General features: G+C 45.8%; 4 protein-coding genes across 39 annotated transcripts; 3 read left to right on the top strand and 1 right to left on the bottom strand.

Annotated features, from left to right (window-relative positions):
- Positions 1 to 1180: 1180 nt before the first annotated feature.
- BMP7 (bone morphogenetic protein 7) lies at positions 1181 to 42888 on the bottom strand. Its single transcript, XM_015881794.2, has 7 exons — positions 41913 to 42888; positions 19858 to 20050; positions 10275 to 10423; positions 7602 to 7799; positions 5893 to 5969; positions 5180 to 5290; positions 1181 to 3938 (listed from the first exon to the last, which is right to left on the bottom strand). The coding sequence occupies exons 1-7, from the start codon at positions 42430 to 42432 to the stop codon at positions 3789 to 3791; spliced, it is 1398 nt and encodes a 465-aa protein (XP_015737280.1). The 5' UTR covers positions 42433 to 42888; the 3' UTR covers positions 1181 to 3788.
- Positions 42889 to 71133, top strand: SPO11 (SPO11 initiator of meiotic double strand breaks). Of its 26 annotated transcripts, none has more exons than XM_085519794.1 (19): positions 42889 to 43539; positions 44513 to 44796; positions 57755 to 57876; positions 58682 to 59309; positions 61509 to 61946; positions 62954 to 63525; positions 64578 to 64710; positions 66325 to 66438; positions 66907 to 66995; positions 67120 to 67186; positions 67407 to 67515; positions 68101 to 68187; positions 68514 to 68550; positions 68771 to 68880; positions 69403 to 69502; positions 69662 to 69699; positions 70010 to 70086; positions 70305 to 70416; positions 70598 to 71133. In XM_085519794.1, the coding sequence occupies exons 7-19, from the start codon at positions 64622 to 64624 to the stop codon at positions 70715 to 70717; spliced, it is 1149 nt and encodes a 382-aa protein (XP_085375920.1). In that variant the 5' UTR covers positions 42889 to 43539; positions 44513 to 44796; positions 57755 to 57876; positions 58682 to 59309; positions 61509 to 61946; positions 62954 to 63525; positions 64578 to 64621; the 3' UTR covers positions 70718 to 71133. The 26 variants fall into 26 exon arrangements, with proteins under 26 accessions (XP_085375920.1, XP_085375919.1, XP_085375918.1 ...); XM_085519795.1 differs by having other exon boundaries at positions 43172 to 43539; positions 62954 to 63066; XM_032448547.2 differs by having other exon boundaries at positions 43172 to 43539; positions 62954 to 63871.
- Positions 71134 to 71338: 205 nt separating this feature from the next.
- On the top strand, positions 71339 to 82882 carry RAE1 (ribonucleic acid export 1). 11 transcript variants are annotated; one of them, XR_014935821.1, is made up of 16 exons: positions 71339 to 71640; positions 71787 to 71883; positions 72025 to 72129; positions 72742 to 72834; positions 73742 to 73828; positions 74044 to 74130; positions 74347 to 74418; positions 74928 to 75035; positions 75937 to 76043; positions 76125 to 76200; positions 76720 to 76914; positions 77449 to 77534; positions 78775 to 79202; positions 79635 to 79706; positions 80423 to 80502; positions 82641 to 82882. XR_014935821.1 is itself a non-coding variant. In XM_085519801.1 (13 exons), coding segments are annotated over exons 2-13 (1107 nt in total). In that variant the 5' UTR covers positions 71339 to 71406; positions 71787 to 71793; the 3' UTR covers positions 78092 to 78764. The 11 variants fall into 11 exon arrangements, 3 of the variants coding, with proteins under 3 accessions (XP_085375927.1, XP_015737287.1, XP_015737286.1); XR_014935822.1 differs by having other exon boundaries at positions 80347 to 80502; XR_014935823.1 differs by lacking the exon at positions 80423 to 80502 and having other exon boundaries at positions 71339 to 71406.
- Positions 82883 to 85230: 2348 nt separating this feature from the next.
- RBM38 (RNA binding motif protein 38) lies at positions 85231 to 97920 on the top strand. The gene is made up of 4 exons (XM_032448554.2): positions 85231 to 85578; positions 85959 to 86082; positions 86674 to 86728; positions 96398 to 97920. Exons 1-4 carry the CDS (start codon positions 85411 to 85413, stop codon positions 96696 to 96698), a joined length of 648 nt encoding a protein of 215 aa, XP_032304445.2. The 5' UTR covers positions 85231 to 85410; the 3' UTR covers positions 96699 to 97920.
- The last annotated feature ends 15082 nt before the right edge of the window (positions 97921 to 113002 follow it).

Raw genomic sequence — 113002 nt, 5'->3', positions numbered from 1 at the left:
ATGTATCCACATCAAGAGTTCTTCTTCCAAAACAGTAGATGAAGAGACAAAGCTACAGTAGCGCTGTGGACTGAGGGAGGCTGCAGTGAACTTGGGAATGGAGTTTTGGCTCTTGGTCTGGGGAAGCTGCTGTGAAGCCTATCCAGCAAATTGTGAGTGTTTGTGGCAGAGCTGGAAACCAAGTGGTATTTCGTGATATAAGGCTGGATGTGTTAAAGCCGGTGGTGAAGCTTCTGTTGGCTGCTATATAGTGAGGCTGGCGCTGTAAGGCGTGATGATGTCTTACTTCTTTCATCCCTTTGCTGGAACCACATCTGGCTTAAATGGATTTGTGTGTGGAGAATTTGGTCCATACTGAGAAATACTGGAAGATCCTCGTCATAAGACTAACCAAGACATACAAAGCCTGGGTAGACATCAGTTGGGTCTAGAAAGGTTTTTCCTTTCACACTTTGCTGGACTTTACATCAGAACATCATGCAGACTTACTTATGAGTGTATAATCACTTGTGAAAGGTGATAGTTGAGCTCCAGAAAGCTGATGATTTGAGCTTCTGGATCAGCAGATGCATTTGTGTGAACTGGCACAACTCTGCTCACAGTTTGGAGTAAACAAGAACCCAAAAATTGCTGTTATGCCCCGAAGTTATAAAGTTTAGTTAATACAGGAATTTAGACCATTATTTTTTTCAGCTGCCTCCATAGCAATGCAATGTGGTATCCACAGTAGGAAACCTCCTGCCAGCAGCATCTCCGAAATATGCTAAAACAATCTAAATTAGAAAATGTCAGCTTCTTGGCTGATGTTCCCTTGGAGTTTCTTTTTTCCTTCCTTGTGCCTCTATAATTTTATTGGGATGACTAAATCTCTGAACTATGTTAGCAGTAAACAGAACTAATTTACCCCCCACTTCTTTGAAACAGCTGCTGACAGCTGCACTATAATTCAATCATAGATCTTTGCAATGCGCTCTGCAAAACATATTCATTTTTTTGTTGCTGTTGTTCATATTCTTTCCTCTGTTGTGTTTGGACAGAAGGAGCTGCACCAAGCAGTGATGTGCTGGTTTTGCCAATTCACAGAGATTGAGCTATGTGGAAACAGATGCTCAAGGTGAAATATTGCCCGGCCTAAAAGGTTCTCTGAACACAGGGAGAAAAACCACACAGATACACGATGTTGTTGGGATATCTTTTGTAAAGTCGCAATGATTTATTTTACTAGTTTGTACAAAAGGCTTCTGACAACTGCTCTATGAGAAGAACCAGAAATGTGTATGCATTTTTTGCCAACTGTTAATAAATATCTTCTTAAATAAGGAAACAAATGTGCTTAGGAACTGAGAATCATTTTTCCTGGATGTGATTGAAAAGGAATTCAGAGATGGAAATAAATAATTCTTCTGCTTTGTGACAACTATTTACATAAAAATGTACAAACAGTGAAGCTGATGTTAAGCCTAGCAACAGAAATCCTATTATGTGGAAAAGAACAAACAAACAAACAACCCCCACATAATATTTAATATATGAATCCTATACAGCAAGATACTGCAGTCCAAGTTAAAAAAAAATGCAATACACCAATGCTGTGACCACCAGCACAGAAACAGTTGCAAGAAAAACTAATCCTTGTCTACTAAATAGTGGAAATTTAGGTCTGATTAGCTCATAACTTCTAGGTGTAGCACCTTACCTTTAGGAGGCTTGCAGAAACACTGGTGTACATACATATACAACGTCCAAAGATGTTTCTGACCTGTAGGATTTCAATACCTCCCTCTAAGAGATGCCCGAGGGCAGTTTTGACTTGACTGCTATAGACGGTCTTCTCTGCAGGCTCCAGGGAGACACGTTTGGCTTCAGTAGTTGTCGTGGCTGTGGGTGACACCTTGGCCAGTCTCTCCTTGCTGCAGGTTGGAGGTTCTCTGCAGCGTTGTGCTGTGGGTGGGCTGTTCCTGCACACATTTGAGTTGTCTGGTTTGGAAGTGGGGCGCATCTGGAGATCCAAAGCCTACCAATATCATGGGGAGACTTCCACGTTCCCATAAGCCTAATCCTGCTGCTGAGAGAACTGTTAGGAAAACACCAGTTGACTTAAATGTTATTAGACCATCAGAAACAAGTTGCCAATTTATTTCATAGAGTAATCTTTTTCTTCCTTTTCTTGTTTGTTTGCTTTTTAAATAAGCCATCTGGTCTGGATTTGGTCTGTGGCTAAAGGAAGAGGAGCAGTGTCTGATTTCCAAATTCTCGTGGTTGCATTCTGTTATCTTCTTTCTCTCCGTCCTCTAAGGATGAACCTGGGGCTGAGTTCCCCCTGCAGCTGTATCACATCCCCTCAGTGTGCTGAGAACCACGTCAAGGCACTTAATGATGTTCTGGACCCATCTATTAGAGGTCCAGACTTCAGAAGTTTGAGGATTTAGAGCTGCGTTTGCTGAGGACCTGGCGTTTATTTGGACAGAACCTTTTTCTCTCCAGTAAAATTCATGCCAGTCCTGCTTCTGTAGTTGTAATGTATGCCCAAGTTTTGAGTTAGCTTGTGATTGGTTTCTGCTATTCTGTATTGTTACCACAATGACTTCACAAGTTTAAATTGCATAAATGTGATGCTTGTGTAACCTGTGCTTTTAAAAGAAGGCAAAGGGGTGGTTTCTTGTTCCTGGTCCCAGCTTGTTGATGTGGCTCCTGAAAGTTGTTGTGGGGTTTTTTTGTTTGCATTTTGCTTGTTGTTGTTTTCAGAGATGAGACCAGTAGTAGAGCAGTGTCTTCTATTGTAATCACTGACCCTGGGATGTAAGGTCCCCTGCAATGTCCCTATAGCTGTGCTGGGGTGGTATTGGCAGTTTGTCTCTGCTCACAGCACCTTCTGACTTCACGTCTTTCAAAAGAGGAGTTTGTTCTGTCACTGAAGTCAATGGATGTTTTCCAAACAGGAGCAGGATCTTCAGCTGTCTTTCACAACTCTGTAGCTGATCGGGGTACCCCAGCTAAGCGTTAGGTTTAATCCCAAATTGTTTCTTAATGTTGTGCTGCTTTCCTGTTTCAAACTCATAGCACGTAAATTCTTTCTGGTTGCTACAGGAAGTTTCTTTTCTCTTGAGGAAAAAAAAGTATACCCCCAAAGTCTTGTTCTTTGGAGTTACTTCCTTCAGTTCTTTTACTTGCCCATTACAATGTTCTTTTCCTCAGTCTGGTTTGTCCTTTTGAACTCCATTCAATCCAGATATCACTTCTGCTCCTGCCATTTAAAACTGGAACTTGCATCCAATTAAAATTGCTCCTGCTTATGAAATAGTTGCAAACAGAGGGATGGAAGTAATAATTCTCTAACAAAATACCTGTTCACTCCAGGTATATTTTGTTCACTTACTTTATTGCAAACTGTGTTACAGGAACTACACATGTTCAATAGTCACAGCGCATTCTCGCTTTGGATAATTATTCATTTTTAATTCACAATCAACATTGGTGAATTTGCAGTCTTCTGAAAGACTCGTTTGCAGAAGTATGTGTTGTAGGAGCCAATTTTGCAGGCAGATTTGGTTTTAAATGGTTTCTCTGGCTTGTTTCAGTTTACAAGCTCATTGTCTGTAATAAACTAAAACAAAATGTGTTCAAATGCCACTTAGATCCAGAAACTGTTCCATTGTCTGAACTTTCAGAAGCCCAGTCTTAAAAACTGGGATTTTTGAGCCCATTGCTGCAGTGCTAACCTTTTCCCCTCCCCCACACATCCATACAAAACTCTCTCTTTATGAATAACCTTTCTCTTCCCTACAAATCTAATGACAGCCACATGCTCGTACCACCATATTCCTGTACTTTTTTAAGATAACGTTGGAGCTGTCATCAAAATAGAGCACTGAGATGGCATTGAGTTGGGTGGGAGCGCAGCAGGGTTTCGGCACAGTCTCTGGGTTTATAAAGTGAACCTGAGGAATTAAAGCAGAGGCATGTTAAGATTTCCATTTCCCTTCTCCTCCCTCATGTTTTCCTTTCCCAGGCAGCCCTCTCTCCCCCATAAGCACACACAGACATGTTTTGAACACCTGGCTTTGTGTACAAATGTCTCGAGATGTCCCCTTGCATGGATGGAGGCTGACGCACGCACCCAAGTCAGATCTAGTTGGAAATCTTTCAGTGAAGCAGGTTTTCATTAGAAGATTCCCATTTGTCAGAGCAGCCAGCGTTCTGCAGCAATGCACCAGTTCCAATAAACTCTGCAGGGTGTGAGTGTGAGGTTTTGGGAGCAGTCCCATGGGTGCTGTGTGGGGGGCCCTGTGCTGGCTGGCACCAAGGGCTGTGGGTCCCTGACTGCTGCTGCAGGGCCTCCAAGAGAGGGAGGAGAGTAAACAGTCCTTCAGGAGGAGAACATGCAAAGCTTCTTGTCTTGGATATGAGGATGCTTCTGGCTTCCCTAGTGCTTTTTGCGGTGCTGTTCTTAGATGTGCATAGGGCATAGGACATGAATGAAGAAGAGGAGTGAGCCTCCTTGTGCTCTACAGATGCTTGTGGGGGATGTGGCTGTGTCAGGAGGGTGTCCCCATGTTGGCTGGTGATGCCATGAGCTGGGCACCTGGGGCTGCCGTGTCCCCTGGCTACTTGAGCTGCTGTGGTATGTTGGCTTTGGTGAAACAGCTGGGGTCCCCAGCGGTCCCTCAAAGCACAAGCACTGTGCCGTGTGGATGTGTTGGCTCAGGACTCCCATCTGGACATCTTTGCACAATTGCATAAAATAAATACACCCACAGAGCAGCTGGGCTGTGTAATTTCGGGTTTTGCTGACCCCTTTCTCAGCCTGTCCCCAAATCTGCTCTTGGTGGCAGCACACAGTGCTGGGGTTTTTTTTTTTTCAAGAGATGCTGATAATGGGTCTCACATCCTGCTCTTTCCTCCCTATGCAGTGGGTCTATACAACCATTAAGATGTCTATCATAGGGCCCCTTTAAACTAGAGAGAGCATGTCAATGCTTGCAGCAAAGACGGGGTAATTCCTTGCCAACTATTAATTCAGGCCTCTTGGCTAGATATGTTTAGCCAGATGCTGCAGGCATCTCAATGAGCTAATGCAGACCTTCCTTCTCTTGTTAGGATAGAGATTTGGGGGGATATAAACTTATTTCTGAGCAGCACCCATTAGAAATAACTCTACTACAAGCTGTGTTGCACCTACCAGTGTCTGCACAATGGCATGATTTGTAGCGTTCATGTATGAATTCAGTGGGAAAGCACATTCTCCTTCACAGTAATACGCAGCGTAGCCCTCTGGAGCGATGATCCAGTCCTTGATTAAATGAAGACATTAGGTTGTGAAGAAAGACAGCAATATTGTGCAGTGAAATACAAAGTAGAATGGCACATAAATCTATCAGTTCCTATGTCTGCATACAATTACAGTAGCTCGCAAAGTAGAAAATCTGACATGCTGGCCCTTCTGTTGTCTTTTGCACCTCTAAAGCAGCTGTCCTTCCTACAGGAGCCTGTCCCACCTAGCAGACATGTCCATGGAGTCACTGAACCTAAGGGTTAGTTTTAATGTTCATTCAGCATTGTCCTCCCAGCTGCAAACCCATTGCAGAGAGAAATGAAAATACCCGAGCCAAGTCTGAAAGAACTGCTAGAGGATGTGCTCTCAGTGCTGCCAGAGGGAAATTCAGGGCCTTCAGCATCTCACAAGGACCTAAGCACGCTGAGTTTTGGCCAGTTGCACAACAAATATTTGGATATCTTAACTTTGCACTTTTTCAGCATACTAAATGCAGCATGTAGTTTTTCCCTCCAAGGATAAATAATAGTAATGATTTTTAAAAATCCATTTATTAGCTTGATCTCTGGAGCAGCCTGAAACACCATTTGCAGAGGCACCCGGTCACGTGCAGCCCTTACCTGCCACCCCAGGTCCCTGAAGCTGACGTAGAGCTCGTGCTTCTTGCAGGCTTGGCGCTGGTCGCTGCTGCTGTTCTCTGTATGGGAAAGGGGCTGTCAGGCTGAGCTCCCCAGCACCACACAACAGGGAGCAAGCAGCACTGCTGAGCTGTTGTGCTTGCTGATGCTTTTTTGTTGTTGTTTGGTTGTTTTTTTAAAACCATTTTCAGTCTCTTGTGCTGTAGCCATAAAATATAAACTGCACTTCTGGCCAAAGGTGGCTTGGGGAAATGCTTTTTTGTGCCTGAGTTTTCTCTGACCTCATGTTGGCACTAACCAGATCTCTTTGATTATTGCCTACTGTATGAGCATGGCTTGTGAAAGGACTGATAGGAGAAAAGCAACCTTTAACTATTTCCTATGCTCCAATCTGTCTGAGCAGGATAGCTGCACCTTCAGACATACAAAGTAGAGTTAGGACTTAAGTGAGATCTGTTCTTCTGTCCAGTGCAGCTTCAGTCAGAGTGCAGCTTTCTCAGAGTGGATGGTGTTGCTTTATGGTGAACCCAAAGAACAAAGATATTTTTTTTTACCAACTCTTGTTGTAAATGAAATCAACACAGGGGCCCCAGGCTGCAAGCACACACTGCTTTGCAGGGGCTTTTCTGACCCAGTCACAGAAGAAAGGAATTATTTTATCCATTATCTGTCCTTTAAAAAGCAACTGATGTATCAGTTAATAAAAATGCATGCTTAAACTGCAAAGCAACAATTGCCTGGGGAACTGCAAAACCCTGAGAAATGCAAGATATGGGAAAGCATTTTAAGAGACTGCAGGATTTGGGGTGTAAGGTACAGAAATACATACATGTGGGCAGCTTGGAGAAACCACACCTGTCTCCAGAGCTGCAGTAAAACATCATTAGTCCTTGGACAGGAATGACGTGATTAAAAGCTGGGAGCTGCAGCGTGACTGACAGGGAAGAGTTCTCCCAAAGCCTTGCCCCAAACAACCCCCAAGAAAAGCAAGTCATGTCTTGTGCCCGAGGTTGTCCTGCTCCTGCCATCTCTTGCACGCTCTTTGTCTGGTGATGTGCTCACAGAAATAGAGCTGGAATGCACTGCTGCCCTCAGCGGGGCTAGCCCTGCACTCTGGGTCCTGCTGGGAAGGTCACTGAGGGCCCGTTATGCTGAGGTATCTCATAATTAAACCACGTTTCTATTTTAAATGCCTGACAGTTTTCTTCCATATTAGGGAAGTGCAGCTCCCCCCAGAATAGCTGCAGCTGTCTGGAACAAAGAATGGGTTTTTCTCTTTGGGGATCATTAAGCTTTGGGTGGTGGCATTTAACATTGCAGCCTTATTTCAATTGAGGTCCTCTGAAATACATTATTGTAGCACCCACGTTACTTGTTTTAAAGTCTTAAATTTCAAAATACGGATTTACTTTGTGTGAGAGATCTTCTGCGTAGAAGGCTTTTCTGTTTAAAGTTGGGTTGGGACATCCCTCAGTTCTATACTGCTTCAAAGAAAAATAATGTGTGTTTGTTTGGTTGGTTTAGTTTGAATAAACCCCAATCCCAAGGGGTTTCAGGGGTTTCAGACCAGCAACTAAAAACTATCAGGAAACCAAAGAGATAACAACCAACACCGTATATGGCAGAAACAGTTTCCATGTAGTGCCAAGTCCAGCACAGCATTATCCCAGGCCCAGCAAAGCTCCCTGTACCTGCAATGTTTGACACCCGGAATGCTTCCTGGTTCTTTGGCGTTTTGGATCGATTCTGGCTCCTCTGCTTCCCTCCTGTGGAGCGGATGCTGCGGAGATGAACCTCAGTGGCTTTGAAGAAGGCGACCGTGAAGGGCTGCTTGTTTTGTGGGCCGTGCCTCCCGATGAGCCCTGCCAGCTTGGGGTTGATGCTTTGCCCTTAACAACAAGACAGCATTGAGCAGGATTGCGTTAACTTTCCATGTTCAGCAGACATTGTAAGTACAGCAGGAGGGAGGGATGCTGTCTGGTCCAGAAGGGTGATTCCTAGGTACATCCACATGCATCAGTCCACCAAGGGCCTGGACTTAATCAGCAAAGCTGCTTCTGAGAAGAGCAGCTTAGCACAGCTAACTTCATTTTATATCTGTGTGTAAAAGTTACATAAAATACTCCTACGTATAATTATTTTACCCTAAATCCGCTTAGCATTAACTTTTCCTACATTCTTTACAGGGGTTTCATTAAGTTCACCAACCTATAATTTGAAGTGATCCTATAAAAGGAACCATAAAACTCAGCCCATAGGAGCACTAAATGCCCACTGGAAGGTTATTAACTTAAAATAAAAATGCCTTGTATGAAATGCTGTCAGAGTTCCAGATATACTGCAGCTGAGAGAAACAAACAGTTGAGATGTTCAGAGATGTTTTGTTCACTGCTGTATCTCAGCACAGTGGTATCCAATAACCTTGGTTCAAAGCCATTTGTCACCATGAGTGCTTCCTTAATCCGCACTTTTAAAAGCTCATTAAGTGGTTTTGCTGTAGAATTAATTGTTTACCAAAAGAAATGCAAGGAGAGGTTTATGGGAGGTGAGGGCATGTAGGGTCCATGTGAACAATTTCCTGGGCAGGGCACCAGGACAGGTCAGGTTGAAATAGCAGCAAGTCATGTAATGAAGACTTCAGTGTGGACACACAACAGCTTCTTCACTGTCAGCCTAAGCTCCTATCTGCATTGATAGTTATTTGGCAGGATTGTAAAGAAATGAAAAGATCGGTTACTTAATTTCTGCAGTTTCATCTGGACAATACTCATTATGTCACTTTAAAACTTTTTTTAATGGAAGCTGTACTGGTTTCATGGTTGGAGATCTCTATGTTTAAGGATAGATACAAAGGAAAGGTCTTTCACTTAAAGCTCTGGGGGTTGCCCAAGCGTACAGCATTCAAGCAAAGCCCTGCTGTGCTTGCAGCAGATGATTTTCATATGAAATCCAGGTGTAAAAGCAGTTCTCTTGTCAGTGTGCAGTTGGTCTAAATCCAAAACAAAACTTGGGGAGCAAGGAAGGACATGTCCTTGCCATTCAAAATAGAAAGAAAAATTCACATGCATGGTGGAGAAATGTGAGAGCAGAGGTTTGCTGCCAGGGGACTCAGTTATAGACAGCAAGAGACAATCAGGCCCTGTATCTCTGTATTTACTTTCTGAATGCTGCAGTTGGCTTTCCTAACTACGGTGACAGGCTGATTAAAGTATTTTGTTAATCTATTTTGAGAAAGCAGCAACGTATTTTTTACATTATTTCAAACGTGTTTATAAACACAGCTGGACTTTTCAGGAGTGTAAAGAGAAACCAGATTCCTGATTTGCTTTGAGTGATGGAACAGATGGGAAGGCACAAATCATTGAAACAGAGAGTTTCTGGTTTTGAAGAATTGCTCTGATAAATTTGTCTTATGCTTTTAAGGGTCCACTTCTGACTGGTCCAGCTCAGCACATCCCATGGCTGTGCGTGTTGTTGCCTTTCCTTGTATGCGAGACCCCAGAAAGTCACAAGTGAAATCTGTAGCCTATAAGAAAACAGCTACCTGGGTTTCTCCTCAACAATGAAAAAGGGACTGACCTGCACTGTATAAGATCACCAAGCCAGGGCTGAGGAAAGCAGTGATAATGTGTTCTAAGCAGAACACCATGAGAGTGATACTATAGTATCTACAGAGTTTAGAGATACTAAGCATATCTCTAGCTATTGCTTTACTGTGGGCTCTAGGCTGGATCTGTATGGTTCTCCTCTGTGTGAACCTGAATTGAATGGATGTTATGCTTAGATAGCTGTTCTCAGATTGTTTATAAGAGCTTTCAGTTGGGTTTTGCTTAACCTCTCCTGTAGAGCAGCCAGTTTCAGATGGTCCCAGGTCCTGGGAACCCAAAGCATCCAGGGTACTCTGGCTTTCTTGCACAAGTCCTAGTGAGCATTAGGAATCTCAGCTTTAGAATAAGGCAGTATGGCTCTTTAGTTCAGACCTAGTTAGGAAAATCCCCAGCTTGATTCTAAACATCCTTTCTGAAGATATTTGAGAGCCAGCTTTTCCCATCCATTCTCAGTCATCACGACTGTACCTGGACTGGAGAAATGCAGAATTGGTTCTGCTGTGCTCTGTTACCAGCAGTGTACTCATAGCTGTGTGCACATCCCAAACATGTCAATACTGATGTGACTGCACACAGATTACTAATCTGCTAAAGCGTTTGAGTACATCCAAAACTCAAAATATGGCTATTTCACATCTTAAGCAAATACAGGAAAAATATTCTCATGAGATCTTGCTCAAAGGACAGAATACTGAATGCTTAAGGCTGCTCCTGGTTGGGACTGTGTACCCAAAACAGACAGAATGTGAAACTCACCATCTATGCTTTCCACAGATAGCTGCAGGCCAAGGTTGTGCTGTGGATTCACCACCCAGTGATTACTGGTGGCAGTGATGTCAAACACCAGCCACCCCTCTTCAGCAGCCCAGATCGTTCGGGAGTCGAGGAGGAACAAATCAGAATCCCTGAAACAAGAAGTGTAACTCCCAGTTAGTTGGACTTTCCTCTGGGACCTCTAAGGAGATTCACATACATGCTTTAGGCAACACGCTTGGTTGGCTTTCAGGAGCAGACAGGTTATGCTGGAGCTGGGCTGGCATGCTTTCCTCCTTAATCACCTTCATACAAAGTGCTTTTCTCCTCTTCAAAAAAGGGAGGATGGGTTGAAGCAGAGTTGAGGTGGTTTTGGGTTACTTTGCTGCTGCAGTTAACCTTAGAGCTGCTGATGCGACTTCAGAAAGGATGCTTGCCAGGCACAGATTTGCAAAATTATTGTTTGCATATGCAAACCTCGTAATTGGGCAGACAATGCAGCTCATTATCCTTTCCACACATCATTTCCTGACTTTTATGCATAATTGTAGCACTAGTGCAAGCCAGCTGGAACACTGTCGTGCATATATTAACATATGTAATGGTTTTTTAAACTTGTTCATCTGAGGTTACAGATAATTGATTGAGGCAATAACCCTCTGCACAAACACAGGTCTGCATTACATTGGGTGGCAATTTCCTTTCAATTTGTTCCTTAAAATTTTAAAAGACCGATGCTGGATTATTCTGGTTGAAGAACAGAAACCAGACCAGGAACAGGGAGGATTTCATGCATTTAAGAGGGGTGGGATCGTTCTGGATTTACAAAACATTTCCTGGCAAATTTCTGTAAAATGAAAATTTGAGGAAAAAAACGGGTTGTGCAAAGGAAAGAATCTTATCAGAAGCTAAGAAGGAGGTAAAGCTTGTTGAAAATGGTAACAGAGTTGGATGGCGATGAGGTTCCTTTTCACAAAAGACTTTACAAGAAGAAACAGGGTGGAGATGCCTGGACAAGTCCTGCAAGGCTGCAGTGCATTAAGGTGATAACTTGTTTCAGCATAATTACATCTTTTTGAATGAAAATACATCTTTGGAAAGCCCTTCACTCATGTCCTCAGAGCTAGAATAAGGCCTTACTAATTTTGTCACTGTTGATTTGTCAGTGCAAATGCAAATTTATTTAACTTCATTTTCTCACTGGCTCTTGTTTGCACAGAATATTAAGTGATCAAAAGTGAGTCAGAGAAGAGCTGTCAGCATGGAGGCTTTTGCCTTTCAGATTTTAGCAATTATTTTCCCTGGGAGATATAGAGAAATTAGAAGCTTTTGTCCCATGCAGCTGACTCAAAACAAAACCGGAGTTTTATTGCACTGTTCTTACTACCTACTTCTCCTCTCAACCTTTGTGGGTGAGGGTGTGTGAGGGATGATGGCTTTGCTCTGTGAGCTCATAGATGTCACCACCTCTGGCTCTGGGCTGGCCCTCATGGAACTAAACTTCAGAAATGAGTTCCACAGAGCACGTGAGCACGGCACCGAGCACGTGTAAAAGGAGGATTGTGTTGTTTCCTCACCAGTGCATGACACTGTTAGTCTCTGCGTACAGCACAGCTGCATGTGTTGTTTCTGCATGTGTTGGATGTGACAGACTGGGGACTGCAGTGGCTTTCTGGGTCAGCTCAGTGGAGAACAAAGAGGCAGGTCTGATCCTTGCAGGAGATGTTCTTGTGGGTGTGGGATGGAGGCAATGACTGCAATGCCTGCCTTTGCCCAGCACTTCTATGCCGTGCTTCCTTTTCAACAAACTTTTGGTTTGTGGAAGAAGACCTACGTGAGAATTGAACTTTCTGTTTCCGTGCCAGGACACAGGGGATCCTACACAGAGTGCTTCAGCAGATGTTTGTGCAGCCAGGGCTTAGGAAGGAGCTGCGGTGCAGGCGATGGAGAGGATCAGCCCAGGTGCAAGATTTGCTCTCTGGAGCTGTCAGCTCTGCTGGGCACACTCAGGACAGCCAAAAGCAGACATCACAGATACCCCCCTCCCTCTGTGCCTGTGGTAGTTGCTGGGATGCACGATGCTTGAGCTCAGACCTGGGGGGCGTGCAGATTTCCCAGGGTTCCATCTCCACCCTGAAGCAATGGCTGTGTTCCCACAGTGCATGACACAGCCGTACGGACACCTCCCGCCCTTCCCTGTTTACAACACGCTGAGCAGAACGCATCCCAAAGGAGCTGGAGATGAGGGAGTAGTACGGATTGGGCCATTCCGATGGCTGAGTCCAAGTTTCCAGAAGTGAAGGGCTTTTATATTCACATACTGCATCATTTAAGCATGGCCCCTGACTGGAACTCATGATTCACACAAGGGTTAGTTAATAGGGACTTGGCTTGCTTGGTTTTTCTCCCTTGTGGTTTGCAGGTTGAAGACAATAGTAATAATGATGTATATACATTTTACTTTTTTTTAAGTCCTGCTCAACTGCAGTGTTACTACTCAGAAAAAAAACAGCCTTTAAACCTCCCATGCTGACATGATGCAATCAGGGTAACCAGACAACATGAGGCATCAAGTACCAGGGTGAGTCAGGCTGGGAAATTGTATAATGCATTTGTTTTCCTGTAGTTACAGCAATGTGCAAACAATAGGCCTGTAGGGGAAGCCCAAAGTGAGAGAGATCAAAGGGACCCACTAAGGAGAAATGTCCTTCCCACGCACACTTGGAACATTTGGACCCAAACAGTCCTTGTGTCAGATGCTCTCTGGAGAAGTTCAAGCACCCTTAGATTTGCACTCTCAACTCTGGCCCACCAGCAGCAGCCAGGACTGGGATGCCAAAGCTGCCTGGCCTTGCAAGCAGAGCATCTAACACTCCTCAGGTTGTGGCACCTGAGGAACCAATGAAAAGACCTCCTGTTCTGCTCAGAAGAACAACTTCCCTTTCAGTGAGATGCCCTGCTCCCTAAAGACTTATGGCAAAACAGCAATCCCTTTGGACATCACTGTTGGGTAACAGTGTGCAGCACAGCAAAGAAATGTTATTCTACTCAGTCTTAAAATTTGTTCTGAGGGCTCCTGATTAATGAGTTGTTGTACAAGTTAGTGTTAGTTAAGTCTAATGTGACTGGTTGTGGTGTTCAATTTGAGATAAAGATCTAAATGCAAAGGGAAAAGATTTCCAGGGCACATCATACCCACTGGTACCTGACCTAGCAACTGTGTGCAGACTTAGAGCAGGATCAATAATGGCTTTACAACAGGGAGGCACTTTGGCTCCTCGTTCCTCTGTTCAGTCCCTTAATCTGAGACACTCAGAGCATGTGGGAAACTTCACCGAGCCTTCTATCAGGCCAAAAGATACAAAAAGGAACATGATCCTCATTTTACAGAAAATTAAGCTGGGACATGGAAATGTTAATGTCGAGATTAGAGTTACATAAATGATGAAGTCTGGATCCAGACCACAAGTATGTTTTGTTGAGACCACATCAAAATGGCTCAGCCTTCAAAGTGCTTACATCAGTGGGAGTGTCAAAGCTACTAGAGATGATAAAACTCGGGGCTTTCAGCTTAGTCAGGCCAAACAGTATCAGGCTGTCGATGCAGCCAGGGCTGAGGACAGGAGGTTGGCACTTGTCTGCTGATTGCTTCAGTAGTTCTGGTGCTGGACACCAGAAAGGAGACACACCTCCCACTAGAAAGCACAACCCAAAGTTTATCCGCAGGTCATATAATTGCTGTGTGGTCTCCAAAACGTCCTTTGCTAACTTGGTGTTTCTGGACTGAAGGCTGAATAACAAGTATTGCAAAGTGAGGCAGCCAGGGGAGGATGCGCCTGAGACTGTGTCTGGAAAGCAGCTGGAGTTATGGATGTGGAAGGGCTGGAGCTGCTACAGGGCTGTATGAGAAGGAGTGAGGTCTGGCAGCATGAGTGGGATAAGGAAGGGATAGGAGGAAGTGCAGTTCATAGCAGTAGAGGTAGATAAAACAAAGAAAAGGCAAGTAAAAGCACCCTGAAAGGGAAGAGCCAGAGAGTAGCTGTGTGGCAACCCCACTAATTCGCAGATAAGAGAAGGAATTAACAACTGTCTTCGCCTTTTGCTGGGGTACGTTGTCAGACTATCAGATACATGTTAGTTTGTAGCCATAAATTGTATAAGTGTATCCCCAGATCAAAAGTGTGGCATACCACTGACCTCAAGACCTGGTGGGATGGGGCATGAGGAAGAACAGAGTCTAATGGGAGAGACTCCACAAAATTAGGCAGTTCTACAATAGCAAGAGAGAACAGCAGATCGAACTCTGCAATTATTGTTTATCATGTGATAAGGTCTATATTGCTTTTCTTCTGTTTTCTCCACTTACCTTCCCTATGCTCTTTTTCCAGCTCTGCTGGTTGACACTAAGAAGCTGATATTATAACCTTAGAGAAGCTCTTTAGGTCACTGGCATGTTGCAAGCTGGCAAATTAGCTGAAAGGGAGCCCAGAGGCAAAGCTGGCATGGGAGCTGTGGGCAATTCATGTCCAGGTTTGAGCAGTGGAGGCAGGAGAAGGCAAAAAGGGCATCCGAGGAAGGGGAGAGGAGGTCTGGGGTTGTAAGACGTTTGTTTGGATTTAAAATCTGCAGTATCCAGATTCCAGTTTGCTTGGTGTCATTGCTTAAAGTTGGCTGCAGCTGTCCAAAGACAAGCTTAGGAAAATATTTTTCAGACTTTCCTACTCTGAGAGGGCCCCAGGATCTCGCTGGGCCTCTCCCTGGCACATGACAACACAAACCCGGTGCAGCCCTCCTCCCACACTGCCCCAGCATCCCCAGCTCTGCCTTCCCTCACGTTCCCTCCTGGTAAAAGCCCTCTCATGATCCCAGAGGACCAGCTGCCAGTGCAGCAGCCTGTGGCTTCCCCAGGTGAAGGCATGGCCCCAGCAGGGAGCACAGAGTGCTGGAGGTGGTTTCTGAGGGCTGTGATGCTGGTAAGACAGGTCTGTGTACATGTTATTGAATCTTGGGAGAAATAAAATTCATTTAAGCATTTCAACAGATTCTCAGCTCTGTCTCACATGTCCCCACTGCTGTTTTCCCTTTTCTGTATAGTGTTTGAGAAGGAGATCTGGGTTTCAAACACTGATTAGAAGTGGCAGTGGGAGAGTTTGGTATGGAGCCTTTATGAATCCCCTTGTACAAACAGTGCTGAGAGAAATGAGGTTACGTACGTATCTCAGACACTCCATATACAGATGTTTCTGCTCAGTATTGAATTGCTGTTCATTAGTGCATCACTTAGCTGAGGAAGAGCCCACTGGAGAGTGCAGAATGCCTCCTGCAGCTACCTCAAGTGCCTGTGAAGAGCTCAGTGAGTTCAGGACTTGTCAGGGGTTTTTGCAGGCTGCAGTGGCTTTTAGGAATGGTCTCAAGAGACAATTAAGTGCAGCTCTATCCTAGGAGATCTACAGGGTTTCCGTGCTGGAGTTCCCTTGCTGCTGTGCCCAAAAGCATTACAGGATGAGGACTGTTACTGACCTATGTGCAGACATCACACACACAAAAAGATCAGAACTGCTGTCAGTACCTTTCTAGATGTTGTCAGAGCACCTGCAGGTGTTGTTCTGGTGCTGGGACACTATGTTAGACTCTATCTTTCTTCACTGCACAATTCCAATGAACAGTTATACTGGTATTTTACAAAGCTCCAAAAAGGCCTCTCCTGTTGCATAGGCCTAAGCCCATTTTAGTTACTAAAATTACATGTTTCAACCCACAACGTGGGAACAGATCCCCATGAACGAGGAAAGGGCTCTGGAGAGGGGCTCAGGTTTGATCTAGGTGCAGAAGTGGCTTAGTTTGAAATACAAGCTAAAGTATTTCAGCTGCAAGTCAAACCTGGGAATTCATGGTGCAAGATCTTATTTTTCTGTAGGGCTGGTAACATGAGCATCCAAATCGTTCACTGCCTTTGAAGCCTGTGAAATCCACAATGGCCACAAAGCGAACATGTAGCAACTACATTACGACTGCTAAAGGCTGGTCAAGTACCTGGCTTTATTCTTTCCAGTAACAAAACTCCCATCCACTTCAAAGGGGTTGGGATTTACCCCACAGTGCAAGTGCTGGGTTCACTGAAATTGAAGATGAAAGAGGGATAAGGTATGTCAGCTTTGGAAGGTGCAGACAGATGAGCAAGTTTGAGCTCTTGATGTTGATGGGAGCTTCCTGGTGCTTTTAGTTCCCACTAGCAAGGTTGGTGACCCCAAGCAGGACTCCATGTCCCGCTGCTCATCACCTTCCTCAGCCCAGACGCTGCCTTTACGAAACTCTTTCCCAAGCTTTTGGGTGAGTGAACCACGGAGACCAAACAGAAGTGGAACATGAGTCACTGGACTTTAAGTGGTGCACACAAAAGCTTTGGGACGTGTTATTTTAGTCAAAATATCGACTGTTTTTGAAGTGTTTATTTGGAACATTCTGTTCACAAATGTACTTGTTTGCTTACAGTGAGTAACTGTTGCTTAGTGCCTAAAGAATGCTGTACCTGCTTTATTGTACAGGAGATGTTGCTAGTTTGAAAGGTTTGCCTTGCAATGAATTCACAAATTTGGAAGGAACAGAAAGATTTGATCATTTAGTCTGGTTGCCTATAAGCACCTGTGTTTATAGCTTCGGTCTGACAGAGATCATTTATCTTAGTCAAAGTCCTGAGGGACATGCAGCCTGCTACAGAGGGTGGAGCAGTGCTCCATGGAGTGAGGCACAGACCTGCCCACCACTGAGCAAGACAGGCAAGAGCTTCCATCCTGTGTGCAAGTGTCAGTATCAGTGAGGGAGAGAATTTCAGAAACAGTCTGTTGTGGGTGCAGCCATCTATCTGTAAAGACCTAGACCTGTATCTTCACCCATGGTAAACTGCAGACAGAGTCGTTGCTGGTTAGATACCTGCCAACCTGTCTGAACTCGTAAAGTAAGTAATTAATTGTTGAGTTGCTAGTACTTATGGTTTATTTGAACTGAGGGCACATCAGCACACCCTCAAAACTGGAAGCTTTCTGACGTTTAACTGAAATCCAAGCCTTCCACACGTCCAGTGGTCTCTTCATCCTCAAATAAAAGATCCCCAGTCAGCCACAAGTTTGTCTTTCCAGCTGAATGCAGTACTCCTTTGGGCCCTAGAAGCTGCCCCAACCTCTGCTGGGTGCTGTAGAGGGAGCAACAAATGCTGCATCAGGGTACTTGAATGCAGAGCACTCTGTGGAATAGCACAGGCTTGGAGAAATTCAAGGTTTTCAGACCTTGAAAGGCAATTCAAGTAATCTGCTGGGAGATGCCGCTGCCATTTTTTCACCCTAAGAGCACAGGGAGAGGGAAAACGGTTGTTTTGTTGGCCAATATACCTGCCATGCTGTAGGGAAAGGAATCAACAAAGCAAATTGCGAGGGAAGACTTTCTTGCCTGGGGGCGGGGGGAAGAGTTTGGCTTTGTTTTGTTCCTGTTGCTAACAACGTCGGATGGGGCTGACTTTCCAGCCTGCTAAGGATGAGACAAACAGCCAAAAAAGCATCAAAGCGAATGGGTGTTTTTTGATCAACACTGGAGAGAGTTTGTTTTCTTTCTCCACTTGCCCAATGACACACTCACTTGGATGACTGATCTGTGACAGGGCTGGTTGGAAAATGTCAGTGGAAAAATGCAGAAAAAGAGCAAATATTTTTACAAATGCTAGTGACAATATTTTTACCTTTGGTCAATCCAAACCAACAGGAGTATTTTTTCAGCACAAACTGTTCAAAATTCAACATTGTCTGTGCCAAAATGTATGTGGAGGGTGAATATGCATGAACACTCGTTAAAAGAGATGTTCCTGTGGTGAATATGATGCAGTAAAATTGCATCTAATCTTGTAGCTGGAACAGCTGTATAATTAGCAAGATTCCTCACCTCTTCCACCCAGTGGTTCGTGTAGATGCCTGCCCTTTGCAAGCATTTTTTCCTTTAGGAATAAGAACTTGTGGAGGAGGCAGCTCACAGAAACGCTGCTCCAAGCAGTTGTATCCACACAGCCATCCCTAAAAGGGACATCACAGACCTCTCTGTGGATATTTTTAATGAACCTGTGGATGTATCATCTTAAAATTAAGATGACACTCAGTTCTGTCAGTAAATTCCCTGCTAAGCACCTCACTAACCAGGATATGATGGAGAACTTCCCTGGCATCATCTTGATGAGGAAGGACATTGACTCCAATATTTTGGCATTCCCTCCAGACCTGGCACACTGAGCATCTGCCAGCGCATTTCCTTCTGCTCTTCCCAAGAGCAAGATGTTCTCCCCACAAACTTTTACATTCATAACCTACCAAAGAAATACAGCAAAAGGAGGTTCCTGACTCCACTGGGGCCAAAGATGGAATGAATGTAATTGTGAGTAGTGAGAGGAATCCAAGAGGTCCTATGCAGTTCATGGCATGTTGCCGTCTCCTTTTAGAAACCCTAGTTAAAATGTTCAGGTTATCATTTTTTGATAAAAATAGATTAATTCTATCACAGTCCTCCAAACACTGTAAGCGTCATTAGAAATGTTGAAGAGCCAAGAGTTTGACCCATGCACCAGTGTTTAAACACTTTCACAACAAAGCCTGTTGAATGTCTCACCATTTAAAAATGTTGATAAGGTCTCCTGTTGTATTTTAATGGATCAAAAATGCAAAACTACTTTTTTTTTTTTTTTTTTTTTTTTTCATTTTTATTATCTCTTATAAAACTCTGAAACCAGAATCCTGATTGCACTATTGTTTCTTAAACATTTTGGACTTTCCCCTTCTTAAATCCCTTGTGTTTCTCTCTTCGTAAACCTAAATTAGGGCTGTAGTGTTATTACCTCATATTTAGTGGTCCTAAAGAATAACTTGTGACTGGCATGTGACTATGAATGCTTTTCGTGTAAATAAATGCAATCTCATTTTTGGTAGGCTGTGTATTTAGAAGAAATAAGTGCCAGTGAAAATAAGTGTTTTTGATAAATGGTTTGAGATCGCTGATTAATTGGAACTAAAAACAGATGAGAAAATTAAACATATGTTCTTATTCAAGTTCCCTGGAGGACTTGTCAGGGAGCTTGGCATACATTAATAGTTGCTTGGAATGGATTTAATAGCTCACCTTGTAGTTTTGCACACACAGAACAATCAGTCAATATAAAGAGCATGGTGTCATCTGTCTTGGTTAATTAGGGATCTCAAACGCCTCTGGTGATAAAGGTTAGCAATTAAGCTACAATTAGAAAGGAGGCATTCAGATGTGGTTTTACCACTTCGAGATCCATAAGCAGCAAGAGGAATAGGGCAGGTCTTCCAGAAAGCTTGGAATACTTTGCACCCATGGTCTCCTCCTGCCCCAGGGCACCTTCACCCTGTGCCCTTGGGGCTGAGTACACAGCAGCAACATGCTGACCTTAGCACTGAGATTTCACCATACAGCCCTTGTGCCTAAACCCCTTTTGCTGATGACACCAATTTATCTAACAGAATTGGCTGTAACCCTTAGAAGGAACCTCCTGGGCTTGTGCTTTATCAGGATTTCCCTGTGGTTCACTCACCTTCCTGGGTGCTCCTGGAGGACCTGGTAGACACTAATCTGGAATGTTTCATTATCGAAGCGTTCGCGGATGTAATCCTTGTATATCCTGAACTCGGCAGCCGTCACTGCTTCCCCCTCTGGGATTCTGGAGAGATCAAACCTGAACTCTCGGTAGTGGCAGCGCTGATGGTGAAACTCTCTGTCATGCTCCACTGAAACAGAAAAACAGCCCATTAGCCACCTGCTTTGTTCCCTTTCCCCTCACCATCAAACACGCTTGTGAGTTGCCACAACAGAAAAGGGCAAGAATATCAGATTGCAGCATCTCATGCTGTCCTTTGGTTTGTTAAAGCACGTAGGAAATATAAGACTTTATCTAGGCTACTGTAAGTATCAGGATGTTTGATGGAGAGTCTTTGAAACAGTTTTACAACTGCCTGGTACAGGTGACTGTTGTGTTTTAATGATTTTGGCAGCCCTGTGCTTAACAAGTGACTCTGGACATTTGCCACTGATAACAACCAAGCTGTTGTGGGAAGAGGCGGAAGGCACAGATGGGGCTTTCTGAGCGGGCTGGTCCTCAGCCTGGCTGCCTCCTGAGGAAAACATACACATACACCCACGTACACGAGTGTGCAGATTCCAGTCTGTGAGCCTTTTCATGCCGGTGACCCACATTTGGTGCCAGCTGAATTCATTATAGACACTCAGTGCCACTCCAAGGGATGAAGGTTTCATTTTAAGGCTCCTGAGCGACAGATTGACCCTCCGCCGTGATGGGGCCATGCCACTGCTTGTGGCTGTTGGGGCAGAGGGTCAGTGGTGGGGAAACAGAATTCCAGGGCTGTCCCCCAGCAAGGGGAGGAGAGGTGTCAGTGCCCATCCAAACACATAAAGTGCAGCATCATTCGTCAGACAAACTCCAAATTAAATAGACAAGTCAGACAAAGGGGAATGGGGAAACAGAGGTATGAGGGGACGGATGGACTCGCTAGAGGTCACGCCATGCATCGTTCTAAGAGCTGAGGCTTGAACCAGGGACTTCCCATGTGTCCTGGTCCTGTTGTCTGTCCACTTGACCTCCCTGCAGCTCGACTGCACAATTCAAGTAGTTCGCTCTGAGATTTTCTTGGCAAAGAATGCGTGTCTTTCTACAGGCCTGATTCTCTTCTGGCAGCAGTAAATCCATTGTGTAAATCCACTGACTTAAATGGAATTACTCCTGAAAAAGAGGAGTTTCAGCCTGCGTCTGGAAATTGCTATTTAAATGTACAGCGCTGTGTGGTACAGATATATATGAGTACAGAAGTGCAGGCGAGGGCCCCCCCAGCAGTGGGGACAGCTTGGGGGGCCCACGGGACTTGAGCAGGATCAGCACTGCTCTGCTGGCCGACACACAGCAGTTGGCCGCGGGCGCTTCCTCCTCTTGCACATCATCGCTGCGAGGAGTCCAGGGCTCGTCGTTTGCCACTGTATGATTACTGCTCAGGGAAATACTTCAGTGCTCTTGCTAATAGCTGGAATTCATCTTAGAGGAGTGTTTTAGGTATGAAACCCCTAAACTTTCCAAGACAGAGGCGATTAAGTTCAGCAGAAGGTTTTATAGTTTGGGCAGCCTTTGCTTGCAATGAATGAATGAACAAAGTTATTGTTTTGCCTACAGCTCTAACATGTAGTGCAGCCTCAGGAAGATCACTTGCTTTCTCATACCCTGAAGGGTGAGTACTGTGAATAGTCACCGGCATTTGTAAAACACTTGGCAGGCTAAAACTGCCCTGTAAGCGCAAGCAACGCTATTAAATATGCCTCAGTCCTTTTCCTCCTAAATATTTGCAGCAGAAAAAGATACGAGTATGATTTCAGTCTCAGAGGAATTTGTTTGCACCTAAACTACAGAGGAGTAGAAAAATATTTTAATATGGAGTATCTCTTCTAACCACAACTATAGAAGAATGACTATAATGTTGTGTGTTATTAATTACATTATGGATAACATCACCAGCAGGGTGGATTACAGGCAGGTCAAACTGTAGCGTGTATAGCAAGATTTGCTTCCAAAGACATGGGAAGGCTGAATATTAAGTGTACGTGTGTGATGGCAAACACAACAGGCAGCACTAATCTTTAGCTACGCATCACAGTCTGACAACAGATGCATAAAGATAGACCTTCTTTGGGTGCTGCTGGAGTTCACAGTGATTCCCACTGCACAGCCCTAGAAAAAAATGTGTCATGGTAGCATGAGAAATTAATGGCCAGGGTCATAAAATAAAAAGCCCCAAAGTTTGAACTTTCCCATGCTTTGCAGATGTTTGGTTATAGGGTTTTGGGCTGAGCCATCTTTAGTGTTAAAGCAAACATTCCTGTGGCCATAGTCATTAAGATCATGAAAATATGTGGATATGTAACTGAAGAAAGAATCCCAAGAAACCCTTCAACTCAGTGTTTATTGTTTTTCCTCTTTTTCTCTGCACTCCGGACCTATCTGCTGACCCAGAAGTAACAAATCCTTTCAGAACTAATTTATGAGAAACACTGACCCTGAATCAACATCTGTTAGATGACTGCAGTAAATCTTATTACATAATTAAACAGCAAAATCTATGTTAAAATAATGTTAAGGGTCTGACTTGAACTCATAAAAGCAAGACTCTTCATTACGAGGACTGAAATCCTATCCTTAATTCATTCTGTTGTGCTTTGGTATTTGTGAACATGTGGTACAGTATATATGATGGTGCACTTTTTGTAGTCCCCAGTAATACCTTAAGCACCACAGCATGAGGTAACTGGGGAGTGCTTAAGAGTTTCCTGGGTTTGATGGGTGTCAGTCAGACCTTTGACAACTCTGCAGCCACTTAATTACCTGAGGAGTCTGAATAGGGTTGAGGGGCATTTATAGAGGGGAATGGTATTTCAAAAGTGAAACAATCGAGGGAATTGCTACGTCTCTTTAAATATGGCTGTAGTTTCTCTGTCAGGTCTATAAAACCTGTGATCCTTACTGACATAACCTACTGTAATGAGAAACTTTTGGTCATTCCTGATGGAGTTCATGTTGGTCAGCCGTTATGTGTTAACTGTTCCTTTAGAAGTCATCGCACAATGTGATTGCTTGCTGGTTATAGTTAATGGCCTTTCTGCCCAAAGAACTTGAACTCATGTTTGTCCCAGGCTATTACTAATCACTACCACCCAAAGGCTTTTGGTGAATGGTTTTAGCCCAGTTCCTGATTTCAAACATTGGAAACTCCAGCTCAGAAACTGCCACAACTCAAATGCCTTGGCAGGGCAGCTGCCTGGGGAGGAAGCCAAGGCTCTGGATGTGCAGTCAAAGATCATAAAATATGAAAAGGAAGAACAGCCTTGAAAAATAACTCTGCTGTGGAACAGTGTGCCTTAGCTGTGGGAAAACAGTGGATCTCATCCCCTAATGTTATAATCCAAAGTGAGTCATATTTGATGCACATCTAAATGCTACCTCTCCTCACTTCTGGAAGTGGGTTCCTATTCTGGAGGCACAACCACTATGGGCAAATTTATGACCTAATTTAATACAAAGCTCAAAATCAGCCAGTGCAAAACACCTCTTGGGTCAAGAGTGGCATGGCGAGTGTGGCAGTTAATTGTAGCTACAGTTGATGGGGATCATTGTGCACTCCCTTTGACACAGTTCTTTGGAAAAGGCCAAGATGTTGGAGCTTGAGAGCTGTGGTGTGGAGAAAGATGACAAATTTGTGAGAAAATAAGACACCAAAACGTGTAAGGACAATTAAGGTGATGTGAACAGAATAAGCACATACCTGAGGTTACTGGTTATCGGTACATCTGCCACACCTCTCTTGCAAGTATGCGAGTAAGCTCAACATCTCTGAAAGTCTGGCCTTGACTATCTGTCCACGATCTGAGTGCTGTGCAGATTGCAGCCATCTACTGATACAGACAGGGCTCTGATGTCTTGTTAGTCTTTTGTTTCTCCTAACCAACTCTGCTCTGGCATTGTAGTGATGCAAGAGGAGGCAGGGTGGCATAGTTGTGCAACAGTGAGGATGTTTAAAACATGATGGATACATGTTCTCAGGTGTAATGTAGCCAAGTATCAGATAAAAAAATACTGAGAAGATGAAGATAAAATTGCACTTGTTTTGACATGTATTTTCTTCAGTGCAAAACCTAAAACGTTAAGGTATGGAGATGAAAAATTGTAATGGTTGACATCTAGAACTTGTGGTAATACAGTCAAAAAAGCTACGTGAAAGAGTAATGTTGGACAGAAAATGTTGTGATCCTGATGTAACACCCTAGGGTACCCAAACTTCTAAAGGAAACGATACATCAGCAGAGAGCTGGGCAACTTGAGCTCATCCCACATTTGGTCATTTTCACTGCAAAGTATGTTAAGACTGGAAATGGCAGCTCCAGCTTTCTCAGCTTCTTTGTGAATCACTGCTGCTAAGGGAAAAGCTGATTCGAGCTCATTTTGTAAACACCGACTGGAGCACTGGTTTTGTAACCAGCAACAGAAATGGATTGGCTGAGACAGGTTGTGATAGCTGTTATTTCTGTCCACACATACCACAGACATGGTAAAAGCACAGTGGAACAATGTCAGTTATTAACTCTGCCTATCAAGTAAAGAACCAGTGGATGATGGCAGTAATTTTTCAGGGATTACTGTATTAAAAATAATTGTTACAGAAGAGTTATAAGAACTAATCCAGCTCCATAGGGGAGTCAGTAGAAATATTTTCACCAGTTTCCGTGAGTTTCACAATAGGCCTTACTTAATGAAATTGGGTTTTTTTACATCCTCGTTTTCTGAAGGTGTAAAAAACACCTCATTGTCATAAGTGAAGTAAACACCAGACAAATAGATTTTGTTCTCAGGCTGCCAAACTGTGAAAGCTTTGGTAACTGTATGACTCCTTCCCCCAGCACATATGGAGGATGTCCTTGGAATACATTTGGAATATCTAAAGAAGTAAAAATGTAATATTTCCCGTTAACACTTTCTTCTGAAAATGTGTGAATTTTTTTTACAAGGCACTTCAAGAATAGTCATCTCCTTTATTGTAGTGATCACAGGAGCTGGGATGCTACTTGTTTCTAATTTACAATGGGGAAAAAAAAAAAAAAAAGCACCAAAAGGAATGTGCAGTAGGGTGTCTGTAACTTCTTTACTCCCCAAAAAGGCCAGAAGGGATTTGTAAAGGACTTTAATCTCAAATAGATTAAAGGTCCTGAATTCCTGAGACTGAAAGATAAGTCAGAGGAAAATAGATTCCATGAGACAACACCCCCTCGCCTCAGCCTCAGCCACGCGGGAGAGCCATCTGCCCTCGCCTGGGAAACCTGCTGCAGATCTGGATGCCAAAACCAATCTGCCACACTTCAGCAGCAAGGTCTAACAGGTTTTCAGAGTGTCCCTGTGGCTGCCCAGCCCCGGGGACTGCTGGAGTTGTGGAGGTGAGCTCAGCGGACAGGAAAGTCTTTAACTCCTTCTCCTCTGACAGCTGCAGAGCTGCAGAAAGCCAGCGCTTCCCTCGAGGTGACCACAGCTGGCCGGCTTGTGCTGCGGGCTGAGGGTTTTAGCCTTGGTGTTTTCACAGAAGAGCAAATCATGCTTTGATTTACTGTGCAAAATGCTATTTGAATTTCCCTAGAAAAAATCCCTCCGTAACTTCAGAGGTTGTAACCCAAACCTTGAGAAACAGCCTTGCATCACCTGTGCAGAGGTTCCTAGAAACCAGCTGCCCTGGGGACCCACAAACGTCCACAGCCACAGATAGCAAAAGCCCACGCTTCCCTCTCGTTGTGTTTGATGACAAGAGCTACAGGGGCAGTCAAGTGAATTTCTAATGGCAAGAATTTGGGAATGTGACATTCTGTGATTGGTTTTCCTTTGCCTCATTCTCTCGGTTAAAAGATTTGCTTATTAACATTAGACAGCTAATGTAGTAATTAAAGAAATACCTGAAGAAGAAGCAGCTGAAGAATATCAACTGTGAGTCCTATAGACTGAATGGACCAAATATCCTGGGTTGCACATAACTGATGGCACTGTTATTTTTAAGAGTGGTAAAAAGTTTTGGAGGGTTTTTATACACTGGTCAGCTGCAGCATCCAACTTATCAAAGAGCTACTGTGGGTTTCTGGAGAAATGAAAGGGAAAATAATTGTACCCTTGATTATGTCTGTGAGATACACTTACTGTATAGTAAGCTCACATTTATGCTCATGGACTCACAGTGCTCAGGGGTCTGGGCTGCAAAGCCCTGTCCTGACAGCCTCATCTCCACCTGCTTTGTGCCAGAGCAATGCTCACAAAGGGAACCATTTTGATAACTCACACCCCTGTACCCATTTTACACCTGGGTGAAGGAAGTTGAAGGCGATAATCTGTCGTACAGTAACTTCAGTGTGCGGCAGAGCAAAGTCCTGTCCCATCCACTGGTGTCAATCAGAGCTAATGCATTAATTTCAAGTGAGATGAAAACCAGGCTCCATAAATCCTGATCCCCAGCCCCAGAGGTTAGGAACAGGGGGATTCTAAATTCTTTCGGGCTCATGGCTGCAGAGCAATCCGGGGTCAGCATTTTTGCTCTGAGAGTGAGGGAAAAAGCCCTCTGGAGTTAATATTCTTCCTTTTACCATCACTTCATTTTTCCAGCTTTCAGCATGAAGGTGGTGTTGCCAGCAAGACCACCTAGCCACAAACCCAGCAGGGAGCTTCCAAAATTCTTCTGAACACTGACTCCTTGTTATAAATTCAGAAGTGGTAATAGCAGCAGTGCATATCACATCTGTGCCAGGCTTTGGGCCTGGGAAGCAGCACTCCCTACTGCTGAACACAACTTGGAAAGATCCTTTCAGTCCACACATGTATCAGCATTAGCCATTTCTTTGTCAACAAATCCCTTAATACGTACCCTTTCTATCATGTACAGATGTCCAAAAAATAATGGAATACTGTACTACAAGATTAAACACTTTAATGGCAGCATATGTGTTGCATGACTCTGAACAATGGTATCATTGTGCGTGTACAAACAGCGGGTTGAGGGAAGATGGGTTTAATTATCTCCGAAGCAGCAGCAAGTTCTTCCTGACTCAGTTGAACTTCAGCAAGGGCTGCTCAGAGCAGAGATGAGTATTTCTCTAAGAGTAAGCCTGGGCTCTTTCAGATGCTCTGATGGTAGGTTTAGCATCATACCTGCTTGGCGAGGCTTGGGAGACTGATGCCAAGCTGCTGGCTTCCCAGGAGCCCTGGGATAAGAGGATGCTGCTGCTGCTGCATTGCCCAGGAGGCTTTTCACTTAAGATTCCCTAGGACAGTAGATGGCAAAAGGGAAAGACAACAACTGGGAGGGAATGGACTGCGAAGCATGTGTGTCACTTCTGCATCTGGAGATGCTCCACTGCTGGGATTTTGGTATAGGCACTTTAAGGCAGTGCTTGATGGTTAAGCTATTTCTGCTTAAAGAGCATCCATGAGATATATGGGCATGTTATGCACAGGTAATTCATTTTCTTTTTTGATCATAGCCTGATCAGAACCCATTTATGCTGTGGTTTCTCTGCTGAAATCACAGCCAGACTAGATGAAAAGTACTGTGAAAAATTTACACAGGGGACTGCACTGTGAACACAAAACTCTCCTAATAGTAAACAGACCGACTGTGGTGCGAATCCTGATGCTGAGTTTGCTCTGTCTGTGTGTGTATCTGGGGAAAGCAAAGTAAAATAAGCAGGGAAGCATAAGAGGGACGTTTCTTCAGAATACCTTATTCAGAGCCTTAGCAGACAAAACACAGTAGAACAGTGCTGCTATCAGTCAGCAGCTGCTGTACAGAAGTTCTAGAGGACTGCGGGTGTGTAGGGAACAGAGAAAAGGGATGATGCAAAGATGGGGGGAAAGGAATTAAATTGTTCCCGTAGACAGACCCCTCCTTCCTTCACCTTCCAGGAATCTCAAACCTCCTTGTTTCATTCCACTCTTTGCTGGGAAAGGGGATGCAGGTCAGTGCTGCACCAGAGCTTTGCATCCAGCAATAAGCCCTTTCCCAGCACCTTGGGAATGGCATTTTTCCAGGGAGGCAAGCTGGGAACTGCAGTGATGCTGCAAAACCTGGCTCCTTCCATGCACTCCCAGCTGCCCAGCATTGTGGCTGTCTCAAAACATCCCAAATTCTCACAGTTACTGGGAGCGTGGTTAACCAAGGCTGGTATTTAACTGTGCCAGCCTGCCCCACCAACAGCCCAGGCCTGCTGTCTCTGTGGGACAGCAAGGGACAGCAGCTCTGATCTGGGAGCTCCTGCAGCTCCCTGCAAGGATCATGTACTGCCCAGAGTGAGCAGCTGCCAGGTTTGCTGCCTACCAAACACAGTCTTACTCCTGTTTTGTCCTTGTCTGCACCATAATGTGTAGCATGGAGCCATGCAACCTAATAGTAGAGACATACTACTGTCAAATGCATCTCTGAAGTCCTGAGACCTCTGAAAGCAGTGTGGGAGGAATACAGAGATGCAGGAATACATTTTTCTTTTCCCTCTTTCAGCATAATGACCACTAATGCTACACTTCTTTCTTTGTCTTTGTAATTCGGGTGATGGTAAGATTGCTTTCATGTGCTGTGAAATCAGTGCAATGTATCTGGCAAGGCCAGCCTCACCAGGAAGCCACACCAGCATTAGGTGTGAACTGCAAGTCACACATCTCACCGGTGCATCAGAAGGTCAAGGAGATAGGGATGTCCTGGGGACAAGGGGGGGAAGCACAGACCTGGGGAAGGCTGAGGTAGCAGTTATAGCATGGGCAAAGGCAGCACTGCTCTAGAGAAGGGAGCAGGGTGATGGGGGTGGGGGGGCTGCAGAGCACAAACAGGGAGAAGTTAGTGACAGTACAGTTCGTTGAGAAAAATAATAATCCCCCTGTCCAGCCAGCAGACAAATGGGGCTCAAGGTGTTTCCTGTAATCTGGAGGCCTCTCAAAAATCACTGATGCAAAAACCAGCAGTTGGCTCTGTCTGTTTGTACGCAGCATTGAGCAAATGGAAACAAATCCCCCAGGCCAAAGAGGGAGAGAAGTGGCTGAGCAGATCTGTTCAGAAATCGTGGGCACTCAGCCAGGGGAGATAAGAGGCAGCGTGAGAGAGACTGCCACTGCCAGGGTACCGAAAATGGGATGTTTGGGTTGAAATGCAAATTTGGAAACAAAAAGGTAATTCTTGAAGGATTCCAGCTGTGAAGCTGTTTTTCAGCTTGGACCAAATTTCATCTTAGGTGGGAAGGTAGAAAGTTTCCCTGCAACATTTCAAGCCAGCTTTAAGGTAGCGTCAGGTTAGGGTTAGATTTGCCTGGCCATGTTGTGAGCCGCCCCACTCTTCTTGTAGTTTCTGCCCCTGCCTTCATCCAAGGGAAGGATTGAGCCCCTTTGCAGGAAGCTGGGAGTCTGCAGCACAGGCACCTCGATCTGCAAGCAGGCATGTGTTAGGAGATGCAAAGAAAGAAAAAGGGATATAACAAGTCTTTGATGCTGTGATTTGGTCTTGTAGAGATGCAACAGCATCAAGTTATGCTCTTGCATTCCAGTAACAACACTTGAGCAAACTAACAAGGTTTCAAATGTATTTGATAAATTAGATACTATTCATCATAAGCAGCTTGAGTCAGTAATCTTGGGAAGGTCAGAGCCCAGGCATCTCAGATGTGTTTATACAAAGCAGGCAGCAATGGCAGAACGTGCTGCTGATACCCACTGTGTGCCAGGACAGACTCCTCTGCCTTCACACCCAGAGGATGTTGCCTACTAACTTAGTTTCAAGTTTTGCTCAAATTTTGCTTCCAAGGCACAAAGAACTTTATAAAAACTTCACTCACGTGCAAGTGCTTTTCCTGCCTCCATGCTGCTAATTATCTTTCCACTCACCTTCTGTTCTTTATTACTACTGGGGTATTATTGTATAACATAAAGTTCCTTAATACAGCAAAAGATTCAACAACATTTGCAAAACTGATACAGAAAGAAGGTCTGGATTCTAGACTGGTACAGCTGGTTTAAGGTATTTTAGAAGTAAATGAAATCAAATGAGAATTTATAATCCTTCCTGAGGTCTGGATTCCATCAGACTAAACTCATTAGGCATTAAGGTGCAGGTGCAGCTAAATAAAGGATTGTTCTGCTTTCCTTAATACCGTAGATTCACATCTTGAGTTCAAAATAAAAGTCTTTTGAAAGCACATGTATATATAGTGCATCTACTGGCAACACTTGAAAGAAAAAGTTCAGTTGATGGAATCTTCAAATGCCTCGTTTTTGTCAAAGGAATGTGCCCAATTCTGCACTGGCTGTGATAAGGGAGAAGTGACTGCAAATTGGCCCCTCAGTGCTTATTCATTTCATTTGCATTAGGCTTCCTTTCATCTACTGAGCAACCACCCAAATAAATAACATAGATCTAATTCATCCTTCTTTAGTAACGTAATGCCAAAACAACAGCAGCATCCCCCCAAATATTCCAAAGTTTAGGTCTCCACCTGCACATACTCCTGGGGAGGAAGGCAGTGGGAATGGAGCCTTTCTTGTGGTTCCCTCTGATAAAGGGAAATAATCCAAGAACCAGTTTTCCATGTTTAAAACATACGACTTGCTGGATTTCTTAGCTTAAATCCCAGATTCTGGCTTTGTTGAGAAAGTAGTTTGTGAGATATTACAAAATAACCAGCAGATATCAGACACTCAGCTGTCAGATAAGAATCTCAGCTTTCCGTTGTAATCAGCAAAATTCTGACTGGGAATGTATACAATCCCTGCCGTGCCATAAGCCCGCAATAGGCCGGACCTTCTGAGCTTGCCTATGCAATCACAAACATCTGTACATTTCTCGGCCAGGAGAGTGCAGGGAGATGGAGCTGCTGCCTGTGCAGGGGCAACAACTACTGAGGGGGGAGTTCTGTGAGCCCCAGTGGGGAAAGCCCTGCAGCAACACAGCTCTTCCCTCACATCCATACTGTTACATCCATTGCACATTTTTCAGGTGCTTTGTGTTTATATGGATGGTCCAGGGATATTAATACAGCTTAGTAAGCCAGGATTATTGGATAGAAGTACATATTCTGGAGATGTGGGAGGAAACACTTTGGAAAATAATGACAGGAAAGATACTCCAGAATGCCCTGCCTTGTGGAAGTGGGGCTTTGTGATCCACTGCACATTTTCCTTTGAGATCATCATGTTTCCTGTGTGCTGTCGAGTTATCTTGGGGCAGGTGGGGCACTGCAGCACTTGCTTTTGAAACACAGGCAGTGGGGACAGGGACATTGCCCAGCACAGCACTGATCCTGCCCTGCCATTGCTCTGCATGGCTTTGCCTGTGATGGGGCTCACAGTTCCGCATATGAACTTTCTGCTTTCTAGGGAGGTTTGCATTGCAGCACATTTCATTCTTATTCAGATGACTGTTTATTCTTTTGCTAATTTAATGTAAGGCTCCAAGAATCATGAATGTTAAAGATCAGTGAGTTGATTAGTTGATTGCATTCCTACATAGTTCTGCTGGTAGATGTAAAATGTTGGTGTCCTCAAGTGATGGCAAGTTCCAACTATTATTTCAGAAATGTCCTCAGAAGACATATATATATAGAGAGAGAGACATGTACAGAGTGCGTGCGTGTGTGTGCATGTGTCCCCTTTACACTTCAGATGTTGGTGGCCAATGCTGCAGGCATAAACTCATCGAAGAGATTTATTTTCAGTTTAATTCCCACCCACCATCTGTATTATACAAGAGCAATGTCTGCACAAGATAACAGCACTGGTGCCATCAGCAGCACCTCGCCCTGCATGCCGCACAGCAGCTCCCATATCATAGTGCTGGATTCCTGACACTGAGCCTCTCTGTAGGGCTGGGCCACCCAGCTCCTGAGTCAGCCCCTAACAACAGCATTTTCTGTTTGTTTTCCGTTGGCTTTCTTTCCTTCTTTCTTTCTTTCTTGTCTTCAAAAGCAATTTTGCAATTGCAGTTCTGGGGTAAAAGATCAGCTGTCGTAATACACACTCATGTCTTCACATCGCTTTGGTATGAATGGAGGGAGCACAGTTCACGGCCTGTGTGTACCATTATTAAAAATAGCACTGAGATGAGATTATGGCATTTATGAGTGTCTCCCAAGAAGCAGCAACACAGCTCATCTGCTCCAGCTCAGCCTCCAACCTACCAGCCGCCGTCTTCTTTCTGGACTGCCAACATGGGAAGGAGCTTTCTGAATATTAGACACGCTGGTTTAATTGCTTCCCCCACTGTAATATTCTCAGTGAAACAGCTTTCATCTTACAGTTGTGGACTAATGAGCAGAATGACAGCTGCTGTTTTCTAAAGAAACGTTCGGGGTTTGCTTCAGCACGTTTCTGCATTCCCTCAGGTACTTCTGTATTCCCTGCGTTAGGTTTTAATGCAGCGTAACGGTCTGAGATTTCTGGGGATATGGAGTTCTGATATTCTTGTAATTTAATTGCAACACTGAGCATTGCTTGGGTCAAAGCAGTGTTCACACCAATGAGAGAAGCTTTACACCACGTGTCTGATTCACTTCTTTTCACCTGTCTCAAAGACAAACGATTCGTCACAGAGTGCTGAAGTATCTTCATCTTCTGACTTGGGCCAACCTTTAAAGACTTTTGGTTACCAAAAGCTCCTTTCTGAGTCGAAGAGCAGGAGCTGGGCTGAGGTATTTTGTTTCTTTAGCCCTTCTCTTCTGCAGTTTCTTACAAGTATATTTGTGTAATTAGGGGGCCTGGTAGTAATGCTGTTAAAATACAAGTGGGCACATTTATTGTTTCCTCCAAAAGGAAACAACCAATCTCCAGCAGTTCTGCTTTTCCCCTGTCTCAGCTGAACATTTACTGCTTTATGTAGCTAGCAGATTGTGAGGCTGAAGTTACTTCCTTTTTCTTTTTTTTCCCTCTATTTCTTTTTGTTAAACAACAACAAAAAAAGCTCTCTTTTCTCTTCACCATCACTGGATTTTTTCAGGATCTGGTCAGAATGGGGAACTTAAACTCAGCATGATGTTTATAGTGCCACACAAGCTTCAGCAGGAATGATGTGCAGCACTCTTTATTAACATCTAAAAAGTCCCAGTGGGATTATAATTACTGCACAGTAATGAACAAATAAAAATAGCCAGATTAAAATGTTCCGAATATTTTGGGGGAAAGAAGCAATGAGTTTTAACCCTAACAGCCAGGGGAGGAGCAGACTGCCAGCACTAAGTGTGCTGGTAGGGGAGGTACTGGTAGGGATTGCTAGGCACTGAGCGCTCATCATTCATGGTATTGAAGGTACTGGGCTGGTGTAAGGATTCAGAACATCTTACTTATAGCCATTCTTTTGCCTTCCATTTGCATGATAAACCTGGACTGGTTTTCCTTTGGGGTGCTGAAGGACGCATTGCAGTCCATGGCCATTTCAGGTACATAAGCAGGAAGGCACTACCAGCCCTGCTCCCAGCCCTTCTCGGTCAGACTTGTCTCTCCATCTGAATTATGACTCCCAACTCCTGATGCTGTATTATTTTATGAGCATTTTTAGTAGCTCTCCCAGCGTTCTCTCAGTCTTTTTTTCAAAAGTTTTACTGCCACTCTACTGTGGAGAGAACAATTGGTAAAAAGGGAGGATGGAAGCGGCTGCGCCGGTGCCAACCAAGCGAGGTGGCCGAGGCAGCTTTGGCCCAGCAGCTGTAATAGAGTCAAAGCTCGAGGTGATTTACAGCCCCCAAACCTGGGTGAAGGCACAGTGCCAGCCCCCCACAGCCTCAGCTGCACTGAGGTCACCACTCAGCAGCCCCGTGCCAGCAGCAGAGGACCAGCACTGCGGGTGCAGGTGGGATGGAAGCAGCAGCACTGAGAGGCTGCAGCCCGGCAGAGGGAACTTCTTGCTCACTGGAAAATGGATTGGGCAGAGCAGGCAAAACTCTAAAACATGGTGCTCTGTGAGATTGTCAGCCTGAGCAACACGGTGTTATTCCCTCACATAAACAGCCTCACAGGGCACGTGCTTGTTCTAATTATTATTTAGGAGGAAGCAGTGCCCTCTCTCCCCCCTCTCCTCTCCTCTCCTCTTTTTTTTTTTTTTCCTTTTCTCTTTTTAAAAGGAAGGTTGCTTTTAAGAGCTTGCCACGAAGATCTAAGTTAAAGGATTTTCTCTACTACAAAGCCCGCATAGTTTCCCAGGCCAGGTGGGCCTGATAGTACTGACTGCATGCTGAAAAACCTCATCCCCACCCTTCAGGCACTTTAATTGTAAGCCTTTCCAGATACACTGGATAAACACTGTCAAAATGAGCCTGAAAGGGCTGCTGTTGTTGTTTTAGCCCTTAAATAATTATGAGTTTGTCTGTCTAATTACAGCGTAATCTTCTTTAAGCTTCGACTATTTGCAGTGTCTTTTAAACGAGGCAGAATCAGAAACAGTCCCGTTTGGCACATTTACACTGCTTGAAGAAAAAGCAGCATTTTTAACTTCTGTAAAAGTTAATTCAACGTGCCCAGAGAAGAGCCGTGCTTGGAAGCGATGGCAGTGAGATAAAGAAGGGGAAGAATAGCAGGCGACCTCCGAGACGCAGCAGAAACTTAATACTCCACGGATACAATTTTTCAGACAGTTTAGAAATAGTTGAAGGTAATTTACGGGAAGGTTTGAGTGACAAAGCGCATTACTTGAAGTGCCTTTCCTTCACTGGGCACTTTCTAAATTCTTTCTCTTTCATTTCTTTACTCTCTGGAGACTTTTAAATCCAGTGAACCAAAACAACACTTTGTTTGTTGGTACAGCGCGGTGCTGGCACAGATGGCAGACACTGCACCTGTTCCAATAAAATGGGGAACTGAGAGATAAACCGTAGCACTCATTAACAGGGATCCGCTGAAACGTGAACAGTCTGTATTTTGAATCTCTTCCAGGAGTAAAAGGAGAAACACGTAAACAGACCTTGCTTTCGTCATCGTCAGCTTAAAATTAATTTCTTTAAATGGAACTTCACGTTTGTTTCATGTACAAAGTGCCAATGAAACGATGGTGATGCTTGAATGTCCTGAAGAGAGCGGATGATTTTCTTTGGCTACACCTCTTCTTTTAAGCAAAAACTATCTGTGGCAGTTTTAATCAGTGGATCCTCCTCTACTGCTAAAAAGGCAGCTTTTTTCTTTCTGTGTTTTTTCATGCTGAGCAAGAGCACAGTCCTACTACTGAGTCCGTAATGATGGAATAACAACATAAACAAAAGCCCCTCTGCTCATCTGTTAGTCACTAATATGGGGAGGGGGGGGGGACAAAGACCCGTCTGCAGTCTGCAACAAAACTCACTGCTAAATTGTTTCTTGTCCTGGCATGGGGAAAATGCTATGTAATATCTGATGGACTGTTAAAAAAAGCTGCAATGGGAAGAAGTATGAAGTAATAGCTAGGGGAAGGATAAATGACTTCACACATTCGCCTCCACCATCAGTGTTTGTGCAGTTGTTCAGCATCCCATATATCTCTCTTTCTCTCACACGTACATAGAAGAATTAAATGCAAAATGTCATGAAAATTGCTAAGTATCATTTAGTGCTGGCAGCCCCACGCTGTAAAGCCATTTATATAAAGCTGTGGTTGGCAGCTCGCACTCTTGCATGGGAACAAATTAACATTGGCATTCCAAACACAGGAAAGTAAGGAAATTAGAAACACAGTTTATATTTGGCCAGTGCTTTGAAATACTGTACCATGCTACTGATGTCAATTAATGAGAAGCAGAATTTTGCGGAGAGGGTCTGGTTTTGAAACACATTAACACACGTTAAACATGTTTGCACAGGAACTGGATTGGAAGCATCTCGGTTCCAAAACAATAAAGCAATTACACTAAAACTCATAGTCTCAAAGTTGCCATTAATTCAATCCACTCAGTCTGGATCACTAAAGGATTTTCACCGACTTCATCATGAAGTCGACACAAACGTGCAGCGCTGCAGTTGGAATTGGTTCTTGTTGCTACCTGCGCCTTCCTCTTAGCAAAAGTGTTTACCAACCAAATCTTAAGCCCTTCTGGTTTTACACAAACGCCAAAAAAGACCTGGATGGCAGCTTATCTCCTGGCACAACTCCACTGCCTTCAATGGAATTCCTCCAGCACGGAATTCAGCCCCGCAGTCTTTACAAGGCACTGTTTATTTGTACTGCGATTCAGATATTTTGATACCAGGAATCTTTCATCGCTGAAGTTTCTCCATGTGAAATATGTCTTACATTAAGAAATATCGGTTTCACATTTTTGTCAAACATTATTTGTTCAGATCTGTTTGTTGCAATGGATGGGAATTCAGCTGTAGTTCAACAACACAGATTCAGCTAATAATGATAAGCACCGACTAATAGGAGCTTGTTCCTGTTTTGATTATTGGCGGTAAAGGAAACCTCCCTCAAAAACAATGTCAAGATTAGGAGAGAGAACTGTTTGAAGCTGTAGCAGAAACTACTGCATGCTCATTATTTCAGCACAGGGGCATTTCTTTGGCCCGATTCTGTTCTCAGTTGTGCTAGTGTAAATCAAGCAGGAGTTTATTGGGATTACTTTGGACATACAGTTGTATAAATGGGACCGCAGGGCCAGCTCCAGTGGAATTAGGACCATTTACACCCAATGAAGCCCTAGCCAAGAATTTTCTCTTGGGTTTCCATTTCCCAAACACATGCATGTGCAAAGCTTTATCCACATGATCAGGTCTAGCGAGTAGCCCTATCCACTTCAAACATTTGTAGAATGGGAATCTTCAGCCCCAAACTAATTTTAAAAGCTCCTTCATTTCTAGAAATTCCTTCCCTTTAGAAGGGAAACAGGTATGTATCTAATAGCTTATTTTATGTATCTATGTCTGTAATCAACTCAAGTGGATATTAGAAAGGATGGCTGTACCATGGGAGAGGACATAAAACATCCCGACCTCTCAGTGCTGTTCATCAACTGGTAGTCCCTTTATCTGCCTGCTATCAGAATTTACTTGTGCTCTTGCTCAGATGACTTCATCCATCATTGCAACGTCTCGCTGGTATTCATCAAGTTAGGACGATTTAGATGTGTAAAACTAAATGTGTTATCATTTTAACCACAAATTAACAGTTTCTATATAAATATTAGCGTTTCCTCACTTGGTCCAGGGATTGAAGCCATAATGGCACTAACAGCATATTTGATTTAAACTAATTAAAAACAGAGGCACTCGCAATTTAATATATTGATTTTACCAGTGGGACTTAAATCTTTTATAATAAGTGTACACAGCTGCACCACTCACCCACCGCCACTTTTAAACCTAATCCCTGCATTCCTCCTGACAATAACATGACAGGATCCACACATCCCAGTATTAGCCTTAACCCCGGTGACACTGCCAGAATGTATTAAACTAAAACATAGCAGTGTCCTGTTTAAAAGGAGCCTGTCAACAGCCCTGACTGGGCTTTAATAGTTATAATCTCTTTTTTAATTAATGTTTCCAACCTGTTGTACAACGTTCCATCGCGCATCCCTCGCTCCAACCCTAAAAAGTGTTTCAAGCTCATTTACAGCAGAAAACCCTGCTGCTGTACAGGGGCCCTTCCAGCTGCCATGCAGGAGGGCAGCGGGGATGTGGTGCTCTAAGGATGCTTTGCCATGCTTTGCCCATGCCCAGCTGCTCTTCCAGGCACACAAGACCTGGCCATGTGCTTCAGAGCACTTCCAAGCTGCAGCGCTTTGCCTTTCAGACCACAGTCAGGGCTGGGGGCTTCCCCTGCACACAGAAACACGAGCAAAGGGGGACTATTGCCGCAGCTTTATCCCCTTACTCCTTGCAGCAGGCAAGTTGAAAAGGGATGAATTACTCCCTGGAGCTGGCTGGGTGCACAGAGGAGACCTGCCCCCTGCGTGCTGCACAGGCGGTGCACTGCTGTGGTGATGCCAGCTGCAAACCTCCTGCCGTGCTGCTCCCATGGCATCCAGTGCTGCATGCACCCACGCTGCCTGCAGGGTGTACCTGCTTGGGCAGGAGAGATACATCGGCACCAGGTGGAGGGGAGAGGAAGCTGAGAGCTCGGCCTTGTGCGTGGCCACAGCCATGTGATGGCGAGCAGGCATTCGGGGCTAACATTTAATCTGCTTTGTTTCAAGTGGGAAATATGTGAAGATCAAATAAGTTCAAATCCAGGTCAAATATCCTTGAAAATCTTTGATTTATATAAGCAGGAAAATGAGGTTTAAAAGAAGTGATTATGAAAGGGTTACTAAAAACACAGCTGTATGCGTACTCTTATATCTGAGGCTCTCCAAAGAAAAACTGTGTGACATCTATATTAACCTTTGGCTGTACACCAACGAAGGCCTGTAGTGAGCTGGAATGCAAGGCAGCCCTTCCAAATTTTAACACAAGCCAGGTTACAGCTGCAAATGCCTGCAGCCCGTGCTCACTTTATAAAGTATTCCCCGAAGGAAATTTTTTAACTGTTATAGAATCTTTTTCTAATACCCTACAGTGTTAAAGCCTGTTATTAAAGGGCAGGGAGATGGTTCCCCATGCCAAACACTTGTCAACAAAAAGGATAGCCAGATGGTATGAAATAAAAGGAAACTTGGGGGCTCTTCAGCTCTTTCACTTACATTAACAAAAGCCACTTTGATGTGCTCCTTCCAAGAATGACTAATTCCACTCCCCCCCCCCCCCTATTTTTTCGCCAGGATTAAGCAACGTTGTTCATTTTATAATCAACCACGAGACAAATTAACAAATTGCACAGCACTTGTGCCGATGCGGTAAGAAAACGTTCAGTCTGTTTACCAAGTCAGGATCACCCGCAGGAGGACAGCTCAATTATTTTTAGACGAGGGTCTACGCAAGGCAGAGGATGTTTACTCTTCAGCTGCTGTTTATAAACTTGAAATTAAACGGATGCAGAAAATGTTTTGTGTTTTTTTCAGTGCTTAAAATGGATCCGCTTGTAAACTTCGTTTGGACGTGGGTCTGAAATGGAATCCCAGCTAATGAAATTGCAGTAATAAATTGTGTAAAATTAGACAGCAATTAACTGACTGACTTCGTCAGGCCACTGTGGCTAAACTCTCTTTTAATTTACACGTCAATTCATTCTTGACACAAATCCATTCCTCATCCATCTTAGCACAGGTGTAAGTTAATACAAAATGTCGCCTGTGAATTAACTGGTTATAAATCTAAATCTAATTAATTGTCAAGATTTTACAGGAATTTTACATGCTTAGTACAGAGCTCCCTGCAACATAACCCTGAGATGGAGCACCTGTGCTTGGGTTCCTCCCTGCCAATGCCCAGTGTAAATTCCTTGGGATAAATACACACAGCATCTCCATAGAAATCAGTGTGTATTTGTGCTTGGTTTGGGTCTTTTTTTTTCTTTTTCACTATGCAACCCAGGCAGCCTTTCAGTATAAATCTTTATTTCTGACACATCTTCCTCCAAAACTGCATGACTAGAATAGATAGATGGGGAATATGAACACAGCAAACAAACACAAAGCTACCCGTATTTGTAGATGAGCATTTGGAAGCCTGGAATAACACGCTTTGTTTATTTAAATTCAGAATTACTATTTCTTCAGTCACTTTTATTTCCTCCACTACTGAGATGAAGGTTGATCATGCGGTGACACTTCCTCATTGCAATGGCTCTGCCATAGTAATAAAAGCCTACCTGTGAAACGCAATGCTTGCAGAGGAGCTCTCACAAAAGTAGGACACAGTTTACTACAGCCTGCATCCAGCAATTGAGCTCTGGTGTAAAAGGGATCACGGCAGAATATCTCCCAAAAAGCATCAGTTCTACAACAGAGCTTCTAATTTTCCCTGGATGTTATGGCGCACTGTACATATCAAAGCAGGTGTTACATTTTCCTATATACGTGAGTGGCTGGGCTAATTCATTCAAACGTCCCTAAACAAGCCTGTCTTTGTCCTGTAAAGATGAAAGACCGATGACTATAATGGGATGAAAGGTGTGCACAGGGATGAAGAAAGCTATTACGGATCTATGTCCTTTTTAAACTCGTCCTGGCATGCACTGTTGACAAGGGAACAAAACAGCGCAGATAAACCTCGGAGAGGTGCCTTGCTGGTAGGGATCCCACCTGCCTTGTTTAAAGCCTTTGGGTTTTGCCTGTACTCTTACTTCTCGCTGACCATGCTGACAGTACTTTGCATAGGGAATGCTTTCAGATTTCTGAGCCAACTACAAAACACAACAAGTCAAAATGGGTCCATCCACCATCGCCATCATATCACGTCAGGACAGAGATTACTGAGTGTGCGCAGTTCATACAGGCACAACCCACCCTATAGGAAGTTCTTACTTAGACATATCCCTGTTTACTTTGCTGTTTATGGATGGGTTCCACTCTAATCACAAACCATTTGTATTCCAGTTTGGGACCAGCAGATTAACTCCTTTTGTTTAACCCTTCCACAGGATGCAGGGAAGGCCTCTCGTGATGCCGGCAGTGCAGGCAGTGCAGGACAGAGCGCAGTGCAGCCGCAGCTCCGCGTACCAGCACAGAGCTGCACGTCCCTCATTGGTACTTACACACTTCTTATGTGCTCTGCTCCACTAAAATTCTGTGCATTCCATTCCACTGAAACTCACAGAAGTGTGAATTTCACTATGCTTGTTTCCACGTCCTTTGTCTTCTGTGCTCTGGGTGTCTGTACGTTGTTTAGGACCCAGGATCCACACAGAACAATGTTTGCGAGATCGCTCTTATCTCTAAAGCCAAATATTTGACCACCATTCATCCTTTTGGCTGCTCAAATATTTGGTTTTAAACGTATAATTGCTGACCAGCTTAAGTATCTAGCAGTGATTAGGCAAACACAATAATTGTAAATGGAAAGCATCAGCCCTCCTAAAGAGCACAGTCCCTAGGCCAAATGTAACTCAGAGAGTCCTGCTGCAGAGCTTATGGCATTCAATGAGGAGGTGCAGCTTGTGCAAATCAGAGGTCTCTCACAGCATCCCATGTAATGGAAGACGTGTGTTGGGACGGCTGTTGTGTCCAGTAATTACTATTGTTTGCCATCGAGCTTTGCAGATAGCGACACTACAAGCTCTGGGATTGGAGAGGTAGAAGTTTGTGCTGCCCCTGAGCCCAGAGACCCAGGAGGCATTAAAAGCTTTATGGATGATGGGAGTGTCTGCGATCCCCAGCAGGTTACATGCCGGCGATGCGCTGCTCTGCTCTTCTCTCCTCTCGGGTTGGGACCAATGAGTGGATCTTGTTTTGGAAATGCTACTTGCGTTGTGCCGGGTCTTTGCAGACACCCAGTCTGCACATGTGGTGGTTTCAGTGCTGTGTATGGTGAGGTCTAAAAGCGGACAGAGTGAAACACGGTCTGTAATTATATATTGAAAATAGAATACTTGCCCTGATGGCATTTTACTCAAATCCGGCCAAGTCAGTCCAAACGGGTGTGCAATCTACAGCAAGCAAATAGAAGTCAGATTGGGCCGTAGCATCCAATTAGAGAGGCCTAGCGAGCTGCATACAAAGCATGCCAACTTCTTATCATTTGCATAAAGCCATCCACATGTGCTTGGGAAGAGAGGCAAGTTGGTGGCACTCATGGAGGACAACAGAAAAAGCTGCAGGAGTGAGTGAGGATTTATTGTGGGATGTCCCCAGGCCATTGGGAACACACTGGGAGCCCCACATCCTGGTGGCCCCGTGTCCCGCAGCGCCATGAGCGTGCAGGCTTCATGTCCTCCTTGGTGACGATGGACACGGCTGAGCCCAGCAGCTCAGCTCCTACCTGCAGGGCCACTTTAGGAATGATGGCACGGAACTATTCGGTGGAGAAGCAAGTAAAGTGCTCGGCGGGTCAGCGTGCAGGTGTGCTGGGATGGCAGCAGGAGCCCTGGGCACGCACTCTGGCCTGGCCACCACACCGTCACCTTCCAAGGACCGCTCCCATCCATCCTCACCATCCATCCCGCCACCTGCCCGCAGCCCAGCCCTGCCCCGGCCCCGGGCACTCACCCAAGTTGACGAAGCTCATGACCATGTCGGCCTCGGTGAGGAAGTTGCTGTCCTGCAGGCTGGCCAGCGGCGGCCCCTGGGTGCTGAAGATGGGCTTGTAAGGGTAGGAGAAGCCCTCGCCTTCCTCGGCCGCCGCCCCCGCCGCCCCCTCCTCCACGGACATGGCATTGTAGAGGTCCAGCATGAACATGGGGGCCGAGTTGTGCTTGCCGTGGAGGTGCGGCCGCGGGCGGTGCGGCAGGCCGAGGATGGAGAGGATCTCCCGCTGCATCTCGCGGCGCTCGGGGCCGCGCAGCCGCCGGTGGATGAAGCTGGAGTGCACCTCGTTGTCCAGCGTGAAGTCGGCGAGGACGCAGCGCAGCCAGAGGGCGGGGGCGGCGGCGCCCAGCACCAGCAGCCAGGAGGCGGGCTGCCCTCGCCCCGCCGGCATCGCGGCGAGGCGGCGGCGGCGGCGGCGGCGGCTGGGGGGCGGCGCGGGGGGCGCGGGGCTGCCCCGCCGGGGGACGCGCCCCTCCGGCATGCGCGGCCCCGCGCTCACGGTGCCGGCCGCCGGCCCCCGCGGAGGAGCCGCGGCCCGTTCATGGCCCGGCGGGGGCTGCGCGGCGGCCCCGGCCCATGGGACGGCGAGAGAGGAGGACGGAGCGGAGCGAGAGCGGAGCGAGAGCGAGAGCGCTGCGTCCGGGAGCGGAGCCCGAGCGCCGCGGTCGATCCCGCACGGAGCGGCGGAGCCGTGTGCGCTGCGTGCTCCGCGGAGAGGCAGCGGGAGGGTGGCTCTGGTGGGAGGAGCAGGAGCGGAACCCAACGCGCTCCTCTCTCGCCTGCCCGCTGCAAACCGCTGGGGAGAGCAAAGCCGCGCTGCCGCCGGGAGGGGGAACGGCTGACGATCAGGTTGCTGTGCAGGACGTGTGCTGCTGGCTCGGGGCGAGGGCGGCCGGTCCCGGCGGTCGCATTAACGTGGACGTGATGAAGGAGAAGACGCCCCGAGAGGGAGGGAAGGAGGGGAGGAGGGCGGTCTGAGCGGAGGCAGAGTTTGGAGGTGCGGATACGCCGTCAGTGCGCGCAAACAGCGCGCAGCAGTGCCCGGCCGGCGCAAATCCCGCGACTCCCAAGTAGTTAAAGCGCAGAGTTGTGCACTCGTGCGCATTAATGCAACCGGGGCGATGGACTCGGCGTCTCAGAGCCGCAAACCCGGTATCGTGGCCGTGCTGCGATGCTGCCGTCCTGCTCGGGCACCTCGTGCCGCCGCGTTCCCCTGCTCTGTCCCCTGCCCGTTCTGCTGCCCCCTGCACACCTTTGCGCAACGCCCTGGGAATGAATCGCCTACTTTTCTAAGCGCTGATTTCACGGTTTCTAACTCCGTGTGTGTAACACCTACAGCAATGCAGCCTCAGCCCCGGCCAGTTTGGGTAGTGCTACTCAGTAACGATAGGCTGAGAGCACCATGAACTCTGCTGCTTCCTCGGGTCTCACTTGGAAAGCAAGAGGAAAGCAGGATGGAAGGGTTTATCTGCGATGCTGATCCCAGCCCCAGGTAACCTCGAGAACCAGACATATGCACGAAGTCGGTGCTGCCATTAAGATTCATTCCTCAGGCAAAGGAGAAAGAAGAAAGTCAGGGAGAAAGAAGGTCAGTGCAGTTTGTTAGATTGCTCCTCTGGTGTTTTTGGACAAGAAATAACTAGCAGTGCTAGCACCAGATCCTCCATCTGCTCTGGAAACAGGAAGTTCTGCCCTCCTTTTAGCTCTTTATGTTTAAATTCCTCCTGCAGACAGCAGGTAACTGGTTAAGAGCTGCATGGGAAAGACACAGAATGGTTTAGTGTGTTTGTGTGCGTCTGTGTGCACCTTTTAATAACAGGGAAACTGAGGCATGGCATTGACATGACTCACAGAGCTATTGAAATAGTGGTGGAACCAGCACTGAATCCAGCTCAGTTGTTTAGGAATGCATGGTGGTGGGGGCAGAGGCAGTGCAGGGCAGCCAGGGTCCATAGTGTGGAGCAGTGCTAAGCCCGGGGCGCTTTGGGGGGGCTCAAATGCCACCCCAGGTGGGTGCCTTCCCCTCACCCCTCACTGATGGGAGCATCAGCCCTTAGCACTTGTGCTTCAGATTAAACTCAGATTAAACAGTTAAGATTAAACTCTCCCATACTTCCTGAGGAGCAGTACCAACCTGCTCTTAACCAGGCAGGTATTTGCCTAAATTTCTCTCCTGCCTTGGGTGTGGTTTCTTGACCAACTGAAATCCAAGCTGCTGAAACCCAGCACAGCCCTCCAGCTGCAGGCTCCCTGCCCTCCCGGTGCGCACAGGTCAGGAAGCCTGTTCTGTTTTTAAACATAATCTTTCTCAAACCATTTCTTATTTGTTTTTGCTGAGTTAATTTTCTGCTGGATCAGCTCCTTGATCTGACTGAGTGCGTTAGGGATGGTGCTGGAATGAGGGAGGCCACAGGAATGCACAGCTGGGGGCAAAGAGAGGGTGGCAGGACTGGGCTGGGATGCCTGGCGTTTCCCTAAACCAGGGAGGTGACTGAGCATCCCCCGCTCTGCCTTTCAGCCACAGATAACTCAATTTCACTTTCTTTTTTTGTTCCTTGTAGGCAGAGTTGCCCTTTCATCACACAGCAGGACAAGGGGACTCACCTTCCTCAGGGTCAGGGAGGCTGAAAGTCTGTAAGGGTGGACTGGTGGAATGGGGAGCAGCTGGTCCCGCTGCCTGAATCACTTACACCTGAGTGGCTCCCAGCTCACATTTTCAAACTGAATAAATCTCAGCTCAGTGTTGTGTTTTAAAGCGGCATCACTCAGAGGGAAAAGAGAAGAAAAATTCTACTTGGAAGGTTTGGATCGTGACTCAACACCTTAGGTAACAGTGGCTGAAGCGGTATGTGTCATTGAAGAAATAGCAATAGAAGAAATGCAAACCTTGAAGCCTCTGGGTTTGACATATTTCTTTTAAAAGTGATGTTTGAATCTATTTCCTTCTTGTTTTGTTGGCTTAAGTGGTCTGGTTTTGTCTGAGATTGGATACTTCCTGATTTAATGTAGGATGTGTTCTTTAAAAAGGGGGGGGGGGGGGGAGTACTGAAATTGTATCCCCTGCTTTCATAGAAGTAGTTGGTAATCTTTTCTAGCAGTGCTTTCTATGCTCCTATTGCACCAGGTAGAGCATTAAAGAAATGCATTATAGTTGCAGTGCAGGATCTGCTTGTGTGTATTCTTAAAAACAAAACTGCTGTGAGTGTGAAAGGAGCGGGGGTCTGTTAAAGAGTCATTTCTTTAACACGAGGCTCACAGCGATTGACTTCAGCCCGCAGTGGGACACAAAGCAGCGTTTATTCTGCTGCATACAATGAAGGATGATGCAGCTCAGACTGCAGTGGTTCAGCCCTCAGATCTGAGCTTGAATTTCAAATCCCTTTCAGACAAGGAAGGTACAAAGGGGATTGTCTTTCTCATGGACAACATCCTTCTCTTCCCTCCTTTCTTCCTGCTGTGTGACCGCCATCCTGCTTCCATAGGGTCGGTTCCACCACAGACAGCGTGCTGAAATGTTGGCACCTTCATGTCATCATCATCTTCCTCCTCCTTCCTGGATCAATTAAGAAACCAGTTTTTCCTCTTCTCTGCTCCTGTCCTTCCTTCTCTTCTTGAGATGGAAAGGTAAATGCTTATGGTGAAGCAATCCCTGTTTGCTGGCACTTGCTGCATGGGCTCATTTCTATAAGAACAACCTCCCCGTGTTTCTTGAAGCTCCACACAAGCCGTGTTACCAACTGAGTAACTTTGTGATCTCTCTGAGCTTCACATGCGTGCTCTTATCTGATTTTTGTACCAACTGCTGGCACTGCTTTTGTTGGTGTGCAAGTCAGTACGCTTAGAAGTATCTTTAGGAGATAAGGAGTCTGATTTGAAAACACGAAATGTGCAAAATTCAGGTATGTGTTTGATGGATTCATGCTGCTCCCAGCACTGTGCACTCCTGTTAGGTGAAGTGCCACAGCAGAATCTGGCCATTCACATTCAGTTTCACTACGTGGAGTGTAAAAAAGTGGAGGCTCTGCTCACAAACTCATTTCATGGCTGTTTTCAGACATTAGACACAAAGCAGTTTTCCTCCTTTCTGCAGGATCACTTTCATGCTCCTTGCCTTCCCGCTTTGATGTCCTCTTTTCAGCTTTAACCACATTTCTCTTCCATTCTGTTTTGCATCTTCTCTCATTTGTCTCAAACAAAGTGCAAGTCCTAAATTACAGCAAACTTTCTTCTTCTTCTTCCAAATATTCCCACTGAACTAACATGTGTTTGGGGAATTTGGGTTGTTCCTTTGGGCTCTGCACATGCCAAACACTTATATAACTACAATAATAGCATTATTATTTGCATGAAGCTGCATAATTAGCTTGCATATTTAATTACGCCATATTGGATTATCCTTATCAAAAGTTTCTATTCACCTCCTCGGCGTTATTACTGGGAATGTATTCACCAACACACGTAATCGCATTACGGGTAAGCCGTTGTGTTTGCTCTAATCCAGGAATTTAAGCAGGTCGAGGCTGGGATGGACTGTGCTCAGTGTTGGTTCTCGCTGCTGCTGTTGGTGGGAGGGGAAGTGGAGCTGAAAGCTGTGGTTTGGGCAATGTTGCTTCTGATGATGGTTGCAGTAACTAAGCTGTGATCTTTGGGTTTGTGACATTGGGCTCTAATGCTGAATTCCTCCACTGTGTGAGGTGGGCAAAGCTCAGCCCTTCATGACACAGCATGTGGGAGCACCTCACAGAACGAGATCCCTGTGGGGTATTTCTGTTGTTATTACCCCCGAGAGCATAGAGTTGAGTTCATAACACTGGAACACTTGTGGTTTAATACTTATGACATGTCTATTTACAGCCTGAATGTAGCCCTATGGTATATCTTATGTGTTTGTATGCAGCTGTATATTGGTACAAGTGTGTGTAAACGTGGTGGTGTGCAGTAATGTCGTTATGCTTTCTGTAAGCAATGCGTTTCTATAGCAGAGATATCAGGTGAATATTTTTTATCACAAGGCCACTTGTAGATCCATACATTGCCAAAGCTGCCCAGGTAACAAGACCATGGCAGAGGAGCACACTTAACATTGCAGCACCTCTGTGCTGTGGCTCAGAAATCCTGCCCGCTGGCAATGCTTCCTTACAGTGTGCGCTCTTTGCTACACGGTGCGTCATCAGATTATCGGGGTTCTTCTTCTTAGCGTGTCTTTCTGTGTTCTGGAGTGTTTTAGGTCTCTGCTGTTTGCGTTCACTAAAGGCAGGATTTATTTTTTGGAATCATCTGTGTATGAAAAGCTCATAAACCTATTGCGTGTTTTTAAAGCGAACACCAGCAATAGCTGATGCTGACCTGTGAAATGCAGCGAGACAAATTGGGATGGTTTTACTTTTTCTCTCCAGGCAGGTGCGGGGTAATGCCTCAAAAGAACCATTATTTTGTGCCTTTATTCCAGTGTGTACATAAATGCTTGCATAACACTTGCACAGCTGCTGCACAAACTGCTCATGCCACAAGTATTAGTAATCCTAGCAGGGGAGGTTGCATGGAAAACTGGGGTGTGTATGCTAAACCATATGTACCGTGCCCCTGAATCATAAAACTGCTGCTGCTGGAGCGGAGAGATTTTTGGAGACCGGTCAGGGAGAAAGAAAGATTCTAACAGCCGCACCCCGAGCCTTCTCTTCCGTTCGAGGCTTATCGTGCTTGAGCATTTAAATAAGCGGGAGGCTGCGTTGGTCCGACATTCCCGTAGCGCAGCCCCAGCTGCTGCCCGCAGTCCGGTACCGCCGATGCCGTCGCAGCGCTGATCTCCGCCTGCGGGGCGGCTCGGGGCTCCGGCACGGGGACACCGCGCTCACAGCGCTCTGCTGCTCCAGCGTTTTGCTCTGCTGCTGTAATCCGGCACAGCCGCAGCAGCAGCAGCTCGTTGCTTCTCAGCACGAGGAACCCACCTGGGTGGCTGCAGTGAGCGCCTGGGACCGCGGCCGCTCCTTTTGTGGCGGATCCGTCATTCGGAGCGCAGCGCTATCAGCGGTCACCTCTCGGAGATTGGGGCTTCTAAGTTTTCAGTCGGACCCTTTTTGCTCGCTCAGCAGTGCTTGGCGCGCACTGAGGCTGCTTTGTCAAGTGCATCCTTTCAGCATTCATCCAAAGCCTTTCGCTGCGGTCGTCTGAGCCCCATAGGCAAATATATACTGTTGGGCTATTAAGATAATTTTTCAGTTAAGACATCGTCAAACTGCAAGCGAGACAATAGAAACAAACCCCCTTTTGTTCCGACTAAACTGTTCCTAATGACCCCCTCCACAAACAGCGGCCCCGGCCCGGCCCCAACAACGGCCCTTTCTGTCCCTGCGGCGCTGAGCTTTGCTGGGAGACCGCGGGGCAGAGCCGCTCTTGGTGCCGTCCGAAGCAACCAAAAGTAATCACTGCTGTGTGTGCGTTTCCACAATGAGCATCGTGTACAGGGCGCTGGGCCTTGCGACTGTCGGGAAAGCGGCAGAAGGAAACTCTTACGAGTTCCATGCGAACGTTTAATTAATTAGTTGTTTGAGGTCAGCTAAATGATCTGCTTTGCTATTATGAGAATCATACAAGCATAAAATCTGGAGAATTTAGGGTTTACAAAACCCTAAATTTATAAAATCCTTGCATTTGTTTTGGGGGTAAGAGCCACCTTTGGGGGTTACATGCACTTATTGTGGATGGGGAAGGCCCTGTGCACGCAGGGTTCTGTCCTTCGGTGTCCAGGGAAGATGGAGTTATGGTGCTAAATTGAACCCACTGAAGATGAAACCCACGTTCTTCTGCCTCAGTAACTGCAGGGCACCATGCAGATAACTGTCACACAGTGTGTCTGAGCACGGTTGAAGGCCATGGAAATTATGAATCGCTTCCTGATTAGTTCTGCCCCTATTTCTGTGCCTTGAATGCATGAGAACAATAGCATGGGGGACCTTCCATTTAAACAAAATCCTATTTACAGAACATCTTCATTGTATGTAATTAGAAAGTGTTGATAGGTCAGACAGCAGAAGTCCTTAAGTTGGATAGTTTGGGAATTGCGCTGATTACATTTGCAAATAGAAATGTCATTTTCTTCTGGGAGAAGCCAGAGTTTGCATTCCAGTATCTGGTTTACCAGGGGGATTTCCAGCTTAACACGTGAGCTACTGCATCGATTAGAAGAGATGGAAGGAGAGAAAATATCCACAAAGACAGGAACCACATGTTCTGAGTTAAGGTTTAGTCACGGGGACTCCCACAGCAGTCAGAGCACCTTAAGGTCCCCATAGCATTCCAGAGGGCTGCAGGTTCACCTCTCTTCTTTGGGTGTGGAAACTGTGCTGTGTTCTTCCTCCATAAGAGACTGGGGTGGGAGATTTTGGTGCATCCCGGTAAAAGAGAGTGTTTGGGTAAGGGCAGATGAAAGCACAGCGCCCTGTGACAGGACACGGGGAGGAAGGGAAACGTCAGAGGAAACTTTAGGAAATTTCCAGTCCAAACAAAAGGATCTTTGTGGAAGATGCAGTTGGCATCCAATGGAAGGAATGGGGATGTAATGAATGGAGAGCGTTTGCAAGTTGTGCAGAATTGTTCTCAGCCCTGAGGCAACAAACAAGAGCAGAGCTTTGCTGCTGACTATATTTGGTGTGTATGGAGGAGCAGTTTGGACATCGAGGGTGCTAACGAAACTCAGAACATAACTCATGTCCCCACTGCACACTGTGCTGCCGCACCACGGGCACGGAGGGCAATGCTGCTCGGGGACAGTGCTGAGGAAGAACAAGCAGGGCCTGACCTGTGACAGCCATCCTTTTCCACTGCAGCTTATTCAGGTTCTCTCGTTAGGGTAATTATGAAGATCAAGGGAACGTCATGGATTTTCTATTAACCTTGATGCAAATTTGCCTTCTCCTGAATGCAATGAATGTGGTTGTTCATGAATCTCTGAAGCCAAAGTGTGCTTACGTGGTGCCATTGTTCTTCATGCAGTCTTGAGATTCTCTCAGATTTTAGCTATGTTAGTTGTTGTTTATTACAGCACATATAAAAGCTGATTGTGAGCTTTCAGCTTATATTAGCAACAGTAGGGCACAAATCTATTGGTATAAAACAGCGATCTTTACAGATCTGCACTGGGAAGCGGGCTGTTCAGAAACAGAATATCTAGCATATAAAAATCCAAATGGTTTGGACATTTGTTTTAGATTTGTCACAGAACAGTTTAAAAAACAAAACATGAATAGAAAGAATGAGCCATCCCAGAATAGCCAACATCCAGTGGCTGGGGTATTTACTTGGGCCCTGTCCAAGCAGCGCTTTATGGGATTTGGAGCAGGCATTTGACATCGTGTTTTCAACATCATTTTTGTCAGACTCAAATCTGGGCTCTGAAGTGCACCAAAAAGGAGCTCACTTGGAGGGTGCGCTGTGTAGGTGTGTGTGAGCTGCTGGGCTCCTCAGCTGCAGGGAGACTTTTGGGGCAGCAAAGCCGAGTGGTGGTGCAGAGGGCACATGGGCACCTGCTGTGCTGCGTGCAGCCGGTGCTGTGCACATTTGGGTATTTTCCTGACTTTGGGAGTGATTGAAGTAAGGAATGTTCACGTTTCTGCCCTAGTCTTACTCAGAATAGATTTTATTTTGCCATGGAAATACAAAGTTTATTTCTGTGGGAATCAATGTAATACTTTATAAAAGTTGTATTTTTCACAAACTGGCATTTCCTGGCAGTAAAATCACTTTGCCCCGAATCCCCAACCAGTTTTCTGAGCTGAGATGTAACTCTGCACTGTACAAATGCAGTTCACCTTCAGTATTGTTGTAGGTTTATGCAGAGACGATAAGTGAAATGCTCTGGGGTGTTCAATCTGTGTGTATATTCAAAAGAAACACGCGGAGTCCAATGTGAAAAGCTCTCAGTGTCTTGAGTTTGATGAACACCGAAATTAATTGGAATTCAGGATGAAGAGAAAAAGCAAAACACCACACAGCTTACTGGGTCAAAACTTCAGCTCCTCTCCTTTGCTTTGCAAACACAGAGCTTGCAGCCCGGCCCTTTCATGCCTGTTCCCAATCCCACCCTGACGCCCAGGCTCTGCTGGCCATACGTGCTCAGCTTCTCTTTCAGGTTCAGCCACTGCTCCTGCCAGCTTCCCACCACCTGTGTTCCCTCCTTCCCATGTCTGTCTCACAGAGCAGCCCATTCCCACCATGGATACGCTTCTGGTGGCACTTAGACCTTGGGCATTCCTGGCTAAGAAGTGAGACCTGACATTGTCTCAGGGTAATCAAAGGGAATGTAGAGACCACGCATCTCAGCAGCGCGCTCCCTGTGCCTCAGTGCTCTCAATTCATTAATCAGCATGGTTAATTTGAAAGAAGTTCCCGTTTCTGCAGCTGGTTATTAGGAATACTGTTGTTGGGTTAATGGCTCTACTTGAAAATTGTTGTGGCATCACTGCAGATGAAGTCATCTCACTCCAGGATGCCTTGTAATAACGCGTTATTGCAGATCATGTATGCGGTTGTTGCCTTGTTTCCGTGGAAGAACAAAGTAGAAATATATTTTGCATCAGATATTAAATGTGGCTTGCCCAATTCCCAGGCAGTTAAATCACCGAGGAGCTTGCTGTGTTTGATACCGTGTCTGCCTCTCTGCTTTGTTCCCATGTACAGATTCAGCATCTGTAATATTTCACTTTGAACATTTGCTTCTGACCAACTGAAGTGTGGGCAGATGAAAACAAACACCACACAGAGACATCAGAACCATGTAAGCCATCTGCAGGATGTAGTGTAGCTGTGCTAATTCATTTAGTGAGAAGTAAAGTAGGCTAATTACCTACCGAGAAGCAGGATTTGTTAGCAAGTGTCTTGTGCTCCTGGAACCCAGTCTAGCTTGTTTGGAGCTAGCCCAGGTAGTCTGAACAGGTGCTGCACACACTTCCTGTAATTAAGGAAGCACTGGGGGATGCTCCACCTCAGATGAAATACATAAACAAGACTCTGGCAACTTCTGGTCAGTGGAGATCCTATCATGCCTCTTCGTCTGGCTCCCTAGGGAACTGCTTACACAATCTCGTTATTTGTCTGACCCAGTTTCCAATATGCTGGCACATTTGTCACAGGTTACAGAGGAGTTTCAAAGGTGCTTTGTCCTTAGCAATTTTGCAAGAGTTAGCACCTACCAAGAGGAGGGAGCTCTTATTAATGCTCCCAACGAGAAGAAGGCAGGATTTAGCAATTCTTCATTGTGGCTGACAGCAGCAAATGATTCTGATTTGCAGGTTGCTCTATCGCTACTTTAATGCACTGTTTTTTTCAGCTGGCAAATCCATAAAGCCTGGGGCTGGCTTAAGGACACTGGGGTATCACAGCAGGGCTATGGCAGGGGACAGTTGGTGTTGTTCTGGTGGGGATGTGTGAGAAGTGTGGCACAGATCCATAAGGAATCAAGCTTCGTTAGTTGCTGGGAATCATTTGTTAGGAAGGTATTGAGATGGTGATTTGGTATTTTTAGATACATTTACACTCTGATTTAACCCTTCTACTGTTTCATGTATCAGCCATCCATGGCACATCTCCTTGCTGTCCCACAGCAGGAATCCGCTGTTATTTGACCTGTAAAGATCATTGTAGTAGCTTTTCTCGGTGTGCATTTAATAAAGTTGTAACCACTGTGACTATAACTCACGGCTCTCGGTCGCTCCGCAGTGGTGCAACCAGCGGTTCGGCATTCCAGTGCCATCAGTTCAAAGGGAAGTATGAAAGGCTCAGATGTGTGCCAGAGCATTGTGACTTTTATTACTCCTCCCTCACTTCTCTGTTAGGGAGATACATTCTCTAGCTGCAGAAATAAGGAGTACAAAGCATCCTCGGACCTTGTAGTGCAAAATGTAAAAAGTGATGTTATCTGCAGAAAGTGGACTTTAGATTCTATCAGCGCGCATTTAGCATAAAGCATTTCCTATGGTAATGTCTCTCACTTTCCCAGACTTTTACGGGCTCCAAGTGGCACAGAGGCTGCAGACTTCTTTGTAATGTTAATGAATCATCTTAATGGACTGTTTTAGCAGAAACATTCATCACCTTTTGTACCACAATGATTTTTTTTTGTTATACTTAAATGGTTAAGTAGGCAATAAATGCCTATCAGACCAACCACTATGGTCTAGTCATCCACCTCGCCATAAATCACCGGTGGATTATTATTGTCCTGTTTAATTAACACACTTAAGAGATTCAGTCCTTGGATAGACTTTCACCTTGCACTAAGCAGGCATTAACATTTCAAGGAAGAAAAAGTGTGTTTATGTGCAAAGTGTTAATCAGTGCGACCCGGGGCTGGTAGCGGTGGGTTGGATGAAATATGTCTGTGTGTGTCTGTGCAGCCCTGGCTGTATGTCCTGTCGGTTTTCAATAGGAGCTAAACCCAGACCTTCAGAGCACTTGTTTAAGACATAGCACATGGTCGTTTCGGTATCATCTGCGTAAGGGCTTGAAGGTACTTGAATACCTTTGATTGTAAATAGCAGCTCTGAGGGATTTGACTCCAGCCGTTAGGAAGGTGATATTTTTTTGTGAACACAGAGCACGGGTTGGTTTGTTTGTTTCCTTTTTGTGGTCTGATTCAGTCTTACTGCTCTTAGAGGACTCAATCAAACCTCTTTCTTCTTCTGCAGCAGAGGGTGAGAGGGGAGCACTGATCCTGTTGCTCCTCTGTGAACTCCTTTCAGACTTCACAGCCAGGAGGAAGCAAAAAAGTGGGAGCGCCCAGGGAGGGCCGGGTTGGAGGAGTGGGTGCTCCTTGCAGGACAATCTCGGCAGTTCTTTTGCAAACGAAATTCAGGCATAGGACACAAGCTGTGTGCAGCATCGCTCTCAATCTGCTGACATTTTTCTCCGTAGTTTTCTGCTCCATGCTGTTTTCCACCTCTTGGCAAAGTAGAAAGATGGCAGTGCTTTCTTCCTTCTCCTGTAATGCAATGTAATGCATTTAATAGTAATTTCCTTGTCTTTTGTCAGAGGATAAAGTCATGTGAAAAAGGCTCTTGTTAATGCAGTGTTTCCCATCCATGAAACCTAATCCTGCTCTCTTTGATTTTGTTCGGTTCGCAGCGCGGCACAGTGCCGCCTGCAGATGGTATTGGTGCTGTAGGAACGGCAGTTGAGTGAGGTTAATCGAGTGCTGTGTTTCCATCTGATGGACACAGCGACCAGAGCATGAATGTCAGAGATCGGAGGTGTTTGAGGCTCCGATCTGTGCACATCTCTGTCCTCCTGGCTTTCCTGTGAAATTATTTTCTGGTACAGACCCCTGCAAATTATATTAGAACTAAAACTACAAGGTGGAACATGAACTTCTGAATTATGAGATTAGATCTCTGAGTATCCATTCATTTCCTGTAATGAAGTTTAAGTTCTATAAGATATAAAGATTCCATAGGTGTATTGACTAGCAGAATCAAATGCTGCATGCATGGAAAAGCACTGTTTAATGATGCCTGTTGAGGAGAGGCAAGGAAAGCGCTACAGTTTTCACTGGATGCTTTTGTTCCACATCCACAGCTGCCAACCTTCACACTCATCTGTAAGTTTTTATCCTACCTGTAACTGGAAAGGTGGGAAATGATTCACAACTGAGCATGTAGGAGAAATCACAAAACACCAAGGTTTGAACAAGGCAAGAAATTAAACTGAGCTCTTAAGAGGTGCACTTTTATTGCATGAGAACCTACAGTGACAGAAAATAAGACTGTCACACGTGCAGTACAGTGTTACAGTGTGTGTGCATTGATTGCACCATGCTTTGGGGGCTTTTGTTTTTTGAGGGTTTTTTTGCAAGTCATTTAACAGAGATGCACAAAAAAGCACAGAGTTTCAAGCATAGGCATGTACTGAGAAGAATCTCCTTCATTCCCTCTAGACACACCCTGCTAATTAAATCCATCACTGCTAGCAGTAAGCCTTAGGGATCAATCTTTTCTAGAGCACTGTTACTATCCAACATTTTAGCTCATACAGTGGGCGGCCAAGATTTCATGTCTATGCATATAGCAGGACTGCTAGCCAATATTTCCTGTTCTTCTCCTTTCCATCTCAATCTGGGTACATAATGTAGGTTTTTTTTAGCAGGTAGGTGAAATGTCAATGTTCTTTTCAGATTGCTTTCTTATACCCTAATGCAAAAAACTGTGGGAAGGTGAGATGTGAGAGCAATAAAATTAGGCATCTGTGCTCTGTGTAGCAAGCTGGCCATGAGAAACTGCAGGAAGGATGAATATTGAATGACTTCTATAGTCCGCTGGTTTTTATCAGAGCAGGTCATCGACCAATGGGCTGCTCAAACCTGTTCCACTGCTTCCCCATTGATTAAATATCTGGAGACATTTATGTGCAGATCAAATTCTCCATAATCTATTTCATCTCAATCACACCCAAGCCCTTTTTCAAGGTAGGGCAAAAACGTTCCCTCCAGTGCTGAGAAAAGATGGTATATCGCCCTAATGTACTTCTGTGTGTTTCCTTGGAGCCAAACTATGACCTCAGATTCCCAAGGGCTGACATCAGCGGGACTGCGGGGAGTGTTAGAGAGGTGAAACCTGCCTCATGTGCCCCAATGTCAAGGAATGGTTCTTTTTTTCCCATTGTCAGAGCTGACAGTTACTGGAGAAGGGAGGGAAAGAGGGGCTGTACGGCTTCCAGCCAACCTCCAATGGCCACCACTCCTTCAGACATGTAACCCCTCCAGCCAAGCACTGCCCATCACCTCCATGACTGTGTTCGGGTGCTCCATTGCTACACGGATCCATGGCGTGGCCAGTGAGAGGGAGAGCATAGCAGGTCTTCACATGGCTGAACAACTTCTGTCTCTGCTCCCTGGGGAAACAAATAAAATAGCTGGTATAAATGAATGTAGATACGCTATTACTAATCTTGCCAGTTCATATGAGAGTGTGGGAAATGAGTACAAAGATGAACTTTTCATCTCATTGAACTCATTCTGCCTCAGTGCATTTATAGGCAGCTATAAATTCCTGTGCCTCAGGAGGCAGCTGGCAAAACTTCTAGCACTGGTTTTATTTTTAAAATTATGATAAAAATATGCATTTGTGCTGCACAGAAATGCTTCTCCAATATGAAGCCAGTTTTCTGATTTTACAGCTATAAGAACTTGAAAAGTTATTGATCATTTCTCAAACATTCAGCGTATTTTTATTGCAGTGTTTTAGCGTGTTCCACATAACGGAATCATGGAGTGGGTTGGGTTGGAAGGGACATTTAAGGTCATCTATTTCCAACCCCCTGCCATGGGCTGGGACACCAGTTTGACCTCAGTGTGTTGCTTAATGTATTTATTGCAAGTGTCTCCAGTAAAACTCTGAAACAAATGTATCATTTCAAAGTAAAAGTTCTCTCCGTTTAGGAAGACTGAATACTTTGTGACAAGGGGAAGTAGGGATGGAGACTGTTGCTGTTGTCTGGTAATGGTGGAGAATTAGTCTGAGTGTGGATGGTTACTGCATAGCATGTAGGATCTTACATTGTGGAACAGGCATTCTGTAACTTGGGAAAGGGGAAGATTTTAATGGGCAATGAAAATCAAGATGAGTTTCTTTTGCGTCGTGTAAATTGCTGGTTTATTTCCCCCAGATGATGCACAATGGGTGACTGAATGCATCTGATGTGAGGACAATGTCCTCTTCTGCTCTGTGTTGTGCTGCTCCTTGCTGTGCACCAGGAAGATGAGCACAGTACTGATGTGATAGCAGGTTCTGAAATCAAGAGTTGTCCTCAGGGTGTTATGGGAGCCTCTTGAGCAGCCTTCTGGACCTGGAGTCTGTGGCTGTGAAGGTCGTTTGTTCCCTCTGTTTTTAAAATAAATACTTTAAATGCCCCCAATGCTCATCTCATCTCTTTTATTCCAGCATTTCAATTTTTACCCTGTTGCATCCAAATCGCAGCCCATGAGCTGTCCAGTTCTCTTCCTACTTTTTTTCCAGAGTAAGTGTGACATGAAAGGCTTTGGGCAGTAACCTTGTAACACACTGCTGGACCAGAATTAAACTCCGCTTATTATTTTTTGCAGGACTCCCTAGGGAGTTTTGCCACAGCCTTTTCTCTCTCCAGAGAGACAATACCAACTCGTCCTCATGGCCATCCGTTCTGTCAGCCCAAGCAGACAGACAGATTCCCATCAGTTCCCATGGGCAGACCCACGATTCCCAGAAAACCTCCCTCTAGCACAGCACTTCTTAGAAGAGCAGGAATTGCTTCCAAATGCCAGCAGTGCCTGCCGCAGTGTCAGCAGAGGCTCTCACTGCCTGCACAGAACTGCAGAGATTTGGGTCCTTCCCAACGGCCAGTGTGGTCTGGTGGCCTTCCTTGTGTCAATTACTCCAACAAGTATTTTATTGCTAAGATGTTGGTGTGAGTTTGACTGTTAATTTCCCCATGGTAACCAATTTTCTTTGTTTGTTGGCAAAAAATGCCTGCTTATAGAAAATGCCATATTTCTTTAGTAGACTCACTAACATACAAATGAATGCCATTATATGTTCATAAATATATATTATGATAAACCTTTTGATACATATTTTATGATCTTTATGATCAAGAGTCCTTGAAAAGCTATTTAAGGAGAAAATTATTTTAACAACTGTAAGACTTATCAACTTGTTCTCCTACTTACTCTCCCTTCATTTAACAATTCAATACCATTAGTTGTTGAATGCAGTTTCTGGAGGTAAGCTTGAATTTCAACCAACTGAGTTTTTAGAGGATATGTGTATTTTTTTCTATAGGACTTAACTGGTTTTTAACAGAACAAAGGAGGATATGCAGAAAAATAGTGAAATAATAATATATGAACGCTGCTCCAGATGTTTAGAAAGGAACTGTCTGGTAAAGCAACAGGTTGTTGCAGGTGCGTGGAACTGCCGTGTGTTTCTAACAGTGTGCATGATGTTATCATGAGTGATGACTGAGATGTGAGATCTGTCAATCAGAGTCTTCAATTAATGTGTTTGTTAATGTTTTGTTCACTGATTTGATTAAGGATGTTTTTAATTATTGACTTAAGCTGATGCAACATCCTGTGATGAACACAGCCTTGCAGATGTAGAGATGTTCTTAGCATGTAAGCGATTGTAGTATGAGCATGTGTTATGTTAGGAAATTCAGTGATGAGTGTTAGTCAATTTCATAAGGACCTGATTGGAAGTTCCCTGTCTGCTTTACCATTTGGCCATGCTATATATCTGACATTAAGTGTTATCCTGTAATAAGAAAATGAAATGAACAAGCAAAAACAAAGCCCTTTTCCATCTCACTATAGATATTCATGGACACTGTGCATCTATCTGTGCAGGAGGACTAACCACAATAGCTATTTCTGAATAAACTGTTCCATAATAGTTCCCTGTTGATATTCTAGTCTGGAAAAGTCACGGGTCAGATGGGAAGCTGTTGCAGAATAGCTTGTTCTGCAATAGCAATTCCAGTCAATTTTCCAGTGCAAAAAAGCTTTCAGTCCTTTGCTCCAAACTCCTGTTTGTGCCAGAAGATTTTGTCTTCAGAGGGTAGTATAAATTTGTTCTATTCTATTCTTTAAGCACTGAACACCCCTTGGGATCAGCCAGGGAGAATTTTATATTGTAGGAATTTGTGTTTATGTGCACAGATTCTGTAATTCATTAATGAAACTTTGAATTCATACCTTCTTCTAACAGTGATCTGGATACCTTTTTGGCTGCAGGGCATCCTCATGGCTCTTCTGGCTCAGCACTTCCCAGAGCCTGGTCCCAAAACAAGGCATAAAGCAGCCTGGAAGAAGATCCCCCAAGCCAGGCTCAGGATGGTTGTGGTTTTCATTGCCAGCAGCAGTGAATCAAAGCAAAACAAAGCAAAATGTCCTACCTTCTTCCATGCCCAAATCCAGAAGATGGCCTACAGCAGCAGCATCCAGCTGGCACATTGGAGCTTTCCTGCAGTAGAGAGAAAAGAATGGACTACAACTGAATGGTACACAGAAAGAGACTTCACACAGCTGTGGAAGGGCTACAAATGTATCTGAGGAAAAGGTGCAGAGAAGTCTTCAGAGAAGGCCAAGTGAATCTTACTGCATCCGGAACTGCTCACATGACAGCCTGGTATGGCATGATTTGTTTTGATTCCTGTGTGTGTTTGAATCATGTTTTCACCTCTGTTCCAGTGAAAAAAGCAAACAAACAGAACCCAGCAAACCACCACAGCTGTGCTGTTTGATATTTGACGTATTCTGTACTGAGCCTCAGGACCCTCTGAAGCAAAGGCTGTTTCTTGTCCAAGTTGCATCACGGTGCCGCTGGCATTTTTGTGGTATGGACCAATTAATATTAGTAACCTAAATTAAAATCTCCAAATGCATTTTGAATAGTGACATGGAGCTGATTTTAATCTAGGCTTTCAAAAATGAAGCAGGAGTGCGTTAATCACCTGCCCCTCCCTTCTCATTATTCATATGGCCCACAGTCCTCAGTGTCAGAACAGGCTCCTACATCAACCTCTTACTTCACTTTCCCCAGGCATTATTAGTTAATCACAAAGGTCTGAAGTCCATCCTGAGTTTTACCTGTTGGCATAAATCTGAGGCCACGGCAGCAGCGGTGCAGCTTTCACATAAATGAAAGAACAGATTTTGGCACAAGTATTTTTAATGTACAGCAGCTGGCAATTTTGGGTTTAAGGAGCAAAATCACACCTGAGTTCTCATGTGCTCGAGAACTTTGCCAACAAAAGGGGAATAAAACATAAACAAGATGTTTTACCTTTTCCTAATCCAGAGGAAATGGTGCAGCTGTTTCCAAGAATATATTCTATTGACCGTTATGTTCACGCTGTCACATCAACATTGGAACAGAAGACATTCTTGCTTTCCAGTTACGTTTGAACACAAATGTCTTTCATTTGTTTGTTTCAACATATTTTCCCTTTAACACATTTTTTTGATCATCAGAATTTTTCCTAATAACGTGTTTATTCAATGTTCAGTTAAACCAGATTTGGAATTTTACAAGTATATAAATGTTTACAAATCAATCCATTAAATGCACTTGCTACTTTGATGGGATGACCCGTAGCTACCTGAAAGCTACCGCTGTTGGCAGTGGGTTTGTCAGAGCCCAGCTGCTCAGACAGTAAGGGTGGCTGTTGCTGGGGGCTGCAAGGAGGGTGGAGGGAGCTGTCAGCCCCCCTCTAGCCCCCTCTCCATTCAGCTCTTGTTATCTCTTTAGCTGACACATGGACACTTCAACCCAAATTCTCATTTTAATCCTAGTAGTGGAGAACATGATAATAGGTAAATGTTATGCATTAATAGTAAGAAGTAGACAGGTTTTCAATGCAGAAGGTGGTGCCATTTCATTCCCTGATTCTCTTATAGTTCAGCACTCATGGGATTTTGATACAGAAGGCAACGGATGAAGAGTTTAATGTTTATATTTGTTACTTGTATGTGAAGGACTGGTGGGTTATTCAACAACAAGGCAGGCTTTGTGTTTTATTTCCAGCTGAGTCACTTCCACAGAGGTTTGGATGTTTCAAAATATCTTCTCACTTTATATTCCCTCCTGACAGGCTCTTCAAAAGAATAATAACAGCAGTAGAATGCCCAAGTTCCCATTATAAAATCTTATTCTTATTTTCATGCAACTTTTGCAAGACCTAAAGCTGCTGCAGCTGATTTCCTTTTAAATTAATTTGCTTTTATTTTTACAGTTTGCAGTTACATCCTTGCAGCAGTCTATTTTAGAGCAGTTTGGAGACCAGTGAAGGATTGAAATATGGTGGTTATGATAGTACTATTGGAGCTCAAACTTCTCAGCGCATAAAGTTTGTCTATTTGAATGCTCAGACAGAATTCTATTTGCAGCTTAATTATCGTCACTGAACTTCTGATGGCATTTATGCTGAATTGGGAAAAGGCATTCTTTTCTTTAGTTCACTTGGTGTTTCTTTGTCTCAGATAAACGTCCTGCTGCCTAAAATAAATTATTGCTCCTAAAAGCACAAGAAAATGTTGGATCCTTGTAATAGAAGTGAGATGAAAATCACTTTTCCTTTTTAAGAAAGGCCTGCTAGAATTTGCTTCTGAAAAACTAAACAAGAAGAGAAGGTAGTAAAAAAACTTGCTCTCATGGTGGTTTGGTTCTCTGCAGAACAGATTGCTGCAGGTGTTTCTCCCTCCATAGCTAAGTGAAACGAAAACGTCTACGTTCTTCTTTTTCTTTTTCTTTTTCTTTTTCTTTTTCTTTTTCTTTTTCTTTTTCTTTTTCTTTTTCTTTTTCTTTTTCTTTTTCTTTTTCTTTTTCTTTTTCTTTTTCTTTTTCTTTTTCTTTTTCTTTTTCTTCTTCTTTTTCTTTTTCTTTTTCCTTTTCTTTTTCCTTTTCTTTTTCTTTTCCTTCTTTTTTTTCTTCAAAACCCAAACATATTAGTTGGAAGGGGCAATTGCATTTGAGGTTGTTTGCTGTTAGCAGAGAATGACTCTTCATCTCTCTTTTATTTCCCTTTTTCCTTCAGGCTCTGCTCATTAGAAAAGGATTGGTAGCATTTAGTGTAACTGGCAGGTGATAGATCTGGCTCCTGTTACATCCTAACATTGCACAGTAAAATCTGCTGGCTCACAAGGTGTCCGTCCTTCCAGCAATTGTTCAGACTGTGGCCAAGGGAGGCAGCAAGAGACTGAAGCTTGCTGGAACACAGTAGGCACACTCCCAGCAAGCTCTTCAATGGCCGGTAGGGATTTTGTTTTTCCTGCTCTTGCTTTGGTGTTTAAGCTTCCGTCTATGTCCTCAGCACTCTTCACTGGTCCAAACACTTCTGCTTGTCCTGAATCACTGCAATTTGGAGAAGTTTGTTTTAGGCATGAGTGAGATACTGGATTTCCCATGCTAGCTGATGCCAACTCAAAACAAACCTTTCAGATTCACTGGTCTGCCAGCCAGTCCACTAAAAGAGGTAAGAAATGCATTCCACTGCAGTTGTGTGAGCTGAATGCAGGAGACGAACTGCACATAAAAAGAGAAGCATCTTTTGATAAGACATTCAACAAAGGAAAGGAAATAACATACATTTATTCTATCGATGCAGTGATTTATATAGGAAAAGTCAGTATTAGGCAGTTTAATATCTTGGCACTAAGATACATGCACATTTTTGCTCTGTGTTGCTCTTTTATCTGTAGCATGTAATGACTACAACAGTTTTTGATCCAGACAGGCTCTTCTGCAGTTACAGAACATTCTTGGAAGTCAGCATCAGGCATTTCATATAGACCATTTCATAGCAGAGCTCCCTTCACAAGAGTTCTGATAAGAGCACATACTCATGAAAGAAATAGGCAGTCTTACAGGAATTATCTATAACAGGCTGTCTTATAAAACAAATGGTTACTTACCTACCACACCTGTTTTACCAAAGCTGTGAAATCACACTGTAGAGCTTAACAGCTTCAAAGCAGCACTCTTCTGTGTGCCATCTGTGGTGCCCTCTACTGCACATCTTTGTAGAAGCAAGCCAAGTGCACACGCAGCTGCATTCCTCATGCTGCTCTTTTTCATGTCTGAACGTTTAATAGGGGTTTATGATTAGTTTCTCTGTTCCTTTTCCCTCTAACCCACATAAAAATACATTCTGCATTTATAATTGACATGCTTTAAAAAGAAAAATAATTGAGGAGAGCTTATAGAGTGAAAATGAATAATTAAATAGGGCTTTCAGAAATAGACCTGCTAGTTCTGGTTGTTGTTCATTAGTTAACCTGGGTACTAGTTTATTTGTTTTCATGTACATACGTATTTATATACATATATTTAGTTTCTTTTCTGGTAATTCTGATGTAAGTACTGAGAATCTCCATCCTGCTTTTTTTCTAGTTGCTGTTTGCTGCTATAAGGAAGGAACAAGTCATTAGATTATCTTCTCTTGTGTTGATATGTATCGTTTTATTTGCTTTTCTTTCCTAGGAGCAGGTTATGTGTTGTCAGCTCTACATCAAACAAAAATCTGTTGATTTTTGATGTTGAATTGTTGGAAAGAACTACAGTTTTTACATAAATATTTCCGGAGTGATCTCAAGGTACCTAAAGGCCAAAAGACTCAACATGAAAGAACTGAACATTTCAATTTATGATTTCCCCTTTCTTCTGCTTGCCTCTGCTAACTGAAGCACCTTGTGTTCATATCTGAAGAGCCTGGGGCTTTCCTCAGATAAATCAATTCATGATTCTTTTAATTACCCACTCAGGATGGATTTGGACTGCTTGCTCTCGTGAGTACCAGAAAAGAAACTTTATAGGCAGCAGCTAAAGGAGCAGCAACATAAGCCTGCTGTCTCCAAGGTTTTATGCCCTGTGTCGTCTACCTGGCTAACAACAAGCCTAAGCATGGTGACTTTTGAAGTGCTGCTGGCAGTGATTTAGACACAGCACAGCTTCCACTGTTACTGCCTGCTGTGCACAAAAGGCAGTGTTATCAGCACTGAGCTCACTAGTATTTTCTCTGGAAAGGACAAGCCTTGAAGATATTTCTATCCTGAGCAAGTACTAATGTTCACAGAATGACTGCTTTCAGTCAGTCAATTGCTATGACGCAGTTAGGAGTTTAAAACAGTCCTTGGCCTATCACAGCTGCAGAGGTAAGGGCTGTGTAAATCCACAGACATGGATTTTCATCACAGCAGAGCTGCAGTGAGGGGACCTGAACTCTGTACAGGGCAGGAGGAGCATCCCGGGCATTGAATCACATCTGCTTTTCCACTGAGCAGAAGATGGGCACACAGTGCTCTGCTGTCCTGCCCCCCCCAGAAGGACGGCATGTTCTCTTGGAGCTCATGATGTCTTCCCAATTTCTGGCAGGAAAGAGGCAAATATCCAAGAAAAGTGGTACGAAACACACCAAGATAATAAAGACACGTGGGGTTTCCTTTCAGATTCACAGTTTAGCTGTGTATCGTCTGTTCTGAAGTGATGCCCTGTGGCTGAGGGTTCCACGTGAATCACACATGGCCCATTTCAGCCAAATGCAGCATTTTTTTCCTTAAAGCTCAGCTTCCTTGGAAGCCAGCAACTCATGGCTCGTAGGACTGCAGGTTGAATATTTGTTCTGAACGTGAGTTTTTAATGGCGCATTGAGAAGAATATGATGGTGAGCCATGCCGCCATTTTGTAATCGATCATTTCACTGGTCTCAGTGCTCGTGGGGATCTTGGGTGCTGCAGAGCTTTGCTTAAACAGCTGCTGAGGTACAGAAACCACAGAGATGGATGGGGATTTGGGCTTCAGTTGGTGATGCAGGTATTCAGTCCAGTGGTCAGTGGGGCTGTAGGTCAAAGGGGCTGTAGGTCAATGGGGCTGTAGGTCAATATGGGGCTGTAGGTCTATGGGGCTGTCTGTGGGGCAGGGCGGGAAAGGCCGCGGCCTTGGAAAGGGCGGGAAAAGCCCTCGGTCAGTCAGGAAAAGCCGTTCTTCAGCTCAGGATCCTGCAGCAAATCTCTGCTTTCCCTGCATGATACCCACACAGGTTCCATTTGGAGAATGAGCTTTACCTCCCAAAATACCCTTTTCTAATCTGGAAGTCTCTTTAAAACAGCTTCAACCCTTCTGAGGAGGTTGGGTGGGTGTGCATTGCCCACCATGGAGGAGCGCGGTGCTGAGGTGCTGGCTGGGCATGAAGATGGCTCTGAGGAAACCAGAACATCAGCTCATGGCAGACACGTCCCAAGGTAACAGCTGGGAAATGATGCACTGTGCTCTGTCTGTGGTAGGAGTTAAGCTGGCAGTGCCTGTGCAATGGTAATGGGCTCGTGGCAAAGGGAAAAACATACTGTGCTGCAAAAACATGGCAGAGAACAGCCCTCACACCTCACACTGTCCCATCACAGATGAGTTTCCTCAGACTTCCAAGCAAGTTTGTAGGTACAGACAGCAGTGCAGAAAACAGTGATGACAAACACGTTGAGTATCATTAAGATACAACAGACAGCATCCTAGACATACCTTATTAGGGATATTAATCGTAATAGTATGACTTGGGCAGCCCGTGGTCTCTGTGGCAGGGTATGGGGAATGCGTGGTTCTAGTGCTCGGTTTGCAGCTCTGGGGTTTGGAGTGCATTGCTTTATCACAGTGCAGATACTCACTGGTAACTCTTTCTGTACAGTTATGTTATGGTTGCTTACTAACAGTGCTGGAAAATGAGTTTTATATGCTTACGAATGTTGAAGATAACTGCCTGTGCCATACAGAAGCTGGTGTCTGTTCACACTGTTAGAAATGAGGAGGCAAATGCTGTAAGGCAGTGGTGCCCTCAGCTCTGCCTCATAGAGAATGGGAATGTTGTTCTAGCAAAACAAGGAGTAAGTGCGAGTTACAAAGTGGAAGAAATGTATTCAGATGACAGAAGAGAGCTGCAGTGACACCTGGTTGTTTGGGGACACTCACTGCTAGGTTCAAATAATGGTTCTTACTGATTTTGTAACAGTAAGATAATTCATTCAAGTATGGTCTACACTACTTATCTGAGTGTGTTACTTAGTGACAAAATAGGTCTTTGCTGATACATCTTTGTGCTACTATAAGTTTTTCTTTGTTAGTTGTCTTTGGTTTTCTGCTCTTAAATCCCACCTATTATACTTACAGTGGTGTATAGCAGAGTTGTAATGGTAAGGACAGCTGAAATGTTGGTGTCAGATTGCTTATGAAAATAAAGAGCATCTGTCATAACACTCAGAGCAGCCTGAAGTTTGGATGTAATGCATCTGCTTGCAAGGTTACATGGTCTTTGTAGGTGAAAGATGCAGGTTCGGTTGAGACCAACCATTCGTATAATTAAAACCCTTAACAGTTTGTTTAGGGCAGCAGATCAAAAGGTTAACGTGCAGCGGTACAACAGGAAGTATTTGTTCTGTTGAACATTGTTTTAAATTTACAGCATTTAAAAACAACTTAGCACAAATCACAGCCAAGGCCAATATTACATCATTTGAAGTAAAACATTAATCATGAGTCAGAAACCAGCCAGCTGCTCTGAAAGCTCAGCTGGTGAAAAATCCAATGGTTTTAGGGTTGAATAGAAATGTACTTTTAATTGTGCTTTCAGTCATGAATCTGGAATGGAGAGTCAAATCTTACGTGGAAACTAAGGAGAGGGACATGCAAAAACAAAGGAGGTTTTGAAATGTATATGTATATATACATATATACGTATGTATCCCTGAAGCAGTTTCAAATTAAATGATTTCTGGAAGGAAAGGGAAAGATGATCAAAATGCAAAGTGGAACTACATTAAATCATATGAACTGCATAATTGTTTTATTATATTATTTTTTTGTTTCAGTTCTGAAGTTCTTGAAGCAATAGAAAATGTTGTTCTGGATGTGCTTGAAAGTTTGGCCAAAAAACAAGCCCCTGTTCTCACACTGGCTAATAGATCAGTTTGGAGGAATATAGAGTAAGTACCGTGTGTTTTGAAGTCTGGAGTGAAAGGGAGTGAAAGTGTAAGGGAGTGAAACATCGACTGCCGCTCTGTGCAGATAGGATGCATTGAAAAGGCAGTGAAAAGCAGCACTGCAGGATGGTGACTGCCGAGCGGCAGGGAGTTGCTGCTGCACTGGTTGCACTCTGCCACCCAAAGGATGCGAGGAGCAAAGAAAAGTTTAGAGGAACTTGATGTGGTTTTGTATATAATGATGGTTGTTTCACTGCCAGTGCTTTTAAAAAGTACTTACAGACTTCTAAAGTGGAAAAGGGTGCCAGAAAAGGCTGTCATACCTGAGGGCACTACAATGAAATGCTAAGAAAACACGATCTCCTTTGACTTTAGGAGAGGGCTCTCAGTCTGAATAATCTTGGATAGAATCATTTCATATCCTTACTCTGTAAGTTTACAGTTTTATTGCATTTGTTTGCTGTATGTCAGATTTAAAGATTCTGTAGGTCTACAAATGATACCACACTCTACTACAAAACAAATAAGAAGTGACTGCCCTGCAACAGCACCAAAATTTGGTAAGTTCCAAAGTTGAATTCACTATTTTAGTGTATGACACAAATATCAGTCAATGTAAATACAAATTTTTCAATGAGCATTTCTGAAGATTGACAAAAATAAATCTGTCGTGCATTTTTTCAGCTATGATGCTCAAAATACTGTCTATGATCTATAGGATGGTGCAGAGCAATTCTTATGCAACTAAAAGGTAACGTGATGTTTCTGTAATTTCAAATGCAGTTGTATTTTAAGAACATTACTGGGTGAGCAGTGTGGGATGCAAATCTTTCAGATAACAGATTTCTCTGTGTGAAATGCTTTATGGCCATTCGATTATCCATGCCCTCAGCTGAGTGTTACTCTGCATTCTCACAGCTTGATAGTGTTTTCAGTATTGTAATTAGAAATACACGTTTTTGTCTTGACAGAGACATATACTACTCAGATACGCTCCTGTTTGGTAGCCAGAGTGTTGTGGACAATTTAATCAATGAAATCTCTTGCATGCTCCAGATACCTCGGAGATTTCTGCATGTAGTAAGTGGCTTCTGATAACTGTTTTTATTCTGTAATCATTTCCAAATTATATGGGTTGTGTGTAAAGCTGAATTATCAGTGAAACCAGATTAAGTTCTACCATAACGTTTGAAAGGTTCCTGTTTTCAGAGAAAATTCATACATTTTTCTTGCTTCCAAGAGTGGCACAAAGTGCTAACCAAAATCTCAGGGCCTTTTGCTATTACCTGGGAAGGCAGTGCTTCATCTGCAGAGTACAAGGCTTCTGCTTTGCATTTCATACTGGGATGATTTGCTAGCATGGGGTATAAATGGAAATTTCAAATCAGAGATAGAACCTTCTGAATGTCCTGCATCTCATGCTTTACAAGAACTCCTTAGTATGCACAAATGCAGTTGTTACTATAACTTATTGTAAATCTACCTTCATATACATGATGTCAACAGAATTGCTTTGCATCTTAAGAAGTTGATTGTCGCTGATAACTGCTTGTTACCAGTTCGAATGTTTTCCAGATTTTTCTTGGTTTGCCCATGCAGTACAGTAAAATAAAAGCACGTAATTTCCAATTTACTTTATGCAACTTACTATCTTTTTTTTTTCAGCTGTCTACATCTAAAGGTTTTGTTGCTGGTAATTTAAGTTACACTGAGGAAGATGGTACAAAAGTGAATTGTACCTGTGGTGCAACAGTATGTATTAAATAACAATAACAGTAATTAGGATAGATAGAATAGTTGCAGTTGGAAGGGACCTACATAGATCAACTACCTCTGTGTGATATCCTGTACTTCACGTAGCTCAGGTTGCTCCATACATTTATTAAACAGATCTGATACTAACCCTCCCCAGCTTCTCTAGTAGCAACAATACAGAAGAATATTATATTATATATTGTATATTAGGAGATGAATGGTTGCTTTAGGATGTAATGGTGTCCTTCATTACCTAATGTTGTTATTTCAAAACATATCATTTTATCTACCATTAATTATTGATTTTGTTTTTGTTGTTTTAGGCTGTTACTGTGCCATCTAACGTTCATGGAATTAAAAGTATCCTTTGAGCAGAAACTCTCAATGTGGACTGAAAAAATAAAGTAAAAACAAAGAATATTCCAAGTTAAACAATATTCTGGTAATTTTTCATCTGTCTCTTGGCTCCGAAATTGAGCCATGAGCTGCTTTTGGCTCCAGAATAAGTATTTTAGAACATTCAGACTGAAGTGATTGCTGTGACGGATTGTATTACATGCAGGTAGCCTTAACATAAAAGATTTGTATTCACATGCCAAATTTATATTAATTGTAGAAAAAGATGCAACTTTTCAGAGACTCCTGGATGATGAGTTCTGCATTAAACTGGCCCCGTGTATAATGATTACGGTATGCACTTTACATTTCATATTGCTCAGTTAGACACAAGAATTTACAAGATACCTCAGCATCATAACAGTGCTCAAACTTGGCCAAAAGGCAGTAATAAGATAGTGTGACTTACCATATTTATAATGTTATATTATGCTGGTAATGAAAATATGAAACTAATGTTGTAAAGACTCATTTCCTCCAGCCACCCTCTTAGAGCCTGGTAGTTCATCAGACCCATCTGGGTGCTGCAGAGTCACAGAAAGCCCCTGCTGTTGTCCTCCAGGATCCTAAACTTAGCAAGCCCAAGTGAAATCAAATTGTTCGGTTTTTAGATTTTATTAAAAGAGTTATGGAGCTTGCAGAATGAATTAATTCATCAGTTAATTATGTACTGGAGGGATGTGTGTATATCCACACCTACATGTTCTGGGACAAAGGTGTTCTGTTTGCATGTTTTAAATGGCAAATGTAAGCATATAAGTAGCCAGATGTTGTTTGAATTGACTTAAAACTGTCTGTTTTATTTTGATTCCTTAGGGAAGAGGTGTACCAGATCTTAATACACGACTTCTGGTCAGAAAGCTGTGGGATACATTTCAAATTCCTGTTTTCACCCTTGTGGATGCAGATCCACATGGTAAGTCTGTAGAGGTTCTGTAACATAAGAAGAAGTAAGATTTACCCTGATTCTCGTTTTGCACTGTTATGCCATAAAAGTGAATTGTTAATGCAGTCTTCATAAGCATTCTCAGTGTGAAGATAACAGATACCTGACAATTGGTATTCTTGAATGCAGGTGTGGAAATAATGTGTATCTACAAATACGGATCTGTGGTGAGTATCATTTTCCATTCAAATATATTGATCTGTAGTTCAGCCTTGAAGTTCGGATGCATGATGAGTCAGAATGGTTACAACCTCTTTGTATTTTCTTTGAACACAGGCACCATTTTTAGGTCTTGTGTATCTGCAAAAAGAGCTTATCCATGTGACAAAGGAAACTGGATAACAATGTCAGGTGTTTCATTTGACTGTATCTCAGTTTCTTAATGCTACACAGGCAGTTTTCAGGAAATCCAAATAGATTTCTCAAAGGGTTTAACTTAAAGTCTCTGAATGTTACAGTTGGCTTTTCTTATTCTAGTCGATGTCTTTTGAGGCTCACCAGCTCACTGTTCCATGCATAAAGTGGCTTGGTCTCCTTCCATCCGATATCAAGAGGTCAGTTATTTCCCCAAAGGAATGAAAGTCTTCTCTTACAGTAAATAAAATCTGACTAAATCCATCAACTAAAGCAACAGCAACAAACCCAGCACCCAACACTGAAATCCAATATTCTTTTCTCTTTTTATCCATTATTCTGGCTTATAAAGAAGTCACTTGGAATCGGTATTTCTGTGGTATGTGAGAAAATGTAGTAACTTTATTTACCCTTTCAGATTAAATATACGGGAAGATGTCCTGATCCCATTTACAAAGCAAGATCAAAATAAGTTAGCAAGTCTACAGAAGAGACCTTACATTGCTTGTCAGCCAGTGTGGAAGAAAGAAGTATGTACAAACCTATTGTTTCCTATTTCTTACCCTCCCCAGAACAAATCCGATCACCTGCATCACCTGCAGCCCTGTTCCTTCCTATAAACTCTCAGCATAGCAGGAAGGTTTTGCAGCAGAGTCTGGGTCTGTTGCAGCATCACCCATTAATCAGATCCTTTTTCTTTTCTTCTTTTAGCTGGAAATTATGGCAGCATCTCAAATGAAGGCAGAAATCCAAGTCCTGGCTTCTCTTTCATCAGATTATCTTTCCAGAGTGTATTTACCAAACAAGTTGCAGTTCTGTGGGTGGATCTGAATGCCTGTTTGCATATGAGCTGTTTTTCTTCGTATTGATTTGTTTTCTTGATTACTCTTAGAGAAAAACAGAGACACAAAGGAGCGTGTATCAGCATCTTGCTCAGCTTGTTCTTGTACCATGATTAGTGTTGTCTCTTCTTTCTATTTCAAGCCGTAAAAGGAATCACAGCTCTGTTACACTTTGTTCCACTCTGTGCCTTCTGCGCTGCAGTGACCCTTAAAGCAGCACCACGGCCACAGCAGGACACTGAAACGTGTTAGTTCCACCCAGGGGATGCTGTTATAAATGGCAGTTCAGATTGTTATAAATGGCAGTTCAGGTTGTATTAAAGAATTGTTTTCTTCTCTGTCTTAAAGCAAAGCGATGCTGTGTACGCCTTCCAACATCTGCAAAGTAAAGGACTTTGATAGCAACGTATTGTAAGCAGCTCCTTACAATAATCGATCCGCAGCCAAAACTGATGCTCGTATTTACAGCAGCCTTCTCCCTCCCTCTGCACCAGCCCTCAATTAAAGTTGCAGCATTAATTAGCAGCGCTATGGGAGCCACCCAGCTCCAAAGGCCCCTCCCCTGCTGCCAGTGCGCCTGCGCCGCCCTCGCTGCTCCTGGCGCCTGCGCAGAGCGGTGCGGCCTGCCCCGTGCTCAGCGCTCTGCCGGGCCGCGTTCCGGGCTGTGTCCGCCGTGCGGTGAGTGCTGGGCCGGGTTGGGGCCGGGCGGTGCCCGGAGCCCTCGAGCAGCCTCAGCTCTCGAGCAGCCTCAGCTCTCGTGCCCGCGGCCGGTTCCGCTGAGCTCCCAAACGGTCTCGCCCCGCGCCGGCCCCGTTACCGGCCGTGTGCGCTGCCGGCAGCGGAGCCGAGCGGATCCCGCGGCATGGCGCTGCTCCGCCTGCCCGCCGTGTTGGCCTCCTCGTCCAGCGGCCCGTACGCGCAGAGCGGCTGGGACCGAGCGGGGGGTGGGAGCCGTCAGCTCGGGGGGTCTGCTGGGAATACAGCGGGGTTTAACGGGGTCTCGGGATGTGGCACTTGGCACACACGCCGTTCTCACCGGGCCGCTTTCTTGTTCACAGAGCGAGGATGAGTCTGTTTGGATCCACCTCCGGGTTCGGTACCGGCGGTACCAGCATGTTCGGCAGCACGACTGCGGATAACCACAACCCAATGAAGGCGCGTGTGTGAGCCCCGTACCCTGTGTGCTGTGTTCATGTGTCACAGCGGTGCACCCCGACTCACCCCAGACAGGTAAAGGTTTCAGTGTCACAGTCCTCAAATGTGGCTAATTTTATGGTGTCTTTTGTTTTCTTACAGGATATTGAAGTAACATCTCCGCCCGATGACAGCATATCTTGTTTAGCGTTCAGTCCACCAACACTGCCGGGCAATTTCCTTATTGCAGGATCATGGGCAAATGATGTGAGTACCCACAGCTAGGCCTACGGATGGATAAAGTGAAAGCATCAGTGCCTTAAGTGCAAAATGTCCTTAAAGCTTATGTCATGGAGCTGAAAGTCTTCCTCTTCAAAGCTGTGTGTCTTAATGCCTTGGCATGACGTACTTTGACAGGGCAGCTTCAGCTGGGAGGTTGTGAGCTTGTGCTCATCATTCCTCTGCCTGTGGCTTTTAAGTTTCGGCTCAGAACACATAATCAGTATTTTTTCTGTTGGGTTTTTGTTATTTTGATTTTTTAGATTCATTGTCTTGTGTAATTAGACTAATTTACTTTGTCCAGTGGAAGAGCCACGAATGTAGATAAATCTTAGCAGGTTTGATGGGTTCATCTGAAAAAGATGAGGCTCTTATGGGCTTTCTGAAATTTCTATTGGGACTGAAGTATGTGTTCCCAACCAGCACAAAGAGAGAGAGCAGGACTGAAATGCAGGTGCAGGTTTTAACCATTCTGCTTGGTCTGGTGGCCTGCAATGACTTGCTCCTCGCTGACAGTTAAACATCTTCAAGATGAGAATTCTTTTAGCTTCATAGTCCTACATCTGTATGTTACATGTGTATATGTGTCTTCTGTTCCAGGTTCGCTGCTGGGAAGTTCAGGATAATGGACAGACGATTCCAAAGGCTCAGCAGATGCACACAGGGCCTGTACTAGATGGCTGCTGGAGTGATGTATGTTTCAGTTTAAAAATAAGCACTGACATTTAATCATAAGCCTAAATAAATTGGCAGGTATTTTCTGGAAACACGAGTGCCGTGTGTAGGTGTATCCCATGATTATTGTATAGATTTCTGTTACTGTAAATGTGTGCTGAGCGTACTCTAATAGAAGAGGATGAGATGGGCAGATAAGAAGGGTAAAAGCGTGTTTAAAAGTGGGAGTGTACTTAAAGCTAGGTATTAGCACAACTATATCTTTGGGCTTAAAAGAAAATTTGGAAAAGGCCTTGGATGGAGAACCTTAAATCTAAAGCTGCTGCTCTCTAAGCTGTTTCCATTGTGTGTTGTTTATATTTCACATTACAGAATGTGTTTTTGTGAAGATTTTGTCAACCCCGTGGCCTTCTGCCGAAGCCTGTTTGCAGCAAAGAGACACAGTCTCTGAAATGGGCTAGTGATGATTTGATTAGTGGAATGTGTAAAGGCTGTTATCGGTACTGCTGATGTAATGGTCCAGAGTACAACAGGAAAAAAAGGGGCCAAAATCAATTACCCTTCCCCCCTTCCTTTGAGGAGCTTTTAGCTAGATACTGAATATTTTTTTCTGTATATTGAAGCAAATAGTCACTGTGTGTTGGGGCTTTAACTTTGTTACCAATATATAGGTGTGAAGAAACAGCAGTGGGCAGACATGGAGGAATGTCTGTTTCCAAGCTGAAGGTGGCATTGTTAGATGTGCCACTGTTACACAAGTCGTAAAGACATTTGCATTTTGTTTCTTCTTTTCTCTTTTTGTTTCTCCTGTTTGTCTTGCAATGCCTGTATGTGTTACATTACTGTTATATTACTGGAAGAGAGTAAGGCATGACAATTTGCTGGCACAGTTATCACATCTCTTGGGCATTCTCCTGTTTTTCAGGATGGAAGTAAAGTATTTACTGCGTCCTGTGATAAAACTGCCAAAATGTGGGATCTCAACAGTAATCAGGCTATTCAGATTGCACAAGTAAGTCCCGAGCTGTTGTGTAGGTTTTTTCTTTTTTTATTAAAAGCTACCTTTGCTAGATAATATGCTGATATTTAGTGCTTCTAAAGTAGATAGTAATAGGGGAGAGATTTTCTGGAATGGTTTAAAAAGTGTAAATATATGTAAAAATATAGAGCATAAACAAGAAATGTGGGTTGTTGCCCCAGTGAATATTTTTCCTTTTTATTCTTCAGCACGATGCTCCTGTGAAGACCATCCATTGGATTAAAGCACCAAATTACAGCTGTGTGATGACAGGAAGCTGGGATAAAACTTTGAAGGTACAACTTTTACCCAAACAAGTGGGCGCAGAGTGTGCTAATGGTCTGTTTATGGCAGTATTTATCCGAGTGAAAATATTTTCTTAAGCACACTGATACAAGAACAGATCGATGTAGGAACCTCACTTCATAGAGAGTTGTAGTGTCTGACAAGAATGAAACAGCTTGGTACTACTTGCTCAACTCTGAGCCCCTGTTTTGTTTTCCTTCCTTCAGTTCTGGGATACCCGTTCACCAACACCTATGATGACACTGCAGCTCCCTGAAAGATGTTACTGTGCAGATGTGGTAAGCCACGATGTGTAGTAAACTACAGTCAGCTGGATGGCTGGGGGGGGAGTGAAGTGGCTGTGTCTGGGGCTTTTGTAGGTTCACACTGAGTTCTGTCTGTTAGTATTTGACCTCTGATATCAGTGATAACATTAATGTTACTCTGAAACTCTGGAAAGCAGATATTTGCATCATTCAAAGAAGGCTTAGTATGCTTGTAATATCCCAAAGGCAAGCCAGCAGTAGGACTGGCCTTCCTTTATTTGCAGATGAGGTTAAATACCACTGTTGGAATTTGCGTTGGAAGGCTCTTCTAATAATGAGGGGGTTTTGCTTTGGCTCTCAGTGGCGGAGGAGATTTGATTTGTTTTGTTGGAAGATCCACCTACAGGTGAACTCTTTTCTTCCCACCTCCCCAGAATGTCTGATGCTGTAAAGTTCTTCAGGGATTTCTGTGAAATAATGAGTTCTCTGTTGTGCTGTGAGCACAACTGCCTCTCTTCCAACCTGTTTCATAACTCATCTAGGTTCATCCTATGGCTGCCGTGGCCACTGCAGAAAGGGGTTTGATTGTTTATCAGTTAGAGAACCAACCATCTGAATTTAGAAGAATAGAATCACCTCTTAAACACCAGGTAAAGAGTTCTGTTTGATACGACTGTGTTTGTACAGATTGCTGAAATTATGTACTTGCTGTTCTCATTGTGAAGGTGGAGTCCTTTCCTTTGGTGTGGAACGTGTCCTACTTGAATGTTTATTTATGGTGGTATACTAATATCAATGGCCACCTCCTGCATCTTGGAGTCTGTTTGCTCCCTCTGATGGGGCTGCAGGGACTGAAAGGAGTTTCTTGGAACGCTCTTTGAGTTCAACAGAAGTGTCTGAAGCTACTGTATGTGGAGTATAAATAATGTCAGAAGCGTTCTTTATAGAAATAAGAAATGACAAAAGCCTTGCATTTTACATAAGAATCACAAAGTTATTGCTGCTGTACATAAATCTGTTTACCTGTATGCACAGCATTTAAATGGAGGTTTATTGTGTCCTACAGATCTGTTCTATGCGGGGCTTTTGTGAGAGGGTTTGGAAGATAGTTGCAGCACACTCAATAGCAGCCTCAGACTTTGTTTCTTTCTGGTTGTTTGAAACTTTGCAACTGGTTGTAGAATTTAAGTATGTTGATGGTATTTATTCCAAGAAGGTGGGACTGTTAATGTGTCATTAATATCAGGTGTTGCAGCACTGTAGAGATGGATATTAGTGAAGTCTCTTCAATCTAGATTGTCTAGACTTCATGTTTTAGAGTAGTTAACCAGTAGAATAGTTAAGTCTGAGGAAATTTCTGTTGCTGATCTTGGTAAGGGTTTACAGATGTAAATAATATCTCAATAGAATTTGACCTGTCTCTTGATCTTTTCTGCGTGCTTTACTCTGCATTGTTGTACGGAGCATTTTGCATCCCTGTGCAAAACAGCATTCAGAAAACCTGGCCCTCAAGTATCTATCTAAAATACTCTGTATCTTTCTCAAATTCAGCATCGCTGCGTTGCTATTTTTAAAGACAAAGTGAACAAACCTACTGGATTTGCCCTTGGAAGTATTGAAGGAAGGGTAGCAATTCATTATATCAACCCTCCAAATCCGTGAGTGTTGCTTGTTAAATCATTCTTAATATATTGCTCACTTTACAATGCAGAATGTAAAAAGAGATGTTTTTTTTTCAGTGCAAAAGATAATTTCACTTTCAAATGTCACCGCTCCAATGGAACAAACACATCAGCACCTCAGGATATCTATGCTGTAAGTACTGAGCTTATATCTCCAGGTCATTTGTGTAGGAAAACATAACTTCTTAATGTAAAACCTGCCATGAATTATGTGTTCTCCTTCAGCTTCAGGTAAAAGTTGTGTTAGACTCAGTGCTTAAAGCCCAGAGATTGTTGTGCATTGAGGAAAGGCAATTTTTTGCACTATCTTTAAAGTTGAAGTCAGATTAAATGTTCGTTTTATCCTTTTGGTGGAGATGGAACTTGTTAATCTTGCTGTTATTACTGATTTTGAGCCAATGCTCACTATATTGTGTAATGGCATTACCCACTTAATATCTCAGTGCTACAATAAAGATGCTTTCCTTGTTGTTCCAGTGTCTGGTTTCACAAATGTATCTGGTAAAACACTTGAAAAAAAATAAGAGGCATCTCTAGTTGCAAAAACCCTTTTCTCATATATTTACTCTTGGGATTCAGCATGTGTTTTGTTCCAGTCATCTGTGTATTTCTGTGCTGTCTTACATACATAATATTTTGTGTGACTCTGCAGGTAAATGGAATAGCATTCCATCCTGTCCATGGTACTCTTGCAACAGTGGGATCTGACGGTAGATTCAGCTTTTGGGATAAAGATGCACGAACAAAGCTAAAAACATCAGAACAACTTGACCAGCCAATATCTGCTTGTTGTTTTAACCACAATGGGAATATATTTGCTTATGCTTCCAGTTATGATTGGTCAAAGGTAAGAAGTTTAAACCCATATTCTCACTTGTACTTAAAGACTAAGATGATTATCCTATCGCACAAGGCTTTTACTGATCATTGTAGGTAGTGATAGAGACTTTCTAGTTTCATAAGCCTGCAAGAAAACTTGCAGTGGTCATAGTAGGCAGAAAAATGATGAATCCTAACACTGGAGCAGTGTGTTCTTTGGTATGGATTTAGGGTAAGAGTGGTTAAATGCTGTTATTTTGCAAATGTGGGTAAACAAAATGTAAGCAGTGTGGTTCAGAGATCATGCTGGTTGCTCACATGTTCTGCTGCTTGTGGTGCACGTTGCACACTCAGAAGTTCTCGCTAATCTTTGAAATCTGCTCCTCATGAAGATGAGTATTTTTTTCTTTCCATTAAGCTGTCACTGTGTTTATAAACACTCATAACAATGTTTCATTGTTAATACATTAAACTAATGGGATATTCATATTTTTATATTTTAAGATAACGTTGATATTGTCTCCATTGAATAGAGTAAATAGAACTGATTTTTCTTTTTTAGGGTCATGAATTTTATAATCCTCAAAAGAAAAACTACATTTTTCTGCGAAATGCAGCAGAAGAATTAAAGCCTCGGAATAAGAAGTAGTGAGTATGAGTCTGAGTTGTGTTACTCTCCTGTGTTTCCACCATCCATGCCTATACTCTGCCACTTGTGCCCTACTGCACCACAGTTCTGTGAAATCTGGATTGCTTTTAACAGGAGGTATCAGAATGATTTGTGTTGTGAATTGCTGGAGGACGTTTTTCAAGCTACATATTATGATGTGTTTGTATGTACTGGGGGAGAGGCTGTTGTTCATGTGACTCAAGCACTGTCTGTTCCAAAGCAATAATGAAATGGCAGCAAAATTTAAATCTTCATTGGTTATTCCTGCTTAGAAGCTCAGGCATATTTTTTTTTTTTAATTGGTACTAATTAAAGTATGTTAATTGTAATTGTAACTCCTGGAGGAGTTGTATTACATACTGTATTTTTTTGTAAGCACTTGCATTCCTTCATGTAGTTCTTCTCAAGGGAGGCTTGTTGTTAATTAAGGTGTAGGGATTGTTTCATTGGTTGATTTAAATGGCAGTTCTGCCTGCTGTCTGCTGGGAGGAAACTCCTTGCAAATAGTTTTCCTTTTTTTACTGACTTTGGTAGGTATGTATAGCAGTGACAAATTCAAGACAGAAGATGGATGGACACAAGTGCAAACTCTGTTTTCCTTTACTTTTACACTCCAGCAATGCACAAGACTTTTGAGCCAGCGATTCTCATTCTAGTCCAAAGGAGAAAATGCCAGTTGTGCCAAGCGGTGTATGTATAGTACAGTCATGTGAGCAATCCATTCCAAGTTTTGTTCTGTTTGTGACCGAACTAATGAGTGCAAAATACCCGTGGCCTACACTGCTTTAAAGCTGATGTTTTTTGAGAGTTAGTTTCTACATCTCCGTTAACACTTCTAGTCCCTTAACAGGGGTTTCTGGACTGAAAAAAGTGCTCATTTTTCTGTTAACTAGAGAATAGTGCTGGCGAGTTTCATCCCGATCAGAAACGCTGTGAAGCAGTCAGAGCAATGTGCGCCTCTTTCTGATCTGAATCTACCACCATGTACTTCTAACTATCCAGTTGTACACATGCCAAAGTTTCTTTCTAGAAGTGAATGCTTACTGTTCCCGTTCAACTCTTATTTGATAACAATAAAAATGGCGAGGGGATGCATGTATAAAAATACTTGTCATATTGTACAAACTCTGTAAAACTGTGTGTTGTGACATTTATGGTTATGGATTCATGCTATGTTTCCAATAAAATTTTTACGAAATGCTTTTTTATATCTTGTAGTTCTGTTATAAACACGTGGCCGAGTTGGTGCTGCTTCTGTGAGCAGCTTCATGTCCTCTCACTGCAACTTGCTTCTTCCCCAGCTGCATTATCTGCACATGGAATACATTTTGCAGCTGCTGTTTCATTATGAATCATGCCTGTGGTTTTGCCTCAGAGAATTAAGGGGAGTAACATTAAAGGCCTTTTGTGTTATGAGAGTGAATCGAGTTGCTATTGCAGCAGCCAGACACCTGACAATTGGTCTTTAGAATAAATGAGTCAGACTGCCTTCACAATCTCTAGCTTACTGGTCCTCTGACTTAAGACTCTGCCGTGTTCACCAGTCCTTGCTTGCTTTCTTGGTGTGTGTTTCCTACTTGGTGCATCTTGGAGGAAGCTCCATCCCAATGTTTAGAGGTGCTCTTTTCTGGGCTTTGTTTCTCAAGGTAAGTCTTTTCCTGCTACTCCTATGTTGATGTGATTTCAGTTTTCACATTCATGGGCTACTGGTTTTCTTTAAGATAGAAAGAAGTTCCCAACAGTTGCTTGAGTAGATCTCTATGTGTGTGTTTTGTTGTCGCTTGCTTTTCATCTGTTGCTTGTGCTGTAATCTTTGGTTGTTCCCACGTTCTTGCAGTCTTCCCAATCAGCTGAATGCCAGCAGGCAGCAGAGTCAAGGTTGTGTGTCTGATTGCTGATGGCAAGAAAATGAAAATAAATCCCGTGAGCAGAGCTCCCACTGGTGTAAATAGGGAAGGATGGAATGTATCATCTGCCTCTTGTTTAAAGATTGTGATTCTTTGTTTAAATACACAACAGCATGAACGAAGTTGAGAGAAAAACAGATTCATCCTTGTTTGGCATGTGCATTTCCACAGGTTCCAATGGAGTTGCACCTGTTTGAGAGGCTACTGAATCTGGCCAAATCATTTCCAATTTGTATTAGGAAGGTAAGTACTTATTCTTGTGTTAGAGTCAGCTCCTTTATCTCAGTGAGGATTCAGAATTATTTAGCCATTGTGTTAATCGTTCAGACTAATTTTAGAAGAGCATATTTTCCATTACGTTGCTGTGTGTGTTAGATATAGTCAACTGAGATGACAGATTCAAACTTCAAACTGATTTGTTCTCCATTGCCCAAAAGAACGTGTTGGCAGTTTATTCCTCCCCAGAATTCTTGTGGGGTTCTTTAGTGAAGTGCACACAGCTGTATCAGATCTGTCTCCTCTCAGCAGCGCTGCAGCAGAACACAATGAATAAAATAAATTCAGAAAGCAAATCCCTCATCAAACTTTCTATACTGACAGTTGCAGTAATGCATAAAATGCATGAAGTCATCTCAACTTGTTGCTGCGTATCTCCCTTTAAACCAGAAGGTGGCAGCGTTGGCAGGATGGTACGTGCTGCGTGCAGATGGGCTGTGCTGCCTTTGCAGTGCAACACTGCACTGCTGCAGCTGTGCTGGAATACAGCGTGCAGCGCACCTTCATTGCTTCTCATCTTTGTATTGGCTCATGCAGCTTTGAATTCTTATGTTTGTTTTAAAAGGAAAAAAGGCACAAAAAGTTAAAATGTATTTCTAATATCCAGCTATCTTCCCCAAATACTGACAGTGTGCAAGGACATACACAAGGCTGCAATGCTTTCATTTTAATTCAATTTTTAGAGGAGTCTACCTGTTATTGATCTGTAAAGGTAAACCAAGACCAAGAAAGCAGCCAGTCTGCTTCAGTGCAAAGCAAGCAGGTAAGTTCAGAGCTGTGTTACCCGCAAACAAACGCACTGCTTGGCTAAAATTTGAAATGCAGCGCCTTTGGATTTTCATTTTCAAAGCTAACAAGTGTGCAAGACAAAAGAGAGAAATGCTCTGAATTATGACATTTGAGTGCGATTTAAGATTGCTGCCTCATGTAGGTATCTTATCCCTGGGCATCATTAGAAACAAAGAGCAAAGAGGTCTGCATTGGCACAGTGTCATCACCTGCATCCCCAGCCTGCAGCAGGAGAGGAGCTGATGAGGGCAGGCACTTGGTGGCACCCCAGTACATCTGCGCTGCCCCACCTGGGTGCCACCTGATGCTGGGCTGGACTCAGGCTCACAGGTATCTGTTTCAGTTCCATCAGATGTTCCCTAACACACTGCAAACCTTTGGTTACTTGTGCTGTTTCCCTGCTCCTGAAATAGGGATAGTGCTCCTTTAGGTGAAGGAAATTCAAGACTTGCTCATAAGGCAGCAGGAGGTGGAGGCAGTGACATGGTGAGGGCTGTGTGCCTCTGGAACAGTTTCACATTAGTAGAGCAATCCCAAATGTTTGTGTTGCAGTGGTTCTGCGAGTACTTTCTGTTACAGTACATAAAAGATACAATACCTGCCAGCATGAGCTTTGTAAAGAGAAACCGTTTGCTTCTGTTGACTAATTATCCAGTGAATATATTCAGTTTGAAGAGGCACTTCAATAATTTAGCAGGCATGTGCCAGGTAATATAGGAGCTTTTGTCTTCCTGGTGGCACAGATCACATGTAACTCAATCTCTGGCTTTATGTATTCAAGGAAGTGTTTGGTGTAGCTCCTGTATCAAGTACCACTGAAAAGCAGGCCCAAATAAAAGATTAAGGTGATGCTCTTCGCTCTGAAATGGGACAGAACCCTTTGCTGTCCAGTGTATCTTTTGCAGGCAAGAACTGCTTTATAAATGTGAAATATGCCTATGCTAAGGTCCAATAATGAGCCTGTTACAATGTTAATTCATGGTCTAAATCAGCAGGGCTGCAGACAGTAATTAGTTGCTTATGCTTTGATGTTTAATTTATGGACCAGTTTCTATATGTGAAGAACAAGTTTACATTTGCTGAAAGTTGTCAGATGGCACCAGACAGTGCGTAGCATTTCAGATAAGCATTGGCTGGGTTCAAATGTCTTTCCACAAGGACACAGGAAAGGTGGGAAGCATCTGTTAAAAGAGAACAGCTTAGTTTAAGCAATTGCCTGTTAAGATACTGATGACGTTTCCCCATCCACAGTGATGGTGACTTGCTGTCCAGCTGGGTGCAGCAATGCAGTAAGCTTTGGCCTCCTGTGCCCTACAGCCCCTGCTGCTGTTCTGTGACAACGTGGTGGCTGAGGTTTTGGTTTTTGCACAAGGCCTTACAAGGTCATGTAGAAACTGGAATCGTTCTGCCCAAAGTTCAGGCCAGGTAACTGTGTTGGTTTTCTTTAAATACCTTTCTGGACTCCATGGATACAGTTTTTGTATCCAATATTGATATGTTGTTTTGATGTCTAGACAGTTCAATTGTGTTCATATCCTGGGCAGAGCCACTGCTCCGCAACGAATCTTTGCTGCCTGGTGTTTGTACAGGGTAGACATGGCAACTGGAAGGCTTTGAGAGTTCCTAACCACATCTCTAAAGAAGGTTAATTAGCCCTCATGCTGATCATCTGTTTGGTTTTGGTGTACAGCATTCTGCACTTGGCAGGTTCACTGCAGGCGTTAAATATCCTCCAAAAGTATCAGAGTTTGTTTGGAAGAGGAGTATCAGTGCTGTGCTGCATCTGAGCCTGATTTGAGGAAACCTGTAGAGGAAGTGATGGTGAGGGTACCAGTGAGCTGCGGGGAATCTCACTGCCACAGCTCATCTCTTCTCATGGCTGGGAGCAAAGCTCGTGCAGTAGCAGCACCCAGCAGCTGGGAGTGATTTTACCATCCAATGGACTTTGATTCCTGACTCTGCCTGTCAGCTCTGTGAAGTACGGGACTGGAAGAAGGGGGAAAAGAAGTAGCATGATCTGCATGCGTGCCATCAATGAAAGACAAAGCACAGCACTCCAAACTACAGAATGTCCGTATTCATGTGGTGTCCTGTTGTGCTCTTTCATTGCAGGTTACCTGCAGCATTAAATCACACCACTCTGGGTCCACCAGAGCTAATGGCCAGCCTGTGTGCCACAAGTGGAGCCAGCAAAGGATACAGAGCTTGCTCAGCATCCCCAGTTCTGAAATATTTCAGAACAGAAAACAATCCTATTGGAAGACTCCTACCAATGCAAAAGCCTATTCAAAGAGCATTGCTGATTAGGAGCATCCTCTATTCAAATATTTTATTAAAAGTAGCCTGAAAAGAAATAACCTGTATTTTTTAATTCTGGTTGCAGCAGCTCTGAATGCAGCAGTGGTCATGGTGTGTTCGGGGCATCAAAGCAGAAAATCAGACAAAGGGCCCAGATGCAGAATTTCCTGCTATAACCTAAACCAAATGCCACTGAACGCAGCTTCCCCCAAGGTCTCCCTGCAGCATCGCTGCTCACAGCCGAGCTGGTGGCCAGCATCCAGGCTGAGCATTAGTAAAACTAACAGACCAAACTGTTCCCACACTAAGTCCCTTGCTCTTGAGCTAACTGATTTAGCTGCTGAGCATCTGAAAGGCATGTTTCATCCACTGTTGCAATAGGCAGCGAGCGGGTATCCATGACAAAATCCAAGGGCAGTGCCCTGCAGCCACGAAAGCTTGGCTGAGCAGCAGCAGAAACTGAAAAAGGTCAGAGTTCCACAGTAGCACTGCTCCATTCTAAAAAAAACCCGTCGGTTTCTTATGAAACGAGGGACATTCTTTAATAGCTCTCAGATCAGATGTGTGCCATCATCCCAACACACTGCTCCCAAACAAAGGCGAAATGAACACGAGGATGGCACCACTGAGCTGCGCTGGCAGCTGCTCTGTCCATCCCTGCAAGAGAGGGACAAGAGCAGGGCAGGCTTTACAGCAAGCAAGGAACAAGGCTAGCTTTCCCCTGCAATGAGTTTGCTATGTGCTTCTCTTTGATCCTCTAGTGCTGTCAGGCACACAGCTCCCTCTGCCACCATTTGTTTCCCTTCCTTTAGACAGGGCCGTTTCTATGGCTCTGTACCTGTTTGATCTTACAGCTCCTTTGCTAAAGCTGCCAACAGTCTCCATGCGTGCGGTTTGGTGACCTGCGGCTGCTCCGTGTCGGGTGTGGGATACGCTGCTGCTGGAGCCCACTGGGAGGAGCCTTTGTGTATCAGTTCTGCGTCAGCCTCAAGGAGAAGATTAATGTGAGCAGAAGTATATGAGTGTAAATAAGAAATCAGTGAGCTCTCTTAACTGTGTTGAGTTACTGTGAAATTAGCTCTCGTGAAGCTACTCTTCGTTTCTTTCTCTTTTCCTACCCGCTGTGTTTGGGTAACATCTCAGGCTGTTTGTAATAGCTGCACCATGAGACAGGACATTTCATTTCCCGTCCTTGCAGTCTGTGGCAAAGCAGATGCACGCTGCCCCCAGCCCCCAATGCCAGAGGTACAATGGGATCCAGAGCGCGGATTTAATCCTCATTTCTCTCCTCTCTTCTGACTGTCGAGAGCTCCCATTGCTGTGTCTGTGAAAGAAGAGGAACTGGGACTCTTCCTGAGAGAGGTGGGGTGCAGTGAGGCGGAAAAGAGAACAGTGTGTGTGATGGTTTTTGTTCTGACGGGTGTGAGCATCGGGGGCTGAGATGCGTGTGGTGGCTTTTGAGGACTCAGAAGCTTTGCCTTCCTTGGGGCAGGAGTCCGTGTGCATGGCTGGAATCTGTGCCACCATTTGGAGCAGAGTGAAGCTCTGTTAAGGGCTGGTGACCGAATGCCAACTGGGTTGTTACTCACTGGGGTGGCCCAGAGAGCAGCTGAGATGCAGTTTGTGGGGGCAGCGATGCAGTGTCACAGAGGTGCAGCTCCCACTGCGTTCTGACCCCTGAGATGTGCCCTGGGCTGCGGGCTGTGCTGCTGGGGGGCTGATGGAACCCTCCTTGTTCAGAGGGTGCTGCTGTGGGATGTGGGCTGTGCTGGCCCAGCTCCATCTGCCTTTGCTGTAAATCAGTGGAAAGGTGTCCCAGCATTAAGGTCTGGGGCTTTAGGAATGAAAAGCTCAGCGGCTTTCCTTTCTTCTTTAGAGCCACGGAAGCAGCGCGAGAACAAATATTAATGAATAACGACAGAGCGCAGACCTCAATGCATTCCTTTCTCTTGAAATAACTGCCTTTTCTCCGTGGGCTCTGCAGAAGAAACGTCTATAGAGGCCGAGTCTGTTCAGAAGCCAAAGGATGGACTCAGACCCTGAAGGGTTTCTCCCTAAAATGTTACCCCTGCGTTTATCAACAATAGCTCCCTGCTCTACCCCACACTAAGGCCATCATCATAATGATCATCGCGGCTGACGGAGTCCCGGGGGTGCGGTGCTGTGCGGGGAACCTCGCAGTCCAACACGAGGAGGCAGCGGCGCGTCCGAGGCGGGTTGTGTGGCGGCAACCAGCTCCAGCCCTCCCACCTTCTTTCTTTCTCTCCCTCCCTCCATCCGTGGCCGCTGTCGGTGCCCGTCGGGCGCAGTGCCGGACTACGCGCCCCGAGCGGCTCTGCGCGGTGCGGCGCGGGGCGGGGCCGGGCGCGGCCCTACAAAGGCGGCGGAGCGGAGCGGGGCCGATACTCACCGGCACCGGAGGGAGGGGAGGGCGGGCGGCGACCGCGCTGATGGGACAAAGCGCGGCCATGAGCCCGCTGTAGGCCGCTGGGAGCCGCCGCCGCCGCCTCCAAGGAGGGACGGAGGGAGGGAGGGGGTTCTGGCCGCGGGTGGATGCCGGTTGCGGCCGGCAGCGCCCGGCACCATGCACACCGTGCAGAAGGACACCACCTTCACCAAGATCTTCGTCGGGGGGCTGCCCTACCACACCACCGACTCCTCCCTCAGGAAGTACTTCGAAGTCTTCGGGGACATCGAGGAGGCGGTGGTGATCACCGACCGGCAGACGGGCAAATCCCGGGGATACGGCTTTGTAAGTGCTGCTCCAACTCTGCGCTCCGGGCCGGGATGCGAGAGGGCGAGGAGTGCGGAGCGGAGCGATGCCGGGATCGCTCTGCAGCCCCCGCCCGCTGTTCCCCTTCCTTGCTCCGCGTCCCCCAAAGTTGGGGTGCAGGGACCGGCCCCTCTAAGCGCCTGCGGAGCACCGGGAAAGTGGTGTAGAGCTGCAGGCTGAGTGCGGCTCGTTTGGGGGCCGAGCGCATGGGGAGCTCCGAGCAGCGGAGCTGGAGCCGGAGCCGGAGCTGGAGCCGAGCGCCCGACCGAAGCGAGGCGGAAAACAAAGCGGTCCGGGCGGCTGTTGGCGGAGCGCTCGCTAAGCGCTGTCGCTCCAAACAACGCGGTTTGTCCTTCCAGGTGACCATGGCAGACAGAGCCGCGGCTGAGAGAGCGTGCAAAGATCCCAACCCCATCATCGATGGCAGGAAAGCGAACGTGAACCTGGCTTATCTGGGAGCAAAGCCGAGGAGCATTCAAACCGGTGAGGAGCCCGAGAGGTCCGCCCCTCTCTCTGTTAGGACGGCTGTGGCTCGGGAAGCAGCGCTGCGGCTGATTTGGCCGCCTGCCTGCCCGGCCCTGGGTGCTGCTGACGGAGGACGCGCTGTAGTCGCGTTCCCTCTGTGCCGTATCCACTTACCGTACCTGTTACACCAGCACAGCGCACCCAAGTTCATGTAACTGAGTTACAGCCCTTCCCTTCCACGGCCGATCTGTTTTCCTGCTCTCCCCTCCGTTACGTCACCGTTAGCACTGAGATCCATTTCATCGTTTTGCCCTCGGGTTTAATTGTACCCGGTGCCTGGCAGTAGATGGGGTGCTGTGCCTGTTGTCTGCACTGATAACTGTGCTATAACCGCGCTCATACACTGTCCTTTAACCTCAACTCCCATCTGCTGTGTGCTGTGTATCCAAATGAACTTGCTTCTGAATGGGGCTCTAAGTTTGCTCACACATCAGCACACAAAATGGATGTGTATGTGGCGTGGTCCAATGTTCTGTGTGTGTGTGTGGTGATCCAGAGGGCACAGTGAGGACCATTCGGTCACATTGTTCTCCTGAATGTATTTTTCAGGTTTCACCATAGGTGTGCAGCAGCTCCACCCCGCCTTCATTCAGAGACCCTTTGGGTAAGTGGATGTGTTTCTTAGCAGTCAGTTGGAAATGAGATCCACAAAGCAGCTTCCTTGTCATTTAAAATGCATCAGCTCGGGAGCGGGGAGTCGCAGCAGCTGTTGTCGGTGCTGGGGGAGCTTTATTTCTGGTGGAGGCTTCAGAAGTGTTGTGCATTTGTCAGCTTGCAGATCATTCCCAAAGATCCTCCTTTATCCTCAGTGAGTCTCAGTCATTGCAAACCCGGCGCTGCTCTGCCAGCTTCAAGAATTCACGACAATTCAGATACGTGGAAAATAGTTTCTCTGTTGTAGTACTTGAGGTGTCAAAGCAATTAAGCAAATTCTGTTCTCATGCTTCTCGAATAAGAGCTGCTTCCTCTGCGCCGTTTCCCACGTAATAGTGCTTGGGGTACAGTTTTATCCTAGAAAACAAATTGCATTGGAAACAAAGTCTGTTACTTAATGAAAGTAACACTAGGTCAAAAATTGATTTTGGACAGATGTTATACAAGGCTTGAATAGTCTGCAAAAGTGGGCTTTTGTCTGCTGTTTTCAATAGCTTATACCATCCCTGCTCGGTTAGAAAAGTCCTCTTTTTATACATCTAATAGGATCTGGCAGCTGCTCGGGAAAAGACAAGTGTGCTTCACGAGAACAATAGTGACTGTCATACTGCCTTCATTTAACTGTTTAATGATTGATGCCGTTCCTTTTCTGCGCCATTTCAGAAAGTGAATATTGATAAGGTTTTTTATTATTATTTTCTAAGAGCATTAAGAAAGTAGTGCATTTTTTAAGGCTTTTGAGCACCTCTCTGTTGTGCTTTTTATGTGGCTAATAGAAATAGATGGGATTTTGGCCTTTGTCAACAGAAATATTTCATCCCTTCCCCGTTCTCTGTTCGTAGCGTTTCTTTTGCCTTTTTTGAGGGGTGAGGGGGAAGAAAAAAGACAAGCTAACAACGAAACAGAAACTTGTGCTGCTCTGCTCTCATGCCTGCAGTTGCCAACTGCCTGGGTAATCTCATTGCACTGAGTTTATGGGGACACGAGGCCGTGTTGCCACAATATGTGCGCTGTGTATGGCTCAAACATGCCAGTTTTCATCAGTGGTCACGGCGCTGTCGGAAGGACTTGAAGAACATTCTGTCGTGAAACGAAGAGGAGGTTTTTATGTGGGAGAGCCACAGTAGCACTGATAGAGAAGCTGCTGTTCTTCAGGAGCGATGGGAGCTGCAGCAGCTTTTGGAGCGTTGGAGGTGGGCAGCATCTCTGAGATGTGAGCAGCAGAGGCTTTCCAAAGTGCTGTTCCTGTGTGTGCCTCCCAGCAGCCACAGCTGTGGATAATGTGGCTTTTCTTTTTGAGCAGCTCACTTTTTAGCTTCAAACCCAGAAGAATGTGGGATCAAGTGAGTAGGTGTTCCCTGTGATCCAGGCGGCTACTGTTCCAGTTCTTGGTTTCATCATTAAGCCAGCAGAGCCGCACTTAGCGCATGCAGCAGAGAGCACTATAAATTATTTATCAGTTGCCAAGAGACAGGAACCAGGAGAGCGGAGGGGTGGGAGGGGAGGGGATTATATATCGTTATTTGCAAGCATCGGTAAACATGAATTTCATTGCATTCAGTCACCTCTGGAGCAGAATGGTTAGAAATGTGGGTTTGGCAGAACGTGGAGCCGTTTACCTGAGCACCACGGCTGGGGCTGTTCTGTGGTTTCTGAGCACAGCATCAGGTGCTCAGTCAAGCAGTGGGGCTTGGCTGTCAGTTTCCCCTTTGTGTTGTCAGTAGATCAGCAGAAACAAGAGCCTGCTGGGCTCTGCTCTCATATTCCTTTGAACTCACAATGTCCTTTGTCCTCTGTGGGATCTGAGGATGGATGAGGAGTTTATTGGGGTCCAGCAGTCTTTGGAAGTGTGGCCAACTCTCTGTTGCCCATTTGCTGTCCATGTTGTGGAGCTAATCCTGGTCTTCCCCAAGCAGACCCTGCTGTTATCTCTGCTTTGCTGCACACGAGGTGTTGTGGGGTTCTCCCCCCATCCCTTCTGTCTCTGCAAAGTCTTTGCATCCAGGGATTGCCATACAGGTTCCAAGAGAGGATTGTTTATGGGATGAGGGGTGTTACGTGTGCAAACTGGATGTGGCAAGAAAGAAATGAATGAACGACCCATGATCTATAAGGCAGTTAGATAAGAGAAAACAAGCCACAGAATGCAGGTTTTTTGGTAAAACTTGAATGGAAATTATGATGAAAGTTACCCAAACATTACTAAAGATTATTTATAAACCGAAGGCTTCCCCACAGCCCCAGGGACCCAAATGCAGCTGTAAATATTGCCTGGGGTATGCGGAACAGAAAGAGAAACCATGAGGAGCCTCTCTCCTTCCTCCTGCTGTCCTGGCAGGGGAGGAGGCACACGCGCAGCAGACAGCGCGGAGTCGGTAGTAAATCCTGTTTTGAAAGTAGTCTCTGGGCTGTGGTAACTGGAGATCTTAACAGTAATGTGAGGTGAGGGATGTAGCTGTGTCAGGGTGACTTGGAGAGCTGGTCTCTGGGGTTAGGGAAGCAGCCCTGGGCCTGGGGGCTCAGTCTGTGGCTTGTAGGTTGCACTTGGCTTGGAGGCAGGTGGGAATGCCACAGCATTTTCCTGTGGTTACCAGCCAACATGGAGCTGTGTTTCTGTGACCAGAGGATGGGAAAACTCTTCAGATGGACTGATGTCTTACTGCAGAAATGGCCCTTTAAAGAAATTTTGAGGAATATCTGAAGCATCTTTGGAAGCTGCTAAGGGTACATGCATAGGACTCTTGACCAGGAGTGCTGGTGATGTGGCAGAGCTGCCCTTTGTCCCCACTGTGGTCCTCTTATCTGGGAGATTCAGGTTGAGGTTTTCAAGATGTATGTAGCTGTGGGACTGAGGGACCTGGTTATGTGGGGTGGGTCAATAGTTGGACTCAGTAGTCTTAGAGGTCTTTTCTAGCCATAATGATTCTGTGACCCCAGTTCCCCAGGTTGCCTTGAGCCCTGCAGGGAGGGGGATTCCCTGGTTCTCCTCTTCCCAGCCTTGCTCTCAGCTCTGTATGCAGGCGGTGCATGGCAGCTGCATTCCTGTGGCTGTGCCTCAGCAAATGAGTTATCTGTGTGGGAGATCTACCAGTGGCTGAGTAAGTGACTGAGCTCTTGGAAACTTTCAGCTGTCTCTTGCAGCAGTATCCAGCTCTTTCCATATCTGCACATGAGATGTTGCTCCAGAGACTTCACCTCCCATCCTTCTGCAGTTGCTTATTTTGCTGACCCGTGGTCCCAGGCAACACTGGGAATGGTTAAATCTCTGTGATTTTGACATTTCATGCATTGGTCCTGCTGCAGTGGGATGTGGAGGAGGTCCCTCTCTGTGTCAGCCCACCCTCCCTTGCAGCTGCTTATCCTTAAAACTTCTCCACTGTGTTAAAATCGAATAGAAACTAACTTTCATCTTTCAGTGGTTGTGCTGGCAGAGGCGCAGGCTGCCCTTGCTCTGTTCATGCTGACAGCTGGCACCCCCAGCTCAGCCTTCCATTGCACCACGTCCTGCTGCAGGACCCCCGGCTGCTCTGCTGCTCCTGTGGGGCAGACTCACCCAGCACCTGTTGTGTGTCGCGTGCCAATAACATGAAAACTTTGGGGGGGGGTTGATTTCCTAAGAAACACTCAAGTTTGCTTTCCGAATGGCTTCAGCTGCCAGTTCTCAGGCACGCTTACTGCTATTCAGACCAAAAGCTTCCCAGGCAGGAAGAATTCTTCTTTTCTTTTGCTGTTTTTAAGAATAGACTTGTAGTTATAAATGGATCTGAAACTAAGACATCTACTTCAGGATGGTAAATGCTGGTACTGGGGCCAAGGCCTTGGTGCTGTTGTTTTGGATGCAGTTTTCTCGTGTTCTGCATCTTGATAGAAGACGAAAAGAGAGCACAGCCTGATATACTGACTGTACACGTGGCTGTACTGCTGGGGTGCTGAGCTCAGGGCAGTGCTGGACCTTTCCTAGGGACTGAGCTGTTGATTCAGGCTTCACCTTGCCATTCTGATGTGTGTGAAGGGGGAGCAAGGCTGAGCTGGCCCTGGTTTAGTCTCATTAACACGTGGCTCAAGCTGTGCCCTCTCCTCTGCGTGGCTCTGTTGGTGGATTTGCTGTTCTCCCTCCCAAAGCAGCAGCAGCAGCAACCCAAGTCCTTTCCCCCAGCTACAAGGAGCTGAGGAGCAGCAGATGTAAGCCTGTCCTCTTCTGATCCATTGCCACTTTAATCCCAGTGCAGCAGATTTGTGCACGTGCCTGAGTTTTCAGAGCAGCCCAGCCTGTTCCTGATCTCATCTCTCTTGAGCTCAGCTGCTGGCTGCTGGTCCCTAACTGTGCTATTAAACACATGCCCAGTAACTCGAATGACAAACGCAGCTCTGACCAGCCTGCTTCTGAGCTGGGGACACCGTGAGGGAACAGTTGTGCTGATAATTTGGTAGCAAGGACACTGGGTCACTTCTAAACATGACTTATATAAAGAACTCGTTCCCCACAGATGGAGCAGGCTGCATACCAGAGCTAAATATACTTTATGATCACAAAAGATGAAAAGTCCTGGACCTCAGAGTTAAAACTCACTCTCCTAGTTCTTAATTTCTTGATCCTGTAAACAGGATCACACTGACCCTGATTCCCTGCGTGTGTCAGCTCTGCTGTGCCCTTGTTGGGGGTTTGGATAGTCACTGAGGGCACAGCTGGCAAGAGAGGGACCCCAAAACACTTGAAACTCTGCATTATCTATTTCTGATAAAAGAAAACCTATTATTTCATTGCTGCTTCAAAATATTTTTCAGATCCAAGAAAGAACTTTGATAAATGTATGAAATTTTAATTAAATAGCAATGGAAAGAATAATATAAAAAGGAGTCTGCTAAAAATGGACTTAGTAAATGTAGGCAGCTTAATATGTACATTATAATCAAGCTTGTCAGGTACTGGAGAAGACTTTAAAGATGTTTCTGCAGCTTTTGCTCCTTCCCAAATTGCAGAAGAATGTGGCAAAGCTCAGGTAAAAATGGAATTCCCTCAAAGCCATTAGTTTTCCTCCTGTCTGGACACAATGAATATATGTATGACACAATGAATCCTACTGGCTTTCTCTCCTTGATGCTGCAGGTGGCTGAGGTGAAGAGTTTGCTGCTGTGTCTGTCACTTTGTGTCTGTTTTGGCTGTGCTGATAACTCTGGATTGCTGACCAGCTGCGGATAAACTTCCACATGGCTTTTTCCTTGGTGCTGGATGGCTCTTGTTTCAGGCTGATCTTATCTCCACCTCCGCTACCTGAGTTGGTTTCCAGCCTGCTTCTCCTGAACTATTTTTGGTTTGGCCGTGTCCCTTTGTTTGGGATTAGCACCGATCTTCCTTTTCCTTGTGGCTGTGTGGGAGGCGAGACACAGAGGATAAAGCAGAGAATGGTTGAGTCTGGTTGACTGGTGGTGGAGCTCAGGATGTTACTCCCAGGCTCTAGGTCAAGAATAAGGATTAGATCATGGTGAGGAGATGCATTCTGCTCTTTGGTAGGCATCCTCTTTGTTTTTTGCTCTGCACTGGGTGCTTCCTGATGGAGGTGTAGGAGGCATTTAGTTTTCCTTGTTGCTGTGAGATCCACCTTCATTAGTTTGCATCACAAAGCCAGGATAAGCTCGTGCTGTGAAATTAAGGCATCGCGGGGCTGTGTGAGGTTCTCGGCTACTGCGGTGCTCCCTGATCCCTGCGGTTTTCTTTTCTCCTTATAAAACAGAGTTAGTTTGAAATCATAAATACTCCACGTTGGCATTTGTATTTCATAAGCAATGGTCCTGGGGGGGCTCAGCAATCAGAAGGGGTTATCACTGAATCCTACAGCGTACTCACATCTTCCCCTGTACTGATTCCTGCCTGGGACAGTCTGTGACATCAGGCTGCTCCTCAGCCATTGCCATCAGCACACTGAGGTCCTGTGGCAGCCGAGCAGGAAACCCAGTTGTGAACCTGTTTCCAAAGGACTAGAGGAGGAAGAGCAGAAGGCAGACAGGCAAATTAGTTGTAAGATGAGCAGAATTTTTCTTTGTTTTTCTTTATTTCCTTTTTTGGTGCTGATTTGTGTTTGTGTCGCAGTACAGCAGGCAGGGGTGCACACACAGCCACAGTGCTGCAGGGTTCACCCTCCTCTGTTTGGAATCTGGCTGATGAGGCAGAAGCCATTGACATTTCAATGCATACTTTAATAGGGACATTTCAGGAATCAGAAGTTTGTCATGTCAGTATTTGAAGCCCTGCCCGCGTCAGTAAATGCTGATGGACTGCACAGCGGTTGGTGCAGAATCAGTGTCCCAGTCTGCATCAAACCATTCTGCATCATGTTTGGATTTGTGAGCAGGACTTGAATTTGTTGCATGGGTTAAAGCACCCGGGCAGCACCTCAAGGTGATGTGTACCATCTTGGGGTTGTCCTTCAGGAATGTTGTTCCTGGGGCATCAGCCATGGCAGGATGTATCTGTACATCACTAACACCACGGTGCTGTTGCAGCACTTCAGCCAGGGGTTTTCTCAGAGCAACTTTGGTCTGATGCACTTAGACTCATGAGTCCACTTCAAAATCTCTCTTCAGACCTGTCACCCAGGCTATTGTTGGACGTGTTATATCTGCACAGGCAGTTTTTATGTGGCTGTGGTCCTACCTACCAGCTGGAGCCCAGCATCCTGTGATATCACTGCTGATGCTGCATACCCAGAGGTCTCAAACACAGCCATCTGTCCTGGCATCACGTGTTGGGGTCGTGTGGGTGTCTGTGTAGCAGCTGACGGGTCAACTCTGGTGGAAATGGAGGCCAAATTCCTGGGGTCGAATGCTGCACTTTGTGCCTGCAGTGGTGGACAGAAAGGGCTCTGTTTCTTTTATCCTTCAAGGAACAAATGGCTGGCCACGGCAGTGGTGTTTGTATGCTGATCTGTGAGGCTGCCAAGAGCCCTGTGCCCCTTCTTGTTTCCCAAGTGTTTGTGTGATGCCGTGTCCCTCCTGGCAGAGGGCTGCACTTGTCTCCCACCTTGGCAAAGGCAGCTCTTGTGTGGCTGGCAGAGCTTGAGGGAGCCGGGAGCTCCAGCTCTCCTAGACCTTGTGATTCTTGCTGGGCCTTCACCCACCATGACCACCAGTGCCATCAGCATCTGCTGCATCTGCGGGTGGGGGCAGTGGGGGTGGTGGCAATTGCTGCTCTCCTGGGTGATGTTTCCTACTTGTGCTGTGCATTCTGGATGAAGTTCCCTTCTGACTTGCAGGGCCTGTTGTGGAGATGAGGAAAGCTGCAGGGAGGAAGGGAAGTGATATGAACACATCTCGTTGTGGAGATGTTCAAGTTACAGTTTGCTGATTTTTAGAAGAATGCAGCACTCCAAAGGAGGGGTATAGGGTGTGTTTTTTTATGAAAGATTTTCAAATATAGCAAAGGAGGGAAAGGTGTTTCAAGACCTTCTACAGCTGCTAAATGCAGCCAGCAGTTAACTTCACGGCGCTGTACTGGTTTTGTCGTCTTTGTAGCTGCAAGTAATCCAAATGACCTTATCTTGGGTTGGGTTATCTTGACTGAGGAAGGAAGGACTCACCATCTGTCTGCTAATTCAGAAGCCCAAACTCCATAATATCTGTAGTGAATTTCCTATAGCTAAATGCTAGAAACACAGACCAGAAGAGCCTTCCCTTTGCACCGAACATGATGCTGGAGTTGCAGTGTGTTTTTTCAGTGTGTTAAACTGACGTATGATGTGTGCCTGTGCATGCATTGGGCTGGGATTTATTTCTGGAAGCAGAGTACAAGAATACTTATTGTCTTGTTAGCTAATGGTGCTTTTTATTCAAAGAGGCATTGAAGAGATGGGAATTGTCCTTGCTGAGGAAGTAGTAGTGTAGGATGTTGCAGGCTCGCTGTCTCTTTGGAGCGTGCTCCAAGAGGAGCCGTGCGCTTAGAGGCAGCCCCCAGAGCATGCATCACAAGGGGGGTTGTTCTGATGGATTTCCCAGATGCTGTCAGCCCAGCCGGGTCATTCCACAGGCAAAGGCTCGATGGCTGAGCCCAAGGAAGAGGCGCCTGCTGCTGCAACCCGATGCGGGTGTGGGATGTTGAGCCTGAGGTCTGAGCTCTGGCAGGAGCTTCAGATTCAACCATGCTGGTCTTAATTTGGATCACAACTGCAACAAAAATGATTCAGTGAATGTCTGTCACCTCATTTCATTCTTGTTAGTCACTGGCTGATATTGGGTACTGTGTATTTCTGGACTGAAGGGCTGTGAGCTCCCTCTCTGTACAGCTCTGAAAGTGGACATTGCATTTAATCAGCCAGACGGGGAGGTGCTGCTCCCCACCATGCGTCCTGCCCCCAGCCTGGTGCTGCTCCTCTGGGCCTTTCACCTGAGGATGCTGATTTCAGAGGCAGAGCTGCTGAGAAGGGGAAGGATAACAATCATTCTCTCCTAATGCAAATTGCGTAAAGAAAAAAGTGTGTGCAAGTGGCAAAACAAGAGAAAGATCAGATAATGTGTGTGCTTATTTGGGGGAAGCCTTTCTTCTGCCTGTAGAGCAGGTGAAAGCATCCAGTGCTGGCTGGAGAGCAAATGGGAGCAGCCCCATAGCTGCTGGCAGGGGCAGCCCCAGGGCTCTGCAGGCACCAGCTGAGGCCCCAGGCAGCACCCAGATGGGGTGAGGGAGGTGAGAGACCCTGCAGAAGCTTCCAGGCCATGGCTGGGGCAGCACATGGAGTTCTGCTGCCCTATTTCTGACAGGGATCAAATGGACGAGTGGGTCCCTGAGCAGCTGAGCTCCGCTTTGCAAAGCGCTTCAGGCATGCGGCAGCCTGCAGTGTGTGAAAAGCCTGTGGGAGGCTTTTAAAAGTGGTCCTGTTTGAAAATGCGCTGTCACACATCCACACAAAAGTCCCCCAAATGCTTGAATCTGTTTAAGCACTGTGCAGAGTTATACCTTGGTTTTTGTTTGCCAAAGCAAGTGGAGTTTGGGGCTGGGGATAAGGAGCTGTCTGGGGGATGTCTGTGGGTCACTGCTGTCACTCAGTGCATCATGGCAGCCCGATGGAGAGCCCTTCCATATGGCAGGCACCTCCTGGGGCATGGGGCTCTGCTTTTTGGTTGTAACGTGCTGTCGGCTACTATTTTGGCAGCCCCAGATCTTTCCATGGGCCTTTCCTTGGCTGTTTTTATTTATTTATTCACTTATTTATTAACTCCTTATTAGCAGTTCCTAACAAATGAGTAGGCAGTCCTGCATTAAGCATCCTCAGGATGGTTCAGTCTGTGTATGGCTCAGTTCCTGCTGGCAGAAGCTCGAGGTGCAGACCTGGAGCACTGCAGGGGGTTCTGACCCAGCAGCCACCAAAGAGCATTACTGGGGGAAAAAAAAACAACAGAAAGAATATCTCCTGTTTTACAACAAACACCTTGTAGCATTGCCCTAAACATCCCATGTTGTGGAAACACCGGCCTAAATGTGTGCTAACTGATAACAGCAGGGAAGGCCCATGGCTGTTCCCAGCACAGCCATGATGGGGCATGGGGAGGGAGCATGGAGCTGCAGGACATGGTGGCAGGTGGGAGCATGTGGGCCGGACCCCTCACTGACCTTCTCTCTTTGCTCCCGCAGACTCACGCCTCACTATGTTTACCCCCAAGCTATCATTCAGCCCAGCGTGGTGATCCCCACCCCCGTGCAGTCCATTGCGTCTCCCTACATCGACTACACCGCCGCCAGCCAAGCCTACTCCCAGTACACCACAGCTGCCTATGACCAGTACCCCTACGCTGCCTCTCCCGCTGCAGGCTTTGTGGGATATGGCTACACGGGCACAGTGCAGCCCCCCATCACCGCCAGCACCCCGGCAGCGCCCGCCACCGCCTTTGTGCAGTACCAGCCCCAGCAGCTGCAGCCCGACCGCATGCAGTGAGACTGCACTGCTGGGACAGTCTTTTGAGATGAAAGGATACAACGAGGACAACAAAAGCAACAGCAAAAGAAAAACAAGAAAACAACAAAAAAAGAACCACCAAGATGCAAAAAAAACCCACAACCCCAAAGCAAAAAAACAAGGAAGAAAAACCAAGTCACCCTGCTCCCGTGTCCCGTTTCTTTAGGTGCATAGCAATACCTAAGCTATTTATAGTGTTACGGGCGAACTCAAACCCTCGCAGTCTGGCTGTGCTGATGAAGAAGGACTTGGGGTCAATTTGTCAATCCAGACAGATCCGTGTTTTGAAGATGTTCTTAAAGTGACTGAAATGATTCACAGGAGAACTCGGGCTCCTTGTACACGGCGCAGTCTGCTTCCATCACCTGTGGGCTTCTTTCTGCCTCCCCCCCCCCCTCCATCCCTCCTCATTGAACCTGCAGTCTTCTTATTTACCGTTGGTGTGCAGAGGTACTCGGAGAACGTGGAGAAAAGCAATCTTATTTTTTTGGTTGTACAAAAACTTTGTAATACTCAGAGATGCCTTACGGGGAAAAAAAAAAGAAAAAAAGAAAAAAAAAAGAAAAAAAAAGAAAAACTATTTTTTAATATTTATTGCGATTTTATTCGCATGAGCTGTGAATTGCAGACAGAAGAATAGTAGTAAGTATCTGCCTTGTTTAATTCTCGTTTTACTAAATTATTGTACGTAGTTCAAAGTTCCTCAGTAATTGCTGAATCACTTCAACTTGCAGGAGGGGGAATAGCAGCTCCAAGGAGAGCTGGATATTCCTTTAGTCAACGCACTGTACTATTTTCTTATTGTAATTGTTACTCTGTTAAGATTATCTCAAATTTAGGTATATTTTTAAAATGCAAAAAAAAAAAAAAAACAACAAAAAAAACCAACCCAACCCTACACCAAACCACCGCGAATACGGAACCTTTTGTCTACTTGAGTAGATCTTTTGTTACGATGCTGCAAACTATGGAGACATTTACAGTATTTATGTCAGAGACTGGGGGCTGTTGGCCAGCAAAGCTTAGGAGAACAGCAAGAGTGGAGCAAAAGGAAGAAGGGTGTTACGTCGCTGAACAAATGAGTAAACGCGACCTTTTTATGCTTATAATGCAACAGCCAAATAAAGAGAGAGAACGGGCAATGTAAGTTAAGTGCATTTCTACAAAGAACAGCAATAAACTATTTTAACTTTTAAAATGATTGGATGCTGTTACGGAGTCGTTTGCTTGGCTGGAGTGCGTCAGGGCATATCAAACCGAGCTGTTGCAGCTGGCCTCTGTCTGTGATGTGCCAGGGTGAGACCTCAACCCAGCGCTGTGTTGTGTGGTCTCTGCCTGGGTACAGCATGCACTGCTTGTTGCTCTGTGTCTCCCCTGTCACCCGTGGCTCTCAGCAGTTGGGGCTTTCTGAGCTTTGGGAGCATCGTGCTGGGGCTGTGTGGTCTCTGATGCTCACACCCAGCACTGGGTATTGAGCACAGCTAGCCTGCCTGGAGCAGGGCAGATGGGTGCTGAGCCTGTGCAGCAGTGCTTACACCTCAGTGCAAAGCCAGGCAGCTGCAATCCCACCTCAGCCCACAGCTCTCAGGTCTCCTGTGCATTGCTCATATGGCCACGTGTGACTTGACCTCACTGACCTGCTTTAGAAATTTGTTTTTCAAAATTTGAAAATTAGAAATTTCCAATATTCGTTTTTAAAAGTAAATAAAATGATTCTGTTTGAACACGCCAGCAATGCATTTCATCTCTGCAAAGCGATGGCAGGGCTGGTGCCAAAAAGTGTTGCATCTTTGGCACTAGGTTGCGTTACTGCTCAGGGGTGACGATGCCTAAAGCTGTGATGGGGGAGAAGGGTGCCACAGGACAGAAGCAGAGGCAGGACAGTCCTGTATCTGAACAGCTGCCCTGCTGTTAAAGGCACAGAGCGGGCATGTCTAACGTCATCAGTAGGCTTCAGAGTAAACAGCCCATCTAGATGAATGGAAACAGCTCATTCCTCCCTTGTTCGTGCTGCATGAGAATGCAGAGCCTGATGGTGCTCTGTTAGCTCTGCTTGGGGTTTTACTTACAACCATGCGGGTGACATTTATTTCCTTTTTAAGTAATTACTTTCTGTATACAGCCGTGGGGCTGCCAAACGAGTAAGAGCTGAGCATCGCGTCCAGCCCAGCGCTGGCGGGATTGGAGCCTGGCTGCTGGCTTTGAAGTCCTGTTGGGGTGGGGATTATTCAGCAGATCCTTCTCCCTGTTATGAGTGTCTGGTGGGGGGCACATTTTGGGGCTGGGAGCTGCTGGAGGTGCCTGGCTCTGCAGTGTCCCTGCCCTCAAGCCTCAGTATGGTCCCCAGGACTGAGCACTGGCTGCTGCCTGCACCTGGGACCTGCCTCTCCCTCAGTCAGTAAGAAAAACCAAGGCCTCTGGAGATTCATCTGTCAAGAAAAGTGCTTAAATTGCCTTGCAGTCGTTTAAAAGCTTAATTATTACTATTTTTGTGTGTGCATTGCTAGAGGGAGCCTCATCTTTCCCCTGTGCCATGTGGCTTTTGTTGTGGGCCAGAGCTTGTGCTGGGCTGCCATTACTATGCTGGTGCAGGCCACCTCCCTGAGCCTGTATGCTCAGTCATTTGCAAGACAAATGCAAATGCTTTTCCTAGGAAAGCATCACACTGGGGCTATCCAGGTGAGCATCGAGCTGCAGCGCATCCACCTGCTGTCACTTTCAGCATTGCCTTAAATGCCAGCACTGAGGTTAAGCCAAGCTGGGCATCACTTCCCATCCCTCAACACCACACCAGGACCGTCACCCTGACCCGAAGGACAGTGACACCCTGGGGTGCCCAGGCAGTGCAGCGCTGCCCTTGTGCAGCAAAGCCAGAATTTCATGTCTATGAGGGAAAGGCCTGAAGTGGGGGTTTGGTTGCGTGGCAGCAGGGATGCTGGTGGCACTTGCCCTTTAAAATGAAAAGTTCACAACAAAACGGCTTTGCCCCCTCACACACAGGGAATGCTAACAGCATCCTTTTCTTTTTTCCCCACTTCTGGCTGAAACTTGTTTTTTCCCTCCTTTGTGCCTCTCTGAATCCTGCCAGCGCAGAGATTCCCTTGTTCAGAGAGAAAAAAAAAAGGAAAGAAAAAAAGAGAGAGAGAGAGAAAAACTTAAGCCTGGGATTAAAAACCCCATCACTAAAATAGTTTGAATAACAAAGTCAACTGCCTGCACAGGGGACTGCCGCATGCCTGTCACATATCACTGGCCGGGCAAGGTCATGTGCTGCTCCAGATAGTTCCGGGCAAAGCTTCTGCTCAGCCCGATAGCCCCACAGCTGCTGATAGTGCTGTGCCTGCAGGAACAGCCACAGTGTTGCGGGACGATGTGGGGGAGCAGCAAATGTCAGTCTGGGAGCAGAGGAATGGGTCCTTTTGGCAGCGCAGCCACCTCGCAGCCTCCAACACTTCCCATGGGATGGGGCACCCCGGGGCCTCACTGGAGGATGTGTCCTCACCCTGCAGCTTTATTCTTGTCCTGACGGTGTGGCACAAACCTGGGAGCACAGAGGTGTGCCGTGGAAGGGGACGATAGTGCAGATAAGGCCCCGCTGTGTGAGGGCAATGACAGGCTCAGATTTATCAGCTGTGTGCTCAGAGCCCAGCAGCACCAGGGCTGGGGGACAGCATGGAGAGGGGGGAGACTGAGATATCCCACATGGAGAGGTCAGAGCTTCATGTACTGCAATGCAGGCTGCAACAGCTGAGAGTCACAAAACCTGGGCTGTGCCCCCAGCAGGTGTTGGGCTGCAGAGGTTACACTCGTCCTCTACAGATGTGCATGAGTGCATTCATTGATTTGTGCAGCGATTGACATTCATGCATAACATCTGAAGAATTACATAGAGATTTGTTTAAACGTGCATGTATCGTTTGTTGATTTGTTTAGATGAGATGAGCTCCAGCCCCGCTCTAGGAGGTGGCTGGGAAGCCCAGCATTCGTTCCCATTGACATGACGAGTCCCAGAGTCCCAGCAGCAGATTTTGAGGAGCTTTTAGACATGCAAAGCCAGAGAGCACGGCCTTTTGTAAAGCAGCGAGGAGCATCGTGCCTCAGAAATAGCACTGAGCATCTTATTACATGTTCAACACTCAAAAGACCTTTTAAAATCGGGCTAAGCTCGCCTGAGTGGTTCCCGTATAATCTCTCCCTCTGGATAAACACTGGGGAGAGCACAGATACAGCCGCCCATTTGTTTTCTTGAGTAACATCAGCTGCTCGTGTTTACATTTGCTTCCTACATGCTAGCGGGTTAAGTAAACCTGGAGCCCTGTGAAATGAAAGTGAAATGAAAGGAATACATGGTACCATTATTTTGCTGAGATCTGGCTTTAAAATTACCAGATCTTGGGCATAAAGATGTTGAATGAGCCCTCAGGGGAATAAAAAGCCTTCAAACCCCTCATCCTACTTTATTTTCAACACTGTACATTACTCATGACTCATTTTAGTAAGGTACACCAGTTCAGTTTCCTGTTTCCGATTGAGTTTGTGTGTGTATATATTTATACATTAGTGATATATTTATGTGTTCTATAAAAAAATCTCGTTAGAAACATATATGCATGAATACACATACATATTTTCTATCAGCTGTGTGCATATTCATATATAGATGAATATCCATGTATTCAGGGACAGCTGTGCAGTACAGTCAGCCTGGACAAGAGATGGCTCCAGGAGGACCTGAGAGCAGCCTTTCAGAATCTGAAGGGGCCCACAGGAAAGCTGAGGAGGGACTTTTTATAAGGGCTTGTGGTGACAGGACAAGGGAGAACAGCTTTAAGTAGGAAGAGGGGAGATGTAGATTAGATATTCAGAAGAAATTCTACGCTGTGAGGGCAGCGAGACACTGAACAGGTTGCCCAGTGAGGCCATGGGTGTTCCCACCCTGTAAGCATTCGAGGTCAATCTGGATGGGGCTGTGAGCAACCTGGTCCAGAGGGAGGTGTCCCTGCTTACAGCAGGGGGTTGGAATGAGGTGATCTTAAAGGTCCCCTCCAACCCAAACCATTCTGTGATACCCTGATAGTGTACATCTGTACACCATATACCTACATAGGATGGGTGCAGGAGCTAGTGCTGCCTGCTGGGTGCTGGGGGCTCTCCCCTCTGCGTTCTCCCCCCATGCTGAGCCCACTGAATTGCCTGCAGGGCTCACAGCGGTTTTGCAGGAGCCCTGTGGTTTGTGGCAGCATTCCCATCTGTGCACTTCCATCAGCCAACCTCGAGCACTTTTCAGCCTCACTCAAACACAGCTATTTTGGGCACCTGCGTGCCGGACGAGAGCTCCAGCCCTGCCAGCAGCTCTGCACGGGCTTGAATGGAAAAACATATATATATATACATATAGCCCTTCAGCTGGGGAACTACTGGAAGGAGTCAGGCTGCCCCAACCCTGAGCACTGCCATCCCATCCCACATGGGTGAAGGGGAGGTGCTGTAGCCCAACCCACCTCCATCCCTTTCCTCATCCCCATCCCTGCTGCCCCCCTCAGCCTCATCCTGCCCAGCCTGCTCAGCCTCCCAGCACCACCAGGATGAAGTACAGAAGAAATAATAAATTGAATCCAAATGTTTATACCATTGGCACTGTCTGGGGCATGTGCCTAATAAAGATGAAGAGTATTTTCTTGTAACTGCCTGCTAAATTGCCAGAAATGGCTGCTGAGCAGACTGTGCAGAGGGAGGATTGGAGGGTGGGGGTTGACCTGTTGGGACAGATGGATGGACAGACTGACAGCTGCTATGTGTCCTGGCTGCTTCACAGAGATGCTTGGGGAAAGAAAAACAACAACCAAACCAACAAAGCCCAGTATGAGCCATTGCAGCAGAATGGCTGCAGTGAGGTGACCGGGCATTTACTCATTTCTTCAGCATCAGGTTGTGAACGGGGCCCCGGGGGCTGCGGGGCTGCTGGCTGATAAGGAGCAGCTCCCTAATCTCCAACCCCAGCAGCTGGGCGGGCAGTGGTGATAACACATGCACGCTGTGTCTGGGGCTGCTGTGGGGTTTGTGTAGGTGCAGGGGGTGGGATGCAGAGCGCCCACAGTGCAGCACCCTGCTGCCACCCCCACAGGGATGCCACACAGTCAGGGCACAGCACACAGCTGTCATCAGGGTGGGTATGGGCAGCCCAGCTACTGATGGGGTATAAAGCCAAAATCGCAAAGCTTGGTTAGCGCTGCCAAAATAACTCAGATCAGTGAAATGGCAAAAACCAACTGTGGAGCTCACAAGCCTGAGGAGCTGCTCATCAGTGTGAGGGGCACGGGGACCTGCAGACCCCCCTGGAGATGTGCTGGGATGCCCACCTGGCACTGGGACCATCCCAGCACCGGGAGCACTGAGCGCTGCTGCTCTGTTCCACCTCTCAGCTCCCAGGACGACTCCACAGCCCCCGTGTGCCAAACTGCACACACGATAAGCTCCGCTCCAAAGCACATTTTTGTCAGAGGGCAACAAGATAATATCTTAAAATAGCACTGCGTGACATTTGAGGGGGCTGTGCCACTGCCCTTTCCATGGGCTGCCTTCCCTGCCCGCCCTCCCCAGCTCTGGGCAGGAGCATCCCGTGGGAAGGCTCTGCTCCTTAGAGCTGAAGCAGCCATGTGTAACCGTGGTGGGCAGCGCGCTCTCCCCGTGGCATGGTGCACTGTGTGGCACTGCAAGACAAAACCCTGCTGCCTCCGCAGCCCGGTGTGCCCGCAGTCCCTGTGCCAGCAATTCTGAGCCCGCTCTGCCCGCGCTGCCTTGGCGCGGACTGAGCAGCATTTGGCCAAAGCCCCAGCAAGGGAACAAAGCAGAGAGCCCCAGCGAAGCGTGGGGGAGCTGCAGGAGGGCCCTGCTCCATGCACAGCCTGTCTCCAGCACCAAAAACCAACACTGCGTGAAAGTTCAACCTTCCCCTCGCTGCCGTCGCCTCCTTTTCCCTCTCCCTCTGCTCCCAGCACTGCTCAGGGAGAATGGGTTGTGTTTGTTGGGGTGAACTGGCAGCTGTGTGACACCATCGAGGAGAGTGAGGGGACATTGCCAGCATCCTGCCTTGGGCAGACCAGCTCCAGTGCTCTCTGTGCTGCAGGCACACAGCCTTAACCCCCATGGTGCCAGCTGGGTTTGGTGTAGCACCACAGGCCCTGAGCTTGCAAATGCTTTAAAAGAATTTATCCCTCCACAGTGGATTCAAGGCACATGCTCCAAATCTCTCCTGATTTACTTATGCTTCTGTGCTGCTGTTAGCATGTCAGCTTTAAAGGCAGAGTTTCAATTTCTTTCTGACCTTTCTTAATGGAAGGTTAGAAACGTCTTCAAGGACAACAAACACTGCAATGCCCACACACATTTTCTGACAGGTTTTAAAAGGCCCATGAGAGCAGCTGCTTTATGCAGCTCAGAATTTCTGCACTTGGGAAGCGAAGCAGCTCACATATATAGGAAAACGTGGCCCACACACTGCTGCAGTGCAGACACAGCTCTTCTTGCAGCAGCCGAACTGCAGCCAGCCCATAGCACCCAGAGTCTGAGTGATCCTGGGACCCAGCTGAACTCTGAAAGGATCTGCTGGGCTCTTATCCAGGGCACAGATACCTCGTGTCCTCCCGGCCCCTTCTGCTGTGCTAGTAACCTCAAAATCCAGCCCTGTCTGTGTGTCCCCCCCCATGGGTACCATGCATGGCCTGAGAGCAGCCAGCAGCCACTTGAGCAACAGCACAGGGCTGTATGTAAACGCAGTACTGTATCTCAGCAGCCATTAAATGCCCACCTGCTCCCACATCGATGGCCCTGTCCTCTAAGACACGCATGGGTGGCTCCTTGAGTTGTGTTTCATGCACCCAAACCAGCCATCTAACCCAGCTGCTCAAACCAGCCAACACAAACAGCCATCTAACCCAGCCACCCACCAAAGCAGCCATAAAACCATCCATCCTCAGTGGCTCCCTGGAACTGCTGCCCGGTGCCCTCCCTGCTGCAGGCAGCCGTGCCTCAGCTGATCACCCAGGGACAGCCCTGTCCCCCTGTGGCCTGCCTGCCCCTAACATGCTGGTGGCATAGGGCTGGAGGGTGCTTTGTTTGTGCTCTCATCAAAACAAAATGAAGCCTGTCTGCCTCCAATGCACTTTTTATTTGGTCTTAATTGTTCTATTTCCCTGTGCCTGTGCACAACTGGCCACACCGCTCCTGCCAGGAAAGCAGAGCACTGATCATCCTCAGATGGTTCACACAGAGGTTTCTGCTTTGTTTTATTATAACAAGGATCCAAGATGATAGGGGGAGGGAAAGAACTTTTGTCCTCTGCTTAAAATAATTCAAGAGCTTTCCACTGTCTATGCCAGGCCGGGCCAAAGCAGATATTTGCATAACAAACGAGCTTCTCCTCGCTCTTCAGCCCCAAGTGACTCCTGAGGCTCCTGAGGAGCAGCATCCAGCTCCAGCTCCAGCTCCAGCTCCAGCTCCAGCTTCAGATCCTCCCAGTGCTGTCCCACAGCTCCAAGCAGAAGGAGCTCTGGGTCTGTGTGAAGCAGCCGAGGGTTTTCATGGAGCAAATTGGAGAGGGTGGGGGGAACAAATGCTGCCAGAGCCTGAGTGCCTCACCAGTGTTATCCAAACATTGCATTCTAAGGAAGAAAGGTGGGAGAGAAGGCAGTTGTTCATTTTGCAATGAGTTTCTATTAAGATCACATTCTTTTTTTAATTACATGTCATTCTGGCTACTTAATTAAAAACAGCAGTCCATAATTGGGCAGACACTATCATCCCTCCGCAGACCTCTAGACCTCTTGAGCATCTTTGCAGCCCACAGGTAACATTGCTACAGGGCAGAACGAGGATCCTCCTGGCCATTTTCAACATTTTGAGGTTAAATGTCCCTGCCCTGGGATGGTGCTGCCCTGGGCCTTTGCTTTGACCTGATTCTCCCACCTGCAGCTCGCTGCCTTGTCTGCTTCCTCCTCCTGCCCAGTGCCAGCTGCTCACGAGCTCTGCTACATCACAGCACTGCAACAGGCACAGGTATGGGCAAGACGTTAAACCGGCCACCAGTTTAAAAAGAAAAGAAAAATAATGGCAACAAAAGACCAACAAATAGTTGACTCCGTTCCCAGGCAAATAAAAAAGAACAGTTTGGGATCGTCACCAGTGTCCCTTTGTTTACGGAGTGCAGCAACAGAATAGACAAGGAAAGAAAAACCCCTCCTGATAGGGACGGCTCAGCGTGGGTGAAGCAGGCAGGGACATGCCCAAGGAAAGGAGGGTCAGGCGGTGCGTATCTGCTGCTGCTGACGGGAAATAAATGTGCCCAAAAAGCACTTAAAAGAAAATAAAAAGGACCAGGCCTGATTGCAACAGTTAGAAGTGATATATTCCTGGCACGGAAACAAAAAGCAAATTCATAGCAGGTTTGGAGCTGATCTTACTGGCTTACATGGGATTTTATACTTAGGTAATTCCATTGTTGGCTGGTGATACCTGATTTATGCCTGAATAAGGTCCTGATCCTGCAAACATTTACTTATGTATTTTAGTTTTACCTTTGCCCCAGACGCCCTATTAATTTCACTGCAGCGAGGATAGTGCTTGTTTGCAAAGCTGGCGCCTTTGCAAGTAGAAAATCTACACCGTAATGCCTGAGATGAGGAGGAAATTTTGCAGTGAGATGTGAACTCTCCCAGACCGGGGTCTTCCTGTGGCCTCAGGACTGACACCCAGAGGCACACACAGCACCTCCAGCCCAGGAGCTTCAGGGACAGCCCTCAGCTGAAGCCTGCAGCTCTTCTCAGCTCTGGCAGCCTCTGTACGAGTGGAGAATCAGGCAGCAGCGTGGCACTGAGCTCAGTGTGACACCACCATTTCCCCTGGGCAAACCAGCAAGACGAGCTGCTAAACAGAGCCAGAACCGTATTTATTTGTTGTTTCAGTTCAAGAAAGTGGTGTTTATCGTTAAAACCACTGGGTTTACTCTATACCTTCCCTGCCAGGAGAGGGGGTGTGCTAAAATTCACCTACCAAACACCATCCTTTAACAACACAACGACTGAATCTGCTTCAGGGAGACCACAAGAATAAAAACCTGACAGAGGGGAGGAGGAAAAGCTGCGAAGTTGTGGACACATGGACAGCAGCTTCGTCCACCAGCCCGGTGAGATGCCCCCGGTAGAGCCACTGCTCACATGCCCATCACATGGGAACGCTCTGCTGCTAAAACCAGCCAAAAGGGAAAAAAAAAAAAGGAGGCTGTGTATCTTGGAGCAGCTGCTTTCCTCACTGCTGCTGCCAAGCCTTCCTGAGAGCAGGGCTACTCCTCAGCACAGGGCAGGATTCATTTGCTCACAATGGAGCTGTGGGGCTCTGCGGGCAGCCCGAGCTGTGCACGGCCAGGGGCTGCTGGGGGCCTGGAGCCTGGCCCAGGGGCACTCGAGGCTGTGGTAGGGCTCAGAGCAAAACCCCTCCGGTGCAGATCTGTGCTGCTCCCTGCAGGAGATGCTTGGCCAAGATGCAACAGTTCCCAGCCCACACCCAGCTCTAGCTGCCCAACAGAGCTTGGAAGCTGTTCATGTGATGTAGGGCACTTCAGCTCCATGTGAACGCTTCCTCCCTGGCACATCTGTCAAAGAACAGAAGCAGCAAGACACAAGCTGCTATACTTTGATTTCAGCATCTCTGCAAGCTCATGGCTTGGGGCTGCTGCTGCAGAGCCAGAGCACAGCACGATGTGGGTCCAGAGCTGGGGGGTGCAGCTCAGGTGGACGCAGCCTGCAGCAGATCTGGGCAGTGCTGGGGCAGAGGGCACAGCCCCAGCACTGCTGCAGCATCCCAGCCCTGTGTGCCTTGCCTGGCTGCAGGCTGCTCCCACGAGCTCTGGTTCAATTCCAGAGCAACTCCTGTGAATTTGGCTCGGCTTCTAATGCAGCAGCCTGGAGAAGTGAATATTGCCTCTCTACACCGATTTAATTATATATAAAATTAGAAGGAGGAAGTCTTAGTTAAAATTTCATACTTCTGGAAGACAGCCGGTTCGTTAGCATCACTTTAATGAGGCACTAACCTCACTGTAATGCTTTTATTAATGCTTGTCGCTTATTGAGTGCCAACAGCTTGGCTCCTCTCCGACAGGCCGGCTGGCCCGCACAGTGAATGGTGTAGGGGTCCTTTGATGCAAAATGCGAACGCGTTTCCACCACAGCCACAGGACAAACGACAGTTGGTGAGATGAGACACAGCAAACCCCACCAGATGGTGCCCAGAGCGGGCGATGCAGCGAGAGAGGGAGATTGGGGCAGACGGAACAGGACTGGGAGGGAACAAATGAAGGAAGCAGAGGTGATGCTGTCCCACCTACACCATCCCTGTTGGCTGCAGCAGGGTCAGGACGGGGCCAAGCAATGACAGTACATCAAAAACACACCTCACAATGGGCGTTCTTTGGCCCAAGCAGCCTCCAACCACCCAGGCTGCTGCACTCAGAGCAGAGCCCACTGCTTGCAGGTAATGCCCAGGTGCTCCAGGCACACCTTTCATACATGGACACAGACAGAAGGACAAGGATTACCCCAACAGCTGCCAGGACAACAAGCCCACACCTCCTGGGAGCTGAGGTGGCATATGCCATATGTTTCTCCTCCTGTTCCTTCAGGCTCTCTGAATAGAGAGATTAGAAATGATCCACTGCAGCCTAAAACAGCAGAGCCAAGCGTGGGCTGATATTCCAGCACAGAGTTTGCCATGGCAGCAGAAAGCAGGTGGGTGCTGCATGCACACCAAAAACTGCTGGCTCTGGTTTCCCACCACCTTCCTGGAATGGCTGCAGAGGTAACAGGAGAGCCCTCAGCAAAGGATCCAGCTCTGTTGATATCACACAAACGCAGCTTGCTCACTACAGTGGCTTTAGCAGCAAAAACCTCTCAACTTGATATTTTAAATGGGATTGCATTCAGGGCATAGAGCAGAAGTGCATCGTCCTGGTCAGAAATAGGAAGACTTGTTAAGAGCTCAGTGCAGCTGTAAACAAGATGCACACTGTCAGGGTTCATCACCCCGGTGGGGATAACTGCTTTCGAGTTTAATCAAGGTAGAAGGGGGACTTTGGGAAGCATCACATCCGTGGCACACGTCCCTGCTTTGTCACATCACACCAAATAGTTGATAAAAGGTCCCTTTGAAGAGGAGCCAAGTTCCTCCTTGCTCTACTACAGCACTATTGTGTCGGGTTCGCTGAGCCGGGTTTCCAGTTGTGCAAAGGATTTGTGAGAGGCAGAGAAAGAGTGAGAGCGTACAGAGCGCGTTATGGCTCAAAGGGAACAAGAGGCAGAGCTGTAATTAATTATTGGGCTTCGCTTCTGGGTTTTTTATTTTGGCAGTGGGACAAGCAGCCCTGTGTTGGGAGGATGCCGGCCCTACGTTATGAGCAGGTTTGCCTTCTGCATGAAGTTGGCTCCATATCGTTAGATATTCAAAAACCACACGCCACGTCCCTGAAATCACAAGATTGGTAAGCAAATCGTGAGATTAAAAAAGCCAATAGTAACAAAGGGCTGCCTTTTGTCTCCTAGCTGAGCTGTTCGCCTGCCAACCTGATTTCAATAGGGACTTGGTAAAGGAAAATAAAACAGGGAAGGTGAGACTTTCCCATGATTACACCAGGAGTTTCCCAGAATCTGCAATTCATCTGTAATGTAATGAGATCATTTCCACCTGATGAAGCCTAAGTTTATATTCAGAAAGCTAAGTGGAAAAGAAAATAAATAAATAAATAAATGAAATCCAGCATCTAAAAGCATATCAGCCAACCAGTGGGTGCTGGGATGTGTGTATGCCCAATCAGAGACACAAAGAACATGCCCTTTCCTTCACAGCTCGGGGACTATGGCCCTGGTTTCCTTAGCAGCATTCACTCTGCAGTGGGTATTACTGGTGTGAAACAGAGGTGCTCATGATGCAGTGTCTGCAGCCTCCTGGGGCTACTCAGGGACCATGGCCCCACTCCTTTTCCTCTGCTGAGTGTAGTGCTGTGGTAGGAATGGCCCAGAAGTTTCTCTTAAAAGCCTGTGGCCCTTCCTCTCTCTTGGGTTTATTGAGCATGAGCTCAACCACTGCACATCAGCCCGCTCTTGGGAAGGAGCTCTCCTGGCTGCTCTTTCTGATAGGAGCTGTGGGCAGGCGGGGTGCTTTGGCATGGCATTAGCATGGGCTAATTAATGGCAGACTCACCCTCGTGCTCCTGCCAGCAGCCTCACCCTTGAGCTCCATGGCTCTGCCCCCCAGCCGTGCTGCCTTTGTGCGGCTCCCCGCAGGTGTTTGCTCTCGGCTCAGCTCTGCTGCTTGGGCAAGCCAGCCACAACGGCTGAGCATCGTTGCTATTTGCTCTCAGCCCTGGCTTGGCTTTGTTGCCATGACCAGGTGAGTACGCAGGTGGTTGGTTCTCCCTCTGACTTTCTACTGGAAGGGGACTTCAAATATTTGCTTTCAGAAATATTTGTAACAGCTCCTCCGCAATAAACGGCATCGACCGAAATGCTGGGAAGGGGTGGGGAGGTGCTGCTGTGCCTTCACTCTCTCCTCAGTCTTGCTGTGATGACTCAGAAACTCTTGGACTTGGTTGCTTTGCTACTGGGTGCATCTGATGGGCAACACATTAGAACGTATGTGGGAATTGCCACTGACATCACCATTTTAGACCTGCTGGTTCCTATTCCATACCAGGCAGCTTTGCAGCTCTCAGGGAGCAGCTTTCAGTTATGCTTGTACAAAATCAGAAAGGGAGAAGTGACCCAAACCAGGGGGTGTTTGGTACAGGGCAGGGCATCCCAATAGCTGCCGGAGAAATGCTGCTGCCTACAGGGTGAAACGCTGGGCAGCATCAGGGCAGCAGAGGATGGGGCAATCCAAGCAGGAAACCCAGAGGTGGGCTCTGGTTGGTGGGTTTGGGCATGAGCAATGTCTTCCTCAGCTCTCACTTCATCATCACCTCTCCTGACTGACCGACCCAGTGTTACTGATCTGTGCTGCAATCAGACCCACGTGCCGCACAGTGTGCAAGTTGTTCCTTAGTCCCTGTTATTCTCCATCCTGCCTGGGCAGAGCACATGCTTTTGCCTTTATGTACGCTGTAGTTTCTCTCTTTTTGTTCTTTATTTTGTTCTTTATTTTGTTCTTTTTTTTTTTTCTTTTTTCTTTTCCATCTCTCGTAAAGACTTTGCTATGTCAGAGTCTGTCAAACAACTCCTTGTGCCATGTTTTTACAAGAATCCTACTTGCTGAACGGTGCCAAACACCCTTTTAAACAATACTCAGTGAAGTATTGCGTTGCTGTGCTCTCTCTTGCATGCCATATTTAGACAAAAGTTAGGGAATTCCCTGGCCTAAATGAGGGCTTGAATGAACCCATTCTTTTCCCACCTCAACTAAAAATGTACGTGTTCACACCAGGCAGGCCTTCTGCTCAGCTTTATTATTCATTGATTCCGCATTTTATCTGTCTAGAAATCAGAAAGGAAAAAACAACCAACATCAGAAAAGGAAACAAATGAAGTGAATGTGGCTGCAGACGCGCTCGGTCCTGCTGGGTGCATTCCCACCCCAGGCAGCAGCAACACAAACACTGCACCCCACACTGACCCCCAGTCTGGGTGCACACGATAGTCAGATCACGGCCAAATACAGCTTTCACTACTTGTGCCTGGTGCAAAGAAGCAACAAAGTTATGGCCTAACAGCGATAAAGATTTTCATGGGGGTGTTGGCAGTGCACCAGGACCCTGTTAGCCACCCCAATGTTCTGGGCAAAGGCCCCCAGCACATGGGGCATGGCGTGTGCTGCCCTGTGAGCAGCAGCCCGGTGAGCTCTGTGCTCCCTGCACACTCTGCCCTGCATGTTTATCCATTCAGGCCAGCAAAAGCCAGAGTGCAAAGGCTCCTACTGACACTGCAAAAGTCAATGGGGCTGCAGATCTTTCTGGAGCTGCTATTGAAGCTCCACATTCCAGAGCGCTACACTAATCGCTTTTAGCCAGCCCTCCAACATCACTGCAGTCAGTAATGTTTAAACTCTTTGCCATACTTTTGTCCACAGTGCGTGGGCCCCCCAGATTTTATGACATGTGGCTTTCCCACTTGCTGCCAAGTCCTGTGGGATGTCAGCCCACGGGGCTCAAGCAGATGCCTTCCACGCATGAAATCTGTTGGAAAAGCATCAGATAAAGGCCTGTCTTCCCCTCTGCTCTGTTCCATGAAGTGCTAAAAAATGCTTATTGTTCTGCCCCAAGAACCGACTTAGAAGGAAATCTGAACCCTGCAACTAAGCACTGACAACCACAGTGTATACAGCCTGAAACACAAGGTGAAATACTCTGGCAAAGAAAGCATTAAATGTTTTATATACAAACATACATATATGAAATCCATTACAGCCATCTCAGTTGTATTCGTGCTGCTGATAGCGACGGTGGGGACCTTCCTGCAGACAGCAGCACCCACCTTTAGCTGCTGTCATATAATTCCTTCAGTGTGGCTTGAGACAACATGATAAGTGAGACATCACTGAGCAGCCCGGTGCTGCTGGTGTTATTGGCACTGTGGGGAGCACTCCAGGGTCAGCAATAGAGGAAAGGAATGATATGGACCAAGCTGTAGTGCTACAAAATGCACCCTTAGGATCAGCTGCTCTCAAGCACTCAGTTCCCATTTAGGAACCGAAATGAAGCTGGCAGGATTTCAGAAGTTCTCAGCATCTATCAGCTCCTACTGAGAACATGCTGAGCTCTTCTTAAAATTGTTGGAGAAAAACAATTCAAAGATAAGAGCCAGCTTGTGGTTTACAATTAAAATCATTGTATGGGTCTTCCCGGCAGTTTGGCAGGAGCAAGAATAGCTGCTTTCACAGGAGATATTCTGTATGGATTTGTGTGAGTGCATGCAGGCAGGTCTGTGAGCAGACACCCACTGTCAGTGCTGCACACACCCTAAGGAGAAGGTTCCACTTTGTGCTACAATTATACCTTGTAAAGCACCCAGCAAGAGGGGATCTGCTCCTGATCATAACTGGAGACCAGGAGAAGCAGGATGAGCACATCCTGCAGACTGAGAGGGCTCTCAGATCTCACCACTGTGGGATTTTCCTACATGAGAGCTTTGTGCCTCAGTCAGAGCTGCTGCGTTTCTGGGCCTACACATTTTGTGTGTGGGTCCAAATGGGTCCAAATCACATCAAGGTGGGGACAAATGGACGGATCCCAGAGGAGCTGTTTT

The sequence above is a fragment of the Coturnix japonica genome, chromosome 19, assembly GCF_054131305.1.
Source record: "Coturnix japonica strain WE chromosome 19, WE-NBRP24, whole genome shotgun sequence".
NCBI lineage: Eukaryota > Metazoa > Chordata > Aves > Galliformes > Phasianidae > Coturnix > Coturnix japonica.
Note: the sequence above shows the minus strand (reverse complement) of the source record. Positions and strands in the feature narration are given on the sequence as shown.

What these genes read in the sequence shown, in the direction of transcription:
- RAE1 (XM_015881801.3), top strand. Translation starts at nt 71,591, where the DNA reads ATGGCGCTGCTCCGCCTGCCCGCCGTGTTGGCCTCCTCGTCCAGCGGC. An exon ending in TATATCAACCCTCCAAATCC is followed by an intron (nt 76,044 to 76,124) that starts GTGAGTGTTGCT and finishes TTTTTTTTTCAG; the next exon opens with TGCAAAAGATAATTTCACTT. An exon ending in CACCTCAGGATATCTATGCT is followed by an intron (nt 76,201 to 76,719) that starts GTAAGTACTGAG and finishes GTGACTCTGCAG; the next exon opens with GTAAATGGAATAGCATTCCA.
- RBM38 (XM_032448554.2), top strand. Translation starts at nt 85,411, where the DNA reads ATGCACACCGTGCAGAAGGACACCACCTTCACCAAGATCTTCGTCGGG. An exon ending in AATCCCGGGGATACGGCTTT is followed by an intron (nt 85,579 to 85,958) that starts GTAAGTGCTGCT and finishes TTGTCCTTCCAG; the next exon opens with GTGACCATGGCAGACAGAGC. An exon ending in TTCATTCAGAGACCCTTTGG is followed by an intron (nt 86,729 to 96,397) that starts GTAAGTGGATGT and finishes TTGCTCCCGCAG; the next exon opens with ACTCACGCCTCACTATGTTT.
- BMP7 (XM_015881794.2), bottom strand. Translation starts at nt 42,432, where the DNA reads ATGCCGGAGGGGCGCGTCCCCCGGCGGGGCAGCCCCGCGCCCCCCGCG. An exon ending in ATCTGTGGAAAGCATAGATG is followed by an intron (nt 7,800 to 10,274) that starts GTGAGTTTCACA and finishes CTTGTTGTTAAG; the next exon opens with GGCAAAGCATCAACCCCAAG. An exon ending in TCAGGGACCTGGGGTGGCAG is followed by an intron (nt 5,291 to 5,892) that starts GTAAGGGCTGCA and finishes CATTTAATCAAG; the next exon opens with GACTGGATCATCGCTCCAGA.
- SPO11 (XM_085519788.1), top strand. Translation starts at nt 63,757, where the DNA reads ATGGGCACACAGTGCTCTGCTGTCCTGCCCCCCCCAGAAGGACGGCAT. An exon ending in AATTCTTATGCAACTAAAAG is followed by an intron (nt 67,187 to 67,406) that starts GTAACGTGATGT and finishes TTGTCTTGACAG; the next exon opens with AGACATATACTACTCAGATA. An exon ending in TGTGGATGCAGATCCACATG is followed by an intron (nt 69,503 to 69,661) that starts GTAAGTCTGTAG and finishes TCTTGAATGCAG; the next exon opens with GTGTGGAAATAATGTGTATC.